Source organism: Cupressus sempervirens, chromosome 5 (genome assembly GCF_028749045.1).
Source record: "Cupressus sempervirens isolate cs-2001-9-10 chromosome 5, ASM2874904v1, whole genome shotgun sequence".
Classification (NCBI taxonomy): Eukaryota; Viridiplantae; Streptophyta; class Pinopsida; order Cupressales; family Cupressaceae; genus Cupressus; species Cupressus sempervirens.
The window spans coordinates 241,829,209-241,973,387 of NC_143122.1; the positions used below are offsets into that span (position 1 = coordinate 241,829,209).

Genomic DNA, 144,179 nt, shown 5'->3' on the forward strand with positions numbered 1-144,179 from the left:
TCTAGATGCCACCAAAATTGCATCTAGAGATGGTTTTTTCAAGCTAACAAGACCATCAACTAAACCGAGCTAGCTACCAAAATAAATAAGCTGAACATATCATGACTACAAAGCATGTTTAGTTATACACAAAAGAGAGTTATTCAACTTTAAACTAGTTAGCCCCAACCATCCTTTGGGTTGCTATTAGGACTGATATTGCTAAAGTTCCATGCATCATCATAGACAATATTCTCAAGAGGTCTAATAACAATCATTATAAGACAACACTTGTCCAACTAAATTATAAAAGTCCAATGAATCAAAATCAAATACCAATCATCTTCAAAACGTATTTCATAATTGAAAAATTCAATAATGCATTGAACTAATTTAAATTCTATTATTGTATTTGTTGCAAGCTATACTATTGCAATTTTTTCTACTTAACTAGTTATTAAACTTTTCTATCTTAATCAATTAGATGTAAGTATTTTTCATTTTAATTTTAACTTTTAATTTTTGTAATGTTTATTTGTGAATTTTTTTATTTTTTCTATTTTTAAATTTATTTTACTTGAATTTCATTGGCTTATAAATTTTGGGTCTTATAAGAGCGGATTTTAAGGAAGCACTACTCGATGTTTTAGAATGAAAAATATAAATCACATTAACTTTTATAAAACTTTTATAATATGAAAGAGAGCTATAAATGAATTTGTAAAATTATTTGTTATATAAAACTATTAAATGAATAATACGTTAGTACAATTATTTTAATAATATGTTTTTCTCTTATAAATATTTTGTGATCATATATTATGAATACTATTTTATATAATATTTTTTTTAGTTTAAATAAAATATTATTACTTTAAAATACAACTTAATTGAATTTTATGAATAATATTTTATATAATATTTTTTTAGTTTAAATAAAATATTAATACTTTAAGATACAACTTAATTACTTATATAGTAGGATGGCATTTTTATTTTATTAGAAATTATTTTTAATTATAATTTTTTTATTAAAAATATTTTTTCCAAATATTTAAATATCTAAAATTAATTATGTTTTTATAATCTTTCTAAATTAAACATTAGATTTTTAATGTAGAAGTATCATTTTATTTTTAAAAAATTAATCAAATTATAAAATATTAATTAAATATTAATAAAATTATATTAATTTTATCAAATTTTTAACTTTACTACTCTATCTAATTAGACTATTGTAAATTACCGCAAATAAATGTTGGCACTTGTTTATATTTTCATCTAAGATCAATTGTACATCCTTTTCGAGAACTCAATTTTATATTGAAGTAGGTAATATTTTCAGACAAGATAAGTCAAATTTTTGTTCCCGAAAGCATGAATTACAAAGTACACAATAGCCAATTCGAATCCAATTCCATACTCTATTCACAAACCCTTAGGCACTCAAATATGTATAGACATATACTCAATGTATATATGTCCATCTCAAATGATATTATCCTCTGTTTGGACATATATACTCTCCAATGCTTACCCATGTCATTCTCTTATATACTCTAAGAGTCTAAAAATGAATTGTCTACAATCATTAAATACATTTCCAGATGTGACAAGTGAAACATTTCATGCTTTAATCTTACACCTAATGACTATTTTTTAGAGTAGCTTTAACACACACCATCTTAGACATCCTTACATGCTCGCCTGCTATTTTCAACCTATGTTTATCATTTTGAGTGAGATTTGGTGAAAGAGAACATAACCCTTTCTTAACAAGCTCTGAAACAATGTTTATAGATATCAATCCATTTCAAATCCAAACCAATAAATCAAAACATATATTTGAGTAAAATTGTGTAAAGTTAATCCATAAACATGATGATATTCAAACATATACACATCTCAAACATATGAAAAAGAAAAAGAAATAAATGAAACTTTTATAGTCCATGATACCAACGATATGCTTTTGGGTCTACACATGTTAATAATAATGTAGGACTACCCGTACTCTTTGTGAGAGGTTCCTAACTACCCTACAAATGACATGCACATACCTTAGGGGAGAGGAACCATTTATATGAGGGGGATCCAATAGACAATATGCTATGTGAACACTTTTTGATTAGTAGGTGAACAAAACAAACCTATAGTAGTGTACTAAAAATGCGCCATCCCTGCATAACTCCAAAAGGAGAGGGAAAATTTTCATAAAAAACCACTCATATTGCTACATCAATACACCATTAAACATGATTTACTACATATCTATGAATCTTATCCATTTTTGGTACCATCTCTAACACTTTAAAAAAAACATGTTATTTAACATTATATTCAACAACGTAAGTTTGAAAATTTCATTTTTCAATTAAAGACTTGCAAGATATTGGAAATTGAAATTAACCTAAAATTTTCAAATAACATTTTGAAAAATATAAAATTTGTGTGTAAACATATATTGACTCCTCTCCCACTTGTCCAACCAAATTAAAAAAAAACAATCAGTTTAAGAAAACACTTGTCCAACCAAATTACAAAAATAACAATCAGTTTAAGAAAACACTTGTCCAACCGAATTATAAAAGTCCAACGAATCAAATACCGATCATCTTCAAAACGTATTTCATAAATTGAAAAACTCAATAATGCATTGAACTAATTTAAATTCCATTATTTATATTTTCATCTAAGATCAGCTGGACATCCTTTTCGAGAAGTCGATTTTATATTGAAGTAGTTAATATTTTCAGATAAGACCAGTCATTTTTTCGTCTCGGAAAGCTTGAATTACAAAAGTACACAGTAGCCAATTCGAATCCAATTCCATGCTCTATTTACAAACCCTTGGACTCTCGAATATGTATAGACATATACTCAACGTATATATGTCCACCTCAAACCATATTCTCCTCCGTTTGGACTCATTGTACATATATCCACGTCAAGTCAAATTTTGATTGCTGTGTAGATTTTTGTGTCGGTTATCGATCCACATCGGGCACCTATGTGATGTTGCGTAGATGTATATTATATTTATATGTATCCAGGAAAAAATCTGGATTTCTTTCGATTAGATGATCTAGGCACATACTCGATTGCCCTCATGGCGCAGTCAGTGGATTTTTTCAGCGAGTATGGCGAGGGGAGTCGATATGTAGTGCAGGAAATGGTGGGAAAAGGTAGCTACGGCGTTGTTTGTTCTGCAGTCGATACTTTGACGGGGCAGAAAGTGGCGATCAAAAAAATGACTAATATTTTTGAACATGTATCGGATGCGACAAGAATTTTGAGAGAAATTAAATTGCTGAGGCTCTTGCGCCATCCTGATATTGTTGAAATCAAGCATATAATGCTTCCCCCATGTGGCCGCAAGTTTAAGGATGTTTATGTTGTTTTCGAGTTGATGGAGTCCGATCTGCATCAGGTTATTAAAGCAAATAGAGACTTGACGCCTCGCCATTATCAGTATTTCTTGTATCAGCTTCTGCGGGCCATGAAGTATCTTCATACAGGTTGGCAACCAGGATTTTTTCTGTAGCTGACTATTTCTTTCATAGAATTTCCAGGAATTGGATCTGCTATTAAAAAATGCATTCGAAATCTACTAGCCGGGTTTTCATATAATATGTATAAAAAAAATTAAGTTTTCCACAATTTACATGTATTGTTAGAATGTGATGAAATTTATTCTACGTTTTCCTTTACAGTCTGTCTAAGATATTCATTTTCCCCTTTTAAATCTTGTACGACACTTTTCGCATATAAATTATAAAGAACATATATTATATTTGTTAAAGTATATTTTCCTAATATATAGATGTGGTATTTTCTGAGCTCAGAAAGATTCTTATTTATATATAAACTCTACATAAGATTTTATATTTACCCACACATTTTTTGTTGGTAGAAAAATCCCTGTTTTTAGTTGCAACTGGGTTATAATATTTATGGGCAACCTTTGGCTTAAATGCCAATATTGAGGGTATCTCTTTGGTATAATGGTCTAGATTTTGGCATGTTGGATGTATTATTTTACCCGACTTCAACATTCTACCACGTCTCTCAGTGTTTGAACTTGGACCTGCTCTTTGGAAGCATGCTTGATTTTAGCAACTCATCTCATCATATATAATGAAGTAAATTTTGATTTTAAACTTGAATAGAATTTTCAATTTTTTCCTTTTCCCAAACTTAGCACGGTTGTGGAATGCATTCTAGGTCAACTAATTCATTGGTTGATTGCCCACTTAATTTTAAGAAATATTTTCTTTCAGTGATAGCAAAGGGTGCACCCCTGTGGATTTTGCGGAGTTTCAAATATGGGGATCGGGACAGAGTGTGGTCATCCTGATCCCCCATCTTGTTCAGAAATTAGGGATGGCCATGGGTTGCCCCCTCAATATGGGGATACCGCTGGGGCGTTCCCCCAAGGGGACCTAGTGGAGGGGATCTCAGGATTTCCAATTGGATATTAATCAGAGACAGAAATTCTGTTCAAACCTTGTTTGTTTTGCATCACGCAATGGTAGAATTGAATAAATGAAGTAAACAACAAATTGCAATTTAGAAGATTTTCCAACGTGTCATTGATATTAGGGAGGATTATGAGCATTAATAAAATTATTTCCGGACATTGAGAGGGAGGCTGGATGTCTTACACTCACCTTCTCGGATATTTTAGTTCTCTAGTTTGGTGAATGACCCTCTATATATAGTGACATCAGTATGGAGATTCAGGAATTCTACCAGCAGAATTAAATATATAGTCATGAAAAATGTGACATCTTAGAGACTTTATGTGCATCAGATCATCTAGTGCAAATTACTCCTAAATTTCTATATAGTACTTGGCAGCCAGTCACCACTAGCCAGTTGAGATAGGTCGAATTCAAAATTGGGTGCAGTTTGTCACTTAATTTCAATGCTTTTGCTTGTACTTTGGAAATTTGAATCATAAATATGGAAGACTGTCAACTTTCACATTCGTCAAATGTCTTTCCTCATTCATTACAATCACAAATCACTTTGTTGTAAGAGGAAAGAAAGAGCAGACCTGCATCTGTTGGGACAATTTAAAAATTCAACTTTGGCAGAATGACTAAGAAGATCTTGGGAAAAGGAAGTATGGGAGGAAAAAATTGGGTACAGCAGTGGGCAGACAGTCACCATTTTAAACAATGCATTGAAATTCGAACCTACAATTAGGCTGAAGTTATTGCCTTGTATGCTAGATTTAGGTTGGCAGCAGAGAATAAGATACCAGAAATATCAAATATGTACTGAGGTGAGGGTGATCCACGTTTAACACTGTAAAAGTACAAATGTACCATGAATCTTTTTGCCAAAGCTGTCATTGATTGAGATCAGATAATGGATCCAACAGTGTGCAAGGGTGAATTGAACATGATGGGAATGCTTGTTTGACATTTTTGTCAAATGGGAAAAACATGCCTTTGGTACCTAGTCACATGCCTTTTCATTGTTTGCAAGAAAAACTTAAATTGCTATAATATAAATATGCATGGAATCCTGAGGGTTATTGTTTTTCATAGGACATACCTTAGTAAGTCTGCATACTTTTACCCACCTTCTTATTTCACCTTGTAACAAACCCCACTTATTAGTATAATCTCTCTCCTCTTTGTCGCTCACATCAGTCATATTCATTATGATATCTTCAAGCCTCTCTCCGTCTGCCATTTTTATGATAGCTGCAATATTCTTTCATGGATTAAATGAAACTTATTGTATTATGTATTACTTGCTTAGATAACTTGTTTCACAGCAATAAGTGTTCAATTTATTAGACAAAAAAATAGCAAGAAATACAGATGTGAAATAGATGCATTGAGTATCAATAGTAATAAACCTTTTATTGAATTAGATAATTCAATTCATACACTCAGAATTTGCAAATGGTTACTCAAGATTGAAACTATTTGTACACTGACCTGATTGCCTGCTTCAGAAGATTATCTTATTCGGTTGGAGACCTGCATATTAATTATTTATGGCACCCTCATGTGCTGCAATCCCTATGTTTGCAAAAAGCCATGATTTCTTCATGGCTGATTGACTTCTAATGAATGCCTTGAATTTCTGAAGCCACTCGGACTTTCTTGTGCCCAAATAATTCTATAAAGTGATCCCAAGACTTGCTGTAGCTGCTTCTATACTGTACGGCTGAATGAAAAAGCATGGGATATGCCTGGGGTTGCATCCAAGTATGCACCTTAAAAGTATAATGCAATTCTTGCAGACAAAACTCATAACAAAGATTGATTGGTCATAATCCTTCTTCAAACCCATTGATGCCTTTGTAAATAAATCTTTACCCTCGAAGCATTTAACCTCCTCCATATTCCTTGCCCATAGATTTAGGTATTTAATCATATTGCCTTTTGTTAATTAAGTGCCCCTCATGGTAAACTGTCTAGGAGAAGTTAGTCATAACTCAAATGCACCCCATCCTCCCATTTTATAATATAATTGAATAATTAAGTATCACAACTTGAGCTTTTTGCTCCTCTTATTTAATTAAACACTTAATCCCTTTTTTTAACTTAATGCTTTATCTTATTATTATTTATTTATTTATTGGTGAGCTAGGCAAAAGGAGGACTTTACAATCCTTCCTTCCTGGAGATTGCTTGCCCTCAAGCCCGCTCTTGCAAGCTGAAACCAAATGCCCGAATTCTATATCAACTTCATGAACACTGCTCCATCAGTATGCTGTGTTACTCTGATAAAAGCAACAGTATACCCGAAGTTGTGAAGCAATTTATCACTCGTGCTTTGAATCCTCTTTACATCTTCTATGGTACAATGCACAAAATCTGCCCTCATACTAGTTGCATCATCAGCCCATGTCTCATAACTATCTGCCCAAACTTGACTGCCAACATTAGGTGACCCCATAGCATTGTCTTCTCTATAATTATGGGCTGCATTAACTTGAGGATGAAGAGCTGATATCACAATCAACACTGCTGTCATGCATCTGTGTTATGTTATCTACTTTTACAAGCACTTCACTGAAAACTTCATGCTCAGCTCTTGGAGACTACTCTACATTAGTTATTCCATGTGTAAGGGCTGCAAACTCTTGAGAATGAGAAAGAGATTGTAAATTATTGCTGTTCAAAATCAGAATTTTCACGTCGTTTTCTTTGGAATCACAAATCAGCCCCAAATGGTCTTGCAAATCTTCCCATACCAAAATCTTTTGTTCCTGTTTTTCAAGTGTCCTTGAATGTCATGTCCTGCCTTTTCTTAATGCATATGAATTGTGTAATTATTGTAGTCAACTATCACACTAGAAGATGCATTGTGATCACTTGAAGAATCCATACCATCATTATCTATATCAATCTCATGCTCAACTTTAAGAGATGGTTTTGAACTTACAGATGATTGTTCTTCTATTTTTGGTATAAAAGTAGGTCAAAGTGGTCTATCCGAAACTGTTGTAGTGGCTCTACCGGTTCTACTATGCCTTCTACTACTCTCACTTCTTGGCCTTCTTAATCGTGAATGGTCCAATCCCATCTGACTGGTGGCTGTAATCATACAGTTCTGTAATTGTTGGGCAAAAGCTAAGTTTCCGATTCAGGTGCAGATGTAAGAATCCGGTGTGTAGATGCGCAGAATTTTTTTGTGGGCTTTGGATGCATTTATATATATATTATGTATATATACATGTATGCTTATAATGTATATATAGTGTACATATATATGTATATATATATCTATTATGTATATACAAAGAAATGCAAGTAACCCGGGGACGTCCCCACCCCTGTTTCCCTTTTCTAAAAATTCCCAAGAAACTTCCTATTAACTTTGGGGACTTCAGAATTTCTTTTGGGGACGTCAGTATGTCCTAGGGATGGTTGGGGATGCATAGGGGATGCCTTGGAAGTCCCTAGGACAGAGGGGTGTCCCCGATTTTATAGACAACATTAACACTTATAAAATATTTTTCTTTTATAAAACATTGTCTACTTTAATTTTAAAGTGGGCCCCTCCTTCTAAGTTCACCCTAACATGCTTATTATTGTTCGGTAGTTAATTCCTGCTATTTGGGGCCATCTGATTAGTATTTGACATCATTATGTTAAGAATCATGGAATTAATATTGTTGTTACAATGACGCTACACACTCAGAATTATATAGCAGACTGTTTGCAAGGGGCTGGGAAAGTCTGAAAAGTGTATTATGGACCTAGAACATGCATCCTTATATCATTTTCTGGCAATACATTAGTGCTTGGTTGGGCTTGGGTTGATATGGATCCTTTGTGGAAGATATGGTGAATATTGGAAGTTGCATCAAGATACCATCTTATTGTAACAAACCTATATCATGATCAGAACTGTATAGAGGACCTTTTTGTATTAATATCAGTCCACTTATAATGAATTGGAAGTGTAGTTTCAGAATTAAATGATAATAGTATGGTTCAATTTGGAAGGTGGGTTATTGTTCTTGTTGCTATTGAAAATGAATTCTAAATTACGTTCTTGGGTATATTTCAAATTTTTATGTTATTATGTTACAATTACATGCACATTGATAATAATTCCAAACTATGAATGCATTATAGCATATTGAGCATTGAGTTTGATTATTGAAATGTTGTATGTTAAGGTTCTATGATGTTTAAATGACATGATTTATCCATGTCTTCGTATGAATGTAATGTATATATGCAAATTTCCCTATATATTTTATATTTTCCCTATATTTATGTAGCCGTCCCCCCTATCCCCAAAATTGGCAAAAAAATTTGCCGTCCCAAAAACCCGTCCCACTGTCCCTTGTCGCCTCGGGGGAACATAGATCTGAAATATACAAAATTAAATCATTTGATAGTATGATACTTCACCAATACCATTGATCAAGATATTTGATAGTTCGCAAGTATTCAAATTGAAATGACTAATAATTGAAAAAGCCATGTCATTTACATCTATGTTTACGATTCCAATGCAAATAAGAAAATCATTACAATTAAAAAATAAAAATATAATTCATGATTCAATGTTCATTAATCCAAATCAGAATCATATGGATTCGCAAAAAAAGTCCTCATCATCTCCAACTCCTCTGCTGTATGGTCAAGATCATTTGAATTGAAAGCGGTTCCTCTTATGCTACATGCACCATGTGTCATGATTCATAACATCATCCTCATCCATGATTGTACTAAGATCTTGATTTGTTGCATCCAAGTTCGCACACTCTGGTTTTACATCCCAAAGCTTGGCTACACCTCCCTTGTAGTGATCCTCCTTACGTGACAGAAGATGGAAGTTGGTATGAATGTAAATCAAGTTTTCAACTTTTTTTTGAGCTTAACCAAGTACACTTCATTGAGTGGATAAATGAGTATGTACTCCAATTCCGTTCAGCAACAGAAGAACTTGCAACCTAGACAGTGTTCACCAAATTTAATTAAAACATAAATTTAAAAAAATAAAAAACAATTTAAAGAATTGTAGCATACAAGTGGTAAACAAAAAAACTTGTGAGAGGATCTTGATTGCAAGAGGTTGTAGTTGCTTAAATGGTTGACAATAGAGGCACCAACATGTGAAGATCCTATGTCTTTTTGGTCCTTATTTTCAATTGGAGTAAGCTTTGCTCCCAAAGCAAATACGCCAAATTCTGTCCTAACTTTTTTGTACATGTCATTATCTTGGAAGAGTCTTGCAAAAGTGAGTGTAGCACCCACTAGCAATTTCTTCATTGGCATATGGTGGTACTCTATCTAGCATAGCAAACACTTCCTTGCTATAGTACCTTGGAGATAAGGCATATGCAAGGAGTTGCAATGGGGTAGTCATATTTTCTTAATAATGGTGAATGATTGTTTCCATTTGATTGCATAAGGCTTCACAATGTGTGAGGTCATTCTCATGTGTTTGTATGGGAATTTTTACCTTCTCTACTATTGTATCCATGCTTTTATAGACATCCCCCAAACAAGGTTGATTTGTATTAGCAAAGTAGAGCATAGTCATGATAGGGTTCGTGAAATCTAATACAAACTAGCATATGAACCCACCAAATGTCATCCAAGATCAATACCTTGATTTTTTGGGTTCTCTCTGAATTCAAAGCCTTCATATATTCGACTGGCTAGAAATAATCTTTTGGCTTAATGCCCCTTCAACCTTGACAAGTCATCTCATAACAATAGTATCGGATGCAAATCGAGTTTCAACAACCTAAGCAAGTTAATAACAATATGTCAATAAATATCGAGCAAAATTATATACATTTTGATAATTGAATATGACATAAAATTTATTCAAATTAAATAAATAAATTAAATTTAGTAATTATAATTAATCTCCAACAACTCCAATTTGGAGAATGATCGGAACATTGATTGTGACATTTGATGGTTTGTCACAAACATCTGTATTTCCTCTCCATCTTGATAAATTTGCTTCACCCTATCTATTTGAGCGCTAGTTTGTTGCATGACCAAGTTTAGGGAGTGTATAGTGCATAATGTCCAAAAAAAATGGTCATTCAGACCCTTAACTACAGCACCTGCACCTCTACAATTTTTGGCATTGTTTATAATCACATGGACCACATTCTCAGTGCCCACCATATCTCTATGGCCTCAATGAGAATTTTAGAAATGAATTGTGAATCTTTCATTTCCCCTTCACAATCAACTACCTTCAAAACCATTGCCCCTTTGGGTGACACTGCAATCACGTTAATCAATGACCACTTTTTTGTATATTTCCATCCATCATAAACAATAGAAATACCTGAAATTTTAAAAGAATTTCTAATTTGTGGAATAACTCTCTCTACACAAGTCTTCTCTTTTTGCAATAGAGTAGCACACACCTTTCATATGCGAGACTTGTGTAATCAGCCGGTGCTTTATTGATGGCTGCCACCATTTCCTTCCATTATGGTGACCTCACCAAGTTGAAAGGAAGACCATTGGCATAGAGGCAATGTGCAATGGCTTGACTAGTAGGCTCTCTTGCTTGCATTTTAAATGTGGTGTCCAATGGATCTCTTTTGGGGATGGTAATTTCTACCTCTTCCTCTTCCTCTCCTAGTAGAAGTCTTGTAAGAATTGATGTTTGGAGGATACAATTGGTTCGATGGGTAATTGCATTGTTTTCTTTTTGAATGGAGGTTGATATACACTTTTTTTTGGGATCTTTTAACCAATTAATCAACAACTTCCTGTTCTTTTACAAAGAAAGCTATTTGTGCATTAGACATCCCCTTCCCATCTCTGCCTTTGCACATTGCATATTCGTTACCAGCAGGGCCCATAAAATGAAGTCTGACCCAGGAGTAAGAGCTATTCAATGATTTGCTTTTGTTACTTTGACAATACTCGTGGTATGTCTTTATAACGAAGATCCTTATCAATTTTGAAGCTATCAGCTCCTTGCCTCCTATTAAACTTTGACTACTGGTGTGGGCCATTCTTTCAATAAAATATAATTTCTTGCCATACTTAGAAATTAAATAAATTTAAATTAGAATAAAACTATGAACATCAAACATACAAGTGCAAAAAATACAAATTACTAAAATATATAGCTAAACTTGTTTCTTTATTTAAAAAAATAGAAAAAAAACTTGAAATTTTTCTTCCCAAACTTGATAAAATTTGTGAAAATCTCGAAACAATTCATTAAAGGACTCAAAAATAGAGTAAATACCTATCTTAGATGCTTAAAACTCCTTTGTGGAAGCTATCTCTCACCCCATGAACAATCCTCTTTGAAAATAATATAAATTACTAAAATACAAGGTCACCGGGAGACGGGTAGACTTTGAGGTCTCTGGTACTGGTATTGGTACCGGTACAACAATTTCAAATAGGAGACGGGGGTACTTGGAGATGGCAATTTTTTTGTTTAAATTTTTTTTTAATAGTTTAAAGAGTCTAATACTAAAAGTAAATATAAAATTTGAAAATAGTAATACTGTAAGACTAAAGTAAATAATAATAGTAATGTCACATTAAAAATTAAAATAGACTCATAGAGTCAAAGATTTCAAAACTCACATGATCACAATATTGTATCTCACAGAAATATTTGTTTTTCGAATATTGCATATGATCAATATCATATCAGATTGATAATCGCTGAGATTATCATTGCATATTCAAATTTTAAATTCAAAAAAGTATAGTTTGATGCTGAATTGCCGATATGCAAACAAAAATGAACACTTTGTACAATAAACAAAAAACAGAAATATATCTAGTATTAGTATGTCGATGGTACTATCATCTACTCCACAAGGTTGTGATCATCCATCTCAAGGTCTCCATCTATCATGCTCTCCAAAAAATCATCACTCTCCAAAAATATTTTAAATGATTTAATCATTTAAATTGTTGAATAAAAATAAATTTTAAAAAGTGTTTCTAATGTTTTAAAAGTTATTAATTTATTAAATAAAATATTTTAAATGATTTAATCATTTAAATTGTCGGTGGTCTTAATATTTGTATTAAAAACATTAAAATGAGGGCTAAAATATATAAAATTATTTAATATTATGTTTTACATTTATATTTTACCAGGAGACTTTGGGGAGACTTCACTTTTTGGATTAGGAGACGGGGAGACTTTAGGAGACTTCGTCATGAAGTCTCCAACCTTTTTTGATGTCTCTGGAGACGTGAAAAGTCTCCGAGACGCGTCTCGGTCTTCGAGACGCTACTTTTAGGGGGGAGACGGGTCTCCCGGTAACCATGCTAAAATATATAGCTAAACTTGTTTCCTTATTTTTTTATTGTTTTTTTTATAGGTAAGAGGCCATGAGGCCCAAGATTGCACCAACGATCAGAGATGGACATGTATCCTTGGGGTAGCCCTTAACATAAATATCTCAGAGTAATTTAACCAATTTTAGCACTTGTTTTTGATTTTCGAATTTATAGCTTATAGCCTTGCTCTTGATAATCACTTGTGAATAGAAACTAGAAATTAAACTTGGCTACGATCAAGTTGTTAGAACGAAATGAAGTATGCTTCATAATAAAAAATAAAACTTATCTCCTTTTAACTTGAATTTTAAAATCAAATAGTATATAAGGAAATTTTTTGAATAACCTAAAGTATGTCTCTTATTAACATTAAACTTCCATGATATTAGCTAAATTGGTCAATAATACAACTTGCACATAGACATACAAAACCTGTCAAAAGAAATTAACATGTTTATTTTGATAGAAAAGTTATAAACCAATTTCGCTCCAAGAACAAGTGTCTAACTTATACTTATCATATTAGCTTGTTTTATTAAAATCTCTTCTCCATCCACTCCTTTGTTAGCAAGATTATCTGCTTCTCTATTACTTTCTCTATAAATATGTTTTAGGATTGTTTTTTCAAATTGATCAACCATGGCTATGGCATATTCAAGTTTAGAATTAAGGATCCAATTTGGGGTTTCTCTTTTTTTAATGCATTTAGGATAATTTGCGAATCTCCTTCGATAAATAATTTGTTAATACTTCTATCAGAGCCTCTAATTTGGCTAAGTTATTAGACATTACTTCTAAAGGTTTGGTGCGTTTAGTTAGGTATGATCCATTATTTGAATAGATGATACATCCTAAGCCTGTTGGTCCTGCATTACTTCTAGAGGCCTCATCAAAATTTGACTTTGACCACCCTGTAGAAGGATGTTCCCATTTACATTATTTCCTAGCAATCTTGTTATTTTATGTATATCATTGGTGGATTAATTAGTTTAAACCATTTTTTACGCATATCCACATCCCACTTTGAAAATGAACCTTCCTTCTTATATATGTTTCTAAGATTATTGTTAGCTACCTCAATAATACAAGCCTCCAATTTATTAAAAAAACATGTTAGATCCATCTTTTCATCACAAAAAATCTTCTATTTCTTTCTTTCCATAATTCACATAGAAGTATGAAAGGGGATATTTTTCATAAATTACTATAAACCTTATATCAATCATGTTTCGACCAACTTTAAAAAAAAGGTTATCAGGGAATGCGCTTTGCCAATTTAATTTCTTACATAACCAATACCAACAATTCTTAGCAAAGGGATAGTCATAAAGCAAGTGTTCAGAAGTTTTCGATTCTTTTTCACAAAGTGGGCATTTAGATGGTCCTTCAAAACCCATGTTGGTAAACCTATTTGCTGTTAGAATTCTTTTTTGAAGAGCGACCCAAAGGAAGATACCTTCTTGTGGAAGGCATGCTGGATCCCTTCATAGATTTAGAGGGATGTCAATCTTATCCCATAGTTGATAATTTATTATCTTTTCATAACCTTGTTTGACTTTATAATTTTCGTCTTTCAAGGCTCCCTAAATTACTTTATCTTTCCTATTTTTATGATTTGCTTGTCTACTTTTTAATAATTGATTAAAAATGTACTTTTCCTTTGATGAAAGTGGAGTTTTATCTAGGGTTTTCCATTTGCCATCCTCCATACTGATTATCATTAGTTTTAATTTATAATCACTCACATTCTTACCCCACAAAGTTGAAAGAGTGTTTTTGATGTTGATAGGTAGATTTACGCTATCTGGAGAAGGAAGCCTATCCTATGAACCTTCCCAAAATAAAGCATCCTGCCCTAGATCGATATCCCAAGTTAAGTTGTTAGCTATTAATGGAGGATTATTCTTGAACTTTTTGGAGGATTATTAGTTCTAAACAAAGACAAAGGATTATTATTGTTTATGCCTAGGCCTCCAAATTCTTTAGGTCTCGATATTTTCTTATCTCCAGTACCTTGCTAGAAGAAGTTTTTAAGTTTAGAGTCTAATTTCTTTTTTACACCTTTGGGTAGGGGAAGACATGACATATGATATGTGGGGATGGCCGAAAGTACTGCTTTGATCACAATCATTCTGCCAACTTCAGTTAACCATTTCCCTTTCCAACTTCCCATTTTTTATCCATTTTTTCTAAAATCGTATTCCAAGCTTTACTTTCTCTAATGCCTTTTTCAAATTGAATACTAAGGTATTTGCATGGAAAGGATCCTTTTCTGAATTCCATTATTCTACAAATTTCTCTCTCCACTTCCTCTTCGGTATTAATAAAGAAAATCTTTGATTTGTTAGCATTTACTTTTTGACTTGATGCTTCCATATAATTATTTATTATTTGCTTAAAATTTTGAGCTTCTTCCAAAGTGCTTTCTAACTATATCATCTCAAATTGTTGATGTGTTATTTTAGGGACCTCCTCAGTTATTGCGATCCTCTAATTTTCCTTTCACTTTAAGCTTTTATTATAGCTCTGCCAAAAGCTTTTGTCATAATAATGAAGAGAAAAGGTGATATAAGATCCCCTTGTCTTATTCCTCTAGATATGCTAAAAAAATCTTTAGGGGTGCCATTTATGAGGATGGAGATTTTAGGTGTCAAAATGCAATTATATATTAGGTTGATCCATTGACTACAGAACCCAAAAGCTTTGAGTGTTTTACATAAGAATCTCCAATCTACTTATTTTAGGCTTTTTGAATATCTAACTTCATTAACATACAAGATTCCTTGTTAATTTGTACAGAATGAATTAATTCTTCAATTATGATAATACCATCGAGAATTGACCTATTAGGAACAAAACCTGTTTGTTCCTCTGAAATGAGCTTTAGTAGTACTTTTTGGAGTTTGTTGGCTAGTGCTTTTGAGAGTATTTTGTAGATTGTATTACATAAGGCTATGGGCCTAAAATCTCCTCGATTCATATGTTCAGTTTTCTTTGGAATTGTAGCTAGGAATGTATTGTTAATATCTGTTAGAAGTGATCCATAAATCTTAATTGTCTCAATCGTCTTCCAAAGATTGTCTCCTAGAATATCCCAACATTTTTGAAAGAAAAATGCTTGAAAGCCATTAGGGACCGAAGATTTATGAGGATTAAGTTGAAAATGAACATCTTTAATTTCATCTTTGGTAAATTTCTTATTCAGGTTTTTATTATCTTCTGTAGTTATTATTTTCGGAATAGATCCTAACATTTTATTTTGAGGTATTAAATTTGATGGTTCAAATTATTAAGGGTATTTGTATAATAATTCACAAAGGTTTCTTTTATCTCATTTGGGTTTTCAATTAACCTTCATGAATTATCCTTGATTTTTGTTATTCTATTAATATTTCTCCTATTAATAGTGCTATTATGATTTTGTTTTGTATTTCTATCACCTTCTAACAACCATGTTTCTCTTGACTTTTATTTCTAGAATATTTCTTCTTTAGCTAGGATATTTTCTTGTTTAGCTAGAAGTTCTTTTTCTTTGATGATTTTTTCATTATCCATTCCTACCCTAAGGATTTCTTCATTTAAGTTTTTCAATTCTTCTTAATTCTCTATTTTTTTTAAAATATGTTATTAAAATGATCTTTTTTCCATTTGTTTATTTTTTCTTTTAATGATTTCGATTTGGCTATGAAACAAAACATCCTTGATCCTTCAAATTTCTCTTCATGCCACCATTTATATAGTATTATTAAGAAATTCTTTCTCTAGAAACCACATTTTTTCACACTTAAATGGATTTCTTGATAGTTTTTTTGATTCACCTATTTCTAGTCTAATTGGATAGTGATCAGATTTTGCATTTGGGAGAATGATTGTATTGAAAGGATGATTAAAAGATATTAAATTTCCTTTAAATATAAATCTGTCCAATCTTTCTGCTATATTACAAAAGCAAGCTCGTCTATTATTCCATGTGAAGACCCCGTTAGATGTTGGAATGTCAATAAGGTTATCTTTTGTGAACCATGCTTTGAAATCTAACATAACTTGGTTAATGGTCATGGATCTACCTGCTTTCTCCTGAATCTAGAATTGCATTAAAATCTCCCCAAATGAAAACAGTTTTTTTTGGATTTGACTCTAAATAATTGCTAATCTCATTCAAAATTCCTTTCTTACTCGTTGTTGGAGTTGGCCCATACACATTAATAAGTTGGAATTGGATTTCGCTTCTGAGGCTTTTTACTCTCCCCCCATCCAATCATTATTGGATACAAGAGTTAAATCTACCCTCCTTGGATCACATATAATACCAATCCCACCTGAGGCCCCTATTGAATCAACTAGTTTTGTTTTCCAAACACCTAGTTTTCTTCTAAATTTTTCTCCTTGTTTTGTTTTGGGTCTTGTATTAATACTATATCTGACTCAAATAATGTTACATTGCGCTTAAGTAAGCGTTTTTGGTTAGGGGCATTTAGGCCCCTAACATTCCATGTTAATTTCATGGCTCCATGGGAAGGAACTTCCCCTTCCTTGCATTCAAAAGATCGTTAATCTTTTTCTGGTTACCAGCCAAAGCTGTAGCTATTCTATAAGTTCAGCCATAGTAACGAGAATCGCCCAAAAATCGCCTGAATCGGCGATACCGCGACCCGATTAATCCTGGGCGATTTTTTTTGAATCGTGAATCGGTATCGCCGATTTCTGGGCCATGAATCGCCTGAATCGCCGATTCAGGCGATTCATGTAAAAATCGCTAAAATCGCCTTAAAAAATTGGCTGTGAATTGCCTGCGGCATGTAAAAAGGGAAGTTGAAATTTTAAAAAAAATCACTTGTTTTTTTCACTTTGTTTTTGACCTATTCTCTTTGTTATAACCCTAAAGGGCCTTCTATTTGTGAAGCATGAGTAGAAGAGAGGAAAAGTGAGAGAGAAGAAGAGAAAAGAAAAGCCATAGGTTTCCAACCGGCACGAAGGAGGAGCACCAAAGAGATCAGCAGGCCATTTGGGGAGCCCATCAATTGCTTTGGGAGCATTAAGGAGCCAATATCAACACTCCTTAACTCATTTGCAAGAGGTAAGTGCTTATTTTTTTTCTTGCATGTTAGTGTATTATGCATTTTTTGTTAAATTTTTAGTGTATTATGCGTTTTTTGTTAAATTTCTATAGTTTTCAAGAATTTTAGTGTAAATCTTGAATGCTCTTTATTTTTACTAAGTTGCAAGCTAGGGTTTGTTGTTTTCTAATTTTTATTAGCTTCAAACTTTGATATTTTACATAAAAAAATTTATTGCAGCAGCCTTTGCTCTCATTTTTCGCAAATTCCAATGGGTAAAAAAGATGAATGTTGGAAATATAATGAAGAGTTTCCTGGAAGAACCAAATATCAAACAAAATGCATGTTTTGTAAAGAAAAAATAACTTCCGGGGGTATTTATAGATTGAAATTCCACATTACTGCTATACCTGGACATGATGTTACAGTTTGCACTCACCAAACTCCTGAGGCAAAACGCACTTGCTTAATGGCATTAGAAAAAATTGAAAAAGAAAAAGCAAATAGGAAAATGCAAGTTGAAGGGTTAAGGGGTATTGGCTCCCATGTTCTCGCATCCGCAGCCGCATCCACATCTGCATCTGCATCAGCTTTCGCATCCGTAGGTTGTGTTGGAGAGGGTTCTTCTAGGCCTCCTTTTTATCCTAGTTCTTCTGCTCGTGCTAGTGCTAGTGCTAGTCGGTCACATACTGAGACGGAGTCCCACACCAACCTATTGCAGCCTAGAGTGCGGAAAAACAGAATGGATAGTTACTTTGTGCCCCGCACTACTCCTGGTTCCCAACCCACGCTTGAGGGCATGGATTTGAACAAGGAGATTCACGATGCTGCCAGAAAGGAGATATGCAAATTTTGGTACTTTTGCAACATTCCATTTATTGCAGCCAGGTAATTGATTCTTTTTTCTTTGTTTTCTTTAAAGCTAAAATTAAAAGTAAAAGTAAAACTTTAATTATATCTACTTGTTTTATAATTTGAGTCTTTGACATCTAAACTTTTATTTGTGACAGGGCTCCTTATTGGCAGAATATGATAGATGCGGTTGCTATTTGTGGTCCGGGGTTTAAAGCCCCAACTGAGGCTGAGTTGAGCGGATACCTCCTGGATGAGATGGTAGAGGACATGAGGGTTGACCTCGAGGAGAACCGAAAGGAATGGATTGCAAAGGGTTGCACCATCATGACTGATGGTTGGACCGATAGGAGGAATAGAACACTCCTCAATTTTCTTGTATCCTGTGGAGGTGATTGATCATTCTACTTTCCTACATACATTGTAAATTTTGATTTGTTGAATGCTAATTCGTTAATGATCCATTTAATATTATAATTCGTTGTTTTGTTACTTGTAGGATATACCATGTTCATAAAATCCATTGATGCTTCCGCACATGTGAAAAATGCCACATATTTATGTGAGGCTATTGAGGAAGTTATAGCAGAGGTGGGAGAACAAAATGTGATCCAGGTGGTGACGGATAATGCAACAAATTATGTTGCAGCAGGTAAACTTTTAACTTTGCAAGTTTTGAAAATAAATTTATTTGAATTTTGAAATTTGAGTTTCTAATTGACTTAAAATTGTTGTAGGTAAACTTTTGATGGAGAGGCACCCCACCATATTTTGGTCCCCTTGTGCGGCACACTGCATTGACCTCATGTTGGAGGAAATTGGCAAACTTGAGTTTGTCAAGTCATGTGTGGAAAGGGCAAAAAATATATGCAAATTCATTTATAATCATGCATTTGTCCTTAGCACAATGAGGAAGTACACAAAAGACAAGGAGTTAGCTCACCCAGGTATTACGAGGTTTGCCTCGAATTTCATCACCTTGCAGTCCTTGTTGACATCAAGGGATGGATTGAGGAGCATGTTTGTTGGGCAGGAGTGGATTTGCTCTTCTTATGCTACGATCACTGTAGGGTTAGATGTGGCGGATTGCATATTTGATGAGGATGGTTTTTGGAAACCCGCTAGAGAAATCCTTAAGGTAAATTTATTGCAATTTAACATTTAGTATTTTGCTTTTACTTTAAGTAATATTATTTTATATTTAAGTTTTGACTCAAATTTTTTGTTTTACTTTATATGTAGGTCACTGAGCCCCTTGTAGCTTTGCTACGAACTGCTGATGGGGAGAAGCCCTCTATGGGCTACATTTATGAGGGCATGGATAGGGCCAAGGAGGCCATCAGAGCCCAATATGCAGGAGTGCAGGAGAGGTATGGCCCTATTTGGGACATCATCGATAGGAGATGGCAGAATCAACTCCATCGACCCATCCACGCAGCAGCTTACTATCTGAATCCGACATTTCGTTTCCGTCCTGAGTTCAAGGCGGATGCAGAGGTTCTCACTGGCTTATACACAGTGATTCAGAGATTGAGTAGCGATGAAAATAGCGCTGTTGCGATTGTTGAGCTAGACCAGTTCAACAATAAGGAGGGGCCACTTTTCTCTGGCAGGATGGCCATAAATGCTCAGACAACACTACAGCTAGGTAAAAATTAAATAATATATTCAATGTTCATGAATCTAGATTCTAAACTTAAAGTTGATTATATAATGCATTAATTTTAGAGTTGTAATTTGTAAATGAGACTAATTGTTTTTATTTTTTCCTTATTTCAGATAGATGGTGGCAAATGTTTGGGGCCACAACCCCAAACCTTCAAAAAATTGCCATCCGCATTCTGAGTTAGCCGAGCAGCGCTTCTGGATGTGAGCGCAATTGGTCCATGTTCGAGCACATCCACTCGAAGAGGAGAAACAGGTTGACAGTGCAGAGGTTGAATGATCTTGTCTTTGTTCATTACAACCTTCGTCTTAGGATTAGACAGATTTTGGGCGCTGACTCCTCTCCGATCATTCTAGAGGAGATTGATCCAGAATCAGAGTGGATCATAGAGACCGTGGACCCAGTCTTCACTGAGGAAGACCGCGCGTGGGTTGACCAGGTGGATGTAGAGGTTGAGGCTGTGGCTAGGGCAGAGGAGGCAGCTAGAGCACGTTCAGGCATTGGTAGACGCACACGCGCACGCATAGACGCAGGCCCTAGCGACGCGACGTTATTCATGAGCCCATTGCCCATGCAGGGGACATGGCTCGGCGGTCCTCTAGGACCTACCTTACACGCCTTTCTCATAGGCAAACTGGATACTCAGAGGCTGCAGCAGAGCTAGAGGATGATGATGAGGATGATGAGGCTTGAGCTGGAGCCTTGTTTTTATATTTTGTTTACACTGTATAGATATTGATAGTGATACTGAATCACTGATAGACATATGTTTCAAACTTTCATGGATCTTCATCTTAGATTTATACATACATTTATGATTTGATGTCTTATAGATCTTCATGATTTCATCTTACTGATTCTATGATTTGAATCATTATGATCATTTGATTTTTATTTACTTCAGCTAGCATACAATTTACATTTTAGTACATAATGATAACATAGTTACGTATGTGATGGATTTTATGTTTCATGTTTATGTATGTTAGATTCTATTTGATGATGTTATAGTGTTTTTAAGTTATATTCAATAAAGGGTGCATGAAATAAGTCTTAAATTGTTAAAATCTTTACATTTAAAGGGTTTTTTCAAATTTGCCGATTCATCGCCGATTCATCGGCGGTTCACCCCCGATTCACGATTCGATTGGGCCATGCCGATTCCGATACGATTCCAATTCACGTTACTATGAGTTCAGCTAAGGATTTCCTTTTTTTTTTCCTTTTTTTTTCCACATTTTGGATGTTCTAAGCCTGGCAAATTTGCTACAATACCAAGGTTTGTCTGGATTTTTGCTAGCATTCTGCACACTTGTAGCAATAGATTCATCTTCCCCTTTCTCTAAATATTCTTTTTCTAATTCTTTCATAATTTTGTTACTAATTCCTCTACCATCCTCATCTCTACCTATTGTTTTCTTAATTTGATTATTTGCTCCATTTATTTTGTCCATATCTTGCTGAAATATTTTTGCTTCCTGGATCCCGAACTCATCCCAATTTTGAAATTTTCCTACTTTATTTCTATATCTAGACTATCCAAATTCTAATTATCTGGAAACTCTTCATTTACCAATTCAGATTCTCTTAGAAATGTTTCTACTTGAATAGGAATATAGCTGCAAGCTCCTCTTTTTTATGTTTTTTTTTTGGAAGGATGGAGTAGATACTTTATTATACTTCTTTATTGTTATTATATCCAGATGTTTATTTTCCCCTACTTTTACTTGAATGTATAAGGTTGTATTTTTATCTGACATCGATACACTATATTCCTTGGTCCCTGCTAAATTGAGCATTTCTATATTATCCTCTAAATCCTCATGTTCAAATTCCTCCCTATCCGTTTCCATGATTCTTTCAATTAATCAACTTTTCACCTTTATCGCTTCTTCACTTTTTTCATCTTCTAATTTAGAATCGAGGTCCTTAAAGAAATCTTCTTTATCTAAGTCAACTTCATCCAAAATAGATTTTGAAATCATGTTGGAGTTTTGTTTAGCTTGATGTATCACTGTATTGTTTTCCATTATATGTGTGATATAATCTGCTGTTTTGGAATCTTTTTCCCTATTATCCTAAAGCTTCGGAGAAGCTATTTTATCAGTTATTTCTTTACTTTGATCTATAACTCTGTCTTTGGATTGAAAATATTCACTGTTAGACAATCTCCATTGAATGGGCCTGTTCTCCATGGATGTTGTATGGTGTTGAATTAAGAGATGCTCTTTGTGTGCTTCCTTCCATAGAATTATTTGATCTGTCAAATCATTTTGAATGAGAAGTAAATCCTTAGTCAGGCTTTTATAAAGGTTTAGATTTCCTTTAATGTCTTCAATAAACAATTGCTGACTTATACATTGGTCACACTGTTGAAGTTTCTTGATATTGTCTTCCAAGCTAGTGATTCCATTTTTCCCAAATCCATTATCACTAGGATTTTCCTTTGTTGTTGTGACATTTTTTAGATCTGTTTGATCTCCCTCTTGGGATTTGGTTTTTAGATTATTAGGGTTATCATAGTTCTCTTCCTCTGTTTCTTCCACTATTTCTCCTTCGTCAAGCACATTTTCCGATAAACATATTTCACTTGCCTACCTTGATCCCGTCTTGCCTATGGTTTTGATTTGGTATTGTAGGATTATCAGAAGGCTGAAATTGCATTCTTCCTTGGATTTGTGTTATCTTATCTTGATTTCTGTTGGGAGGATTTAGGAAATCTAATTTAATATTTGTTGTTTTGTCTATATATTTGAATCTTGCATTATCACCATTCCATTGTATTAGCACTATGTCTTGTATATGACCTTCAAATTTCACTATTTGAATGTTATATATGAATCTGTTAGTAATTATTTTTATGGGTTTAAAATCATGATGATCTGGTTTAAAATAAACTTAAATCTTAACATCATTTGTTTTTTTATAATTAGCATCAATGCCATAGAATTCTTTGATTGCAGATCCTATACGTTTAAGAATTTGGAATTTTAGTAGTTCTACTGGTATGGATTTAATTAGCACCCAGGTTGTAGGTTATGGTTTTTGATAGAATCCTCATCAAAGTTAGGGGACTATTTTATAAAATTAATGCCAAACCCTTTATAAAAGCAAAGAGGACCTGAAAGAAATTTGTCTTTGATATCCTTATTGCTACAATGCAAATAAGCCAGAAGATTAGACATGGAGGATATACTTACCTGATGCCCGCAGAAGCTTTCCAACCATTTTGTTAGTTTAGGATCCTTCATTGAATTTCTTGTTTATGTGACATGATTCCTGCCTTTTATTTTGCTTGATTGGAAGTCTTGGGGGATGATCGTTTGGATTCTTGCCTTGGTCTTGCTTTGAATATTTGGTTTTGGCAAAAAGATCAATTTGCTTCTTTACTACATTGTCTTCGAATTTGTTTATTAAGGTAAGTGGTTTAGGATATTTCTTTTTATTAAAGTATCCAGATGATTTTGCACCAAAATTTACACTTTAAGATCGCTGCACCATTTCCTATTTTGGATTGAGGATGATGTATTTTCGGCAACTCTTATTATGGTTCAATGAATGAAATTTTCATATATTGTGTTTGTTTCTTATAAATCTGTCTCTTGATCTTCATTGCTCGGAGCAATTCTTCAAAGAAAATGAATCGCTGAGTTATTGAGTCGATTTGCTGCCCTTGATATGGAGATTTGTAATACCAAACAAGGAATGCTTGTTGCCTCTGTTGAATATATTTTCTACCAAACTTGGATAGAAAAAATACTGCTATAATTCACAAGTGCGGAACGATCGCTTGTCTTCCTTCCAATTGTTTAAAAAACCCTATAATCTTTATTTTAATTTGCTTGTCTTCGCAAGTGCAGAACGATCACTTAATATAATATCTCCGTTTTGCAATTTAGTTATTCCTTATCCAAATGTCTTTACCTATGGCGGATCAAGGGCGAATATGAAATATCATGTTTACTTATGACAATGATCTTATAGCGAACTTGAAATATTGTCTCTATTCAATGGCGGATTGTGGAGCTTAGAGGTGGTGGATTGATAGCGATGCTTGATTTGGAGAAAATGTCAGTGCCTCAATAAGCCATTGATGCTAATGCTGATCTGGTCACTTATTGGTCTTGTAGCAAGCTCAGCTCTATGTAATTATTAAATTAGATCTCCTCAAGCAAAGATGAAACACGCAACAAGAAATTTGCTTCACGCTGGGATTTGGAAAAATGATAAGGCCCCCTCTACATTCAACCTTGGTGCCCTAATTTTTATCGATTGATGCGAAACTTGTACGAAAAAGCCTCTATGACTAAGAATGTGTAACTTGATCCTTGCTCCCTAAATATTAAACTATTGTCAATGGCATTAAAATCTTCATTGGCAATGGCATTGAAAATCTTTGTTGCTGATAGTATGAATTCTCTCCTTATTTATTTCGTTTGTCAAGTTTCTTTGATGCTTAATATTTTTCACAATTTACAGATATTTGGAAGTTCGCTGATGTTCAATGCTTTCGGAGTTTGCAAATGTTTAATTTTTCGCAAATATTTGGCAATTCACAAATTTTGATGTTTCTTTGTTTGCACAAATCTCTGTAGTTCTCTTCATAAACATATAATCTCACAATTCATAGACATTTTCACTGTTAGCATGAATCTTTGTAGTTTCGTTCGCACAAATTTTCAAATCATTTTCATTTCTTTATTTTTTCGTAATAGTTATTTTTGTTTGCACAAATCTTCCAATTTGGAGAATGATCTAAACATTGATTGTGGCATGTGATGGTTTGTCACAAACATTTGTATCTCCTCCCCCTCTTGATAAATTTGCTTCACCCTATTTATTTGAGTGCTAGTTTGTTGCATGACCAACTTTAGGGAGTGTGCAGTGCATGTTGTCCAAACAATATGTCATATTGACCCTTAATTACAACACTTACACCCCTACAATTGTTGACATTGTTTGTAATCACATGGACCACATTCTCACTGCTCATCATCTGTATGGCCTCAATGAGAATTTTAGAAATGAACTGCGAATCTTTGATTTCCCCTTCACAATCAATTGTGTAACGCCCAACCAGGGAACCGAAAAGGAATTAACCTAAAGTTTCACTAAGTTTGTCAAACTTTTTTTTTGAAAGATAATAACATCAAAATATAATATAGCGGAAGCAATAACTCACATACATATAACCATCATAAACAGATTGCATTTTCTAAGGGTTCCATGACGTTGAATCACATGTAAAAGTTTTATTAATATTAAATCTAACATATAACCAATCCACATCAAAGAATAATCACAAGTACAAATCCATTTAAATAATATACAATTATAGGATGCCACTTGGCATAATCAGAATGCTTAATCATCCACTGCACAAGTCACAGGGTATGAAAAGCTCAAAAAATATACATCAATAATATACAACATCTCACAAGATCTTTGATAATAAAGTACAATGCAATAGAGTATAATCATCCAACATAAATACAAGATTAGAAAGATAGGTACAACTGCATAAGCAGCTCCAACAACGACATCTAATGGTTGGATCTCAATGGTATAAGTAAAAAACACTATCACTTGACCTCGTGGTAACCTAAATTGCCCACTCCCACTGCACTAAGGAGATAGTCTCAAGTCCCATACATATATCAAACCACAAGTCATAACCAACATCTAGGTCAAGGTTTTTCCTGGAAGCAAACTATCTCAAAGGGTACCAAGACACAAGTATCATATAAACCTAGAGGCAACAATGACACAGAGAAAATCTACTATGTAAGTGGGCAAGTGTCATTGCATGAGCCAACATAAGGCTACGTTGGCAACCACTCTAGACTCCGCCCCCCTAGTGTCTCTATGCGGCACCAGTATCCTTTCATACAGACAAGGCATATGAAGCACGGTCACAACCAAGCATCCTCTCTACTCTTATCCTAGTCTGTACTAGCACTCAAGGCATGGACAAGGAAAAACAATAACTCTTATTAGTTCATTTTAAACCCATTTAATGAAATGCTATCATTTATTAAAACGACTTACAATGGGTTACCCAGGTAGCCAAACACTTGCACCCCTATAATTTGTGACATTGTCTGTAATCACATGGATCATATTCTCAGTGCCCACCATCTCTATGGCCTCAATGAGAATTTTAGAACTGAACTGCGAATCTTTGATTTCCCCTTCACAATCAATTGCCTTACAAAAAGATTGCCCCTTTGGTTGACACTGCAATCACATTATTCAATGACCACTTTTTTGTATCTTTCCAACCATCACAAACAATCAAAATACCTGAAGTTTTTCAAAAATTTCTAATTTGTGGAATAACTCTCTCTACACAAGTCCTCTTTTTGCAATAGAGTGGTACACACCTTTCATACCCGAGACTTGTTTAATCAGCCAGTGCTTTATTCATGGCTGCTACCATTTCCTTCCAATATGGTGATCTCACCAATTTGAAAGGAAAACCATTGCATAGAGGCAATGTGCAATGACTTGATCAGCAGATTCTCTTGCTTGCATTTTAAATGTGGTGTCCAGTGGATCTCTTTTGTGGATGGTAATTTCTACTTTTTCCTCTTCCTCTCCCAATACAAGTCTTGTAAAAATTGATGTTTGGAGGATACAATTGGCTCAATGGGTAATTGCATTGTTTTCTTTCTGAATGGAGGTTAAATGCAGTTTTTTTTGATCTTTTAACCAATTTATCAACATCTTCTTGTTCTTTTACAAAGGAAGCTATTTGTGCATTAGACATCCCCTTCCCATCTCTGCCTTTGCACATTGCATATTCTTTACCAGCAGGGCCTGTAAAATGAAGTTTAACCTAGGAATATGAGCTATTCAATGATTTGCTTTTGTTATTTTGACAATAATCACACTTCCCAAAATATGAGCCACCTCTTGAAATCTGTAATACTTGTGGTATGTCTCCATAAAGGAGATCCTTCATCAGTTTTGAAGCTATCAGCTCCTTGCCTCCCATTGAACTTTGACTACTAGTGTGGGCCATTCTTGCAATACAATATAATTTCGTGCGATACTAAGAAATTAAATAAATTTAAATTAGAATAAAGCTATGAACATCAAACATACAAGTGCAAAAAAATAAAAACTACTAAAATATATAGCTAAACCTTTTTCTTTATTTTTTTTAAGTAAAGAAAAAAACTTGAAAATTTTCTTCCCAAACTTGAAAAAATTTGTGAAAATCTCAAAAAAGTTCATTAAAGGACTCAAGAATAGGAGTAAATGCTTATCTTAGATGCTTAAAACTTCTTTGTGGAATCTATCTCTCACCCCATGAACGATGCTCTTCGAAAATAACCAGCTTGCCTTCAAAATGCCGAAACGGAGACCGAATGAGATGCAGAATGATGGAATGGCCTCTTTTAGGGTTTTGGAAAAATTTAAAAAATGTAAACAACACATGTTATAATGTGCTTTTAAGTGGTATCTTCTTTTTGAAAAAAATGCCATGTTAGACATTTGGGTTCTTCGATGCCTGCGGAGGCACTTGGGTTTCCAGAGGATGCTACCCAGAAGCGCATCCAATTCACCCGGATGCTTGTGGATGCCACTTGGCTGTGTCTCCACTTACCCAGGTTTCCGTTTCCGCTTCCGCCTTTGGGCCAAAACCTTGTGCATCAGTATCTGAGGGAAAAAGTTGTCAAGAAATCATTAAGCTGATTATTCAATTTCCTTGGTGGGCTTTCATCACTTCTTTTACCCATTTCTGCTTATTGTTGTCTAGAAGAAGCTTCTGGTGTGATCCTACCACTCTAGGGTTTATAAAATCAATTCAAACTGACATGCAATGCAAATCGACTAACCAGAGTTCTTGGAAATAACATGTAGTGGTAACACTCTTCATAAAGTTCTTCTAAATACACACAATTGAAAAATGTGACATGCAACCTCACAGACTGGCAAGAATTGTAGCTCTGATACCACTGAAATATTCTTTCCTCGGATTTAATGAAACTTATTTATATATGTATTACTTGCTTGGATAACATGTCTCACAACAATAAGGGTTTGATAATTGATTTATTACATCAAAAAGCATCAATAAATACAGATGAAAAATAGATGCAGTATCAATAGTAATAAACCCTTTATTGAAATAGATAATTCACTTTACACACTCGTAACTTGCAAATGGTTACTCCAAGAGTGGAACTATCATGCACTGACTGGATTGCCTGATTGAGAAGACTATTTCATTTAGTTTCAGAGCTGCAATTTAATTATTAAATATTTATGGCACCTTCATGTGCTGCGAGCTCTGTGGTTGAAAAAAGCTATGATTTCTTCATGGCTGATTGACTTCTGATGGAGGCCTTGAATTTCTGAAGCTGTTCAAACTTACTTCTACTCAAATAAGCCTGAAAACTGATCCCAAAACTTGCTGTAGCTGCTTCTGTACTGTACGGCTGAATGAAAAAGCACGAGATATGCCTAGGGTTTTGTCCAAACATGCACCTTTCAAGGGTGATCGTAATCCTTCTTCAAACCCAGTGATGCCTTTATAAATGTAAAAGCATTTGACCTCCTCCATATTCCTTGCCTATAGATTTAGGCATTTAATAGTATTGCCTTTTTTTAATTAATAGGCCCTTACTCATAACTTAAACAGGTCCCCTTCTCTATTATAAATGAATAATTAAGCATCACAACTTAACTGGAGCTTTTTTCTTCTTTTATTTAATTAAACACTTACCCTCTTTATTAACTAAATGCTTTAGCTTATGGGGAGAATAGATAATAAGCTAACATTATACTGAATATGTATAATTTATGAAGCTCGTTCTGACGGGAAAGAGAGTATCTCCTTTTTAGTGGGCCTTTAGATATCAGTAAGTTCAGTTGTTTCTACTACTTGTTGAAGCTGTCTAATTCATTGGCATGTACACATAACATCTTTGATTTGAGTTTTCTTTTCTAACCCAGCCTATTTTTGGGCAGGATTTGGAGACCTTTTTTAAATAACTGACAAATGTTGCAATAGAACATTATTTTTGATGTTGCAAAAATTTAATATATCCATACTCTCTGGAACTCTTTATTTTGTTCATATCTTTTGATTGAAGTTTGAACATTGGCAGTACCACTTAATTAGGCTTATAGACATCTCTTTAAATGTAAACAATTACGTTTTAACCTCTGCCTTCTACCCTTCCTTTTATTACTGAACCCCTTGGCAGGGGTAAAATTTTGAAGGTTTTTGAGTGATGCTCATATAAGGCCTTCGTAAAAAGAAAAAGAAAAAGTGTAAAGAATTTTTGCTTCAAAAAAATGTAAAAATAATAAAAAGTTTAAAGTTATTTAGATACAGACAATCTATTTGCAGGTCTGTTGAGCAGATCCAGCTGCCATCTAGAGATGCGATAAATATGAATAGTAAAATCTTGGTGTGTTCAGCCTTGTAAACTGAGTCAAATATTAAGGGAGTTGATTTGTGGCACTGAAGAGTTCTGAGTTATCACTATAATCTACTAGAATAATCTTGAATTCCACAATAATGACCAATGAATTATTCACACAATTATTGTTTTATTTTGCTACAAATGGTAGTGGGTTGTGCAGATGAATAAAATAATATGGATGGATAAAGCATATTGGGCTCCAGATATATGTATCAAAAGTGAGAACCTGCCATCTCAAAATTATATCTGTATCATGTTCATCTGTTTGGTCTTAATCCTTTAGTGTTCTATGCTGTAAAAGTTATAATTTTATCCTTGACTCAATTTTTTCTATTATGTTCGTGTACATTTTGATCGATAGGTTGAAGTGAGGATTGAATGAGTTTATGCTGTATTTATTCTGTGCTGCTGGGATGGTTATATATTATAATCTGCTCTTTCTTATGCAGCCAATGTCTTTCATCGGGATCTCAAGCCTAAGAATGTATTAGCTAATGCAGATTGCAATCTTAAGATCTGTGATTTTGGTCTGGCTAGGGTTGCCTTCAATGATGCCTCAACTTCAGTTTTCTGGACGGTCTGTAATGAATAGATAGACATCATTGGCAATAGTTTTTGTAACACTGAAGAGTAATTCAGTTTGATGCTCTTCTGAAAGCAAGATTCTAATGTGCAGGATTATGTAGCCACGAGATGGTATCGAGCTCCAGAGCTTTGTGGTTCCTTTTTCTCAAAGGTATCAATATCCTCAAATGGAACTACTTTTGACTAGTGCTTTCATTGTTACATGTTATTTTTATTTCTGAATAAATTATTAATTTTGCCAAACTCTAAGTTTGGCAAGCGAAATGGACATCTTTTGGTATAGAAAACAAGTTAACAGGCCAACAAAGGACTATATCGTGTTTTATTGCTATAACTCACAAAAATATTTTGCAATATTCATTGCATTGTTTTTAGAAAATTTATGAACTTGTGTAAAATAAATTTTACTATAATAATCTTTTCTCCTGTGGCATGGGCATAGAATTTAGGGATCCTAACATTGTAATTCTTAATTCAACTCTTGGGTGAATGATCTCTTAGTAGAATTTGGATAAATGCTAAATAGTTTTAATACTCTGTAGTTTTAATGGAGCCTTTTGCAGTCATTCAGTGTAAACTCTATCAGGTCAGACAACACTATTGTGGAAACAGGAAATGGTATTGCAACATGTCATATATCTAGCAGATTAGTAGTCATAAATAAAAGCATTTCATATTAGGTATAAAATTTTAAGCTGAAAATTGGATCGTTTAGATCTATGTTCCCTGGTGTCCAGGATTGGGATGGTGGATGTGTTTCAGGGGCTGCGGTTTGGGAGGCCATTTATGTAAGCTGTCAATATTATAATAATAATAGAGAAATTCAAACTCTTTTATGTTTATCTGTACATGACATCAATTTTCAAGTTTAGGCATTCACAAAATGCCTCAAATTGGAGATTAATTTAATTTTAATTTTTAATATCAAACCTAGATCATTTTTGCAATCTGTTGGAATTGGGAGCATGAGTCTAAGCTGATATTTGTTTGGCTAAGAGGCAAGGGCTGGGGTATCTCTTCTGTCAGGCCGCTTGAGGCATAATCTCAGCATTATCCCTTATGGCATCGAGGAAGAGAGGGCATGGCACTCAAGGAGACTTGTTCCTTGGTGATGTAGGGCAGCCTTTTCTAATATTCCTTTCTTCTTATGAAGAAAATGAGAATTTAGACCAAACCAATCCATCAGTTTTTTAAGGAAAAGAGACTATGAATATTAATGGGAAAAAATTATGGAAAGAATCATTTGGCTCAAACAAATCAGCATGCTGACATTCATATGAGGCAGGGTTGGTCTTGTTAGTTGGTTCCTCTTATTTAATAGCTTCACCAAGTTGCTTCCAAACATGTGGTAGAAAAACCAAATACATTACATCTTTGAATAGGTTCAAAATAGGGTCCCTAGTGAAAGCCCTCAACATAGAAGGATTCACATTCCAAAAGTTTCTTTTTCAATGTTTCTTTTGGGCACATTGTTATTCTTTAAACAAATAAAGAAAACGCCTTTATACAACATTCAACAAAATGAGCATGCAAGCCTATTTTTTTACTTCACATCAACCCAATCCAGTTATCAGTATTTTTCTTCCCAAAAGGATGAAATTTAGGGGCAAGGCAGATAAAAAAAATTCTGAAATCTTTGAGTCTCTGCTCTTTGTTATTCCACACAAACAACAGTCTCAGTATGCATCAAATATAAAATACAAGGGATCTCACTATTACAATAATAGATAAGACGTCTATTATTAGTTAATGGTTATCTATTGTAAATATTTAGTTAGCTTTCGTTTTTTTAGTTTTATTTGTTAGAATAGAATATTTCTATTCTTTCCGCTTTATTCTTTTGTATAAATTGACCTCTTGGTCTCTGTTAATAACAAGCAAGTATTTACCAATTACCTCGTAATATGGTATCAGAGCATATTTCTTAATTTTTTCAAAAATTATAATTTCTTTTCCGAAATTATCAAAGCTAATTTTCGAAATTATTCTGTGATTCTTGCTTTCTTAAAAAAAAAAAAAAAAAACCTCAGATTTTCGACTTGGGTTTTTTTTTTTTTTTTTTTTTTTTTTTGAGAAATTCATTTGTAAAAAATCCGAGTTTCAGCCAGGTCTTTTACTGGAAAATCGTGATTTTGAGAACTTGCGCGTTTTTCCCTCCAATTCGCGACTTGCAAATCGCGTCCGATTTGTTGTTGGAAACTCGCGATTTCTTGGCGGAGGGGCTCAGCCTTGCTAGAAAACACGATTCTCTACAAATTGTGGTCACTTTGAAAATTGTGGTCGTTGGACATTTGTTTTACAGCTCTGCGTTTTTAAAAAAAACCGACGACTCCTGCCATATCTGCCAATCGTTTGGCGGTCAAACATGACTTTTTTAGCTCCTGCTCAGTTTGTCATCGTGCTTTGGGAAGCAGATTCAACCATTTTTTTCAAGAAATTTGTCATTTTTTTAATGTCCAATCCGACGGCTAGGGTTTTGTTCAAAACCCTAATTTTTGGGGTCAGAAAAATATTTTGTTTGCAGATTCTTGGTGGGTTTTTCGAGAGCTCAACTGAGTTGTCCGTTTTTTATGGGTGCCTCGATTTTCGAGCCAGCGGATCCAAAAATCGACAACAGATTCTTTCTGGGTTTTTCAAGCTCTCTTTTGGGTCATTCTCCGATTCTTCTGGGTCTTCCGTATTTTTGCCTCGAAGAACGTGCCTTCACAGATTTTCATTGAAAAATGTGCCATGGCATCTCTAACAAATATTCTGCTCGAGCATAATTCCAAATTCAACGGTCGCAATTATGGAACCTAGAAGCAGCGCATCATCGCAATCTTCGAATATCGAAACACTGATCAACTTGTTTTGGGTGTTACGCAACGTCCGACTTCTCCGGGTCCTGATCAAGATACATGGGATCTGAATAATCGAGAGGCAGTAATGCTTCTCAAACTATCCGTAGCTGATGACCAGCTTTCTCAGATTCCATCCGACAAGACAGCTGTTGAAATCTGGACACATCTAAAAGGTCTTCATGAGATTTCTGACAAAAGCAGAGCCTTCTTTCTAAAAAACACTCTGTTTTCTATTGTCATGGATGAGCGCACCTCGCTCCAGGCACACCTGAATCGGATTCAGGAAATCCGTGATCAGTTACTTGCCATCGGTCGCAAGATGGAGGAAGAGGATATTGTGGTAATCACTCTTTGGAGTTTACCAAAATCCTATGAGCATTTTATCGAGACTCTCAACATCACATCTACTGGTGTTGATCTAAAGTTCACTGATCTCTGCACCCTGCTGCTTCAGCAAGATCGGTGGAAACAACAATTCGGTAGCAGCTCCAGTTCCACCTCCACTGAGCAAGCCTTTGTTGCGAAATCCTTTTAGAAGGATAAGGGCAAGTTTCAACAACAATCTCAACAGAAGTCTTCTACTCTAGCATCCGATGGTACCAAAAAGAAGAACATTCAATGCAACTACTATCACAAGTTTGGTCACATGAAGGTTGAATGTCGGACACGCTTAGCTGCCCAATCTAAGCAATCAGGTTCGCAACCCAAAGCGAACAGTGCAGAGCACACTGAGCAGGCGGAATCTGCCTTTTACGCCTTCATGGCTAAAAGACCCACAGATCATGTGAAGTCATCTGCCTGGTACATTGATTCACCGTTTTATTCTTTTGTATAAATTGACCTCTCAGTCTCTGTTAATAACAAGCAAGTATTTACCAATTACCTCATAATACTCACCTTGCCCACAAGCCGTTTTGCTCGATGCTTTGGGGGGGTGGGGGGGTGTCTATTACCTTCTACAATGACAAAGCACTGTTCCTTCCCTATTTAAGCAGCTTCACACTAACTAGAGAATATTTGATTGATTTGTTTGATCGAGTGGAAATGATTGGCCAAAATTTGAGAAGCCCCATTTTAGGATATACCTGATTTTTATGCAAAAATAGCAATTTAACCATGCAATTACTTTACTTGTAATATTCTATAAAAAAAATTACACAATTGCTATAATATTCTATAAAAAAAATTTAACAAATGCTAATCACTACCAATTAATTATCTTTGTTTAGGAATATCTGCTCCACTATCTTTTGTTATTGTTAATATTGATCAGTCCTTCTAATGGATCTCTTGCCTTTTATTTCCTTAAGTTAAAAGGCATCGATTGGAGTCGGTGGTGCAATTTTCTGAGGATTGTACATACCAAGGAGGCATAGCATAGAGCCTCCTCCTAGCAACATGCATGTGAACCCGTTTTTACTGCCAAGCTTTCTCATCTTCCTCAAGTATTTTAATTTTTGTTTGCTATGTATGTTTGCTAGGCAATGTAGGGCAGATTGTGGTGGCACTCATCTGCGCAATGTTGACGGGTTGTTTTTGCATTCTCCAACACCAAATAAAATACACTAAGTATACTATTCTGTCTTGAAAGGAAATCTTATTTGATGATCATATATTATTGCCCCATGTTTCTGGTAGTCAGGTCTTGACCATGCTTCAGATAACTCAGGGAATGTATGTGATGTTGCTGGTATCACAAGGGGCCTTACACTAACCAACTTGAATGTTTAAAAACTCCTTTTCATTAGATTTAGCAATAAGAGCAAATGGTCTTCAATTTGCTTGAATTTACTTTCAAATACCCTTCAAAAGGGGTAGGGCTTAGAAAGCTAAACTAAAATCTGCAATGTTAATTAGATTTTGTTTCACCAGATTATAGCACAACTACAACAAAATAGATGCACTCTTTAGAGGAATACTTTACACTTTCAGACCACTACTCATTCATTAAAACCATCTAATAATTTAGATTAACGAACAATTAATGATTGAACTTCAGTTCATAAATGAATCTGACTAACCATATATTGAAACTTACAATTAGCAGGCACCAAAAACACGGAACTATCTTTATGCTAACGAACATTGATCTTGGGAAGCAAGAAACCATGCTAACATTCAAACCTAACACAAATATTCCCCAACAACAACAGATTTCTGTATTAATTTTGGCAGTCCTTTGGCAACAATTTCCAGTTCCTGTTACAATGAGAAAGGCCAAGGCATTTCATAGCTTTCAGTTTTCAAATGGAGGGCCCAAATTTAATCTTATTCAAGGACCGAGATTTATCTTTACCAGTGACTAATATTTGATGCAAAACTGTAGGGAAGCTGATGATTTCTTTAATTCCAGTTTGTTACAGCGGCCAGAAAAAAAATGGCGCAGTTCCCAATGCAGGAAAAAGGAAAAGAGTTGCAACTTTAACCTTAAGCTAGCTAAGCATCTAGATTACATGCAATCATCTTCATATACAACATGCCCAACATTCTTCTCTTTTGTGGCATATCCTAGGAATCTTGAAACAGCATCATGGAGATCTTCATTGGGTTGTCTGGGTGTCAATCTCATCATGTATTCTATAGATGCTGATGCAGTAGTATATTTTTTAAAAGCTTTATCCTGTCCCAGCTTCTATTCCCTGAAAACCTGCATTATTACCAAAAAGGTGGAGGCGTCTTTTTTTATTTTCTCAGAAAGAATCTGATTTTTGGGAAAAATTATATTTCATTTGACTTCTGAATAAACCAATATCAATCTTCACTTTCTCATCAACTGTTTTTCTAACAATTGTTTCAAGGAAAATAAGACATCTTTCTTGAATATCTTAAATTTCCACCTCTATCCTGGTGCAACTATAATTAACCTATTCCATAGCCTTCTTTCTGATGCTCTGTAATAACCCTGTCTAGTTATAGCTATAAATCAAGCATCAATTTCTTTCACATTTCAATGGTTTTGTCAAACACTTGGCAAGCAGCCCAATTACCACTGAATAAATGATGTCTTAAATTTTCAAACACAATATTAGGATGTACAAGAAACTGATCACAAATTTATTTAATTTTGGCCTTATAAGTTTTGCATAAATAAATACCAAACGCCAATAAACAATTCTGAAATGATTCACACCAGCCTCTGAATTCATTCATCAACAAACCGCATAGCAATATAATGGAAGGGAATTTAATTGTTGGCTGATTATAAATCAGAATTTGAAGCCAGCTTGTTCACTTTCAAACTTTGTAATATTAGCTGAATTTTACAAATAAAAAACTTGGTCTTTGCCATAGAATGTAATAGCAAAGTCAAACTGAAAGCTGCCTGGTCCAATTTCAATCTGGCGTTCACAGTCTACCCTTGCAAATACTGCCCGAAACAAACTCCAATCTGTAAACTAAACCCTTGTCCAGCAACAAAGAAATTATAATATTCAATTGTATAAATGGTCCTCAGCCACAGTTAATATAGAAAGAGGAAACGATAATAAAACTCAAAAGTCCACAACACCTCAGTTGTGGATTCTCATAATTAAATCTATAATACTTCAGCTGTAGATCCCAAACCCTTATACTTTAGCAAGGGCGCATACTTCAAACTCAGAAATGTCACAAAGACAACAAGAGCAAAATAAGATAATCAAATAATTGGAACCTTTACTCATCAAATGGGCTCATATATTTATAATCTCCAAATAGCACAAATTTCCCAAATGAACTTCACTTAAGAAGCTTCCCACACACAAACATTAAAATATAATAAAGTGCCATTATAATTTGATTTATTAATTGCTTTTGGCTTCAAAAATGACCTTTTCCACCATAACTTAAGATTCTAACATGTAAGGCCACTGTTTCTTGTTCCCATGATTTAAAACTTTTCGTTCCAGTTCCAATGAGTTATGGTACTGAGGTGACCAACCACCAACACTATCAAAAATAGCAACTTCAACTTATTTATATCAATAATAATAATAATTCACCTATCTTGCGAAAACAACTGAAAGGCATCATAATCAAAATCTGACAACACCAAAGTGATATTGATGATGAAAGATGATGAATGAACTTGACGGGGTGACTTACTATAAGTAGATGCTCCCTCGAAGATTCTTGGAGCTCAAATTTGAAGCCCGAAATAAACACTGAGAGCATCCACCAACTCCTCTAACTCAACTGAGCTTATCAGAACCAACAGATTGACTTACTATAAATAGTAAGTCTTTCAAATAGAGCCAAAACACACCATAGGCTGCTGGGAAGCCTATAACCAAACAATTGAGACCCTCAAATCCTGCTGTCAACTCACGAGGGTTGCGATGGTGAACTAGCCCGGCCAATTGTAGGAACTTGCTAAAAATGGGGACATTACATGCTCACAGCTTGAAACCAATTGTTTGGAGTTTGCACCTTTTTTGCATCCAGTATCTTCTTGTTTATCAAAATTTCATTTGGAGCATAGCAACACGTTCATGAGGAAGAGCCTTGTTTTGGAAAGTGTTAAAGTCCTCATACTCAGCTGATATAACTTTCACTCTTTGAAGAATGCCAAGGCCATATAATGACTTGCATAAGTCTTCCAAACTCTGATTTGTTTTGACAAGCACATTATCAATCCACTTATTAGTGATCTTCACAATGGATTTGATTTTTTCTAATTCATCAACTGATTGCTTGGTAAGGTCCACTAGAGGCATGAAAGACCCCTTACTTTGTTTGATTAGATTGACTAGATGCTTGATGTAATTGTTAGCATGAATGTTGGTGATACTACATTGGGGGAGTATCCTAAGCATTGGAGAGTATTGACTTGTTGCATTCATGACTATGTTTGTCATTGATGTCAACATAACAGTAAATCTGTAAAGACTGACATAGTGGTAGAGATAATCTTAGTTGTGCGAACACAATTTTTAGTGTCTAGTGATGCGCCGTCATGGACATGTTCAGTACAGTGTCCTGATGGCGAGGTTCGATGCGCAACATGTAAGTCAAAGACATACGGAAGTTGTACTTGATTTATAGAGAGCAGTACAGAGACAGAGTGCTTGGTATGTAGTTTCTAATGTTTATATTATATCTTTCATCTGAGATATAATAAGATGTGTGGTCAGTCAATGATAGAGGAGAGTGTGATGATGACGTTAGAGAAGGAGCAAGCCCGAGTATTGCACGTGTGAGAAGTTGTGTAGAATGTGAGCCGATAGTGCTATTGTAATTGTAATTAATTAATTATTTTATTATAATTAATTGGGAAAGCCTCTAGGTCGACTCAAGGAATTATTTTGAAGATATGGTATAAAGGAAAGATGTTTTCCTTGTTTGTAATGTGTTGTGATCGTTGTATGAAGTGCAAAGTGCGAAGTGCAAAAAGGACCAGAGTATTTGGTGAATGCGAGCAAGTGATCCAAGGGATTATTGGATGTGAGTTTTGTGATATGGTTACAAGATCAAAAGGAGCAGAGGTCCGGTTGACAGGATAGAGGAAGGAAATGCAAGTCATTTCTATTATTTGGCAAGGAATAATATAGAGATCATTTGAACAGTGGGTCCAGCTGTCTTCCACAACTACTAATAAGGTTGGCACAACTTCTAACAGGGTTAGAATCTCCTAACAGGGATTCAAAGTCTGCTAATAGGGACTGATATGTACTGAATGTTGTTATAGACTCCTAACAGGGTTCATCCTCTAACAAGGAATATTTATATTAGTACATCATCTTGTGGGTACCATCCCCATTGGGGTTTTCCCTCTGATCAAGGGTTTCCCTAGCTAACATATCTAGTGTTATTGTGTATGAGTATCTTGTTATAGTTTTTGATTTTTTTTTTTATCAGTAAACGACCGAAGCCTTGTATTATAATTTAATAAAAATAAAAAATTACATGGATTCTCCATTCAAACAGGAACTGGTAGGAAAAAACGGAGTAAGAAAACCTCCATCTTGCTTGGAACGAAAGTCCTATATTATACAGATTAAAAGGGGCATACCTTAGTTTACATCATCTCGTTTAATTTACATACAAGTATTTTAATCAAAATACTCTTTTGAAAATATGAGAAACAAGGAAACTCTACACCATAGCTGCATTTTTGCTTTCTAGATTTCAAGATTGGGGGGAAGCTGGATCCAAAACATTGCTAATTTCCACATAAGGTTAGAAGCCAGCTTATAAAACTATATAAATAAACAAGCCTTAAATTTCCATACTTTCTAATGTTTAAAAGTACTCTAGACTTCTAAGTATTAAGTGATTTGACATGTCTTTTAAAGATAGTGTTCTCCATTATAATTTACAAGTTCCTATTGTTTGTCGGACTAAGTGTTTACTTCCTTAATAAAGATGCTTCTGCCCATTTTGAGATGATGCATATCAGTTCATGATGACAGTACTTGATCAAAGATCAGATGGGGAACAATAAAACATAATTTCCTTTTTTCTTCTGATTTGTTTGGAATCATTTGCCAATAATGTTTAACATCTACTGTTGCAGAAATTATCACTTCTGCTTCTAGACCCTTTGTTTACTAACTCTGAAATTAGTTTAACTACTACTCGCTTGATGGTTATATTTGATGGTATACTATTCTACCTTGTATCTTATTCAAAAAGATTTCTTAAGACTTGTTGACTATCCGATGCTTTATTTAACCATTTCGATTTATCTTTAGCATAAAGTCAAAGCTAATTCTGCTAATAAGAATGAGATTTATATTATTTAGTTTGATTGAGACATCTATTTAATTTCTGGTTAAATTATTTCTAATTATAGATTAAGATATTTTCATCGTCAACACCCTTATTTGCTAGCTGATCTGCCTTTTTATTACCTTCCCGGAGTATATGTAGAATTTGAAAATCTTCGAAGAGATCTAGGAGATTAAGCACTTCTTCCTGTTTCGAATTTAAAACCCAATTTGGTGCCCCCCTTTTTCTAATGGCATTTAAGACAATCTGTGGATCTCCTTCAATAATGAGTTTTGAGATACTAATGTTTAAGCACATTTGTAGACCTTCTTGAAGGGCTTCTGGTTCAGCGAGATTGTTAGTGGTTGATCCTATAAATTTAGACCTTTTTGCTATCCAATTGCCAGAATCATTATTAATGATGCATCCTATTCCTTTGATACCAGGATTGCCTCTTGAGGCTCCATCAAAATTTAGTTTGGTCCAACTACTGGGTGGTGGAATCCATCTACATTTTTCCCTTGCCTCTTTATTCTTTTTTTTATACATAAGTGGGGATTAATTAGGTTTTTCCAACTCTTTTTCATTAGGCCATCCCATTCTGAAAATGATCCTTTCTCTTTCTGGGTTTTCCTAAGGCGAGAGTTTAAGGTTTCACCAATACAGGCCTCAATTTTATTAATAATCTCACCTGCAGACATAGCCTGATCATGAAATATTCTTCTGTTTCTTTCTTTCCAAACTTCCCAAACAAGGATAGATGGGCAAATATTCCATAGTTTGCTATACATACAATTACTACTATCAGTTGGCCAGCCCCTAAGGAGATCATCCAACGATTCTGGCAAAGGATGCCCCCCCCCCCCCCCCCCACTATTCTATGGGACCCCTACTTTTTTATGGGCCCCACCTCCCCCGCCTCCCTAAGATTGATAGGATAGGCCCCTTAGCTTAGCCCCCTAGCCCCTAGCCTAAAATATTAGGGCCCTTAGAATAGTGGGATCTAATAATAGGGGAATAGTAGGGGTGAAGGATAGGGCATAGAATAGTAGGGGTAGGGATTGGCGACTTGAACGAATATGCGGTGGGCGGATTGATGATCAATCCAAGCCAATCCCAACAGTATTGTGTATATGGACATTTATATAAAAGATGATTAGAATTTTCATTGTCTTGCTTACATAGCACACATCTTGATGGTCCCTCAATGCCCATCTTCCTAAGTTTGTCCGTTGTTAAAATCCTCTTTTGGGAGGCAATCCACAGAAAGAAGCCTGCCTTTGGTAAACAGGACGAATCCCAACAGAGTTTAAGGGGGTATTCACTTCTTCCCACCTTTGGGATTGGGTGATTACTCTATATCCATTTTTAACGTTATACCTGCCATCTTTTGATGTTGTCCATATGAGTTTGTCATTTCTCTCTAATTGCTTTATTTTCCTCTTATGGATGATTTTTCGTAAACCTTTTTACTGCTGGTTCTAAGTCAATATTGTCCAAAGATTTCCATTCCCAACTTATACTGCCATTACTATCTTTTTTAGTTTTATAATTGCTAACCTTACACCCCCAGAGTTTGACTAATTGCTCTTCAAGGATGGCTGGAATCCCCATGTTGTCAATTGCGGGGTGACCATCCCATGTATCCTCCCAGAAGAGAGCTTCATCACCATTACCAACATCCCACGTGAGATATTTACTAATAAGGGCTCTGCTTTTTACTATAAAATTCTAGCTTTCGGATCCTTTAGGAAGGATCTTCATTCTAAACAAGGAGTAGGGATCGGTTGCATTAAGGTATTTGTTATACATAATTTTAGCCCATTTTTGATCTCTTTCAAGAAAAAGTCGCCATGCCAGTTTAGCCCCTAAAGCTTCATTTTGCCAACTTAAGTTTTTGATACCTAGGTCTCCTACTTCCTTTGGTTTACATAATTTTTCCCATTTTATAAGATCCAATTTTTTATGCTCGTCAATGTCATTCCAAAGGAAGCTTTTGAGTTTTGCTTCAAGCTTCTTATTGATACTTTTAGATAGACGTAAGTAGGAAAGGGGGTATGTTGGGAGGGTAGATAAAACTGCTTTGATCTTAGTAATTTTATGTGCTTTTGTAAGCCATTTATCTTTCCAGCCTCCTATCCTTTTACCCATCTTGTCAAGGATATTATGCCATCCTTTGTTAGTTTTATTGCCTTTTTCTAACTCTATTCCTAAGTATTTACAGGGGAATGTGCCCCTCTTATATCCCATAATATTACATATCTGTTTTTTAATTTCAAGTTTGGTGTTAATGAAGAATATTTCTGATTTTACAACATTCACTTTTTGACCTAAAGCTTCCATATATTGTTGAATGATCGTCTTGATGTTTTGGGCCTTTTTTATTGTACTCTCCTGGTAAAATGATATTATCTGCATATTGTTGGTGGGTTATATTAGAGACATTTTTTGGTTCCAATTATGCCCCTAATTTTGCCTTCAGAGTGTGCTTTGGTAATTGTCCTACCGAAGGCTTCTGCCATGATAATGTATAGGGGATCTCCTTGTCTTATACCTCTTGATGTGTCAAAGAAGCCTTTAGGGGTCCCATTAATAAGAATGGAGATTTTAGTTGTTGAGATGCATTGATAAATAAGATTCATCCATTGGTGAGAGAATCCAAATGCTTCTAAGGTTCTGAATTAAAACCTCTAGTCAACCATATCATATGCCTTTTGAATATCTAGTTTCATGAACATGTTTGCCATTTTATTTTTATTGGCAGAGTGTAATGTTTCTTGTATAATGAGTATCCCATCTAGAATTGATCTTCCTGGTACAAAACTTGTTTGTTTTTCTAAAATAAGCTTAGGGAGAAACGCTTTCATTCAGTTAGCTAGAATTTTAGATACGATTTTATAAATGGTGTTGCAAAGAGCTATAGGTCTAAAATTTCCTAGGTTTTCAGGATCATCTTTTTTGGGTATTAAAGTAAGAAAGGTAGTATTCATTTTTGATAGTAGTGACCCACCATTTCTTGATGCTTTAATGGCTTTCCAAAGATCAATTCCGATAATATCCCAACATTTTTAGAAGAAGAAAGCTTGGAATCCGTCTGGACCTGGAGAACTATCAGGGTTCATTTTGAATAACACAGATCTGACTTCTTCCAAAGATATAGGAGAGTTTAATGCTTTATTATCTTCTATAAAAATTACTTTTGGAATAACTTCAAGCATTTTTGCTTGAGCTGTCATATTCGAACTCTCCAAATTGTTTAGTAAATTATTGAAATGATCTACAAAAATCTTTGATATTTTGTTAGGGTTTTCAGTGATAGATCCTGAGGAGTCTTTAATTTTAATAATTTTGCTTTTAGCTCTATTGTATAAAGTGCTATTATGAAATTTTTTTGTATTACGGTCTCCCTCTTCTAGCCATTTTTCTCTTGAATTTTGTCTCCCAAAGACTTATTGCTTTGCTAGAATGCTTTCCTGTTTGGCGAGAAGAGTTCTTTTTCTAGTAGGAAGTTCTCATTATTCATACCTTCTTTAATTACTTCCGTGTTTAATTATTTTAAGCGTTCATCGATGTCTAATTTTTCTTTAAATATATTGTTGAAATGTTCTTTATTCCACTTAAGTGTATTTTCTTTAATCTTTTTCATCTTGGAGACAAATATATACATTTTGGAACCTTTAAAATTGCCTTGATTCCACCATTCTCTAATGAGTTCATAATTTTTTTTGTCTAAAAACCACATTTTTTCACATTTAAAGAGGTTTCTTATAGGTTTAGAAGGTTCCAGAAATTCAATCCTAACAGGATAGTGGTCAGATCTTGCTATAGGTAGGATTGAGGCTTGACTATCTAAGTCTAGTCCACTTAGTTCTCCTTTGAGAAAGAACCTGTCCAAATTCTCAACTATAAAGGAGAAGTCTTTCCTTCTATTATTCCATGTGAACTTACCATTATTAATAGAAATATCAAAAAGGTTGTTAAGGTCTATCCATTTTTTTAAATTCCAAAGATGCTTGAGAACTTTGCTGGATGCCTCCAAATTTTTCATCTATATTCGTGATAGTATTAAAATCTCCACCTATAAGAATGAGTTCATTGCTGTGATTATTAATAAATAGACTTATTTCTTCCCATAGCAGTTTTTTATCTATGTTATGTATCGGGCCATATATGTTTATTAGAATTAGCTGTAGGTTAGTCTTTATGCTTTTAATTCTGCTGCTCATCCATGAATAGTCTGATTTTAGTATACTTAGAGTTACTTTCTTAGGATTCCAAATCATTCCTAATCCCCCTGAGGCTCCTCTAGATTCATGTAATTTAATGTTGCAGCTACCTGATTTCTTTTCTAGCTTAAATCCTTCTTCCTTATTTAGTTTTGTTTCTTGTAACATAATAATTTCAGGGTCAAATTGTTTTAAATTATGTTTTAGTAATTGTTTCTTGCTAGGTGCATTCAAGCCCCTAGCATTCCAGGTAGTGATCTTCATGCTACTTTGGGAAGGTTCTTTCCCTTCCCTATATTAAGTAATTGATTGATCTTTTGCTGTTCTTTTGCTTGCCTATCTCCTTCTTTGAGTTCTTTAAGAGACTTCCTTCCTCTTTTAGCTTTCAATCTGCCATATTTAGGGGTATATATCCCTTCTTGATTCATCAAAATACCCAGATGTTCTATGTTCTCTTGAGCATTTAAAACACTTTTAGATTGTATTTCTTCATTCTCAATTTTTTCTTCATTCACTAATTCTTTCATTATTTGATTTGCAAGACTTATTTGATTATCAGTATATATATTATCTGCTAAATCTGGCAACTTTCGTGTCCTGCTCAAATCAATGCCATCTCCTTGTACTGTTATTGTTCTAGATTCGATTGTTTGTAGACCTTTATTTCTTTTATCTTCCTCCTCAATGTTTAACATATCCCTTCTCAAATCTTCAAAGGTGTAATTATCTCCACCTATTTCATAACTCGCTGTATTAAATCATCTTTTTGTGATTCATTGCTTTTATCAATATTGTTGAAGTTAAAAACTTGGATCAATTCCTTAGTTAATATTTCCAAATCCTCTTTCTCTGCCTCATCTGAAATTACCTTTTCCATATCATCATTCTTTGATAAATCCTTATTCAGGAAGACCTGAAAATCTTGTCTAATAATTCCTTTTTATCTAACTTTGATCCTTCTCCCTTGCATTGTCCTCACTCATCTTATAAAAAGGAGATTCTTGTATTGTGGTTGGTGTCTGCCAAAATTTGGTACATCGTTTTGATTCCTCTTTTTTGGAGTCTATGCTCTCCTTCACCGACTCTTCCATCTTTTGCAGTGGAATTTTCTTTATTTCTTTTATGCATTCAACATTTCTTCGCTTTGGAGAATCATCAGAGAAAAGACTTTTGTTTTTTGTTTCTGCAAGAGTCTTATTGCTATCCACCGGGAGCTTTTTGTCTTGAGATCTTGAGTCGTTTTCTGACAATTTTTCTTTCCATCTTATTGCTCTTATGTTCTTAGCTTTCTGTGTTTTCTTTTGTTTTTTGTTTAGTCTTCTGTTGATGTTAACTGTCCTTGCCATATTATATTCTATAATTCCTTCTATCCTACTATTGATTTCTTTGGAGTTTTGATCTTCACAGATAAGATCTAGATTCATCTGTAGATGAGCGCCTTTACACTTTCCCAAATCTAACAATTGAGTGGTTTCTTTACGGGAGCACCTGACTTTTTATTACTAATTTGCTGATTGTGATTCGCCTGCGGTGTAAGATAATGTTCAAAATCACTGTGCCTAGTTAGGGCCTCAAAGGGATTCGACGTTTTTATTGCAAACATTAAATCTACAGAATGAGGAGGATCAATGCGGTGATTCCAAAACTTCTCTGTTTCTCTAGAAGGTCCCTATGATGGATTCTGTGGCTTATGCCTTGGATGATTACGAAGTGCCTGCGCACTATGTTTTGGGCTATTTACCACACTTCTCAATTTCTTTACAGGCCAGCCGTGTCTGCTTTCCTATTTGTTATTGTTTGCTAATTTTGCAAATTGTGAAAAATCTGCTCTGACTTTCATTTTTCGATTCTTTCTAATGGAAATAACTACCTTTTCATAAAATTAATTAATCTACTATTAGAATTATTGTAAATTTGATGGTTTCTGATTATATTACTCATATAGCTAAAGTTTAATAATTGTGATATTAGTTGTATAACTAATTCACCCCCTCCGCCCCCCACCCCCTCTCAGTTATAGTAGTGGACTATATACTCTAACAATAATCTAGTTTTTGCACCTAAGCTTTGGCTTCTTCCTCTTTTTTCAACCTTTTTTCTAAGTCGACAATAGTAACATGGTATTCCTCATGAGTGACCACTTTCTGATACAAGTGTATTAATAATAGATGATACTAATAAATCAAATAAAAAATAAATAAACAATCAATAATTATGTCAAGGACATTTATCATTTGAAATGATCAAGCTGTTCTAGACAACCAACAGAAAAAATACTCCTTTCATCATGCAAGATGATCAAAATCATTTGATCCATTCGTTTTGCTTTTCTTATCGGCTGCGACATTAATTTGGTTCGATGGTACGTGCTTCCTCACTCATGTACGCAAAGGTTAAGTAATTTCATCTTATCGTTTTTCAATTTCTCTTGTCATATTTGTCTTGGACTTGTATGATAACATTCATTACATTGAGTTTTAACATTACACCTAAATATGAGAACGTAGTTATTATTCTTCTCACTAGGGTTATATGCCTACACATGTCATACTATTTTAAAAATAAAATTACAAGTTGAATTATGCGATGAATAAGTGGTAAGTTGTGATTTGATTGGTACAAGTAATGGTTAAATTACATTGACCATTTCTCAGTGTTGATCATACAGTTTAAAGTATATACAATTTAACATGCCTCTTTAAAGATATTGAAGCCTTTGCTTTGTTAATGTGATGTGTGGAACACACACATAAAGTACTTCAAAATTGTAAAAACTTCATGAATGCTTTGCTCTTCTCCACAATAAGTGGGACTAATATATATTACAGATATTCATAATGATTGTTTCTATTTCTAAGAGACATAAGAGAATGGTATTTATAACATATTTATATATTATATTACTTGGATTAATTATGATATCAATATTATATATATAATATGTATGACAACATTATTAATAAGTATAATATATTGTACTAGTATATATATGAAATAAAGAAACTTGCCCATATTATATTTTATTAAAATCTATTATCTATGTTGCCGATTCTGATTCAAGTTCAAGTTTGGGTTTGAAGAGCTGGTTTGTCAGTATGGCAAATATCAAAATGGAGTTTAGGTTTGTTAGTACAATAGTATGCAAAATATACACACACAAACACACATATTTATGCAGCTTAGGAGCATGAATTAATATTTTAGAATGTCACATAGTATCGTGAAAACAATGAAAAAACCATAAACTTGTAATCATAGCATCATATTAACATAAGCATCATGTTAACATAAAAAAGTATCATTGATTTGACTTTGAACAACTGGAACTTTATTCTAAGGCATTAGTTGATTCACAAACAATGTCAATGCCAATGGGAGCAGCTGCACCAGTAGCATTCTTGCAGTCCAAGTCCTCAAATGCTTATTACTTTTTCACTATATTGAGAGCTTGTTTGTTTGTAATTAACATTCTACTTTAAAAATGTTTAAAAAATAGCTTGGTACTCCTTTACCTATCAAAGATATTGCTTAATGTTCAAAATATAATTAATCACTATAGAGAGCTTGCAATTAATCATACAAGATTCATTATCAGCAATTGGATATTAAAATTTCATTGGAAGAAACCTTGAGGGCTAGTTTAATTTGATGTAATAAATATCTAAATTCCAGCAAATTTTGTTTCATAATGTTAAAGATCTTATTTAATTTCTACTTAATTGTTTCCCACACTAAATTATAGAAATTTTCTTTGTGAAATTGTACCTGGTTTGCACTTGGTCTGCTTGGGTCTGCCCTATTCGACTTGGGTTTGGCCTGGAAAAACAAATTTGCTTGGGTTTGAACCCTAGCTGAACCCACAAGCGAACTAGACCCGAACCAAGAAATGATTTGAACCTTGGCTGAATCAAGGTCCCAGGTAGGTGAACTTTCATAGTCTTTTATTGTTAGATAAAAATTATTCAAAATTGATATATATTATAGAATATGTTAAATCTTTTTATATGTTATTTTATTTTCTATTTTTATTATATTATTTATAATATTATTAATGTTGGTATTCTATTATATCATATCATTCTTATATTATATTTTATTATTTCATATGCATATATCATTATTTATACCATTAATTATATTATATTATCATTATAATACTTTTTTTTCTATATGTGATAATTTTTATTAAATTCATAAAAATATTTCATTGTTGCTTCTAAGACTGGTAGATTTGCATTACCCTTTTTCCGTAACTTCAAAATTGACAAATATTCTTGTTATTTATATTATATTATGAATTTAATTTTAATGTACTAAAAACTACTATATATATATATATATAGATATATATATATATATTTGATCGATGATAATTGTTTTTTATTTATTTCAGAATTCCTAGTTACAAAATTGCCACTAGAGTTTTGGCAGATTCAACTTTCACTATACTTTCTTCCCTACTACAATATAATATGTAGGACTACATTGAGCCACTTAGAGAGTCTGGCTGGACCATGGATACAAAAAAAGAATGACTAGACCCTTTCCTATACATGAGTAGTACATCTATCATAATATTTATGGTGCTATATCATTACAATCTATTATCATGCCCATACCATTGCCATAATTGAGAAAGGACCAGTAACTTGATTCATTCCATCCGGAAACTTCAGCATCTCCATGAGTACCAATTTTTCCTTTTTTGGTCTTCTTGGCCGACCTTAGCCCTAGATGCCTTCCCTTTAATACACTGGCTTGTAGCTTTGGCTTCATTCTGTGTCGTTTTCGTTTTCCTTAGACTTTCTTCTTTTTGATGTTTGAGGTCCTCCATCTACATATATCCCAACAATTCTTCCCATTTGACTCATGCATCCTCCATCTGTTTTTCCTTTGGCTTAGATTACTGCCACACAAGAAAGGGTTGAAAATGTGTAGTTGCAACCTCCACAACACTCCACGGTTTGTCCCTCGTTGCAATTCCTACTCTCATCTTAGCACTCCCAAAGATGGGGATCATGCCTTTTGCCTAACCCTACCCACACAATCTCACGACTAGAATCTCACGACTTTCAATGCATCGTCTCGAATACCTACTTGCAACACCCACACAAGGAAAATAGAATAAATGTCAAAGTTTGGTGCTCAGACAATGATGTAGGGGCATTTGAGGTTCTTGAAGATTTTGACATTTTTTTGGAAAGTTGGAGGTGCTCAGTCATCTCTATGGTGTTTCTCGGTTGGAGGCTTGACCGAATGAGCTTGGTGGATAAGCTTGGTGCTTGGTCAAAGGAGAAATGGTGCTCGGTCAATGATGGGTATAGTTGTGGCCGAGGAGCTTGGTCATTGAAGGGGCTCGTTCGTTGTTGGAGCTTGACACTTGTTGTGCTCGACAGGTGTTGGTGTTGGTTACTCGACATGTATAGATTGCTCGACATGCATTGGGAGCTCAACAATGCTTGTGATTTGGCTAATGCTTGGCTTGGTTTCCCTAACACTTGGTCTGGTCTTGGTTCTTGTAGGTGTCGAGTTGTCTGTGAGCCGACTTTTGGCATTTAATTCGTGTTGTAGCCGACTTTGGGTATTTAATTTGTGTTGTTGTCGAATTGTGGCTCAACATATATTTAATATACGAGTTTTAATTTAATTTGTAATGAATTGGGCCGACCTGTGGCTTAGTTGGGTATAAATAGGGAGTCTTGTGGAGTCTTTAGTCATGAGCATCCATCTTGGAGAAGAGGATGCGAACTTTGAAGAGCTAGTAGTTGCAGCTTGAAATCTAGGAGATTGCCTGGTGGGCTTGCCAGCACAAGTTAATATTTCCTTGGAGGTTTCAATCAGAGTGTGGATCTGGACGAGCTGGGACTAGGATTGTGAGTTGGATCTTGTGGGATCTTTTAGAATTGTTGTGTAATTGTTGTTGTATTTGACCCTAACCTAGAAGGCCTTACAACTGGGCATATTGCATGTAATCAGTTATTTTATGAATAGAGAGTTGTGATTTGGTATCAGATCTTGCATTGTTGTTGTGTTTCCGTTGTGTGGTTATTTTCTGGGGGAATAGGACTCTCCTTTGGGAATTCTCCTACCTTGCATTGCATCAGACAGAGGTTGGTCTTCAAGTATTCATCCCCTAATATCTACATGAAACAACTCCATAATTGATCATCATCGATGTAGGCAATGATAGTTAATTACGGTTCTAGAATGACGTGCTAAATCTAGGAGGAATCTAATACTAAAAATATTCTAATAATTATATACTCACATTATTGTATATATATATTAAAAAAAAAACTTTGCACTTTCTATTTACTCTATATAAGCTTTTAGGTTGATTTAAATTTGAAACTAATTTCATTATTTATGTTTATTTTGTTAAATTCTTCTATGGATCTTAATTAGAAACATCTACCATTTTACATATCTCCATGTCCATAAATAAAGTAGGTGGATCATCCATATAGTTAACTAAGGTTCAAGAATGACGTGCTAAATCTAGCAAGAATGCAAGATACTAAAAATATTCTAATAATTATATACTCACATTATTGCAAATGCAAAGTTTTTATATATATATATATATATTTATTCTATATAAGTTTTTACTTTGATTTAAATTTGAAACTAATTTCATTATTTATGTTTATTTTGTTATGTTCTATGGATCTTGATTAAAAACATGTACCATTTTACATAGCTCTGTGTCCTTAAATAAAGTAGTTGGATCATCCATATTCAAGATATCGTCATAAATTTTCTAGATGCCACCATAGTTCAAAATATCTTAGATATATTTGCGATAAGTCTACTTATCGTGATAATTTTTGACTTCTGAGAAGTAATGTCAACTTATCTTTGGATAAGTCATTGCAAAGAAGTTTCAAAATATCATCGCAGAGAAGTTTCAAAATATTGATGAGAACTTGGTAAAATATCGGTGATATTTCTTTATTTTTTTGTGATAAATAGAAAACTTATCTCCCGATGGAAAAAGTACGGGAAAACCACCTTTTTTTGATTGGAAGAACAGATTTGCAGAGGAGAGAAAGGGCAAAGAGGAGAAAGAAGTTTCCATCAGGATTGGATAAACAAATATTTGACTGGAAAAATAGATTTTAAGTTCCCAATATTTTCCCAAGAAGTTTCCAACTTATCTCCAATATTTTCTAATATCTTTTTATTTTCACTTGGCGATAAGTTACCGATAACGATATTTCGAACTGTAGATGCCACTATAGGCTACATATTCGAAGAAAAACTGACAGTATGTCTCTATTGCTCAACACTTCCTTGTTGCAAACAAGCATGCACTCATTTCCAACTTTTTCTTAGGTTGTCCGTCTCCCAATCTCACGCAGAAATCTTGGATTCAAAATCATATGCATTGTACTAAAATTATGTTTTGTCCCTTAGTCTTTGCCCTAGTTTAGTGATGCAGGAGCATCTTGTATGGAAAAATTATTGAAAAAAAAAACTTGAAAAAAAAAATTGAAAAAAAAAAATGAAAAAAAATTAAATTAAAAAAAAATTTGGAGGAGAGAGAAAGTGATGAAAATTAGAGGAGAAATAATTTTAAAAAAATAAAAAAGGGGAAAAAGGAGAAAAGAAAGGAAAAGAGGATTTTTATTTTCGAGGTGCATAGGTGGCATAATAGAAAAAATAAAAAATAAATGTTTGTCATTCCATTTATCGAGGTGTGTGGGAAGAATTCTAGAAAGTTGTGAATATTGTAGAAAGTTTTGGAAATTGTAGAAGGTTGTGGAAGTTGTACAAGGTTGTGGAGAAATTCTAGAAGGTTGTGGAAAAGTCATGTATGGGGTGGTAAGTGCCTATTTAAGCAAGGCATATGAGCATTTCTAAATCAAGCTCAAGGGAGAAGCTTGAGGAGTAGAAGCTCAAGGAGAAGCTCAAGAAGTGGAAGCTTGGAAAGCTTGGAAGTTGTGAGAGAGAAGGAGGAAGTGAAGAGTGAGTTTTTTTGAGTCTGTAAACAGAGCGCCGAATGTGAGGCAGTTTACAGCAGGATTATGGTGGAGTTGTGAGTGTAGACAGAGCGCCGAATGTGAGGCAGTTTACACTTGGATCTTGGATAAGGTTGGAGAAGAGCTAGTGACTGCGGTTTAGAAACAAAGAGGTTGCTTGGTGGCTTGCGAGCACAAGTTGAGAGCTCAGAGGTTTCTACCAGAGTGTGGATTTGGACTAGCTTGGGTTTGGACTAGATCTTGAGAGATCTTGAAAAAATGTTATTGTAATTGCTATTGAATTTTCAGGTATAATAAAATTGTCTTCATATTGTTGCATTATTGGTTGTGAGTTGGTAAGGGTGGTGTGGTCCTTCGTTAGTGGTATCAGAGCGTACCTACATTAGTGGTATCAGAGCCTTCCTCCACCAGTGGTATCAGAGCAGGAGTTCCTGAGTGTACAAGCAGATCGCCGAAGTGTGAGGCAGTTTGCACCAGGACCTTGGGAGGACATGCAGATTGATTGATGGATGCAAAGATGGAAGATTGAACTTGTTGAGGCATGATTGTGGAGAGCTGGTGGATTGCAAATCCATTGTCCTAGACTTGTGATGTGGTTCCTGATTGTTCGTGCGAGGTGGCAGGTTGCGATCTGACTTGTAAACAATTCAAGGTTGTCACAAGAAGCGTAGGAAGGATTTGTTGCAAAGGGTTTACGAAGATCTTGGGAGATGGCTCCAAGAAGATTGGACCCTAAGATGATTGCGAAAATCCATGATATAGTGGAGAGGAATTTTTCTAAGATGATTTCTCGGTTGGATGCTAGATTGGCTAATCAAGCTAAGAAGGTCAAGGTGGAAGAGGATGGTCTTGTTGATCAGATTGTGGAGTCTGATGCAGAACCTGTAGAGCAACTAGAGGTTGTTGCTGAAGATATTCCTAATGTTGTTGATGTTGAGACAGAGGTTGGTTTTCATGATCAGTTGGTTGAGTCTAACATGGAGACTGTAGAGCATTTGGTCATGGATGATCTAGTTGATGTTGGTGGTGACTTGAATGTTGCAGAGCACTTGGTCATGGATGATCCGGTTGTTGGAGGTGAGTTATGTATTGCAAAGCATCTTGTTGTGAGCAATGAGGTTGCTGGTGTTGAGAGTTTGGCATGTATTGATGGTGATCTACATGTTGGTGTTGATATGGAGTTTGTTGTTGCTGATGCGGGGTTTGTTGCTACTGGTGTGGATTCACTAGTTGCTAATGTGGATGAGAGTTTTCTGTTCAAGCATTATGTTCAATTTGTTCCTGGTAATGAGCATGTTGATTGGATGGTTGAGATGCTGGTGTGGAAGATTTGCATGGTGGTTTTGTTGTCCCTGTTGAGGTGGAAACCTTTGGTGAAGATAAAGATGGTGGTAGATCTTTCTTTTGGCATCAAAGTGTGGGACACACTTTTCTATCTATCGGGGGAGTCTGATGCAGGAGCATCTTGTATGGAAAAATTATTGAAAAAAAAAAATTGAAAAAAAAAATTGAAAAAAAAAAATGAAAAAAAATTAAATTAAAAAAAAATTTGGAGGAGAGAGAAAGTGATGAAAATTAGAGGAGAAATAATTTTAAAAAATAAAAAAGGGGAAAAAGGAGAAAAGAAAGGAAAAGAGGATTTTTATTTTCGAGGTGCATAGGTGGCATAATAGAAAAAATAAAAAAATAAATGTTTGTCATTCCATTTATCGAGGTGTGTGGGAAGAATTCTAGAAAGTTGTGAATATTGTAGAAAGTTTTGGAAATTGTAGAAGGTTGTGGAAGTTGTACAAGGTTGTGGAGAAATTCTAGAAGGTTGTGGAAAAGTCATGTATGGGGTGGTAAGTGCCTATTTAAGCAAGGCATATGAGCATTTCTAAATCAAGCTCAAGGGAGAAGCTTGAGGAGTAGAAGCTCAAGGAGAAGCTCAAGAAGTGGAAGCTTGGAAAGCTTGGAAGTTGTGAGAGAGAAGGAGGAAGTGAAGAGTGAGTTTTTTTGAGTCTGTAAACAGAGCGCCGAATGTGAGGCAGTTTACAGCAGGATTATGGTGGAGTTGTGAGTGTAGACAGAGCGCCGAATGTGAGGCAGTTTACACTTGGATCTTGGATAAGGTTGGAGAAGAGCTAGTGACTGCGGTTTAGAAACAAAGAGGTTGCTTGGTGGCTTGCGAGCACAAGTTGAGATCTCAGAGGTTTCTACCAAAGTGTGGATCTGGACTAGCTTGGGTTTGGACTGGATCTTGAGAGATCTTGAAAAAATGTTATTGTAATTGCTATTGAATTTTCAGGTATAATAAAATTGTCTTCATATTGTTGCATTATTGGTTGTGAGTTGGTAAGGGTGGTGTGGTCCTTCGTTAGTGGTATCAGAGCGTACCTACATTAGTGGTATCAGAGCCTTCTTCCACCATTTAGTGGCCTTGGTCAAGGATTAAGTACACATTTCTGTTAATTTACTCTAAATACATTGCACCTTTGGATTTAGGACTTCGTCTTTTGTTACAACAAAATGTTTACATGCATGCATTCCACTTGAGACATGGGCATTGCATTTGAACTTGAATTCACTGTAGTAGAGGTTGACCGTATGGTTTGCTCCTATTCTCATGGCTATTTGCATACAACTTGTTTTGTTACAACAACAATTTATCTCTTTGGATCCTAGCTCTATATAATTTTATCTCTCTACACCTTTGTCTTCCCCTTAGCTTTCTCACTATATCTATCTCTCTATTCTTCCTCTCCTTATCACTCCTTTGTATATCTCTTTACTTCTCTATCCTTTCAATTTCTCCTCATCTCTTCCTCTATCTATTTATATCACAAACACATCACAAATACTCACTATTTCTCCCTCCCTATTACTATCTCTCATACTCTTTATCGCTCACTTCAAAATAAATAGATATATAGAAAGGTAGAGAGAGACTGAGAAGAAGAGATATAGAGGGAGTTGAGGGGGTGCAATGAAAGAGAGAAAGAGAGAACAAATAGAGATGACATGCACACCACACACACACATATGGCGATAGTGACAAAAAGATATATAGGGAGATGAATGAGGGGGTAGGGGGTGGGATGGGAAGAGAGATGAAGACAGGGAAAAAAGAGAAGAAGAGACAAACAAGTAGATATGAAGAGAGGAAGAGATATATGTAGACAGTGATATAGAGGGGATATGGCTGTGAATGGGTTGGGATGGGTTAATCATCAGTTGTGGGTGATATAATTGTTTGGGAAAGGCCCATTGAAGGGTGTTAAAAGTTCAATTTTGATGGAGCTTCGAAGGGTAATCTTGGACCTTCAGGGGCAAGCTTCATTATTGGAGACTCGGATGGAGACCTTATTGCATGTGGGGGCAAATGGTTGCTGGATGGAGCAAAAAATGTTGCTGAAGCGGAAGTGGCTTTACTAGTTGTATGGACAACTAAGAAGTTAGATGTCAGCAAACTTCATGTAGAAGGAGATTCACAAATTATTGTGAATGCAATAACTAAAGGAGGCATGGAAGCTTAGCACCCACAGAAGTATGTTGATCAAATTGTTGAAGAGTTGGCTTCACTAAATGACTTAAAATTAACAAATGTCTGTAGACAAGGCAATAAGGAGACTGACAAACTTTCAAACTGGGCTTTTACTCTTAACATGCATGAAATTGTCTTGGAGGATTTCCGAAATTTAGGGATGGATGTGGTAAATCCACCGTAATTATTTCGTGCTTTTGGCTTTGGTGTGAATGCTAGGGAGCCTCTGGCGCTCAGAGTTGTTATGACAGAGAATGATTGATCTGAGAGCTTTTAAAAACTTGTTTGTGGGATTGCTAGTCAATTTTTTTACATCTTGGTGAAGAGCTCTGCAATTCTTGTGGAGATGAAGACATCTTTCACCCTCACTTGCATCAAGCAGCAAATCATTGACAAGATGTTCAACTTTGTGAACAACAAGCTCACGGAGAGCGTCTTGGTTCTGTTGGGGGAAATGTTTCATCAAGTAGAAAATAGGCACAAAACCAACACAAACATTTACTCCACAATTATGGTATAGGCATTGCAATCGGGTGAGGAAAAAGAAATCATAAGGTTGATTATGGAGACCATTGTTCCTAGAGAGGCTTTGGGTGGGTTTGATGAAGTCCTAGAAAAACCTATCCAAGATGGGGAATTAAGCAGCTGTAAAAATTTGGATGACACTGAAGATGGTGGTCATGATCCGCTTTTTGGATGAAGTCATTGAGAGGATGAAGCGTGACTCTGGATGGACTGAAGAGGATGAGGCTGGATTACAAGAGAAAATCCAAAAAAAGATGGAGGTGGGTGAAGGTGGCGAGGACTTTACAGAAGCAAAACTAAATGAATCGGTGGTGTAATCGCACATGGATGACACTAGAGATGGTGGAAGTCTCTCAATGACAATGGTTTTTCTCTGAATTGATTAGTTTTTGTGCTGGTATTGATATTTTTTGGCTGCGTGCAATGCAATCTGGTTCTTCTTGTTAATGTCTTTGTTTGTCTATGGCTGGTTTAGGAATGCCCCCTTTTTTGGGTTAGCATGTGGAATGCCCGATTTCATTGTTTAACAATCTGTAACTATGTATCAACATTATTATTGGTGATCTTGACCGTTAATGGTCCCTAGGTGGGGATTTTTTGTTGTGCTTCTGGCTGATGGATGCTGGTCTGAACTGTTTTAGCTAGGGTTCTCTTTCAGTAATGTAATAACTTTTTAATTATTAATAAAGTAAACTTATTGCTGAGATAAAAATGATATAGAGGGATATGGAAAGAGGTAGAAAAAGATATGGATAAAAGAGATAGAGAGAGGATTGAGATGGAGAGAGAGAAATAGAGATAGATATATAGACTAGAAGAGGTGGAGTTTAGAAGAGAGAGAAGTAAATAGATGTGTATAGGAAATAAAGAGAGAAGCGAGAGGGTGATAGAGGTAACAAAATAGAGAGAGATGAATTGAATGAGAGAAGTGTGTGCAACTTTGTGTGTGCGTGACACACACACACACACACACATATATATAGACACACACAAGTCATATTTGGATCCTATAAGTGGGTGCATAGTTGATTTGAAGCTATCACTTCTCCATTGAAACCTTTATTGCATGCAAACAACATTTTCTAAATGCCCTATCTATTAATCTCATGTACTTATGCAGAAGATAGATCAAATTTCCCTGCTATACTTTATATATCCCTTTGGTGTACCCATTAATGCACGCAAAGGTGTGATTGCCAGTATAATATAATTGCGAGTAACTAAGTTAATGAAATAGTAATATCAGTGATGGATTATATTCGATAATATGAAAGAACAATAATTTGGGAAGAATATAATAATAGCGAATAACTTATAAAGGAACACGATACAGTGTGATGACTCAGCAGAAGAAGTGATGAGTACCATGATTTTCTTAATGACAATAAATTCCACAATCCATGATAATATTGCAAGAATATTTTTTGGTAAGATTGTGTAAGAATATTTTTACCATCTACGTTTCGGATCATACTCAATGATCCATCATCATTTGCATCCTTGAATTCTCACATCTTGATGATGGATCATGGAGTATGATCCAAAACATTGATGTTAAAAATATTCGTACGCAATCTTACCCAGAAATATTCCTTCAATATCAGCATGATTATCGATTGGGAAGCCGTTGCTAGAGCCATGTCTATAACTAATAAACATTAAGATATACCAAATGCTGAACACAGTGATTAGCAAAGATTACATTAATTTTAATAGTCTCGGAGAGATCCGACTGGATGAAGGCATTAAAATAAAATCAGGAGACATGTCTCTGAAAACAGAACTTATCATCCTTTTCAGATATAAAGAGACATCAACCTTTTATTTTCCGAATAATTGAACAGTCTGAATTCATCGAATAGGAAGGAAGGATAGGGGAATAGTAAGGAGGAAAAAATCCCAACTCAAGCAAAGGGAAGTACAAATGCACCCATTGAAGAGTACCATTTTCACTTCTAAGTTTCAAAATTTTGGAAAATTTCTTCATGTCATCTTTTCCCTGATTTCATCACTAGTTAAAACTCCAAGAACAGGAATGAAGTCATGGAATGTCAGAATTTTCACATGATTGCGGAATTTTGTAGTTTTAGGCTGGTCATGAAATTTTCGAAAATTCCCCGACTTCGGAATTTTCATTAACTCCCATGACTTAAGAATTTTTGGATTTTTTCCTCTCCAATAATCTCCGAACCTGTTGTCTACAAGCACCCAAAGCCCCATCTATTGTAATTATTAATTAATTAAAAAATATTGTATTCAGTGTATTTCAATTTTAACTAATTAATTATTTTTAAAATTAATTAATAATTAAAATAATGGTACATTTTGGGTGCTGCATAGATGTTGCCATCTCCGAAATGCAAATTAACCTTTGAATTTAATAATTTATGCAAAAAGGACAGGATCCTGTCCTGATTGTGGATTTTTCAGGTTATGGATTTTCCAAAGTTCGGACTTCTTCACTGTAGGCTTGATTTCCTGACTTGCTAAGATCTTTGTCAAAGCTTGGGACCTAGAGTTGTATGCAAGGATTTTTGGAATTTCATCGGGTTGTGCATTTGCATTGAAAGTTTAGGGAATTCGACCTGGTATTGTATTCTCTGACCTCCACACATACCTGATTTGAATTAAGTTAGGTGAGACCTTCCTTTGATAAGCTAGAAACTTCCCTGCATTTTATCTGGTAACACATAAATTTATGTTAAATTCACAAAAACCTGAGAATCTTATTAGAAAGGACCAATTAGAGATTGTTTAAAAAATTTGACAGACTTATTAGAAATTTTAGCAGTGTAACCAAAAATGACATCCCACCAGTAGGTAGATTGAACACCAGTTCACTTTGCCCAAAGTGAGTTGGCATAAAGATATCTGAAAAAATTGCTCAAAAGATTTAACTAATCCAGGCACACCACATGATATATGCTTAGGTCCAAGAATCAAAGACTTTATAAGCTCTAACACTCAAGGCCAAACATTACTAAGCCTATTAATCATTTACCCATCAAAGATAGTTAAAATGACAAGGGAGATTCTTAGCAATTGAAAGCACGGAGTAAATGTTGTTAACAGTAGTAATTAGGAGCTTGTGACCAGAAGACCATGAGAAATTATCTCATGAATTGAACATGTTAATGTTATAGCTTTGGTCAGATTGAATTGATCAAGAATCAAATCGACATATCAGTGTATAGAAATCATTATGTGTTTACATTGCCTTGGTTACTAATCTATATATCTATCTATATCTATATATATAATGTATTTGAGTTATATATATTTATCAATTATTAACAAAGGCAATATACTGATTAGTAGATTGATTAATTCATTATTATCCCTGTTTAGAGTTATTATCTACCGATAATGAGCATTTCATGATGCCCGATGATCAAAACATAATTGTTATTGCCGACAATCATTCAAATAATATACTGCCGATTATTATGTTTCGATACCATACTAATGTTATTGGTGATTAATACTAATCTGAGCTCGATAACCATTATTGGTGAAGCATTGTATGAAATGGCACCCATGTATTAGACTACTGCTGATGGATCATTCCTCATGGAGAGACATGCCCCTACATGGACCTGGTCCATGTAGGGACATGTCTCATGGAGAGGCATGTCCCTTTGTATCATATACATTATTTACGTGGGGCTGCTCTTGGAAAATATTGAAACACACAGCAATACCATTACAAGTAGCAGCCTCCTCTAAGACTTGCATTTTGTTTTGACAGCCCTGCACAAAGAAGAATACATCAGCAAGACAGATATATCATCAAGGAGTATATATCAGCATTATATTAAGAACATTTGAGTAATATCAAATTAAATTAAAAACATTACTTCTGACCCACATTCCTTAATAGAAGTCATAATATCTTTCCAGCAGAATATATTAAAGAGCAAGTTCTGAAAATTAGGCAGGTAAAAATAATCCTAAGAGCATTCCATGGAATAAGACTATTCTCATTGAGTTGTTGAAAGGCGCTAACACCTTTGTTAAAACGTTTAAGAGAACACCCTCTGTGCAGAAGGATGATCTCTTTATATGCTTGACATCGGACTTGACAACAAATTTCCACATCTTCTTGCTCCTCATTCAATTAGGCTTATCTTTAGGAATTCGAATATAATATTATGCTTGACACGAATCTTCCAAAGAGCATGATCAAGAGCTTTAAGCAGATAATTAGCAGCAGGTGAAACACCATGAAGAAACAAATTCTTCAAGCCCACACCACCCACGTCTGGACCTTCAACAGATATCTGAGTTAACAACATGCTTCTTACTACCCTCCTCTCAGACTACAAAAAAAATCCCTTGACTTCTCAAGCTGCGCCATACAAGAAGAACAAACTGTCCAAGTAGAAGAGATAGAAATATATTGGGAAAGAAGCATAAATTAGAAATCTCCCTTCAATTAAAAGAAGATTAGCCTGTCACTTAGAAAACAGAAACATTCTTATTAGACTTGTGAAAATCAAACCTTGAACCAAAAGCTTCACAATAACAATGATAAATGTTTTGTAGGTTTCAATGTTTTGGTCCTCTAAAATAGGGAACAAGTCTGTGTCATCTGCAAATCGACTTTCAAACAAGGAGTCATTGTTGGCATAGAAAGCTCCTTGATAGGTCCCATGTAACCATTCCCAAACCCTAATGCCTTCATGATCATCATAATATAATGCCCTGATCAATACCATATGCCTTAAAAAAATCAATAGGAGCCATACAAACATTTTGACCAGACTCTCTTCCCCAAATGATGCGTTGCCAGCTGGCTATTAGATTTCTTGAATAAATCTTCCCTTGACAAGCCCAGTTTGAGTCGGAGTGGTTATTAAATGGAGGGCATTCTTCAACCTGAAAGCGATAACAAATATCTAATAAGAAACATTAAGAGAGTTATAGGCCTCCAATTTTTAATTTAGGAGGTATCACCATCCTTGGTGAGCAACAAAATAATCTTGGCAATTTCTAATTATACTTCCTTCAGTCCAGTGATATAATTGTTAAAATAACTGAAAGCAAAGATTATATCAAATTTAAAAATATTGAATATCAACGGAAAGTAATTGACATGCTGCAGGAATGATGCCCCAGGATGTATATCCAGCCATCCAATTATTCTCAATCCACTCATACCTGAAATAGATTCTTAAATAGGTTTTTTTTCTCTTTCTGAAATTGACTATATTCCTCCAAGATATACAAGTATTGGTTAAACTGCATGCATTTTCATAAATAGTGGAATATGATATTTATATTTCAATGGAATTTTTGGCTAATGAAATTCAAATATCTGGCATGATCTGTTTTTTAAATTCCAATCTAAGTTTTATTTGGCCACAAAATGTCTGTGGCTTGCTTGTGAGGATGCACAATAGTTTTTGAGCATCAATAAACCTTGTTTACTAGCAACATTATCATGGAATGTCTATGATGCAGTTTGATGTTAAATATGTATATCAATATATATTTTTTTCTCCAATTCATGTCGATAAATAAATTTGAATAGAAAATTAATGGTTGCAAGCTTCCCTCTGAGCATTTTAGAGTTCTTGTTAATTTTTTTTGGATGTGGGAGGTGAACTGGAATAATGATTTAAGCTTTACAGCTGCAGAGTTTTGTTCAGAGCATGCTAAACCACTGGCATATAAATTGTTAATGGATATTGCTTACAAGAAAAATGAAACAATTCTTTTTGTGGATTCCTTGTTTTTAATAAGTCAATTTATTCAAGTGCTCCAGAGTTCAGATTGCTATATTGGACCCATTTGTGTCCATGACTTGGACTGAAATGTTTAAAATAGCTTTATTCTCTAATGATGATTAGAAGCATTTTCAATTGTGATGCATTTTGTAATGCACCTTTGCTTTCTGTACTTTAACACAGACTGTGGTGATTTTGAATAACTCCTTTGTATTTCATACCTGTCGTAGAGCTCTTGAAAAATGTACGAGTCAAATATTTGTGATCTTGATTGTTATGTTACTTTGCTGCAGTATACTCCAGCTGTTGACATATGGAGCGTTGGATGCATCTTTGCAGAAGTGCTGATTGGACGACCTCTTTTTCCTGGGAAAAATGTGGTTCACCAATTAGATCTGATCACAGATATTCTTGGAACACCACCTACTGATGCTATATCTAGGGTGCGCCCTGCATCAATCTTCTTATCTTCAATGAAGTCTAGGTGTTGATTCCTTGACCTATGCTAGTTGAGGTTTGTTTTACAGTTTTGAAATAGAACGAATGCAAAAATGTGGAAATGGTTAAGTTGGTCAGTAGACAAGATACACACAAGGAATGAGTAACTATATAGCTTTATCTGGTTGAAACAGATAAGGAATGATAAAGCCAGAAAATATCTAGCTTGCATGCGGAAGAAACCTGCCATTTCTTTTGCACAGAAATTCCCAAAGGCAGATTCTTTGGCCCTTAATCTTTTGGGTAGATTGCTTGCCTTTGATCCAAACGACCGTCCTTCTGCTGAACAAGTATGCTTACAGTTTCGTTAATATCCCCTGTGAATCATTTAAACTTGTCTTATTTTCCTGGCCACACGAGGAGGCGAAAGATGAACTTTTGTAACACCATTGTAGCATATATAATCCAAATGTATGGAATGCAGGCTTTGGCTGACCCATATTTTATAGGTCTGGCTGGAAAGGAGTGTGAACCTTCAGCACAGCCCATTATGAAGTTTGAATTTGAGTTTGAGAAGCAGCGGATGTCAAAGGAGGATGTAAGGGATCTTATTTATAAGGAGGTGAGTTCAAGGTATCACAGTATCCCTTGATAATTTTTTAGGATTGGAAGCATGCAGATGACATTGTTTTGACTGAATAATTTGGCAGATTCTAGAGTATCATCCTCATATGCAAAAGGATCATTTTCTTGGGACAGACAATGCACGCTATGTGTATCCGAGGTTGGATATTATATAATTTTATTAATTGTGGTGATGTTATGTATGGCTGGTATTGATTATTTCAGATTTCACTGCTTGCAGTTCTATGGGTCTGTTCAAGAAACAATTCAATCACCTTGAAGAGCATTATGACAAAGGATATCCGTGTGAGCCTTTACAAAGAGAGCACTCCTCTTTACCCAGGTTATTTCTGTTATGTATATAATCTAGTGGTTAATGGCAATTCTCTGGCTATGCACCATTTGATTTAATTAGGTGCTAAATAGAATATTTCTTCTTTAGGGAAAGGCTATCAGAAATGAGGTCAGTGGTGAGTTGCAATGAAAGAGAAAAACAAGAACGAGGTCTAAATAATGTGATGAAGGTGACTGCAAAAGCACATACAGTCTTGCAAGGTAAGGCTCTTTTGTGCAACTTTCTTTTCAAGACGAAGAGTGGTAAATCTGGAAAAATATATTTTACCACTTTATTCCAGATCTTTTACTTTTTTTCTCTTCATGGAGAATATTTGTTTCCTTCTTATTATGAGAAGTTTGTGAACCATACTTCTGAGTTTTGAGTCGGGAATTTTCAGTTTTATTTAATATTTCTTCTGCAGGAGAAAATGGAAAACCTGGCAGAGTTTTCGGTTCAAGCTTCTTGGCAAGACCTAGTGGGAGCAAAACAGATAACCATTTGCAGAGACTAGTCAAAAGTTCTAATGCAAGTGGCTCTTTGCATTACAAATCTGGGCAACTATATCCTAGGCAATCTCTGTGTAGGGATTTAGAGCAAAATGCAAGGAAGGAGGAATCTTCAAGTGAGAAAAATAATGCCAATTTTCTCAGGCCCAGGATGAATGGGCACGTTCTCTTTCACAAGGAGGAACCTTCTACTGATAGCACCAATACCATTTGTCCAAGCTCCAGCATGAATTGGCACAAGTTACATCGTAGGGAGGAATCTTCGACTGAGAACACAAATCTCATTCATTCAAGGTCCAGCACGAATGGGCACCTGGTTCCTCATAAAGAGTTTTAGGTGTAGCATCCAGTGTGTTATCATTATTAGGTTTATTCACTGGCAAACTTATTCATTGCAGTAATTTTCTGGATTTTTTGTTAATCATTCCAGTAACTTTTTTTGGATTTTTTTTTTAAGGTAGGAGAGAAGATCTGTATGTGTTACATAGTGATATTGATTTTGTTATTCTTGTTGACGTTGGGGGAATTTTGTTCAACATAAATACTCTGATTGTAAGCATATATATAAAGGGTGTGTTAATAAATCTTCAATTGGTCTTAGTTCTTTTCCCATGCTTTTTTGTTTGGCAGACAGATGAAAGATATGAACCGAAGGTTATACATCAAAATCGCGAGTCTAATCATTCTAATATATGTAATTATATAAAATCAAATGAAATAATATTAAAAATTATGCGGCCAGGCATTCCTTCTGTGGAAAGACCCCACAAAAGTACTGCTATGTATTGAAGGAACAGTGGTTATTTTCTAGATTTATTAATCGACTATGGAAGCAGATGATTTTGCCATCTGGAAGAGATCAGTTAAATGTGTCAGGTGCATGGTTAATTGTACTACTTATTGCTAGAAAACCATCTGTTTGTTTAAATATTTCAACCAAAACGATGCTTTACTCCAGCTCAAATCCTTTATTGCTTCAGCATGTCTTCAATTTTCTCTAGTTTGCTAGCTGCTGGATGACTTAATGCTGGTTAAAGTGTTGTCACAGTGTTATGTTTTCAGTGGATCATTTGCTGTTTGAAGTAATGTGAGTTAGCTCGATGAGTGAATTTGCCTTCCTGCTACAATTTTGTTATAACTTGTATAGTGTTTGTTCTGTACCGAGTGTCAATGAGACAGTTCCCATTGCATCATATACAGACGCTGTACACCAATAAAAGACACTAATATGAGGTTGATAGTGAACAGTGACAACTTTTCGTAGTATAAGACTACACTTTTTAATTCTAACATGTGTATGGAGGCACTATTATTTTCATGTTATGCATATGAGACTTTTCTCATATTATGTACATGAAGGTGGTTCAGACTTGATTTCATTCTGTTATTTTCCTGATTGATTGTTTAGGATGATTCGGTTAGTGACGATAAGCAGGCTGGTCAATTTGATCCATTTTTAAGCCATGTGATGTAATAATGCTTTTTATCTATAGGGTACGAGGCTCTTTAAAATTTACTTTAAAAAGTAATTCAGATTGACTTAGTTAATACCGTGACCTTGCAAATAGGGTGTCTTCAAATTTCAAAACGCATTTATAACCTAATATTACACAATGATTCTTCATTATTGATATGCTTTTTCTCAAAAAAACAAAAAACAAAAAACAAGAAAGCAAAACAAACCTACTTATACATTGTTATGCAGCAAATTCAAAACACCACAAATGTAATTTTATGTGGACTTACCTTGAAAGCTCAACAACAAATAAAATAATTTGATTTGATATAAGTCAATTCCAAAGTTCCCAAAACTATGTAAACAAGCAATTTCCAAAGTCTGTCATAGCTTCACAATTAATAACTAGGCAACACATGGTGGACCCAATATTGATTTAGATGCAAATTGGTAGAAACTTCAGACATAGTTCTCTGATATGTGGCTCTGTGATAATAGGTTTCAATGGATGATCCAATTTTTCAAGTGAAGGATTTAGGGATAACTAGGGATACGACATAATGAATGAATGAGAGATTTTAATAACGTCCATGAAGCCCGAGTAGCCTATGAGACTGCCTAAAATGTTATAATCATATTAGACAAAATACAGGTTGGTATTAGAGCACGAACTAGAATTTTAATTTTTGGGGACTGGTATGTTTATTCATGCCATTTATTTGTTGCGCTATGGATTATGCGTAACATGAATCACGAGAGAAATATAGCCATGTACTTTCCTACTTTGGCATGACGACATATTAAGTTTATATAGAATTTAGATTATTGTAGGGGTGGTCCACCAATGTATCATCCCAAAAACGGTATGAGAGTCATTTTCCGCCGTCACAAGCTAAGCTCTAGACAAATCATCCATGCCTATGTGTTACCCATAGCATACATAAAACTAGTACTTATAAGTACACAATAGTTTGTCCATAGGTTGTCTGAAGGGACGGGACCCATTGACAGAGCTGTGGGAGCCAATGATGAGGTGAAGTGTGCATTTTGTCCCGAATTTTTCCTACTTGCAGAGCTTTCTGTAGCAACGAAAATGACCGCTGACTATGGTTAATTAACCAGACTGATACGTGTTGGGTTTGAAAGAGTAGAAGGGAAATGACTACCACGTGTCTTTTTCAAATTTTAACATTTCGATAAAAATATGCGGTGCGATTGTAATTGATCACTTGTTTTTGGACGTTCTTCAAGAAGTGGTAGCCTCGCACATCTGTGCTAAAAGCTAGTTCGATCAAGAAGATGGACCTAATCTACATTTATACGTGTGATTATTAGACCATTCGAGTATGCAATATTTCATATATTTTGAAAAGTTTTCTGTTTATGTTGCCTACAAATCGTGTAAGGCTTGAATATTGTAGTATAGATTATTTGTTGACTACTGAATAATATAGTTGGGAGCAAAGTTGTAAACAAAACAATTAACTATGAACATTGTAGGTAATTCAAAAATATTGTCACGTTTTCCTCTTTCGTTTGGGGTAAAAGCTGAAAAGTTTCAAACATTTCCCTCTGTGGACTAGGTTATTGATATTTCAGTTAATGCTTTTTAGTAGTTAATGTGTTTGAATTGGTTTGTGAACAAATAGAGTTTTGATAGGAATTTTGTGGTACTTTTCCCTTGTAGCTTGATAGACGAGAGATATTCATACATTTCCCTTCGTCGTCTACGTTATTCATAATGCAGTCAATGCTTTTTAGCAGTTAATGTGTTTGACCTAGTTTGTGAACAAATAGGGTATCACTCGGATATTTGTGCTCTTTTTTCCTTGTAGCCTAACAAATGAGATATCGACTTGCAACATTAGAGGGTGGCTGAAACTCCTTGTGTTTTCATTCTTCGTAATGTGTAGGGTGTGTATATTGACGAATATGTTCTGCATCGGTAATGTCATTGCAAGGAATAACATGTCTGTGTCTTTGAGGGGAAATAGTTGGCTTCTGAGTAGGTGTGGAGCAAATAACTAGTTGACTCAGTAATAAGAGTTATGTAGCATCATCAGAATTCTTCCAACCATTTTTTTGGATTGATTTGTAGGGTTCAGTAATTAATCTAATTTGGCATATTTGGTCTTAAATTAGTTTGTAAAAAGCCCTAAATTATTATGTGAAAAAACTTAGCACATTCTCATCTCCGTTCACATTGCTTTCGTATTATGCTCTATTTCTTGCATGTTTGTAATAATAATAAAAGAATGAATAAAAGATATACCTTTTAAGACATCTTTGAAAGAAGCAATTTAATGCTAATTATATTTTTAAGGAAGCTTTATAGGGAAGGACATTTTACCCTAAGACATCTAAGTAAAACATATAGCAATTTGGAATGTCCAATAAGAAAAGTATCAATTTTCTCCTACACAATTGAGCCCATGCTTTCTTTTAATGTAATTTATAGTAAATTGGTATCTATTGTGTTCTTGGCATGTTTCAACATAATTCATTAATCAATGTTTCATGGACATAAATCAAATTATGAACCACACGGCTGGCTGTATATTTGGATAACAGAGTTGAGATTTGATTCTTGCTAGCTGAAAACTGATCGATTATTCTTGAAATGGAGCTGTTGAGTTTACAGTTTTATCCGGCTTTATTTCCAATTGGACTAGCACAATTAGATTGTTGTTTCTATTTTCATCTGTTCCTTGCTTTGAGGGTTGCTATGATGTATCTTGATTAGAGGACTGTTATATAGTTCTACTAGTTATGACTATTGTTCAAAAAAGATATTGCACTATGCAAATTTTATTAGAATAATGAATAATTCATGTTGCATATGTGGCAACTCAAGTTTGAGTTGTTGGCATCAAGACTTAAGTTTAATTGTAGTTGTGTCATAGAGTTCTAGTTTGAACAAATAACTAATTATAGATATGTCTCTTAGATCCAATTAGTTGTTTAGAGTAGTCCACTTGTTTATTACTCTTGTTGTGTTGTCAAATCCTATTAGTGTGTTGTCAATCTCTTTTGCAATATTTTAGGAATGTAGGTTGTTCATTCAACTGTATAAATTGGCTTCCATTATTCAATAATATCAAGTTTCTAGTTCTTCTTCTCTTACCTATTTTCTTCTTGTGTATTGCATCTTTATTTTTCAATAAATTTAAGACACTTCCTTCCAACATAATTGTGCAAGTTTAGATCAATCATACACAATTTTAAAATGTCATATTATATATTATGGAAAGATTTCAACTCAAATTTATTTAGTCATTATTGTGATCGCCCAATGTCGATATGATGTTGACTTTCCATCACTCAATCTCCTGAGAAGTTATGCCCTTAATCATAAGTTCAACTTCAAATAGTTTGTAAGAGTTTAAATCACTCTTGTACCATCCATTGACAAGGAATCCCTAACTGTTGCAAACATTTCCCATCAGGGGTATGTGCAAGGCCCTCATATGGATTGCAAACATGTCGAGATGTTTTTCTTTACATTGTACGAATATTCTATTTTTTTAAGGACCCAATTTGAGTAGAACAAAATTTTGGTGCGAGATGTTATCCTTTACTTTTTAGAGATGTTATCCCAAAAATGTTCAACCACTAGTAGATTTGCACCTAATTTTTTATGAGGGTTGGTCGATATTTTGACCGCCAATGGTCAAAATTTTTTGTTGCTATAATTTCGTCAAAATCCAGGGCTGTCTATATATCGACGGATAACCTTGTCGAAAATGATCCCAATCTTTGTCACGAGGCTGTGTCAAACCATAACTAGCAAATGTCAAAACTTCAACGATTAGGAGATTGTTATCGACGAGCTTGCCATGCCATTGACAATAGGCCTCGTCGAAACTTAGACAATTAGGAGATTTTTATTGATGAGCTTGCATGCCATTGATGATAGGGCTCGTTGAAACATCATCAAAATCTTATGAGATTTTGACGATGTTGCCATGTCATCGACAACATCGATCGTCGATAGATCAACTAATGATCGTCGAAACTTCGACGATAGCCCTAGTTTTGAAAAATAAATAAATCATATGACTTTCATTTGTTTGGTGATCCAAGTTGGTGACTGTCATGTTGGCTGCATTAGGAGTGTAAGAATCCTATTTGTTTGGTGATCCAAGGTAAGACAATTTTTGGTCTATGGGGAGTAAGTGTACCTATTGATTTAAGAGTGGGGGAATATGGTTTCTAGTTTGATAGGTGAGTGGCATTCCATGTGTTTAGTTGTTTGTCATAAGTTTGACAAAGTTAAGGATGCTATTGGGAGTTTAGTATCAGATATTAGTTCAAGCGTATGTCACAAGTAACATCCTTAGGCCTAAAGAGATTCGAGGACTGAAGGGTCAAGGGTTGATCCAAGGACACGATAAATGAAAAGATGTAATGTGGGTTGGTTAGGAGAGAGGGAAAGTTACATTTTATTGTCTACATGCTGATAGTGATGGTAGTTGTCAATGAGCATTAGGGATGGAAAATAGTGTGTTTGAACAACCCAAGGGTGTGGACATAGGGAAGGACAAGATGTCTCATGACGAGAGTGTGATAAAAAATTGTGATTGAGATAAGAAGTTGGACCTTGCAATAGGATCAACAGATGATAGACTGATCAAAGTTTGAGTGCTTGATGTTTAAGGAGTTAGAGTTTTGAACAATGACATTGGTAAGGGTAGATGATGTGAGAAGTTGTATCTTACAAATAGTTGAGATATTATCCTTATTTAAACATTGTGTGTAATGGCTAGATATAACCAACCAATCTTATGCTTGGAGGGGTGCACCTCTTCGCATCCTTGCAAGATACAAGACGAGATTCAAACTTTTTTAAAGGGGGGATCAACCAGATATTTTATATTACAATATTATCCTTTACAGATTACTACAATTAGAGAAGCCTTAATAACATTCTATCCAATTGGATAAGAAGGAGAAGATCATCAATTGATGTCCCTCATAGCACCAAACATGTAGCAAAAAAATATTATGCAAGAATCTTAAAAAAACATTGTTATCGATACTTCTGTTCTAGATTCAAACCATAAATAGATTCAATCCTTACTTGGAATTACCCTGAAATGATGGAGAGATGTTTTCTTTACCCTACAACCTCAATTTCTCATTCAATTTTGCTACTCGGTACCCTGCAACCAAATACAACAAAATCATGATTAATTAGTGTTACAAAATATGTTGAAAAGTTTCAAGAGAAGTTTCAGTTTTGTTGCATTAGTGAGTGTGCTATATGCATATTAGGATTTATAGTGTTATAACAACTTGAAGAAGACTAAGATCAACATGTTACCAATATGGTTGCAATTAACAGAGATTAATTTTAGTGAATAAAGGCATGACACATTTCAACAAAGGAAACAACACATTACTTTAAATAACATCAAAATGTAGAATGTAGCAATAGTCAAAATAAGGAACTCAATGATAGAACTACAATGTAAATAGTGATGAATCATTGTTTGTAGCCACTAAAGCATCCATATGTCTTTGGCTTCTCTCCCTCTCATCCAAAATAAGATTCAACCACTTTAAATTGAGAATGCACATGCAACAATGTTCCATATGCATGGACAATAGATGGAGCTGAAAAATGCACTACATTTACATTAATGACCTATATAAAAAATGCAAACATGTTACATTTTTCAGCTCCACCTAATGTCCTATGCATATCAAGTGAGATTGTATATTGAACTAGGGCCTCCTTCTGCATTGCCTGAAAATAAGAGATTGACACAGTTGACATCTAATACTATCTCCATTAATTTGGTCCACTCAAGCATAATATTTTAATTTTTCTTTGAAACATAAATAGTAAAGGATATCCAACATATTAATTGCCACTTTCTCTTGAATATGTTCACTAATAGGATCAACTCACAGATAGAAAACAAAGTGTCTAATACAGATGCAATGAAGAGTTTAATTGTTTCTTCAATTACTTTAAATAGCTACGAAATAGAAATAAAAGACAAACAAATTATCAGTATTAATTGCAAGATTCTCAACAAGGTGTGTAAAGTCATCATAGATTCTGGTTACATTCAATGTGGTAGATTTTACAATGTATAAAGGGACCATTCCATCCATCTCACAAGTAGATTCAGACCGCTCTCAAATCGCTGCCAAGTTGCTAAAGCAAAATGATAAACCCCTTGAAGATGAAAAGATTCTTAGTTCAAGGATTGGGAAACAAACAAGATACAAGACATGCATGGATTGCCTTATCAAGTGGAAGGAAAGACCTAATAATGAGGCTACTTGGATTCATGGAACTGATTTCAAGAAGAGAGGAATCAATCCTCAACTACTTACCCCTGCTGTCCCATGACAATTGCTTTCTTTGTGGGGAAGAATGGTGCGGGAGCACCCCAGTTTTGGCTTGCAAGAATCAATTTTGGGCCATAGATATGGAATAAGGGTTTCTCAACAACCCAAGAGTGTGTTTTTACCTAAATGTTTGGTTTATATTGCATCGTGCATTCATTGCATTCATTCTCTTTGTCAAACTCTTAAAGAGATTCATAGATAGTCAAAGGTGGTCAAACAACCACAATATGGTCACAAGCATGAAGAAAGGTGGAGTGAGGTGTAATAAGGTTTGAAACACCATAAGACATGCATTTTTCCCCCATTGGTGGCAAGGAAGCCAAAAGTTGTCATGCAATTGTCAACTTTGCAAAAGTTACAAAAATTGAAAAGTTGCAATGTTGCAACTTTGGAAAATAGGTAGGATGTTTGAAATAATAGTTAGTTTTCACCTTCCTTAAGTTGGTAATCATATTGAAATCACATATAATCCTTTTCAAAGGCAGTTGTACGAGTTGGAGACAAGAATTTTCTCAAATTGAATACCAAACCGAGTTTTTGACAATAAAAATGTTGCATTCACCTACCATTCACATGTTTTTGTGATTGAATGGGAAAGTTTATTATAAAAAAAAGGTAGATATTATTGATATTATTGTTATCATTGGTCTTTTACAGGTCTTGTTTTCCCTCCATTGAGTTTTGTATATATTCCATTCAATTTTCTAAGTGCTTCCAGTTTTTCCTTGTAACTAGACAATTTTTACAAAATACAGTCTAACTCTTATCACCATAGTTGAAAACTCATGAAACCTTGGAGAAAGGAGGTAGAATTAGTGTACTTTAAGATGCAAAAGGTTGGAGTTAGTGACAGTCAATTTGTGAATTTTTCGAGCAATCCCTAGGCAAGTTGATGGTCAATCTGGCTAGAGATGAATGAATAAATGTGCCCGCCAAATGCATAGGAAGCAAGATAATTGCATGGTTTCTTTTATAGATGAAAGAGTAGTGAAATTAGGTCCTTACATAGCAAGGGGAAGGTTCCATTGATCCATTGGAGGGTGTTACAAATTCATTTGATGCATACAACCAAGAAAGGCTTCAAAACCCTTAGAAAACCTCCATTTTGGGATTTGTGTTGTACGAATAGAGTTGGGAAGAAAAACCTCTAAAATCTTATGCAATGTAAAAATTGGTATCCTAAATGGTGAATAGGTTGGTAGGTTGTTAAGAAATTTTGCAAATTAAAGCCCAAAAACCTTGTTTGGAGGGCTAATTGCAAAGGGCTACTAGGAAGTAATCAACCAGTTTAGAAATTAGTAGAGAAAGGGAGTTTGGGGTCATTTTGATTGTTCATTCTACATCAAAACTAAGTCTTTTAGACCTTATTGAATTTCCTCTAAGACCTTGAAAAGAAAGTTGAAAGTTTAAGCAATTTAGGACAGGGAAACCATGTTTGAAAAAGAAGGCAATTCTTGGGTGTTGTAAAGGGTCTCATTACAAAGTTGAGAAAAGTGTGCTTGGTGATGACCAAAGGATTCAATTAGAAACTTCTACATCAACATGGAAAAAATGAAAGTTTTTAGTGACTATGGTGAAGTTCTCCAGTCACTCGATGATGGGACCATATATTGGCATTTAGTTTTGATAGGTTTAGTTTGAGCTTCACTTGGTTTCAAGAATCCTTTCATATTCTCTACTTAACAAGGCCAACCATTTGAAGGTGGAAGCTCATTTGGCCTCTCCCCCACCCTACAATCACTCTAAAGTCCCCCTTAAGAACTAAGTAAATATTTTATTCATTCATTTAAGAACTATATCATTGAATCATTATAATCACATAACATTCATTAACATGACATAAAATTCATTAATACTTATAAACATTCATCAATAATTTGTGAACACGTCAATCATTATTATCACATAGCAATATTCAATAACATGACATAAAATTCATTAATAAGCACCATTCATAAAAAATAAAATCATCAACACATTCATCATCAAACGAGGTTTTTAACATTCATTTCTTCTTTTGTTTTTTCTTTTGTCATAGATAAAGGCTAATAGGCACATTGTGACTATCTTTGACATTCTCCTGTGGCTCTTGTGGTTGTGATCTTATGACATGAGGCTTCATCTTCTTTTTTTGAGGACAAGGCTGATGCACCCCTACAATAAGAAATAAATGGATTTAATTCTAAACATTTTTTTAATGTTATAAGTATTTCATTAATCTAAAGAACATAATAGGTATTTTTCTTTAACTTATAGTGCCACATCATATACTATCACATTTTTTTCTGCCCTAACCTCAACATGCTCCACTAACATCACACTCAAATCCATCACCATGATGTTCTACATACTCAAAAATTATCACATAAAGGTTACACCAGTTGTAATTTAAGATGTTGGACTATTCAAGTATGTCAAATGAAACAAGGTATCTTCACTACTCAATCCAAATATATCAAATAATTTATAAAGTCTTTTGGAAAGGAAGATTTAAGACCAGTTAGTACAACTATGGTCACAAGACACAAGTTTTCTAAGAATAATGATTCTATTGATGTGAACCAGACAATATATAGATCTATGATTGAAAAATTACAATATGTTATTCACAACATCCCTGATATTACATTAGCAGTTGGGATAGTTGCAAGTCCTAAGGAGAATCACATGTTGGCAGTGAAAAGGATATTGAGAAATTTGAAAGGAACATAAGACTATGGATTGTATTACAAGAAGAATGATAAGTTTGAACTAAAGGTATTTATTGATTCTGATTGGGCAGGAAATGTTGATGACAAAAAGAGCACAAGTAGAGATGCATTCTTTCTAGGAAAGAGACTAATATCTTGGACAAGCAAGAAGCGCAAGTGCATTTCTCAATCAATAGCTGAAGCTGAATATGTGGCAACAACAATAAATTGTTCAAATATCATATAGATCAAGCAATTGTTAAAAGGTATGAAGGAAGAGATCACATATCTAGTTGTTATCTATTGTGATAACACTAGTGGTATAATCATATCAAAGAATTCTATAATGCACACAAAGACCAAGAATATTGCTATCAAGTATCATTACTTGAGAGAGCTAGTTCAAGACAAAGAAGTGAAATTAGAGTATGTGAACACTAAAGAGAAAATAAATGATATATTCTCTAAAGATTTACCTAAAGATGCTCATGAATATCTAAGAAGTAAACTAGGGGTGATTCCCCTAGACAAATCTACTTAAGAAAAGATGGTGCTTTTGATCAAATGTTCTAATCTGACTATCTTACAAATTGATGCAGACAATCCTACTTTAGGAGTTTTCTAAGGTGGTAATGAGGAATAAGGGAAGAATGTTGAATCAGTCATACAAAGATGATAGATGAAAAATTTGGTACTGACATGAAGATATCTACATGGAACAGATGAATGAGTTAAAATGTCTTTGGCATTGTTGTCAAAGAGGGAGAGATGTTGTGAAACAGTTACCATAAGAAAGAGGGAGTTCATATCTTATGTGAGTTATACATGGATGAGAATCATTATGAAACTAAGGATATTAATTAAGATCTCAACTTGCACATTGAGTGTGTTTTCCCAAGACAGTACATGTTTTGGATTGTATGGTAACTAAAAGTTTTTCCATCAATGCTAATGATGAAGATAGTTGGAAACTACAATTGGAACAATTTGTATGTTGTTATTGATGTCAAATCTTATTAGTGAGACAATTTTCTATCTGATTTGAGTGTCATATCTATTTGATTGATGAAGAGGATTTGAGAAGTTGGTAATAACAAAAGTATATAGAGGAAAGGTTGAGTTATGAAGATGAAACTAAAAATGGACACTTTATAGTTGGAATTTGAAGAGATAAAGTGATTGTTTAAATCATGTTCCAAGTAGAGAAGACAGTAACACTAAAACCTTGAAGAAGTGATAAAAGATGGAACAAATGCTTAGGCTTGACTTAGCAACATAGTAAAAGATTAAGAAACTTGAAGTATATGTTGAGTGATGCGAGTGTCAACCGAGCCATAATTTGTGCCAAGGGAAAATAGTGTTGATTGAGTGAAAATATATGTATCGAACAACAAATTTAGTAGCGACCAAGTAAACTAGTGATGATCGAGTGATAGAACATAGTGTTGGTTGATTAACAACATTTTAATAGTTTATGAGAAATCATAATTTCTAGCCGACTAAGTTGATTTTTTGGAATATGGAAAGGGTGTTAAAGATAAGGATGGATGAATTGGAACATTTAAATCAAGGGAAACCGTGTTTGTGTGTTTCTATGCAAGGATTCAAGGAGAAGTTTCTAGAACAAAAAGAATAGATGAAATGATGGAAGGATTCAATGAATCTAACCTAGACCTAAGATCTACGATGGTGTTTAAGTAGAAAAAGATCATAATTACCTATTTAAGGAGGTACAAGGGCTAATTTTCAATGTTGTTGAAGGTTGGAGCAATTGTTGATATTATTGATTGGTGAACTTAAGAAGAAGGATGTGAATGGTTGAGAAGAGAAGTGTGATTGCTTGAAGAGTTTCCAAGAGAATAAGAGATTGAGATGACAATGAAGGCCAAATAATGAATCAACTTGTGAGTTGATTTGAGATCTATATTTTCAAAATGAGTTGTACTTGACAAATCAAAACTTGTTGTTACTTTCTAACCATTGTATCAATATTTGAAATCCTTTAATCAAGTTTGACTTAATAGTCATATGTAAATCCTTTAATCAAGGTGGCATTCTAATGGAATGTTCTAAAGTCCTCTAACAAGGCCACTTATAATAGGGTGATTAAATCTTTTAATAGGGTCACACCTAATAGAATGTATTGTAACCTTTAACAAGGTTGGCTCCTAACAGAGCTCACTTTAGAAGAGTAAAACGATTGGTGACATGTTACTTGTGGTTTTCTCAAAGTGGGTTTCCATATTAAATCCCAGTGTCAAAATTTTATGGATGTTATTTTTGGTGTTTTACTGTTAATGTTTACATTTTGCAAGTCTCTTATATTTACGATAGTGGACTGCTAGTTGATGTTATTAGAAGTTTGACCATAGAGATCGAACTATGGAATGTTAAGATCTGAAGTAGTTTAAGTGTTTATTTGTTCAATTGGTACATCTAGACCTTGGATAACTCATTCACCCCCTCTCTTAGTTATTCTAAATATCCTAACAAGGTTACTAACAATTGTTGGTGTCATCCCTCATTATTTTCCCTCATAAAATTCCATTGGATCTGATGCATATTCATATTGCGCTAGCATTTCCTTAATACTTGGTTAATATGTTACCGTTTTAAATCCTTATTTGTAGCTGTACCATTTTAATGAAGGTTTGGCTCTTATTTAATGCAATGCCATCATCTCCCTTTATTTATCCTCATTTCTTCCCTTTTTCTTCTCCTTTCTCTTAGGTAGAATTGGGGTAAGACATAATTGATCCCTTTTAAAGCTCCTATTTTTATATTGTAACTCTTGAGGTAGGATCTAACCACCTAGGTCCTCTGTTTCCGTCATCCAATCATTAAGAATCTACTTTCTACATCAAAATGACTATATCTTAGACTTCGTACCTGATTTCCATGACTGTAAACCTATTTCAAGATCCCAAGGGAATCCCAGAGGTTTTAGGCCTTGATTGATAGGGACACAATGTGTCCTTGATGAGCCAATTAGGGATGTGATGCATCCCTATCTAGGCCCTATCTAGGGTCCTTTTCCTAGGTCCTATGTCCATTCCTAAGTGGGTTGGCTTGTGGAAGTTGGTCAAATTTTAACCCTTTACAAACCCTTCCATTTCCTCAAATTTTCATCATCATACATTCACAAGAACAAGCACTCACACTCAAGTACCCAAGCACTAATTTTCTTGAGCATTCAAGTCCTTAAACATCCTCCATGTAATTCTTCCATTGAAGATCAATGATTCGAACGTTTAAGGAATTGAAGGAGTTTATCTTGAATATCTCCTTCAATCTATTCAACGTCCTCTGATGCATCTTCTACATCCATTCATCTTCATCTTCTTCAACAAAATCAATTGATGAAGTAAGTACATTGCATGTGATTCAAGAGATCCTACTATTGTAAGGTGAATTCATACATTTACTTTACATTTTTTAATTTTAATTATTTCAATTCATGGTTAAAACCCAAACTGGGGTTTAACCAAGGAAACACCCCTATTAACAACAAAAGCCCTTTTTTATTGCAGGTTGTGGATCTCAGATTGGTGAACAAGTTGTGGATTCATATAGCCTTTTCAAATCTCTTTAGAAAAGTGAAATCAAAATCAACGCTGCACTCAATTGTATCGTGTCAACTTTGTTCATTCTTGAACTTAGTGTCAACTTAGGTCACCCCATTTAGATCGCCAAATGATTTATGGGTTTCGTATATTTCAATATTTTACGCCCTAATCCATTATTATTCATCCATTTTGAGTAGTACCATAAGCACACAACTAGATCGAACATGTTTCTTCTCTACCTTTCTTATCATTTCAACATATCTACTTTATCTAAATATCTAGCCCTAGATTTCATTATCTCATAAGGGATCTCAAGGACTTGGCATTTTTTTCCCTATTCTATCTCCCCACTAGATCTAGCTTGTATTGGTGCTTCTGTCTCTATTGATTAGCACTAATCTCTTTAGATCTAGTCCTTTGGAATTAGGATTGAGAGGATCATTTCCCTTGACTCCCTCATTGAGTTGTGTAAGCGGGGACATTTGATGACCTTAGGCTTTTATACCCTTGATTCACATTTCCCCCTTATCAATAGTTAACTTGGACAATTGAAACTATGCCTTCTCATTTATGCACCATCTATGCGGTGTGTATTTTATGCATGTTGTTTTTTGCCACTTTGTTTTTATTGCGCAACAAGTAAAATCTTTATTTGTCTCCCATTATTGGTGAATGACCAGCTATATTAGAGTTGTGTACAACAGTAAGTAGAACTAAATTAATGGCGATGTTTAATATATTCATTGCACCTATAACGGAGTTGATTGTTTATTTTTAAAATAATTATTTTCAGTAAAATACTTCTCACATTGTGCTTGTTGTATAGTCAGATTCTACTATACTTTTAAATAATGTTTATTTTATCATGTTTTTTGTATTTATTACAAGTGAATAGGATCACTCATTTAAAACAAAATGCACTTCACTTCGAAGACAAGTTATAAGTGGGTTGATATGGGCAGTTTATATTTTATTCATATATATCTCTTGTTTTCAAATGTGTTTATTTATTCATTTTGTAATTGTAGTGGAATAGTAGACTCCCATCTTCCATTTGTACTCCTATGTTTTGACTGGTCTTGTATTCCTTTGTATAATTAAACATAAATGTATTTTTATGTATATTTATCTTTAATTTGAGGTATATATTGTATGATATGTATGCATGTATATATGTAAGAACCTATATATGTCTATACTTATTGACACACACACACACCCATCTTCAAATGTGTATTTGTTTATTAATTTCTTTGGTCATGCTGATCTTTATGAGATCCATATATAGTTGTCTATTTATTGTTGTGTGATTGCTTGAGATTGACTCAAATTGATACATTAAATACATGTGTTGTATGTGGTTAAGAGCCATGGTGTTGTAGATGTCATTTGCACAAACAAGTTATTTGAAGATCATGTGAACCATCAAATATGTGATAAAGAAAAGGGGTCACCCAAAGTTGATCCATACAATTTGAATATGAGATTGAAGCAGGAAGCCAATGGAGGACATATGGAGGTGAAGGTCTCAAGAAAGCTGGGAATGATGGTATTAGCTAGTACCTCTATTTTGTTACTTGACCCTTGTATGTCTTGTTTGGAGAAGGATGGACTAAAATTTGTGTTCCTTGTCTTGAGTCCCTTTATGATAACATAGCTGAAGCTGCCATTCTTTTAGGAAAAGGTTGAAGATTTCTGTGATAGATTGGAGGAAGAGGCAGGTGCACATGTTATCTTTGTTATTTTCTATACAAAATCCTTGAAAGATGCTAGAGTCTTTGGTGGTTCGACCAAATGCATTTTTTGTGGAGGAGAAATTTTTTGCATATGCTTGTCAACTAGTATTGCCATTATTAAATCTCTGCATGAGTTTTTAACTTCTATGTTGTGAAATTTTTTTGTTGGCTTTCATATTTGAAAAATATGTGGACACCTAATTTGTAGTAAAAAAATTCACTATTTCCTTCTCACGATCCATACTTCTTTGTCATGATCCTTGGAGAGTGGGTCAATCTTTATAAGTGTGATATGCTTGTTGGTCAGGGTGTGGCATTAAGGAATGATACAATTCCAAATTGCTATTTTGGCATAACTAATAATCCTGTGGGTACTGGAAAAGTATTTAATGAAGTTCTCGTGAGAAATGCTCAACCTCCTTTTGCTGATGGATTGGATTTTGAAGATCTCTTTGCAGAAGATGAGTAAACCACTTAATTATGGAACATCTATGATATTAAATATTCATCAAACCTGGTACAATAATTGTGTTTGTCTCTAAAATATACTGTTATACCTTATGTTGATGTAGATACAACACAATAACTCTTCCTATTTATGCATAGGTCAATGACAATATCCACGGAAAAAGAAAAAGGGAAATCAGGGAAATTATGGTTTGGTTCAAGGAGGATTGTACCAATGTGTGTGGCTTGTACGTGCACATTGGACACACAAAATGATACCATGAAATAACAAATGAATATATGAAGTTTATGACATTGTAGCTGATAGCGTATTAGTATTTAAGAATTGTTTTATTTTGCACGTGTACTTGGAATTGTACTTAAGGTCACTCAATAATTCATATTTTAGTGGACGCTATGCAAGGGACTTAACAATGTAAAAGGAACATTTCCATGCAAACAACTATCGTTTTCTTTTTTTTGTTTCTAATTAAAATTGAAGTAGTGTTAATTCCTTGGACACTTAACATGTGCATATCTATGTTTCATGCTGTTTGATTATAAAGTTTCTATCAACTTGGATATCTTATTTATCTGTACTTGCTATAAATTTGCCACTGCATTAACTAACAAGTTGTAGTTAAATGGTTATGAATAACTTCTACAAACAAATGCATTTAAATTTTATCATTCTTAATTTTTAAAATTAGTTGTCTTCTTCTTTGTTATTGAATTGTGACAATAAATGTCAATGCTGAAAAATCTCACATCGTAATGAGTTTCAATTTTTTTTAAAATTGTTTAATCAAAAGTATCTTATCTTGGAAGAGAGAAAATACACTGGTGTTCATCTCACTCATGTTACACACCTTGTTAACCAAGTAATTGAAAGGTGATTTTTTAGTGCCCTAGGAAAGTAACAACATTGAAAGACAACTAATGAGGAAATCCATGCAAATCAATGTATTATGCGAATTTAAAATATCTAAAATGCTTAATTGAAATGCAGTGTAACATCTATCCTACGATGCTCAATAGTTTTGTGCAATATGATTTCCATTTTCATAATTTTAATGTTAGCATTGTATGAAGAAGTTTCTCACACTCTTCTAAAAAATTATTGTCAGTGATTCCCTAAATGTGGTTGTTTATGTAGTCTTGGCAATTGTAACTACATAGAAATATTTTCTTTGCATAAAATTCCTGATTCTCTATCTACAAATGGTTTGCAAAGTCTTGAGCATTGTTAATATTGATAGGTATAGTGCTCTTTTGTACCCCCTTCTGCTTTTTTTTTTTTTTGGGAAAATTCAAAAATTTGATGTTATTTAAAGGATATTTGTATTAAACTTGATTAATGACAAAGTAATCATAGTTCTTATGTATTGATGTAGTGATGCGTAGTCATAAAGATGTGCTCAGAAAGGTAAATGCTCCCCTTTATTTGACCTTTGATAACCTCACTAGTACAAGTGTAGGATTATCAAAGTCTTCTACGTCAGGGAAGTGTGCAAGGATCAATGAGTCATGCATAGGGAGGGCACAACACAATTCAGAGGAAGCACCTCCATTGGGTGTAGCCGATATTGGTGGTGTACAAGGGTTAGGCAATAGTCATGAGAATGTAGGCTCATACGATCCCACCCTAGACTAAAACTTGAAAGCTCATTTTAACTTACACACCATATTTAGCATCAATGAAATCATATATCTTTTATATCATAGAAGTTGGATGATTGTAAAGAAGATAAGAAATGCTTAATGTTACAAAATTCAAAATTGGAGATGAAAAAGAGAGAGGTGGAAAGGATGCTTATAGGGGTTAAGGAGAATAATGTGGAACACAATCTTGAACTGCATGAACACTAGACGACCATTCACAATCTGGAGGAATCACTCACTGTCATAAAGAAGATTTTATCTGAGTTTATTATTAAGAACAATGTGATGTTAACTATTTTGAGAGGTCATGCTGAAGAGTGGAACATGAAGTACAATGAACCAGTTGGTTTTCCTTCTTATTATGGCCAACAACCAACTTCCTCCTCATCTTCTAGGTGTGGATGTGAAGGTGCATCAGAATGTGCTTAGATGCACATATGTAATTCAATCTATTGAGCCTACCTTTGCCTCTATTAATTTCAATGTAAAATCTCAGTTCTACTAAACAATGTCATATGAAGCAATGTCTAATGTTTTTATCTTGAAACTAAGGTATATGTAAGAAAATGAGAATATTGCATGTTATAATTATATATTTGTTTCCTTTAGAATTGATATTTGTAATAAAATACATAGACTATTTATGTTAATTAATTATTTTGTACAAGTTTCCTTGTTTATATGTTCATGGAATGACATTGTTATATACATATTGCATTTTGTTTAATTTCAAACACTACATAATGCAATAAAGGTCATGAATGGTTGTAAGTAATTACAAATTAAGTAATTCTTGCATATTATAGAACTCAACTTTGAGTCAAAATTAAATTAAGGCAACATATGCTCATTGAAAAAGAAGATTGTTGAAGTATAGAAATGAGGGAGATTGTTGAAACCTATCAGGAGAACAATCATTATTTTGTCATTGATGTCAAACCTACTACTTTATGTTAAGAAAATTGCTAACTTTGGTCAGAATGTTATCATTTGATTGATTGATGAAGGGGGTTTAAAAAGAAAGGATAACACAAGAGTACCTAGAGAAAGGTTGAGTTATATGGTGTATAAAAGGAGCACTAAGACCAAATAAGACTTTGTTGGTATAGTGTGTTGTTTATCTACTTAAGGCTACAAAGAAAGGATACTTAAGAAAATCCAAGAAGAAAACTAAGAAAAAAGAATGTGTCTGCCAAGCCGGACCGAGAAAATAGTGCAAGCTGAGCATTTAGTTCAAGCCGAGTAGAAAGTTAGTTGTGGCCAAGAAAACTCAATATGTGTTGAGAAAAGGAAGTTTAGTATGTTTGAAGCACCAGTAAAACTTAGTATGATAGAGTGTTAGAGAATGTTAGTATTGATCGAGAAAAGACATAGTTCATGTCGAACAACCTAGCGTTGATCGAGCATCAAAAGATAGTTATTGTCAAGAAAACATGTTATTGTTGAGTGATAGAATAAAGAGTTTGACGAATTTGAGCTGACATAGTTGTTTTCTTGAAAGATAAACCATTTGAAGACAAATTTGAAAAGGATTGTAAGAGAAATTTCTAAAGGAAATATAATGGAAATAAGGGAGGATTCGATGAACCTAACCTAACCCTAAGATGGATGATTGTGATGAAGCGACAAAAGACTAAAATTCTCTATATAAGGAGATTCAATGCTAGAAGAAAAGTGTGAAGTATGTGAGAAAAAAAGAAAAGGAGTCTGGAGGTGTTGCTTCATATGGCGGTTGAAGGAATGAACCTATAGTTGGCATACTAAGCATGAAGGCTTAAGGAGGTGAAGGCTTGAAGGGTGAACAAGAAATCAGAGATGAAGGGGAATGAATGCCAAGCATAATGGAGAGTCGAATGAGAGACCGCTAATCTGCAAGTGAGTTGTTTTTTTTATCAGATCAAGTCCTACTTTTACTTTCTAGCAATTTTATTAGTTTGGATAAATCCTTTGGATTAAGGTTGACCTAATAGTCATAAGTAAATCCTTTAACTGGGTGACATTCTAATGGAACATTCTAAAGTCCTTTAACAAGGCTTGCTTTTAATAGGGTGAGTGAAATCCTTTAATCAAGGTCACATTTAACAGTGTGTATTGTAACCTTTAATAGGGTTGGTTCCTCAAATGGCTCACTTCAGAAGAATAAAAATTGGTAGCATGTTACTAGTGGTTTTTTCCAAGTTGGGTTTCCACATTAAATCCTTGTGTCAAATTGTGTGATTTAATTTGTGCTATTTCATGTTTATATTTCTGCAAAGTTCATTTGACCTAAGACAATAATATACTAAGGTTTGAGATATATTAGATGATCTAATCAATGCATGCACATGTATTTTATGAGTACTAAAAAGTTTTATCTGTACATTTGGACCTTGGATAACTAATTCAACCCCCCTCTTAGTTATTCTAAATTATTTCAACAATTAGTATCAGAGCGCTTGGTGCTTATGAAGAGGAAAACATTTGAAGGTACTTGAAACTAAAGATCAAGATGTATAGAAAGGAGATGCCCAAGTTAAACAAGGAAAACTTTCCTACATAGAAAAGTTTGATGAAGCTACATCTATGAGGGCTTGGCGATTATGCATAGTCAACTATCACCACTGAACATGTTAAAGTAGTTGGAGCCCCAACTATTGAACAATTGAAATAAAAGAAAAAACACAATCAAGCAATGTTGGAGATTGCATCTGCCCTATGTTAATCAGAGTTTGAAGAAATCAAAGCATGTACTACTTCCAAAAGAATATGGGATTCCCTATAGAAGATCTATGGAGGAGACAAGAATGTGTTGAGAGCCAAAGCAGATAGTCTAAGAGGAAAATTTGATGAAATGAGAATGCAAGAAGGTGAAACTATAGTCCAGTATTGTGCAAGAATCAAAGATGTTGCAAATGAAATTAGAGGAGAAAATGGAATTATTGAAGATGAGACTGTGATCAACAAAGTGTTAAGAACCCTATTGCATATCTATGTTATTAGAGTCTCTGCTATACAAGAAATGAGGTGTACTCCTGGTAGTGATCTGACCCTTGAAGGACTGGTTGGTAGACTCACTGCTTTTGAACTTTCAAATTTTGATAATTTCAAATATGAGAATATTGATACTTCTTTCAAAGCTAAAATAACACTCAAAGAACCTAAAGGAAAGAAAAAGGCCAAGCATGTTGCTAGTGACATTGAAACAAATGATGAAGATCTAGAAGAACTTGAAGCACTGCTAGCTAGGAGATTTCATAAAGGAAAAGAAAAATACAAAGGTAAGTTAGCCATCATATGTTTTAACTATAATGAAGTTGGTTATATTGTAGCAAGGTGTCCTAAGAAGACAAACAATAGAATTGAAGACAAATCCAGAAGTAGAAAAGATGAGAGTAACAAAGGCTATAAAGACAAGGGGAAGAAAGCTTTTTATTTGCTAAAGAAGAATCTAATGATGAGTTATATGATCATGATGATGAAGTTGTCTATGTTGCTATGAAAGATGATTCAAAAGTAGATTAGGCAACTGCATCAGTATCTTATGTAACCAAAAGTGACAAATGGATCGTTGACAATGGATGTTGTCATCACATGACTGGTGAAAAAAGTATGTTCATTACCCTTGAACATTATAATGGAAATAGTGTTAGACTTGGTAATGATGCACCCTATCCAGCGAAAGGTAAAGGATCAATAATGTTGACAAACAAGATCATGTGTAACAATGCTTACTGTGTGGAAGGAAATAACTATAATCTATTAAGTGTGTCACAATTGAATAGTTCATGATGCAAAGATGAATCTAAACACAAGAGGGTTAAGATATATGATGTTAATGGAGAACTCATTGGAAGTGGTGATCAGACAAGAGGTAATCTATTTTATTTTGACATGACTTAAGCAATTGGTTTTTTTGTACAATTTTATGATGTGTGGCTATGTCACAAAAGATTATGTCATGTAAATTTTGAAAACTCAGTTAATATCAATAAGATGAAAAGAGTCAGAGGTTTTTAAAAACTAAACAAACCTGATAATGTTGTTTGCAAACATTTTCAGTTAAGCAAGATGAAAAAGTCTGGTTTTAAGAGTAAGACTCATACTTCAAAAGAAATTTTAGAATTAGTTCATACTGATCTATGTGGACCAATTGATGTACAAAGCCACAAAGGTGACAAGTATTTTATTCTATTTGTTGATGATTACTCTAGAATGATGAAAATGATGTTTTTGAGAGAAAAATCTAATGCTTTTCAAATGTTTAAGTGGTATCTAGAAAAAATTGAAAAGGAAAATGGTAAAAACTTAAATTTTTTGAGATTTCATAGAGGTGGAGACTTTACATCAAACGAATTCAACAATTTTTGCAATGATAGAGGAATCAAAAGAAAAACTTCTACACTGAGGACCCCTCCACAAAATGGGATAGTTGAAAGGAGGAACAGATCTGTGATGGATTTTGCTAGAACATCGATGATGGAGAAGAATGTTGCTTTGAAATATTGGAGAGAAGTTGTCAATACAACTGTCTATACCTTGAACTGAGTAGAAGTCAAGAGAGGTACACATTTCAAACCTTTTGAATTATGGTATACTCACATAAGGTCAAATATTTTAAAGTATTTGGAAGCAAGTGTTACATTCTTAAGGACAACATAATTGGAAAACTTGAAGTAAAAAGTGAAGAAGTTATATTCCTAGGATATTCCACAAGAAGTAAAGCTTATAAGTGTTTAAATACTAACACTAACAAAATTGTGGAAAGTGCAAATGTAAAAATTGACGAATATATAGAAATACATAAAGATGAACAAAAGAAGGAACCTGAGAACTAAAAAACCTTTATGTACTACTATGAAGGTATGCCTGCTAATGTTGATGATACCGTGAACCAAGCTACTAATTGACAAGAATCAGTGATTGTCGAGTCACGTACAATGAATGTCGAGTTGCATTCAGGAGCTAAGTTACAATTAGAAGATGAGGTACATTCTAATGCCAAGATAAGTTTATAGGAAAGGAGTGCCAAGTTGCTTGATAGAGAAGTACATATTGAACCTCAAATTGAACTAAATGAATGACCCATGGTTGAATAAAGAAGAATAGAGCCAAGATTATCAAAATATGTTAGAAGACATCATCTTGCTAAAAAAATCATTTGAGAAAAAGAGGATGGACCAATGATAAGGAGTAGATTAAGGAATAAAACATGTTTTCTAAGTACACATGAACCTAAATTAGTGAAGGATTCACTAGAGAATGAAGACTGGATTCAAGTTGTAAGAGAAGAAATTGATCAGATTGAGTGGAATAAAACCTGGACACTAGTACCAAGACCAGAGGACAAAGAAGTGAGCATGGAATATGTGAATAAAGAGGAAAATATAGCTGATATACTCACAAAGGCTTTACCTAAGGATGCACATGAATATCTTAGAGGTAATCTAGGGGTGATACTGCTATCTCAAGCTACTTAAAGAAGTAACAGTAGTGCCTTCATCAATTGAGTTGAATGACATATTTTACAACTTGATGCAATGGATCTTACTTTAGGAACTCCATAAAGTAGGGAAGGATCTGGAACAAAATATTTACAGTCACAAGTAAGGTGACAGAGGGAGAACCTTATCAAGGAAGCCTAAATTGCAGATATTTGCATGAATAGATGACAAGTCTTTAGTTGTTGTCAAAGAGGGAGAGATATGTCAAAAAAGAGGAAGAGTTTACATTGAATATTTTGAAGAAAGATTTAATCTGAAGAAGAAGAGAGATTGCAAAGAAAACAATAACCTATACAGAGGAAGGTCACATACTGATAGAGGGAGAGATTTCAATGAAAGGTTTTAAGCTTATTTTTGGTATTATTGTTGGTATTGGTTTTCCATCAATGCCAAAGAGGGAGATTGTTGAAAAAGAAGATTGTTGAAGTATACAAATGATGGAGATCTTTGGAACCTATCATGAGAATTGTAATAACCCAAAATTGGCACATTGCCATATTAACCAACCTTGGTTTGTTCAATTATTCTTAAGTCCTATTTTACTAGGCAATTCTAATTCTGATAATCGCTACTTGACCTAGGTGTCAAATGTAGAAAACCCTAATTTGCATTAATCACATTATTTATTTAATTCCTAAGTATCGAATCAAATTAGCTACATAAACCTATTGATTTAATTTAATTTAATTATAAATGTTCTACTTTAATTAAATTAAAATTACCTCTTTAAGCTAATGTACAAGGAAATTAAATACATTTAATTTAATAAGTTATCTCCTCTTTTTATTATTGAATTTAATTATTCAATTAATTAAAGATATTCATTTATGAGGTCATATTCTATTTTATTAAATTAAATATTCTTGAAAAGGGATTAACTCCTTTATCACTCAAAAAGGAATATTTAACTCCTTTTATCACTCAAGAGGTAGTCAATTAACTCCTTTTATCACTCAAAGGCAACTAGTTAACTCCCTTTTCATGAGGAAGTTTCCTTTATGACTCGCTCTCCTCTTCAATCTTGATCGTCCATTCCGATTAATCTTGATCGTCGATCATCTCTTAGATTCTATAAAAGAAGCTCTCCATTCCTCATTACAGAGGAAGAATTTTGGAATTTGCATCGAACTTATGCTGAAATATCCACTCATTTTCTCTTACATTCTTAGCTTAAATTTTTACATTGCAATCTCATATTAGTTTAAAATGCAATCATTTAGCATAATTTGTTTCTTTATTTCTTAGCTTAACAATGCATTCTCATCTAGATTAATCTTGCATATCTCATATAGCTTAAAATCATTCATTTTAGAGGTCTGGTTGCCCGCTTCTTATTTTGAGAGCAAAGGCATAATCCTTCTAATTAGAAGGCAACAGGTCAAATTGTTGGATTTACTCGGATGAATAATCTCATATTCATTCCGGGATGATCTTTTAGATAATGACAATGTTGAAGTGTATTTGAGGACATGAGGCTCGCATTCCACACACATTTCTGGCACCCACCATGGGGCCCAAAAAATCAAATTTTTGGCCTTATTTTCTTTGTTTTCTACATTTTTTATTATTCTATCACTTTCGTTTGTACAAGTTTCTAGATTTTTGCACAAGAAATCTCATTTTCACATGAAGACCTAAAGATTTCACATCCTCCTCTACACTTTCTAGTGTGAAAAAGTGCATAAGCACGCGGTTTCTTGCACGGTGCACACCATTTCTTTGCACAGGTTTGTGCAAGAGTTCATACGAAATTATGCAATAACACAGTTTTTCAAGTTACAAATTTTAATGATGTTTGACCAACAATTTTTCTCTGAAGCATATCTTTCAGATTTCTATTTTTCTGCAACATAATAGTGGTTTTGACATTTTCTAAGCTATTATATGGGTATAAAAAAGAACAAAAAAAGTTCAATTTTATTTTCCCATAGTTAAGCTTTCATTTGACTAATGGTGTTTTTTGAAACATTTTATTTTTTATTTCTATTTTTCTGTAGCATAACTATGGTTTGCAGGATGCTTAACAAAGACATCTTTTATCCAAACATTTCAAACTCATACTGACTGTGTGAATTAGGATTCTTTTCAAAGATACGCATGACAAAGACTAATTTCAAACCCACTTAAACGTTGTGCCTTCTTTTATTGCTTTTCACACATAGTATAAATAGGCTTTGTGAACTTTGTAGGGTGCAAGACAGGGGAATATGGGAGTATGCTCTTTACCACTTAGAGGTCATGACCAACAGTAAATAAAAAACCTAGAAGCCTATGAAAGACAACATCTGAGGAAGGCAAGAAAGTTAGTGATTCTCCCAAATGAAGCCTTTAATGAAGAGATAATGATTTCCTTTTAGGGGATCAAAGTCTTGGAATAGGCTAAGGTGGGATTGATTAAGCTAACTCGGTGATTAACATGTCTTGCGTGTTTGGGCAAGGAAATGAAGTAGAGGAGTATGTTCTTTCCCCTTGAGGGAAATCAGAAACTTGGACCCTTAGATCCAAACCACAAGTCCAAGCCATCCTTTAGAGGGCCTGTGGGAGTGAGCCAACCTCCAAGAATGACCCAAGTGAGCACACTCCTTTTGCCGGAGATTCCACCTCACTCTAATAAAGAATCTTTATTGAGAGAAAGAATCCAAAGCCATATTAATTTCCTCTTCTTCATTTTGATATCAAATATCAAGAAGAGTCTTTGTAAACTACACTGGTCAGTGTTAGCCCTAGTTTTGCTAGTTAAGTGTGTGCACTTACAGATGTTGGTGTGGGCTATTGGCCTCAACTTCACTTGCAAAGCCACTGGGGGTTAATATGAATGTAAGCCAAGTAAAAAATTATTAGTTAGTTGCTACCTGATTCACCTCTGAAAGGAGGCATAATCTTTGTGCAAGGAGGGGGAAGAATCTCTCCTGTAGAACTCACCATAGGCATGCAAATGGGTGTTGGAAGGTGGTATACATGCTTGACCCTTACCACAAGGGTGTTCATTGAGCATATATGTTATTGAGCCCTTTGAATACACCAAAAAAATAGGCACCCTCTAGAGGGTGACACGACTGTTTGAGGTGTGTGCATGCACATAAGTTGTGGGACAAAGGTTTTACCTTCTCTACCAATTTTTGTTTTAGGGATAGAAGTGCGTTTGTTATTGAGTCTTTAAAAATTGTCCAAACCTATCAAACAAACTAAAGATCAAGACTCCCCCACCCCTCTGATTTGCTTTGTCCTCGATTGGGTTGTTTGAAACTACTACTTGTTTCTCGTGTTTATCTAAAAACCAATTGTTTTGTTCAAAACAACCAAAATGTTGTCCAAAACTTGAAAATGGTCTTACTACTTGTTTGAAATTTGTCAAAACAACCAACAATCTGTCTAGAACTATCTAAAACTTGCAAAAATCTCTTCAAATTTTAGTATCTTGTCAGTCTGATCTCTATTTTCATGCCCAATTTTCAAAAATTTTGTGCGAGAACCTTTTGCTTTGCATTTGTTCACACGACCCTATCCAATTTTTTTTGTGTGCCTATGAGAATCTTTGCGTGAGATCTTGTAGACTAGTCATGTTGTCAACACCCTATACTATTGTCAGTTAGCACATCCTCGCATGGCTCTGCACAAGTCCTCGCATGAGAAAACTTTGCAAAATCTGTTGTTTTGAATCTTTTCCTAGGTCTCTACATCTTTTAGCATGATTCCTTGGGAATCCTCATGCGCAATTGTGCCTGTGAGCTGTCAAAATTTTCTGTTAAAGCTGCTTGCACTCTAAATTTGGTCTCTAATCTACATCATTTTACCTCTTCTATATTTGTGAACAATTTCAAATAGAGGCTTCTTGCTCAGCTAATGATTTGTGACTTACACACTAACTAGTCTTGTCTCTTGTTTACTTTATCCTTGGTCTTTTGTGCTTTTCATACTTTGTGTCATAATAGTCATAATCTTTAGTTTTCCTAGCGATTACTCAGATGACTCATACCTTAGTATACAGTACGCTTATCTTGCCTTTTGAGACTATGTTCTAGTGTGGTCCTTGTTTAAGCTATCACTTTTTGTCCTTGTTTATGATTGTGGCAACAAGAAGTGGAAATGTATTTCATCCCCAAAGACCTAGATGAGGTAGAGCTAGGGGTAGTAATTGCAACAAAGGTCGCTCTTTAGTTCATACATGATCTATCTCTAGTTCATCTAGTGAGGAATCTTCATGATCTCCCTCACCTATCAGATCATCTCATGTTTAGAGAATGTTCTCTATAAACTTACAACAAACCAAGAACCCCTTGTATCAAGAGGATCCTAAAACTAGCAAAGGTCATATACCTCCAAACAATACAACTGAAATCTTATTCAGAAAACCTTGTGAACCAAAACACATTGAAAATTATCACATTCCTACAATGGTTGATAAAGAAACTGAACATGGAGAGCAAAGTAGAGACCAAGATCAAAATAGGGATGAAAGACATAAGGAACCTCTCTTTACTAATGAGAATGAACAAGAGGTTGAATCACTTCCTGATCATATCAAAAAATGTTGAAAGAAAAAAAACTTCCAAAAGGTCATGGAAATCTTACTTAATGAAGAGAAAGAGAAATACTTTCTCAAACTTGCCCAAGAGGGAGCCAAGCTGCCTCATCATATTAAAGTTGAAACTATCATTACACATGAAGAGGAAACTAAGACTTCCAAATTGAAAAAACAACTAAAAATCATGCAAGACCAGTTAGCTCAAATGATAATTAATAAAGACAAACCTACAAAAATGTACACCTTAGACGCTCTTTGTCCATTTCCTTTTGACAAGAGTATAGACATGCCTCCTTTTCCAAGAGGAGTTGAGTTACCTAAGTATGATAAATTCTTTGGAACCATCGATCCCCAAGATCATTTGCAAGAATTTATGCATAATGAGACATATCTCATGTGTCTATTCCCGAAGTCTAGGTGGTCAGGCTATGGAGTGGTTCTCACACTTGCTTATTTTTATCAAAACATTTGATGAGATTGCTAACTTGTTTGTCCAAGATTATTCTCACAACATACAACACCTAGTTAATATTCAAGACTTGTGCAACCTTAAACAGATATTTGGTGAACCTTTCCTCACATTCCTTCATAGATGGAGAGAAATTTACACTAAATACTCATGCAAAATCCTGAAAACAGAGAAACTTGACATCTTTATGGATAAACTCCTACCTGGTTTTGGGTATAAAGTTCAACTTCAAGGTCCACGTACCTTCGAAGACATGGTCACACAAGCTATCTAGATAGAGGAATTCATGGTAAAAAAGGGTGAAATAACCCTTCAAAAGGACACTAAACAAGGGTCAACCTTTAATAAAGACAAGTCTAGATATGTAAACAAAAATTGAGAGGTTGTACATGATAGAGTTGTTGACAACATTACTCCTAAAATTGCTAAGGCAGTGTTCAATCTTACAAATAATCTCAAAGCATCCAAGAATGTTGAGAAACCTCCTCCTGACAATAAGACATCTGAGAAAAAACCAAGGAACTCATGGGCTACATGACCTAAATGATATTTTACACCTCTTGGTGAACCTTTGGATGTGGTTTATAAGACCTTGTTACAAAAAAAAACTCATTTCTCCATTGGACAATTCTCATCCTTATGATCTGCAACCACGACCACCATGGTGGAATAAAACTTCATTTTGCGAATACCACCAAAACAAAGGTCACAAAACTAGTAACTATATCAACTTGTGTCACAAAATCCAAGACCTAATCAACAATGGTGACATTGTTGTGGATGGACATAACAAGAACTCAGATCACAAGGCTTTGAAGGAGCCATTCCCTCAATATGAAAAAGGAGAAAAATCAAAACCGTAACCTAACAACAAGGTTAACTATACATACTCTAACAATGATGATGAGATAGTCCACATGGTTGAACTGGTATGTGTTGAATATTGTGACATTATCACCATCAAGGGAAAACAAGATAAAACTAAACCTAAGACACCATTTTTCTTAAGGGGTCCTACTTCCAACACATCTGACAATCAATCATCTCAAACTTGTGCCAATGTTGTTACACGTTCTCGCACCAAGTAAGTACTTAAAGGCTTTGCACCTTCTACTCCTGAGCTAGAACAACACAAAGACAAACCTCTTGCTAGTCCATCTAGAAAAGGAATAAAAGTTGCTAGTTATAGTATACTTGATTAGTTACGACAACAAAATGCTCAACTCATGATCTTTGAACTGCTCAAAATCTCGCCTGCTCATAGACAGATTCTAGAAAAAGCCCTCACTAAGGAAAATGTTCCTCAAGATCTTGATCTTGAGAGGTTCCAATCTATGGTAGGTCATTTGACTTCACCTTACTATGTGACCTTCTCTGAGGAAGACAGTAATTCATTGATTAACCCACATAATCAACCTCTACACATTGAGGTTATGATACACTAGAAACATGTTTGACATGTGCTTATCGATAATGGAGTAGGTTTGAATATTGTCTCTACTTCTTTTCTCAAACAATTAGAGTATTTTGAAGAGTCCATTGACCCTTGTCATAAGATAACTATCAAAGCATATGATGAAGTCAAGCACAAGTCTTTGGATCTTGTTGTGTTACCTCTTCAGGTTGGTCCTATCGAAAGGGATGTCACTTTTCAAGGTTTGGACATTCCCTTATCTTACAATATTATGCTAGGAAGACCATGGATACATGAGATGTGGGTTGTACCTTTTACTTAACATCAATGTACAAAGTTCCCATTTCATGGCTCTAAAGTCACTATACCTGCAAGTACTAGCTATACCTGTAACATGCTAAAATCAGCTACAAACTTTGTAACTACTAATAGAGAGTCTACAAATTATCATGATAACAAGCTGAAGAAAATTGAGCAGTCACTAAAGCTGAAAGAAATTGGAATGGGTGAATATCAAATGGAACCTATTCTGTCTTTAACATCTCTTCCTGAATCTCCCTGTTATTATGGGAGACCATCTGAAGCCAAGAGACCTTTTGTGTTGAAACCTCAAACCAAGTATAATGGTACATTTGTCAAAGCTACTATTCCTCTCAAGGAGGAAAGTAAAAACAAAAATATTGTTGCATGGATCTACAAAGAGAAAACTCCAGTTGACCTCACAGAACAATCTCATGAAATTAATCAAGAGAAGTATGGGCCAAGTCTTAAATTCATGAAATACTTTGGCTATAAGGGAACATGTCCTATTGGATGCAATAAAAATGGTCTAATTGATCTAGTCAAAGTGATAGTTAGGAGGAACTGAGATACATCTGGTCTAGGCTTCCAGAAGATTCTCTTTCATCTAGGGATCAACAAATTTGTTACATAACTTGAAAATTCATCTGAAAATGAGTCACAAGTTGAGTCTGATGACCATGAAAACAATTTTGATGATGAGAATCCTTATCCTTATCCCATTCCTAATGATCTTGCTAAATTCTTTGTTGAACCTAATGATTTTGTACCACCTGTTAGCACCATGGATGGTGATAGTGTTTCTTCTAATGGTACTACTGATTCACATCATACCAAACAAGAACAAGGAGAGTCTAGTCATGATTTATGCATTGAGTAGATTTTTTAAAATCCAAATGATGGAGAGTTTGTCCCTATCACTATTGGGGAATTTTACAGTCTATCACCATGTATCATAGATTCTCGAGAATATGAATTTGACTCTCTCTTAGAAGCAACTATAAAAAAAGATATATATCAAGTTCATGTCTATGAAAACCTCCTCAAAGTAGTTGAAGCATCTAGGGTTAGGTTGGATGAGTTTTATCTAGCTAGTGTCATCGAGTCTTCGATTAATGAAGTCAAAACTCAAAGATATTCAAACACACTTATGGATGAAGCTGCTCTAGGTCTCAAATTGCTTGTCCAAGCATTTAATGATTATAACATGAATGTAATCAAACCCATCACATCTCTTTCACTCACCTATCCTAAGCTCATAGACTAGAATTCCAATGCATCTAGTAAAGTCCCTACATTCCATAATGACTATGCTCTTGCCTGCTACTTAAACACTGTCAAACCAGTAACGTCTTCCACCAGCGAAAAAAGTGTCAACATGACTAAAGTTGACATCAAATATCTCATTTATACAATCAAAAGAAAAGAAATAAAAGGTATGATGGTGAAAAACACATTGTGGTAATGTCAGAACCTAAAAAAGTAAAAACAAAAGACATATGCAAGGGTGAAAACCTCTCTGAGGCACTTGCAGATGTGATATTTGATTCACTTCCTAGTCATTTCTAGGAAAGGTCATTAGTTTTGATAGACCCAACACAACTAGTCAACTTGGGAACAAAAGAACATCCTCACATGATACATCTTGCACAGTTTCTATCTCCAGAAGAAAAGAAGGAATTCATTGCCTTTCTTCCAAGAGAAAAAGATAAACTTCACATGGACATAATTAGACATGCCAGGATTAGATCCTGATCTCATAATGCATCACTTGTCCATTGCACTAGGAGTTAAACCAGTCAAACAAAAACTTAGGAAAATGCATCCTCATGTTGCATTGCTTGTCAAAGCTAAACTAGAGAAGCTTGTGAAAGTTGCTTTCATTTTCTCTATTGATTACATTGAATGGATATCAAACATTGTTCCAATCTCCAAGCATGAAAAATCTATCAGAGTTTGTACATATTTTCAAGATCTAAACTTAGCATCTTTGAAGGATGATTTTCCACTACCTAACATTGATATGATAGTGGACATGACAACAGGATATGAAATGTACTCACTCATGGATGGATTTTCTGGTTATAATTAGATCAAAATTGTGCCAGAAGATCAGGAAAAGATAGCTTTCACTTGTGCATGGGGAAATTTCTGTTGGAATGTGATGCTATTTGGCTTGAAAAATGATGGGGCTACATATCAGAGGGTAGTTACTAGAATTTTTCATAACATGATACATAAAACAATGGAGGACTATGTTGATGATACCCTAGGTAAGAGTACAAAATGCAATACTCACCTTCAAGATTTGGGACCTATCTTGGATTGCATGGAAAAATTCAATTTGAGACTTAACCCCAAGAAGTGTACATTCAGTGTAACATCTGGGAAACTGCTTGGCTACATTGTGTCTACAAAAGGAATCAAAGTTGATCCAGATAAAGTTCAAGCAATCAGTGACATGCCTCCACCCCATAATATCAGTTAGATGAGGGGCTTACCAGGAAGACTTCAATCCATTCATAGATTCATCTTACAGCTGCCAGATAGGTCACAACCTTTTATCAAGACGTTGCATAAAGGTGTGAAATACAACTGGAGTCAAGATTGCAAGCATACCTTAACACACATAAAATAATACCTTAGTAATCCACTGATCTTGATGCCTCCTATTCATGGGAAGCCTCTTATCTTGTATATTTCAACAACAGAATCATCTTTGGGTATCTTGCTAGCACAAGAAGACAATGATAACAAGGAAAGAACTATCTACTATCTGAGGCATATGCTGATTTCTTATGAAAGGAATTAGAGTATCATTGAGAAGGCTTGCTTGGCATTTGTCTTTGCTTCTCAAAAGTTGAGACGCTACATATTCACTCATACTATGCAACTGGTGTATATGAGCAATGTTAGTATGCTAATAGAAACCAAATCTAAATAAAGCTTCTACAAACTAAACAAAATTCATAAACTTCAAGATAGACTAAGATGAGCTCTCAATTAAGAATATGAGCCATTAATGGGCTCTCTCAATAAGAAGCTCTCTTGTTGAGTGGCTTTGTCTAAATAGATAGGATGTATGCTCAAGCTTATGCTTCAAAAAGGGCTTCAAATGGAGTTGGAATTTGGGTGTGAGTGTATGGTTTTGATGTAAAATGGCTTCTTAAAATGGCATTATGACTTTACTTCATGGATTGTGTTGTTTTGCAAAGGGGAAGGATTGAATTTATAGGCAAGAGGTTTGAGGGATTGAGGGCTAAGATGCAAGGATGGGAAAAAGCTCATGGAGGGCTCAGATTGCATGAGAGAAGAGCACATGGATTGTGCTTCCTTACAACCAATCAAGGAGTGACACATGTCACAGGGTGAGAGGATGGAGGAAAGGTGAAGGATGAGTCAACAAAGGAGGTTCAAGGGATAAAATCTTCATAAAGACCCTCATAATGGCTTGTAAGAGCAATAAAAGGGCTTGGAAGAGTCATTTATGACCTAGTGGGCTTCATAAAATTTTATGGTTGGGATATTTTGAGGGAGATGAGAGGAATTTCGACTTGGGCTTGATTAGGAAGGTTTTAAGCTTGCTTAGGCTTGTGCAAATTATTAGAGGATGGATTAGGATGGTTTAGGATTAGCTTAGGGATAGGCAAGTGGATGGCATTTAATGAGAGTGGGTGAAGGAGGATATATTTGTTAACTTTGGCTTGGGTTAGTAAGTTTTAACCCATGTTTAGGAAATGTGACAAGGTTAGGAGGGGATTAGGATTAGGTTTAAAGACATCTTCTAGAAGAGTCTAGACTTTGGATGAGGATAAAGACTTTCTAGAATAGTCTAGAACTTCCTAGGATGAGGATGAAGACTTTCTAGAAGAGTTTAGAACTTCTTAGGATGAGGATAAATTAGATTTTTAGGAAATAAATAAAGTTTTATTTATTTCAAGGGTTTGGGTTGAGGATATATTTATTAAAACTTTTTTAATAAACATGAGGATTAATATTTAATCTTAATTAAATATTTTGAGTTGGGATTAGGGGTAGGAAATGATGGGATTAGCCTTTAATCAAAATTAAAGAAGGATTAGAAGATTTTGGAAGAGGTTAGTGATCTTAAGGAAATTGGCCAAGTTTTGGGCAAAAAATAATTTTTTTATTTATTTTGGGTTTTTTGGTCAATTTATTAATTAAATAATTAATAAATAAGGAAATAATGTTTAAATAAGATTTGAACATTTTTGGGAGGGATTCCTTAATTAAATATTTTTAATTAAGATAAAGGGATTTAATGGCATAAAAATAAATAAATAAATTAAATAAATAATTAATTAATAAATGATGATGTCATCAGGAATTTTTCAGAAAATAAAAATACTTTATTTTCTAAATATTTTTAGGTGTCTACATTTTGCCCCTCTTTGATGTGATGCCGCAAGTGGCATGGCATCAAAGATAAGAAAATAAGATGCCCAAGGCTAGAGCAGAAGAGGAGAGAATGGACTACAAGATACCCCCTCAAGAAGGCGGCAGGGAGAGAAAGCAAGGCTCGACGACTTCTTGAAAAGTACAAAAACCTGAGATGAGCAAGAAGACTCAAATTGGCTTAAGAGAAGAGGTTTAGTTAGCTCAAACTCTCACTACGGGAGAATGATAAAGGGAGAATTAGAGGCACAAGAGGAAGCAAGCTTAAGATCTCAGGGATTGCAGAGGATGAAGGAGCGGAGTGCTCTAAAAGGAATCTAGGATGGGGAGATGGATGAGGGGATTAAAAATCTGATGCAACAGGATTTCAAAGAGTCAGATTGGTGGAAGATGGGTTTCGGAGATCCCTCGGACTAGGATTGTGGATCTCGAAAGATGAGGCTTGGTGGATTGATTTGGATTGGTGGATCCCTAAGACTAGGATTGTGGATCCCTAAAGCTAAAGGTGAGGAGTGATTCAAAGAGATACTGATGCATAAGATGGGGTAGAAGAGACAGATGCTAGATATGGATGGGGGATAATGGAGATGAAGGAAAACTATTCAAGCTTTTTGAGTTGGGGGATACTTCAAAGAGAAGTACCACCATGTAGTTGAGCACTAGATTTGCTATAGGACTGTTGGTTAATTGCCAAGGTTACCAAGAACATCAAGGCCTTTTCACAAACTATCCAGAGGACTGACAGACTGACTCAAAAAAAACACGCAAGGATTGCCCCAGCATGACACATGAATCTCGAAAGAATCAGAGTGGAACCGACATTGGTTAACCCATAAGTAGAAAAGAAAAACAAACAAAAGACTTGATCAAGACCTTACGCCCAAATTGCCTCATTCGCAGTATACCATGATATGGAAGATCGTGGAAACTTTGAGGAGGGAACAAAAAGATTGTTTGGAAAAGATACTTCAAGACCCAAAAGGGAAGATTCCAAATCAAAAGAAAGTGAAAATCCAAAAGAGAAACATTTGCCAACGAGATGGGTAGGACGAGGTACTAATGGACCAAAATCAGACATAAGGAAAGCTATATCGTACAAGGATCTATCGGAGAGCACCTAAGCTGGTGGATCTGGATGAGTGATGCGTCTGGCAAGCTGAACTAAGAAGGATAACACTTTGGTGGCAGGAGATCTAGCTAAAGGATGCATTGGGATAGCTAACCAAGGGTTGTGCAATGTGTGCAAGATGTTGAGCAAGGACGATCTGACACAAAAACTGGATAGATACAATGGTACTAAGCTAAAGAGGATGTACAAGCTAACGGACCAAGATATGTTACAAATGTACAAGGTTGTTCATGTTTGGGTTTTGTGAGATGGAAATGTTTGTGAAGGGTGGGATGTCTACAATAGTTGATAGGCGGATAGGTAGATGGTTTGCGAAAAGCTTAAGGAAAATGGGATTCTTTGTGTGCATGTGATAGGATACAAGATTATTTACAAGCTAGAATATGGTACAAGCTTTGGACAAGATTCGGATATACAAGGTATGATACAAGGTATGATACAAGGGATGATACAAGATTTACAAGCTGAGGTATAAGATTTACAAGCTGAGGTACAAGATTTACAATCTGTATAGGAGGTATTTACAAGCTCCAATAGATTTTGGATATTTGGTTGGAACACCAAGGGAACAAGCAGGTGTTTTATGGGATGGTGGGTGAATGGATGAGGGATAGGATAGTGATAGATAATGGATTAGTCTTAGTACACAAGGCGCCTGAATTACCAGGTTTTCACCAAGGTACCTATCCAAGGTGCTTGAATTGCCAAGTTTTTACCATTGGATGCTTATTTCTCTTTACTATTTTATTTTTTTATTTTTTCAAAAGCTGGGTATACCAAGGATTTTTAAGCATAGAACTTCTTGAGATGAATGATGTTAGTAGGATCATTCAAGAGATCTCCTTCTAGTGTAGATAGCTGATAGGCTCTGGAGCCAAAGGATGCAGTTGCAACATAAGGACCAAGCCATGTAGGTTCAAACTTGCCTTTCTTTTCTCGATCTGCTTGGACTTTCATGTTTTCTTTGAGGACCATGTCACTTGGCCGAAAGTGTCGTGGAAGCACCTTCTTGTTGAAATTCCTTTTGAGATGAGTTTGATAGACTGTGAGATGATCATAGGCTTGTTGTCGCTTCTCGTCTAAGAGATCTAGTTGGGTGAGCCGAGCTACTATGTATTCTTCATCTGATATTTGCCCTTGCAAATATATGCGCAAGGGGGGAAGTTCAACCTCTATAGGTAGTACCGCTTCAGCACCATAGACTAGGGAGTATGGAGTTGTGCCTATGGATGTACGAAAGGAGGTTTGATAGGCCTATAGGGCTGGATTTATTTGTAGGTTCCAATCACGGCCGAAATCATTGACAACTTTCTTTAGGATTTTGAGGAGGGTTTTGTTAGTTGCCTCTGCCTGGCCATTACCTTGTGGGAAATATGGGCTAGAAAAGTGGTGATGGATGTGGAGGGAAGTGCATAATTCTTCCATGTTGAGATTTTCAAAGTTACCTCTGTGGTCGGTGAAGATGGTGGATGGGATGCCGAAGCGACAAACAATGTGGTACAAGAACTTGGAGACCTGAACTCCTGTAGCTGAGACTAGGGGGACTGCTTCCACCCATTTAGTGAAATAGTCTGTAGCTGTTATTATCCATTTATGTCTATCAGATGAGAGGGGTGTGATAGTTCCAACTAGATCAAGGCCCCAACAAGCGAAAGGCCAAGGTGGTGCAATAGGCGGTAGATCCTATGCTGGAGCGTGCACAAGATTTGCATGTTGCTGACATGGGAGACACTTTCTGACAAAGTCACAGGAGTCTTCTTCAATGGTAGGCCAATAGTAGCTTGCTCTAAGGATTTTTCGTGCTAGGACAATACCACTCGTGTGGGCACCACAAAGTTTGGAGTGTACTTCTTTTAACACCATCACGGCCTCATTTTGGTCTAAACATCGAAAGAGAGTATCGTGATAACCCCGACGATATAGAGTATTGGCTATGATAACATAGCGGGATGATTTTCGGATGAGGTTCTGGCGTTGGGTATGTGTGAGGTGAGGGGATATGATACCATCATTAAGGTAAGCATGAATCTCATGGTACCAAGGGGATTGGGGACCAACCAAGATACAAACACGGTTTGAATCCTCATTCGCATAGGCGGGTGTGAGGAGTTGCTCGACTAAAAACTCATACTGTGTAGCTACTTGGGGAATTTCCAGGAGCGAGCCTATAGTAGCCATAGCATCTGCTGCTTTGTTATGTATTCGAGGCACTTGTGTAAACTGAAGCCTTGTAAAATGCTGGATTAGCTGATCAACTAGCTCTTTGTAGGGTAATAGCTTTTCATCTTTGGTTTGATATTCATTTAGGGCTTGCTTGATGATGAGCTAAGAATCGCCAAAGATTTGTAACTCAGTAATGTTCCATTCTATAGCTATCTTTAATCCTGTTATGAGGGCCTCATATTCAGCTATATTGTTGGTGCTAGGGAATTGTAGCTTGAAGGCTTTTGGAATGTAATCTCCTTGAGGTGTGACCAACAATATTCCTGCCCCTGATCCATGAGATGTGTATGAGCCATCAAAATAAAGTTTCCATGGGGGTTGTTCTTCAATTGGACAGATATGCTCATCTGGAAATTCTGTGATCAACGGATAAGCATCTATTAGAGGTGCATCAGCTAGGTCATCTGCTATAGCTTTCCCTTTGATTGCCTTTTTGTCCACATACTGGATGTCAAATTCGCTAAGGAGCATAACCCATTTGGCCAAATGGCCTGTAATTGTTGTTTTGGAGAGCATATACTTGAGAGGGTCGATCTTGGAGACTAGTTGGATGGTATGACTTAGCATGTAGTGGCGAAGCTTTTGAGTTGAGAAAACAACTTCCAAACAAGATTTTTCCATAGGAGTATAATTGAGTTCATAACCAACTAGGGTTCTACTAATGTAGTAGATGGCTCTTTCTCTACCGTAGTCATCGAGCTGTGCTAGAAGTGTCGCTAGAGCAGTAGGCGTTGCTGATATGTACAAAATCAGGGGATGACTAGGAACTGGTGGAACCAAGATAGGGGGATTGGTGAGATACTGCTTGAGCTGATCGAAGCTGCACTGACATAAAGGATCCCACCTGAAGTTCTCATCCTTCTTTAGTAAATGTGAAAATGGTGCACACTTATCTCCAAGCTAGGAGATGAAGCACCAGATGGATTGAAGCTTTCCTTGAAGAGAGCGAAGCTGTCACAGTGTCTGGGGAGGAGGCATGTCTAAGATAGCCTTGACCTTCTTGGGGTCGATCTCTATACCTTGTTTAGACACTATAAAGCCTAGAAGCTTGCTAGATGTGACCCCAAAGACACACTTCTTGGGATTCAGCATGAGATGATATGTGGCTAACCTATCAAAGACTTTCTCTAGGTCAGCAAGATGATCCATGAAGGTATGAGATTTGACCAAGATATCATCCACATAATCCTCCAAAATGTTATGGATGAGATCATGAAAAATGGCTGTCATAGCTCTTTGATAGGTAGCCCCAGCATTCTTTAGGCCAAAAGGCATCATGTTGTAACAAAAGGTTCCCCAAGGGGTAGTAAATGTTGTCTTATGCTGATCCTCTTCTGCAATCTTGATTTGATTATACCCCAAAAATCCATCCATGAGGGACAAAATTTCATGTCTAGTTGTAAGATCTACAATCATATCTATGTTGGGCAAGGGAAAATCATCTTTTGGATAAGCTTTGTTAAGATCTCTGAAATCAATGCAGATTCTGATGTCACTGGAAGGTTTAGTGATGGGGACCATGTTGGAGATCCACTCTGAGTAGTCAATAGGTCGAATAACCTTAGCAGCTAACATTCTTTCTAATTCAGCTTTGACCAGTAATGCCACCTTGGGGTGCATTTTTCTAAGCTTTTGTCTGGCGGGCTTGATCTTTGGATCGACTGCAAGATGATGAACTACAAGCTTTGGATCAAGTCCTGGCATGTCCTTATATGACCATGCAAATCGGCCAATGTTCTCTCTTAAGACCTCAAAGAGGAGATCAGCTTGGTCTTGTGATAGGGATGCAACAATGTGAACAAGTCTGGGGATCTCTGAAGAACCAATGTTGACTTCTCGAGTGTCCTCAATTAGAATAGAAGACACCTCTGATCGATTATCTTGAGGAGGCAATGCTAAATCCTCATGTTCTGATTGTGACTCTGAATTTTCTTGCTGAGGGATTCTCTTCATTGCCTTAGCTAGTCCTGGTTTCACCTTAGTCCTAGTTTTGGGTGTATCGGAACTAGGTTGGGGATTTTCTCCAAAATACCCCTTGGGATTAGCTTATAGATATAGGTAGAATCTGGCTTTGTTTTCTTATGAGGAGTTTCGACTCCCATGAATCTTAGAAGTGTTTCCTCTGATGTGAACTCATCAATGTGTATAACGCTTGGTTGGTCCCAATCTATGAGTTGTGGATGGGTGAGCGGTAGGTCAATGAAATGGATGGATAGGTCTTGGAGAATAGAGTCTCCCAGGGAGATTTGGTGTGGGATATCGTCGTAGGCTCTCTTTTCAACTTCCTCAAGAATGTCTTCGATTTCAAAAAGGTCGCAGTGAATGTTCGAAAAAGTGTGACCGTTTGTATTGGTGCCCTCAGTTGTGGGTATGCCAAAGCCAAGACCTATCTTCGATTCCCACTTGTGTGCGTCGATGGGGCACTGCATGCCTCTTTCTTCTGGTCCTAGACCACCACCTTGATAGTTCCATTTGTCAATGATGAGCTTATGTTCTTGGGGATACTTTTGGCTAAAGTGATCAAGGCGTGCCTGATTTCTTTGAGGTGCATCCTTATGTAACCAATTGTTGATATCCGGAGTGAGATCCTCATGAAGAGGGATTTTTGAGGATACAAAGGTTGTTGGGCCAAACTGTTTGTATCGAGGAGGTGGAATCTCCTTAGCTTTGTGATATGTCAATCGTTCATGGGCATGTCGATCAAGTGGGAGTGCCCCGACAACAAATGCATCTGATAGACTATACTCTCCACAACCTTTGTTATTGATCTTCACGGTAGATAAGGTGGATGCGAGGATGGTTTCTGGGTCATTCCAAGTGCGGGATGAGCTAGCGATGGATGTGCCGATATCAATTCCAGGGCAATGGTTTGTATATGACGCTTCAACCGCATTGTAGTAAGCAAAGGGTTCTGGATCGACATGGATGGTTACCTCAGTGCCTTGATGCAAAAATTTGACGCACTAATGGTAAGTGGATGGAACGGCTTTCATGGCATGAATCCATGGGCAACCGAGGAGGATGTTAAATGGTAGGTTTAGATCAATAACATGGCAGAGTGTCTCTTGGATGACTGGACCAACCTTGATTGGCAGCAAAATAGTTCCTTCTGTGGTTCTTTCCAAGTTGTCATAAGCTTTGATGGTGATAACCTCACTGATGATATTTGCCTCAGTATACCCAGCTTGTTTTATGAATTTTAGGGTGCAAATATTCAAGACTGATCCATTATCTATCATGACTCTTTTCATGGAAAAATTGGATACCATGATGGCTATGTGAAGCGGAAGGGTGTGATCTGGCTCAACTACGGGTATGTCGGTGGGTTTGAAAGATAGGGCACATGAGGAGGATAGGTGTCCAACAAGATTATGAAAATCAGTAGCATTGATATCTGAAGGGACATGGGATTCTATAAGGGCACTATCAAGGATGTTCTTGTACACAAGACTAGTGCGAAGAAGGTCTAAAATGGAGATTTGGGCTGGCATGTTCCCAAGGTGTTCCAAGATATTGTACTGGCTTTTTGATGGAGCTATTGGTGCTGGTGAAATGGGTGGGCCTGTGATGTTAAATCGTGCTCTTCGAGTGGTGACTGCACACTCATTGTTTGGTCCCTGGATATTGATAACATTGACAAAAGGCTCTTTCTCGGATATACAACCTATAAGGCTACCATAGTCTATATAGGATGAAGTGTGGTCATTGTTCTTCCCATGCTATTGGTTTGGCTGACGGTTGTTGGTGTTGTTGTTTTTGGTTTGGATAGGTGCTTTTCCAAAATTTTGATTGTTGTGAGGAGGAAAAGCATTTTGATAGATCTGTAAGCCTGCATTGGGAGAGGTTTGGGCACCAACAGTGATTTCCTTCCGATCAATGAGGTCCTGCACATAGTCTTTCAGTTTCATGCATTTGAGGGTGGTGTGACCTTTTACCCTATGAAATTTGCAGTATTCATTGTCTTTGTACCATGTAGCTTTGGATTGGCTTGGGTCGATTTGCTAGGTAGGAGGAAATTTGATGAGGTTTTCCTTGACTAATTTCTCAAAAATAACATCCAAAGGTTCACCAAGGGGTGTATAATTTCTAGGTGCAGGTTGGAATCTGGGCTTTTGTCCTCCAGCTACATTGATGGCATTAGCTTGATTGCTAGACCCTTGGAAGTTGGGTCTTGGATTGTGGTTTTGATAGCTTTGGTTTTTCTATTGTTGGTAGTTGATAACTTGTTGATTGTTTGGTTGATATGGTGGGTTGGACTAGTTGTGAGAAGGACCAACAATATTCACATGTCTGGTGTCAGTAACGCCATCTGTTGCAACATGCTTGTTTTTGTTCCAATATCTAGACTTGTCATTGGAATGTGATTGATTTTGGTTGGCTTCCTTGTAAATCTTGACCACACCATCTTTAATGAGTCCTTGCTCAAGGATCATTCCTTTCTCTTTGATAACTTTGTAGGTCTACAAACAGTTCATGGTCATGTGTTGAGCCAAGCTGGGATGGGCATTATCAATAAACATTTTCACCAAATGGCGCTCTGGCAAGGTACAAGATATGTGGGTGGTAAGGGTTTGACATCTTTGCAGATATTCAGGGAGGATTTCTCCACCTTTTTGCTTAGTGTGGACAAGATCAACTACTGATAGCTCTGTTTCAACAAGATGGGCATATTGGGCTACAAATGCCTCAGACAATTCAGCAAAATTTTTAATTGTGCCATAGGGGATTCTATAAAACCATTCCAGAGCTGGTCTGGCCAAGCTTTTGGGAAAGAGACGCAAGAGGAAGACGTCATCGTATGCCACTTCTTGGCAGTGCATGTAAAATTCTTTGATATGTGTGACAGGGTCTCCTTTTCCTCTAAATTTGTCAAATTTGGGTGTCTCAAAATGCTTCGGAAATGGTGTCATGGTAATGGCTTTGTCAAATGCGTAAGGACACACATTCTCAAACTTGAAGGTTTTTGGATCATTTCCCTCTTAGATGTTCTTTAAAGCTGTTTTCATGGCTTCCCATTCTGAATTAATGGGTGCCATTTGGGGTGCCCCCAATGTAGGAGTGCCCTGAGGTAGGTATGTGCTAGATGGGGCAATGGAATATGGATGGCTTTGAGGTATGGGCTGGTAGGGATTGTACATGGCTTGGGCAACTGAATGGTGGATGATGGGTTGCTGAGGTGGAGGTGGCACATATTGCTGCATATGTTGTGAGGCTTGCAACTGATATTGGATTTGAGGTTGGGATTGAGGAACATAAGCTAGCTGTGGGATAAATGGATTTCTTTGTGGAGGTAAGGTATAAGATGGGTGTGAAGCTTGGGGAAAGGATCGGGGAGCTTGTGGAACTTGACTTTGGATTTGAGGAGTTTGACCAATATATGTGGGTAGTGCCCCCATTTGGGAAGGTGTCTGCATGGCAAAAGAGGCCAAGTAATTGGTAGTTGGTGGTGGTGGATTTCCTCCTAGAAGTGGAATAGAAAAATAGTTGGTAATAGGAGGTAATGGATTGGTTGGTGGTGGAGGTGGTGGGAATTAAAAGCTTGGAAATGGAACTGATGGGGTTTGATAGCTTGGTGGCTGGATTTGAAAGCTTGGTAAAGTGGTGGCAAGAGCTTGGGTCACTTGAGAGCTTGGCAAAACATTGGTAGTAGCTGGTGGGGTTTGATAGCTTTGTGGAGTGAGGGTAGTAGCTTGTGGATTTGTGGTTGATGGAACTGAGCTCCAAGGACCTAGTGGAAATGATGGAATTGTGTTCTGAGCTGAGGTAAACAAGCTGGGGGTGATGAAGGGTTGATTACTTGGCCCCATGGGTGGCATCCCTGTTGTATATTGTTGACATTGGCCAAAGATGCTAGCACTGATTTGGGAGATGGGTGGATTTGGAAGGCTAGGTTGGAGAGCAACAACAACAATAGTGAAGGGAGTGAATGGTGAGGTGTTTTGGGCAAAGGGGGTTTGGGATGGAGTGGTATGGACGAATTCTAGAGTGGTGGTGGTTGGATTAGCTTGTGGAAGGGAGATTTCAACTTGAGTGGAGGTTGGTATGTTTGGGTCTGTTGGATCATAGGGGGTGGGTTGAGGCTCTTCTTTTGGCATATATTGAGGATAATTTAAATCATAAGAGCCTATGGGTGGTGGGAGTTGTCCAAAAAATGGGTGAGATGGCTCTGATAGGGGAGGAGGTCTTCCAAAGTCGAAGGCTCCAATGTTGTCCCTTCAAAAGTTAGTCATGATTGTTTCCTTGTTTTTGTCTATAATGGCATTCACCAATACTGCATTTCCCGGTTGGTTCATGAAAGCTTCAATGTCAGTAGGTGATGGTATGGTGTTCTCTGGGCTGAAGGATGGTTGAGTGCTCAAGGGGAGCGATGTTGTTGGATCCAAATGATAGGGCTCCATTGTTTCCTTCTTCTTCTTGCTTAAGCAAGTGATGGGTGGCATGAAAAATGCAGAATGTTTCCTAGGTATGAGATGCAACAATGCTGATGGAGGCAAAAGAGGAAGGCTTTTCTATGCAAATGATTTCCTAGGTTGAGGCAAAGCTGTATGAAAAAACCTAAGGAGGATTGGGTTGAGGATTCTACCTTCAAAGATATGTTGCCAAAGCATGAAAGGTCTGCTTTCCTATGTGCAAGCTTGGTGGTGATTGTGTCAACTCAAGGATAGACTGATGATCCTTTAGGAAGAACACGAGATTGACCACTTGTGGATCCCAACCTTTAGCTCAAGGTGATGAGGGATGACAAGTGACAAAGCTAGATTACCCTAGACAAAGATCTGTCAAAGGGGTAACCTTGGTGAGATTGGTGGATTTGGAAGATGTTAGGAATGGCAAACTTTTGGCAAGGTGACAACAATTTTGAAGGCTTGGATTTGAAGATTTTGATTACTGGCTAGATGGTTTGATTCTAAATGAGATGGATGAGCTAAAATGCTTAAGGGGAAGACTAAAGATGGCTGGCTTTCCTACAAAGATGACTCTAATGCAAAAGTGAAGCTTATGCAAGAAGATGTGGAGAAACAAGGGGGTCTAATCATAGAAATCATGCCTACTTGGTAAGGCATAAGCATTTTTAACTCCTGGATGTTGGTTAAATTGGATGGTGTGATCTAACCAGGCATCTTGAAGGGCTTCGTCAACAGCTTTTTCCTCTTCTTTGTGGAGTTTGGAAATTCGAGGACTTGGTGTTAGTTCCTTTCTCTTGGCTGAAAGTTCTTGGTATGCCTGAGATGGTTTGAGTTTAACTTTGTGGAACTTTTGTTTGGGTTTGGGTTGTTTTGACATGAATTCTTGAATCTGCTTGGCTTTGAGAGACCTCAGTTATTTTTCTTCAACTTTTTCAACTTCTAGAATAGGCAGTGACTACGCTAAGTGTGCCCTAAGCTAGGATTGACCAAGTTTGGCAAACATTCATTCAACAAATAAAAAATCAAGCAATAGATAGGAACAACCAGATAGAAGTTTTTGATTCTCAGAATGTGATACTTGCACTGAGGAGTGTGTATGTTTTACAAATGTTTCAATCAGTCACTTCAAACACATTAACATCTTAGATGGTTGTCTACAAGGCTGACAGTTGGTTTAGCTAGGGATTCATCGATATACCCAAGGTACGTGAGGCTCAAATCTGTAGATGAAACCAAAAAGATGTCACACAGCCGAGAGGAGAGGTAACCCACTTCTCCTCTTTCACTTCTCAAGGGTATAAAGTTCCTTGAGGCTTAGCCCGAGTGACAAAATCTTGATCCCAAGAGAGGTGTCTTTCGATTCACCTCCCGATCTTCATACTCTGTCGGAACGCTAGAGTTGAGGTTGTCCCAAGGGGTGATGAAATCCCCAAGTGGGCCTCCTTAAAAGAGAAACAAGGTTTTGGATCCTAATCTTATGCACCCAAGATGGCCTCGAAAGATGACAAGGGGAGAGAAGACTTGGATGACCTTGGGCTAAAAAACACACTTGTTCCTTTTCCAACTGACTCTTATGTGTGTTGATCTAGACTTTGCAAGCACTCATGTTTAAGATACAATGTTCAATTCCAACTTTGAAATGTTCCAACAAAGCAAAATTGATCGAAGAATGAATACAAGAAGAAGAGTTAGGGTCAACAAAAAAGTAAATCCGCGCGCTCGGAGGCCCTCCACGTCAAGTATCGATTAATTTCCTTTAAAGCATTCAAGAGTTGGTGTGATTTTCTTTTAAGCCCAAAACAAAGATGTGTGAAACTCAATTGTCAAGCGCACACCCGGAGGCCCTCCACGTCAATAGTTGTTCAATTTTAGTGCCCAAACTTGAAGTGTGATCGATTTAATCTAGAGTTTTGGTCATTTAAGAATTTTGATAAAGTTAAAGCAAACGTTCAAAAACCAAGTGAGTGAGTTAGATTGTGGAACATTTAACACCTTTTTCAAGTAGACCCATCCCCATAGATGGCGCTGAGATTGCAACCAATGGTTGAATTGATGGGTGATTAGAAAAGAGGTGAGTCCAAGGAACTACTCAAATTGATTTTTTTAAATTTGTATTTAACTTAACGAAGTTTTTTAAATGTCCAAAAATCAAACTTTTCCTAAATTGCATGTGGAAAAGAAATTTGTTTTGTTCAATTTTAAAAGCTCCAAATGAAGTGTTTGATATTGCAATGGTTAATTGATCCTTGACATTCAAGATTGGATTTGTTGTTTTAATCATGCATTCATAAAAAAAAAAAACTTGATTTTAATCCATGGCACTCAAGAGTGATTTTAGCAACATGCATTCAAAGACAAGTGATTAAACATTCAAGTTTTTTTTTTCTTTGAGCATTCAAGATTGAGATTTTGTGTGTTGTTTTAAGAACTTTGAAGTGCTTTGTTTTAACCTTAGATCATTCAAGATTGTTTTGGACTCAAAAGTGAAAATGACTCTTTGGACTTTAGTTTTCATTCAAGATTTTGTGTTCTAGTTTGCATATTTTAAGCCCAAAAATGATATTCCTAGATTGTTTTGATGCATGAAAAACCTAAGAAACATTCAAGATTTTGCAACAAGACATTTGTTTGGAACAAATAACAAAGCTTTTAGGACAATTTTGGCAACCATTTAGGACTCTTAGTTTTCATGAGATTTTTAAAAGAACTTTAAAATATTTGCAAATGAGGTTCATTTTATCCTTGATTGATGCTTTGAGTTTGATTTAGATTTTAGTGTGCACTTAATGTTGATTTTGAACCTTTTGAAATGGAAACTTGAAGTTATTTTTAAATTCCCAAAAATGAAGTGTTCCTAACTTTGCATGAATGCATCTAAAACCTTGATGTTGCAAGGATGCAAATGATTGGATTGGTTTAGTTTCACTTGTTAAAAGATTTTTTTTTTTTGGCAAATTTTTAGTTTTTAATGGATTTAAGTATGATTTGGGGGTTCATTTTAAGCACTAAAAAGAAGTGTGTATGATTTTGCTTCTTTAAAAAAAAAAAAAAAAGTCCAAGATCTCTCACAAGAAGAAAAAGAAGAAGTAGATGGAATAAGAAGAATATAGACAAGAAGAGGAAGAAGAATTCCAAGTGCTTTGTCCACCTATAAGCTTGAAAAATCTACAAACACTATGAGATAGACTATGAGTTCCTTTGTCTTCTTCATGCTCATGTGGACCTACAAAACCAATTTATACAATCCTACCAATCACGAAAACAAGTAAAATTAGCCAAAATTAGCAAATGACATACAAAACTTGACTAAAAAAGCTAATGAAGATGACCCATGCGGGGTCCCACCGGCCATGCCAAAATGTATATGAGTAATGTTAGTATGCTAATAGAAACCAAATCTAAATAAAGCTTCTACAAACTAAACAAAATTCATAAACTTCAAGATAGACTAAGATGAGCTCTCAATTAAGAATATGAGCCATTAATGGGCTCTCTCAATAAGAAGCTCTCTTGTTGAGTGGCTTTGTCTAAATAGATAGGATGTATGCTCAAGCTTATGCTTCAAAAAGGGCTTCAAATGGAGTTGGAATTTGGGTGTGAGTGTATGGTTTTGATGTAAAATGGCTTCTTAAAATGGCATTATGACTTTACTTCATGGATTGTGTTGTTTTTCAAAGGGGAAGGATTGAATTTATAGTCAAGAGGCTTGAGGGATTGAGGGCTAAGATGCAAGGATGGAAAAAAGATCATGGAGGGCTTAGATTGCATGAGAGGAGAGCACATGGATTGTGCTTCCTTACAACCAATCAGGGAGTGACACATGTCATAGGGTGAGAGGATGGAGGAAAGGGGAGGGATGAGTCAACAAAGGAGGCTCAAGGGATAAAATCTTCATAAAGACCCGCGTAATGGCTTGTAAGAGCAACAAAAGGGCTTGGAAGAGTCATTTATGGCCTAGTGGGCTTCAGAAAGTTTTATGGTTGGGATATTTTGAGGGAGATGAGAGGAATTTCGACTTGGGCTTGATTAGGAAGGTTTTAAGCTTGCTTAGGCTTGTGCAAATGATTAGAGGATGGATTAGGATGTTGTAGGATTAGCTTAGGGATAGGCAAGTGGATGGCATTTAATGAGGGTAGGTGAAGGAGGAGATATTTGTTAACTTTGGCTTGGGTTAGTAAGTTTTAACCCATGTTTAGGAAATGTGACAAGGTTAGGAGGGGATTAGGATTAGGTTTAAAGACATCTTCTAGAAGAGTCTAGACTTTGGATGAGGATAAAGACTTTCTAGAATAGTTTAGAACTTCCTAGGATGAGGATGAAGACTTTCTAGAAGAGTCTAGAACTTCTTAGGATGAGGATAAATTAGATTTTTAGGAAATAAATAAAGTTTTATTTATTTCAAGGGTTTGGGTTGAGGAGATATTTATTAAAACTTTTTTAATAAACATGAGGATTAATATTTAATCTTAATTAAATATTTTGAGTTGGGATTAGGGGTAGGAAATGATGGGATTAGCCTTTAATCAAAATTAAAGAAGGATTAGAAGATTTTGGAAGAGGTTAGTGGTCTTGAGGAAATTGGCCAAGTTTTGGGCAAAAAATAAATTTTTTATTTATTTTGGGTTTTTTGGTCAATTTATTAATTAAATAATTAATAAATAAGGAAATAATGTTTAAATAAGATTTAAACATTTTTGGGAGGGATTCTTTAATTAAATATTTTTAATTAAGATAAAGGGATTTAATGGCATAAAAATAAATTAATTAATTAATTAAATAATTAATTAATAAATGATGATGTCATCAGGAATTTTTCAGAAAATAAAAATACTTTATTTTCTAAAGGTTTTTAGGTGTCTACAACTGGTACCTAAAATTAATCCACTGGAGTACTTAGAAAAGCAGCTCTAATAAGAAGATTGGCTAAGTGGGTCATGATACTAAGTGAGTTTGACATTCAATATGTTGAATGAAAGGCTATCAAAGGACAAGAAATTGCTGATCAGTTAGTAGAAGCACCAATGAAGAGTCTTCTTCCACTCAACATTGATTTTCCTGATAAATCAATTTTAATGATTACACATCAAACTTGGGTGATGTTCTTTGATGGTTCCTTCACATAATAGGGATCAGGTGCCAGAATTTTGTTCATCACACCATAGAGGTACTCACTACCTAAGGCATACAAGATTTTGTTTCCTTGTACAAATAATATTGTAGAGTATGAAGCTCTCATTAATGGTATGAAGATTGCAGTTGAATGGAAAGTGGATCAATTGAATGTCTCTGGTGATTCATAGCTTATAATCAACAAGGTCAATGATGTATATCAGACAAAGGATGAGAATTTGATTCCTTATAAGCACATGGTGGATGACTTGAAGAAATACTTTTCTCATATCACTTTCTAACATTTTCCTTGGGCAGACAACAAAGCGGCTGATGCCATGGCTACTTTGGCTTCCTTGTTACAAATGCCAAAAAATGATCTTCAACACGAGTTCCTGGTGGAAATGTTACTCTACCCTGCCTATGATACTCTGAATCTCAGATGATTTGTTCTATTATAGGACACAATTCATCTCACTACCACCACATATACTCTTACTTGCATGACCAAACCATTATGACAATCTAACCAAAAATGAAAAATGTCACCTTATCCGTAATGCTTCACGATATTTTGTTATTGCTGATGACTTGTTTAGGAGAGGTCTTGACGGAACACTCCTTAGGTTTCTAGAACCTGATGAGTCCAAAAACAAATTAATAGTTGTACACGAGGGCATTTGTGGATCTCACTCAAATGGCTTGACACTAGCTTGTAAACTTATTAGCGTTGGTTACTATTGGTTGAATATGGAGCAAGAGGCGATCAAATATGCTAAGTCTTGTAAAGCAATGTCAGATCCATGGGAATCTAATTCATGCTATAGCTAGAGATTTAATTCCATTTGTTACACTATGGCCATTTCAACAATGGGCATTTTATTTCGTGAGTCATATTCACCCATCCTCTTCAAATGGACATAAGTTTATCATTACCGCTATAGACTATTTCACTAAGTGGGTAGAGGCAGTCCCTCTTTCCATAGAAAATTCAAAAATTGTAGCTTTGTTCATCATGAACTACATCATATGCAAATATGGTATACCCTCCTTTATTATTACTGACAATGGAGGACAATTTAAAAACAAGGATCTTAAGGAGTTGTGTAAAAAGTTCAAAATCATGCAACATTGGTCTTCTATTTATTACCCCCAGGGTAATGGTCAAGCAAAAGCATCCAATAAGGCAATCCTTAAGATTTTGCATTGCACAGTTAGTAAATCTGGAAGGGACTGGCACCTTTAGATTAATCCAGCTTTATGGGCTTACATAACAAGTATGAAAGCTCCAATGAGTACAACACCCTTTTCTTTAGTATATGGAGTAGATAGTGTGCTTCCCATTGAAGTTAAGATTCCTACTTTGAAAATCTCCATGAAAGGCCTCATTACTAATGAAGACTATAGAATATCTTGGCTTCAAGAGCTAGAATTGTTAGATGAACGTTGATAAGTAGCATGTGACCATCTTCGAGCTTATTAGTAGTGTATGTCTAGAAGTTACAATAAGAAAGTTAAGCCACTTGACTTCCAACTAGGTGATCTTGTTCGGAAAGAAAACCTAAGAATCAGCAAAAAAAAGTACAAAAAGGGAAGTTTGAATCCAACTAGTGGTCTGTACATAATCACTAGAGTGTTCGGATCTGGTGCTTACCAACTTTCTATAGCCAAGGGAGAGGTGTTCAAAGAGCCCATCAACACTCTCCACCTGAAGTGGTTCTACAACTAATGTAATCTCAGAAGCTCTTTTTATATACTTAAATTTCCTGAAAAAATTCTAAAAATTGCAAAAAGTTTTGAAAAAAATCATTACCTTGGTGAAAATATAACAATAGACACCTTGGTAATACCAAAAAAATGGAAAATTTGAAAATACAAAAAAAAGAGAAAAAGAGAAAAATTCAAAAAAATTGAAAAACAAAAAAGTGCCATTGGTGAAAACCTAGAAATAGGCATCATGGTAGCAAAAAAAAAAAGAGAGAGAGAATCTCTACCAAGAAGGTGAAAACCTGGTAAATAGACACCTCTTGTTCAAAATGTTATATTTTGTAGCACATCTTCTGGCTTATGTACAGTTGCTTTCCTACTTTTGTTTGCTGCTTTCACTCATGTATCCATGGATTTAATCTTGTCATAACTTGGGGATAAAACCCTATAGTGTCATAGGAATCTCTTAAGTGTCAATCACCAGTTGTTCTAATTGCATCTACCTATTATCGCTAGTGTCACTTTTTGAGATTCCTCTCACAAATAATCTCTTAAGCGTCAGTCACCAGTTGTTCTAACTGAATTCGCCTACTATTTCTAGTGTCACTTTTTGAGATTCCTCTCATAGATAATCTCTTAAGCGTCAGCCACTAGTTGTTCTAATTATGTCTGCCTACTTTTGCTAGTCTCACTTTTCCAGATTCCTCTCATGAATAATCTATTAAGTGTCAGTCACTAGTTGTTCTAACTACGTCTACCTACTGTCACTAGTGTCACCTTTTGAGATTCCTCTTATGGAAGATCTCTCTTGTGTCAGTCACCAGTTGTCCTAACTGTGTCTGTCTACTATCACCTAGTTTACTATCAAGGTTCTTCTTATTGAAGATTCCTCTTTGACTTTAGTCACTAGTTTTTCTAACTGTGTTTTTCTACTATCATCCTCCTATTGAAGAGATTTCTTCCATATATGTTCTGAACATTGACACTTGACATTGATCCTATAACACAAAAACTTGAACTCAAAATGATGAATTTGTTTGGATATACTGAGCTTTTCTTTGATTTCTTTATTTTTTCTTTGTCATGTCTCCTCAAGCAACTTGATGATGTCATTTTTGACTAGAGAAGCAAGGACTAGGGGCATGATCTTTTCTTTTCTTTTTTTGGTGTGGTTTAGTTCCAATGATCTGAAGCATACACATAAATGGGGTGTCCACTATAAGAGCTTCCTTCTTGTACTGGATAGCCATGTGTACCTAGACTCCTTTTATATAGATAAATCAATGAGGTTGGTTCTTCTCCTTGCTTTTTGGAGTGAGCTCTTTATGCTACAACAAATACTGATACTCATCCTACTAAGTGAATGTACGGGTCACTACGAGTATACTTAGCACACTTCTTTCTCAGGTTATGGACACAAGGGTCATTGTGGATAGAATATTTACTGAATACTTAGCATAAGAAGGATCTCTCATGTTTCTAGTGTTTCTATACGTAATAAACACTCTGGACATCCTAGTGTTTATGCTTTGATGCTTATGTCAACTTTCTATATTAAAAGGGACGAATATTTTGGTCATCCTAGCTTCTTGTGCCTTGAATGCTTACATGTAATCTGAAAAAAACTAAAACATATGTACTATTCATATTTCCATGATTGCAATGTTAGTGGGAATTTTATGGTGTATGGAGTTTTACTATATGCTCAGTTATGATAATTTTTGAAGTTTGGTAACTAGACCTAGGGTTGTCTCTAGTATAAGGTTACATTTAGTATAGGGTTTCATTGCATGTTCTACTCGCATAAGTTTGATCATTGATTTACTTGCATCCTTCATGATGAGGAATTGTCAGCTTCTTTAAAATATCATGTTTCTTCATGGTTGCACAAGCATTCGATCTTTGGTTTGTCCTATTGATCTTCACGGGATACCTATCACTTACAACACAAATAGAACACTACATGAGATGTTAACTTTTTCACATTTTTCATTTCATACATACTATCATAACTCATCTTATCTACTATACATTCATACATCACATCATAATCATAAACATAAACATCTCATGTACAATGAACTATGAAGACAAAAAGTGATACATGTGATGGTACTCAAATCAAAATCTCATATATATATATATAAAATTAACTATGAAGACAAAAAGTGACGCATGTGATGGTACTCGAATCAAAATCTCATATATATATATATATATATATCAAGTGTACATTTGGGGCAAAAATGAATGCTACTCAAGTGCTATCAATATTAAAATGATACAAAATGGTGCTGGTACACCAATCGATACATACCCAGGTCAAAAATTGGAGAAAATCAAACTAACTCTCTCCTACTTCCTCACCTCCTGGAGGAGGAGGAGGTGGTAGTGGTGGAGGCATATTCGATCTTGTTGCAAGACATGCAAATACTGACTCTCGAGCATACTAGGAAAATTGAGGCACCTGCTCAACCTGATCTAGCACTGCTACCGCATATGCTACAAAATAATATTTTTTTCAAGCAAACTATAGCCACATCTCATTCTGTTACTACTCTGATTTCCTCTCTACTATCTCTAGCTGCTCTCACAGCCCATGGATTTTACAATCCCACTCAACTATACATGTATCTCTAACATCTACCTGTATTTGTAGCTCTCCTAACTGCCATGAGGCCTATTGTATATGAACTTTGGCCCTCCTCAAAGCCTCCTGGGTCTCTATAGTAGGCTGTTCCTACATCTCCTCATCCAACTACTCAGCATGTTGCTCAATTGGTTGCTGCTCCTCTGTGCGAGGTCTCTGTCATTGACTATGACTTGTCCCACTACCACCCACACCTAGATCTATCCCCATCTGTCGAGGTGGGATCTAAACTTGTCAAACATGGTGTCTCACCTACTGTGGTCTCTATGGTGACTGTTATGGTGGCTGTTGTGGTGGCTGTTGTGATGGTCCCTGTGGTATAGGAGCTACCATCCCCACTGGATCTATAAAGTGCAGGAAGGGATGGCTCACAAAATATGCCTAGCAAGTTGGCATCATCCCTCCATCTACCACTGTTGGCAAGTAGTCCCACTGTGCTGGAATATAGTTGATGACATCTATCATGGATCTCCCTAGATCTAATCTCACAGACCATCCATGCTCCACATCTATCGTTAGTCGAGTGTAGGAGCAACATTCTTGTGTCCATACTACCACCACACTCATGTCAAAGGAAATATCTCTATCATGTACATGGATTGACTTATTAGTGGCCATGGAGTAAACATGTGGCTCAACTCATAGGGTGCATCATCCCAGTCCTCAGTCTCTCTCCAGGGTCACCATACTACAGACACTAAGTCATCAAGATGGGCCCTCCACTGATGAGTCTTACCTAAACCTATCTGGGTAAGCTGTCCTTAGTATTTGCATATGTATGGCTCCATAGGCTCTCTCTCATCCTTAAAAATGGGCCTTGTCACTAGCAAGTGCTCCCATGCCTATATATGCAGAGCATATACTTTGGATGCCATGCTCTTCTTCTTGTGGTAGACTATCTCATGCATCTCATGATACATATGCAAAAGCATGCACTATCCCCACCCAAATCTATCTAGAGTCACCAGCATCATCTGGAGCATCTTGCCCCATCCGTACTCTAATCCATGCTGGCCTCTATTCGGCATCAAAAAGTAGTTGATAAATAAGCCCAAAATTGATGCTAACCTATGAGTGGGCCCATATCTATGCAAGCTCATCCCATCTTATGGCTTTTCCCATAATCAAGTCCTCTTGTAAGATGGCCCTCAATGCCTCTTTACCTACTCACGGAATAAATTCATAAACCACTCTCAATCCATGAAATGGTATGTGGAGAATCCTATAGATGTCCTTCGGTGTCACTATCATCTCCCCCTAGGGTAAGTGGACTATGTTCATCTCTGAATGGAAACGCTCCACTAGTGTTGTAAGCAAGCTGTGTTTCACCAATATTGGTGGAATTTGGTACATATATGATAAACCCAATCTATCCATATGAGCCATGTTAGCATTAGTGAGCTATTGTAACAACATCCCATAAGGTGGATAATGTGATTAGAACCCAATATCCTGAAATGTAACCTACACATACAAACACAATAGGCAAACCATTAGTCTCTGCTAAACAAACACGATGAAACAAAGGGAAAAATTGCAACGAAAAATCAAAATTTAAACTTTTAAACTTGCAATTGACACTAGTTTTCCATGTGAAATCTCATGTCCTTGCGTGAGATTGCACATCTTCACACAGGGATGCAACTATTCACGTGAGGAGCATTCAAACAATGAGTGAAAAATACCTAAAATTTAGGGCTCCTCACATGACAAAAGGGTATCTCCGATGTGAGAATCTCTAATGAAATAGGTGAAGAAAATGGTTCTTTGCGTGTAAAAAGATAGGGTCTGCATGAGGAGAGACATCCTCATGCAAGGATTGACACAACAAAGCTTTAAAAGCCCTAAATGTTAGGAATAAGGTGTCTCAACCTTGGATAATTCCTATTCTTATTATTTGATTTGTAAATGTATTTTTTGCAAATAATGTAATTAAGTGTGAGTGTAAATGTCTAGTTGGCATGTTCATGTGTCACTCCACTTGCATGTATTGACATCTTGAGTTATGATGGATTCCTATGACATATTCCTATGATGTGTAAGAGCTATCTTTGGAATATTTAATTATGTGTAAGGAAATCATGACTAAAATGGTTATGACAGATTCCTATGACATGTAAGAACTATTTTTGGAAGATTTAATTGTGTGTGAGGAAATCATGACTGAAACGGTTATGGTGGATTCCTATGACATGTAAGAGCTATCTTTGGAAGATGCCCTAAGTGCATTATATAAGAACTTTGAGGTTTGTAGATAGTTGAGGTGAGGAGTGTGAGTAGTGAATTGTAGGTTTCTACTGGATAAGTCTTTCATGTCCTGAAAGAGCTTGAATTGCAAGTGTGTTGTAACCTTTGTGTTGAAGATAAGACATTGTGCAGGTTTTGGAGGGATGGGGTTATTTTATCGAAAGGTTTTTCTCCACTAGCATATCTTTGTGTTTGTGTTTTATTTCTCTATCTATTTTTTGTATTCATGATTGATTGCAATATTGTTATTTTTTCTGAAAGTGAATATGAAATTGTAAGGATTTAAATAGAATTTGCACAATAATTTCCTTAAGAGATTAGTGTAGGAAGATGTTTTCACACCTGAGTTTCCTTACAAGTGGTATTAGAGCTTGAACAAATTTTGATCCTAGTTGTTGGGTAGGATTTTTTGAGCTAATTTCAAGTTTGAGTGTGAGTTTTTGGTAGAGCATTTTGAATCTTATTTGCAGATTGAGATGGCTAGTTCATCATATGGAAAAATAGAGGTGGATAAATTTAATGGCAATAATTTCAAGTTGTGGAAACTCAAGATGGAAGACTTTCTTGAAGATCGTGATCTATGGGAGCTGACTTCACTTGATGTGAAACCTGCAACAATATCTCAAGTAGATTGGGATCTCAGAGATCAAAAAGCTAAGGGTCTCATTAGACTCTGTCTAGTTGATTCAGTTCTCTTGAATTTTATTGATGAGAAGACTAAAAATAGTTTGTGGACACAACTTGGGCCTTTGTATCAGGCCAAATCTCTGGTGAAAAAGTTTTTCCTGAGGAAGAAGTTGTATTCTTTAAGAATGGAGGAAGGAGGATATGTTATAGATCATCTAAATGCTTTTAATTTGTTGATTGCATAGTTGACATCATCTAGTGTCAAGATAGAGGAGGAGGATCGATGTATGACCCTGTTATGCTCCTTGTTGAATTCATGGGACCATCTTGTGATGGCTCTTGGAAGTACTTTAGTTACTTTTAGAATGGATGATGTGGAGTCTTCACAGTTATCTGAGGAGATGGGGAGAAACTCATAAATTTGGCTAAAGAAGTTCTTGTTGTTTGCAGTAGATCCAACAACAGAGGCAAGAAAAATGACAAGTCTAGAAAGGGTAGATCCAAATCCCATGAAAAATCAAAGACTTCTAGAAAGTCCAAGGTGAAATGTTGGAATTATGATAAGACTGGGAACTTCCATAAAGACTGTGAAGAGCCAAGAAGAAAAAGAAGGCCTCATATTCAGGTTTAGAAAAATCTCATGAAGATGGTGATGCTTTCATTGTAGCCTTGGCAGTGCATGCATTTGATGATGTGTGGTTGATAGATTTGGGTGCTTCTTTCTACATGACCTCTCATCAAAGCTGGTTCTAAAAGTATGAAATTTTTGATGGTAGAAAGGTGTACTTGGGTGATGATTCTCACCTAAATATAGTTGGATGAGGATAGGTCACTATTAGATTCCCTGATGGACGAGTAAGGGGGATCAATGGGGTAATACACATCCCTGGTTTGGCATGAAACCTATTATCTGTAAGTATGTTGAATGATGTAGGTATGCAAGTTGTTTTTTCTGAAGATGGATATAAGATGATGAGAGGAGCTATGGTGCTTGCTAAGGGTACTCGGAGATGTACTTTATCTTAGCTTGATCATTTCTCAGTGCAATAGTTCTTTTGTTTCAAAGAAGAGAGTAGCTATCACTTCATCCCAACCATTTGAATGAGTAGTAAATAAGACTGTAGTTATTGGTTCTGATGGCAGTGCAACATGTGTACCTAAGGGTGTGAACACATTGGAAGGAAAGCTTCCTGCAAAAAAGACAATGTTGTGGCACATGAGATTTGGCCACATTGGTGAGAAGGGTCTTAGAACCCTGAAGAACAAGAACATCATTGAGGGGTTAAATGATTGTAATCTCAAGTTAGACTTCTATGAACATTGTATCTATGGTAAACAAAATCGTGTTCAATTTTACTCTAGTTCTCACAAATCTTTTGATTTTTTGGATCTTATTCATTCTGATGTATTTGGTCTTGTAAAAGTTCCTTCAATCTCCAAGTCTGTATTTTTTGTATCTTTCATAGATGATTATAGTAGAAGGATGTGGATTTATTTCTTGAAAAGTTAGACACAAGTCTTTAGTCAGTTCAAGGAATTTAAAGCCCTTGTAGAGAATCGGACTAGTAAGAAGATTAAGTGTATTAGAATTGACAATGGTGGTGAGTTTTTCTCAGCAAATTTTGAACAGTTCTATAAAGAACAAGGTATCGAGAGGCATAAGACAACTCCTTATACCCCACAGCAAAATGGATTTGCAGAAAGAATGAACTGGACACTGATGGAGAAGGCTAGGAGTATGCTTAGTGGAGTTGGTCTTGAACAATGGTTTTGGGCTGAAATTGTGGCCACTACTTGCTATCTAGTTAATAGATCTCCTACATTAGCTCTTGTTGATAAGACACCCATGGAGGTGTGGTTTGGTAAGAAGCCTTCAATTAGATATCTTCATGTTTTTGGTTGTGAAGCTTATGCACATGTTCCAAAGGAGAAAATATCTAAGTTGCAAAACAAAGTTGTTAAATGTATTTTTGTCAGATATAGTGTTGGTATGAAAGGATACAAGCTTTGGGACCCTATGACTAGTAAGGTGTTGTATAGAAAAAATGTTATTTTTAGAAAGCTAACATCTTCTCCTATTGTGCTACAATCAGATCAAAAAGAAAAGAAGGAAGATATTGTTCAGTTGCCTCCTACCCCTAAGAAGACTGAATAGAAAGACCATATTGGGTCTAATGATGAGGATAGCTCTAGTAGCTCTGATAGTTTAGAAGAAGAGGAGGAACAACCTCAAACTTAGCCCTTGAGGAGATCCACGAGAGTAAGGAAGTGGCCAGAAAGGTTTGGTTATTCTATGTTATATTCCAGTTATGCCTTTGCTTTGATTACCAACATTGATAAGCCTAGATATGTGAAAAGGGCTTTGGATATGGAAGATGCAGGTTCTTGGATTGAGGCCATGGATGATGAGATGGCTTCATTGGATAAAAACAAAACTTGGGACCTTGTACCATTACCTAAGGGATGAAAACCTATTGGTAGCAAATGGGTGTTCAAGAAGAAATTTTGTGCAGATGGTAGTGTTGAAAGGTACAAAGCTAGATTGGTTGTGAAGGGGTATTCACAAGTAGAGGGAATAGATTATGGTGAAATATTCTCTCATGTTGCAAAGTTGACATCCATTAGATTTTTGTTATCTCTTACTACATCATATGATTTAGAGATAAAATAGATGGATGTGAAGACAACTTTCCTTCATGGTGATTTGGAGGAAGAGATTTATATGTCATAGCATGAGCACTACATTGTTAAAGGTAAAGAATCTTTGGTTTGCAGATTAAAGAAGTCTCTGTGTGGTTTGAAAAAATCTCCTAGGATGTGGTACCTTAACTTTGATGCCTTTGTGTTGTCAATTGGATTTATAAGATCAAAATCATATCATTGTGTTTACTTCAGAGTTGAAAATGATCACCTTCTTATTGTTGTATTATATGTTGATGATATGTTATTGTTGGGGAAGGGTAAGGGTATGATTTCTGATTTTAAATCTCAGTCGTCAACATAGTTTAAGATGACAAATCTTGGGGCAGCAAGGTACATCTTGGGTATGGAAATTAGTAGAGATAGGTCTAACAGAAAAATTTGGTTGAGTTAGAGTAAGTATGTGAAGTCTGTGTTGGAAAGGTTTAGCATGGCAGATTGTAGACCATTATGTGTTCCTATTTTTATGAAACAAATTTATCTCTAGATGATTGTCCAAAATCTCCTAGTGATGTGGAGGACATGAGTAGAGTACCTTATGCTAGTGTAGTTGGCATTCTTATGTATGTTATGGTCTGTACTAGACTAGACATTGCCCAAGAAGTGGGAGTTCTGAGCCGGTTTATGGCTGATCCTAGATGGGTACATTGGGATGTAATTAAGAAAGTATTTAGATATTTGAGGGGTACATTAGATTACTCCAGTTTTTACCATGGTGACTCTTCTAGAGCTTCACATTCAGTTTGTATTTGTGAGTTTGTGGATTCAGATTGGGCAGGTGATATTGATAGCAGGAGATCCACCAGTGCTTATGTGCTCACTATGTTTGGTGGGACCATCAGTTGGATGAGTAAGTGACAACTTGTGGTTGCTTTGTCCACTACAGAGGCTGAGTACATGGCTGCTACTCATGCTTGTAAGGAAGCCATTTGGCTTAGGAGATTGTGTTGTAATATTGGTGTTGATGCATGATAGATTATTATTTGTTGCAACAGCCAGAGTGCTATTTTCCTTGCAAAGAATCCAACTTTCTATGCCAGAATAAAGAACATTGATGTGCAGTTTCACTTTGTGAGAGATATGGTGGAAGATGAAAAAGTAAATTTGGAGAAGGTATATACTATAAAGAATATTGCAAATGCATTTATGAAACCAGTGGGCACAAAGAAGTTCAGATGGTGTTTGGAATCTATGGGCCTTCCAGCCTATAGCAATTAGTTCTTGTTATGTTCGTGTTGCTCTTACAAGGTGTTCAACAAGTGAGAGAATGTTAGGAATAAGGTGTTTGAACCTTGGATAATTCCTATTCTTATTATTTGTTTTGTAAATATTTTTTTTGCAAATAATGTAATTAAGTGTGAGTGTACATGTCTAGTTGGCATGTTGATGTGTCACTCCACTTGCATGTGTCAACATCTTGAGTTATGGATTCCTATGATAGATTCCTATGACACATAAGAGCTATCTTTGGAATATTTAATTGTGTGTAAGGAAATCATGACTGAAACAATTATGACAGATTCTTATGATACATAAGAACTATTTTTGGAAGATTTAATTGTGTATAAGGAAATCATGACTGAAATGGTTATGATGGATTCCTATAACACATAAGAGATATCTTTGGAAGATGCCCTAAGCACATTATATAAGCACTTTGAGGGCTGTAGATAGTTGAGGTGAGGAGTGTGAGTAGTGAATTATTGGTTGCTACTGGATAAGTCTTTCATGTCCTGAAAGAGCTTGCACTACAAGTGTGTTGTAATCTTTCTGTTGAAGATAATACATTGTGCAGGTTTTGGAGGGGTGGGGTTGTTTTACTGAAACGATTTTCCCCATCGGCATATCTTTGTGTTTGTGTTTTATTTCTTTATCTATTTTCTGTATTCATGGTTGATTGCAATATTGTTGTTTTTCCAAAAGTGAATATGAAATTGTAAGGATTTAAATAGAATTTGCATAATACTTTCCTTAAGGGATTAGTGTAGGAAGTTGTTTTAAAACTTGAGTTTCCTTACACTAAAAATGTGCTAAATAGACTTGAAATGTGTGAAAAACTTAAAATGAAGCAATGTTATTGACTACTCACCAAAGGTTCATACTTCATCAGCTAATTGTGTCATCAGGAGCACTCAAATCGATGCCTAGACATGGGGACCATCATTTTTGCCTCAGAGTTCTCTTCTTCACTAAAGACAGAAGTGCAAATGATTTGAAAATGACCCTTTGGGCCCTTATATAAGTTTTGACCTAATTATGCAAAGTGCTCTGATTTGTGGGAAAATTAGCCCCTGGCTCATTTGACTGCTCTGAATCCATTTTTGGGGTCAAATTCAAAATTTGACACACTTAAATAGCTCAAAATCAAATTTTAATTTTTTGGGACCGATGCAATCAAACACTTGTGCAATCCATTTTTCTAATACTTTGTGAATCTTGGAATCTTTTGAAATCATATTTTCTCCAAATTTTCCAATAAATTTCTAGAAAAAGTCAAATATGATCCAATCTGGTCAAACTTTGGTCAAAATTGGTCTTCTAGACTTCGAAATCACTTCAAAATTCCTTTTGATCCTTCTGATCATTTCATTATCTTTTTGAACCTTGAATTTCTTTAGTATCTTTTAACATGCTATGCTACATCACATTTCTAGTGTAACATCTTTCAATTTTGCTCCCGAGGGGGCAAGATGATTACATCATTGAATCTGAAATTCAACTCAATCTGAATCTTATGTCCTCATTTCTTGGGGCATCTCACTCCCCTCTATCTAACATCTATGTCATTTATCTTATAACATTTCTAGTTAGAGTTTGATAGATAGGTATTGGGACAGTCTAAAATCTAATTCCTATGGATCAAGCCTCATTCTGGGGATGATTCTATGACTCATGATTGGATCTTACTATCTTTTGTGGAACAATATTTAGGTGTTCTATCTGGACTCTTGGGATTAAGCTTTGTTCTGGAGATAATTCCAAATTCTTGCTAAGGATTAAGCTTTGATTTGGAGATAATCCTAACTTTTGCTAAGAATTAAGCCTTGTTCTAGGGATAATTCTATGAATCATGATTAATCTTGTCATGTTTTAATGGACATGTATTGGGATAGTCTAAACCTTGACTCTTGAGAGTTGAGTCTCATTCTGGGAATAATTCTATAAAATTTGATAATCGTTGTGCTATCAACTTCGATATCTAGGTGTTCTATTTGGATCTCTTAAGATTAAGATTCATTCAGGAGATAACCTTTAAAGCATATCAATCTCGGTATCTAGGTGTTCTATCTGGATCCCCTAAGGTTAAGCTTCATTCTGAAGATAACCTTTAAAATCTTATCAATTGGTCTCTATATCACTCTATATCACCAATTTCAGAACCAATCTCATTTCTTGATCTTTGCATCATACTTCTAATTTCTTTGAATCAAACATGTTGCTTGGACATTCATTTAAAAAGGGGCAAAATGTAATACCCCAAAATTGACACATTGCAATATTAACCAACTTTGGTTTATTCAATTATTCTTAAGTCATATTTTATTAGGCAATTCTAATTCTAATAATCGCTACTTGACCTAGGTGTCAAATGCAGAAAACCCTAATTTGCATTAATCACATTATTTATTTAATTCCTAAATATCAGCTCAAATTAGCTATGTAAACCTATTGATTTAATTTAATTTAATTATAAGTGTTCTACTTTAACTAAATTAAAATGACCTCTTTAAGCTAATGTGTAAGGGAATTAAATACATTTAATTTAATAAGATATCTTCTCTTATTAGTGAATTTAATTATTCAATTAATTAAAGATATTCATTTATGAGGTCAAATTCTATTTTATTAAATTAAATATTCTCGAAAAGGGATTAACTCCTTTTATCACTCAAAGGCAACCAACTAACTCTCTTTTCATGAGGAAGTTTCCTTTATGACTAGCTCTCCTCTTCAATCTTGATCATCCATTCTAATTAATCTCAACGGTCGATCATCTCTTGGATTCTATAAAAGAAGCTCTCCATTCCTCATTATAGAGGAAGAATTTTGGAATTTGCATCGAACTTAAGCTGAAATATCCACTCATTTGCTCTTACATTCTTAGCTTAAATTTTTACATTACAATCTCATATTAGCTTAAAATGCATTCATTTAACATAATATGTTTCTTTATTTCTTAGCTTAACAATGCATTCTCATCTAGATTAGTCTTCCATATCTCATATAGCTTAAAATCCTTCGTTCTAGAGGTCTAGTTGCCCACTTCTCATTCTAAGAGCAAAGGCATAATCCTTCTAGTTAGAAGGCAATAGGTCAAACTGTTGGATTTACTCGAATGAATAATCTCATATTCATTTGGGAATGATCTTTCGAATAATGACCATGTTGAAGTGTATGTGAGGATCTGAGTTTCACATTCCACACACACAAGAACAACCATTATTTTTTTCACTGATGTCAAACCTGCTACTCACTGGTAAGACAATTACTAACTTTGGTAAGAATGCTATCATTTGATTGATTGATGAAGAGGATTTGAAAAAAAAGGTAACAGGAGTACCTAGAGAAAGGTTGAGTTATATGGTGTATAAAAGAAGCACTAAGACCAAATAAGACTTTGATGATATAGTGTATCATTTATCTACTTAAGGCTACAAAGAAAGGATACTTAGGCAAAGCCAAGAAGAAGATTTTAAAAAAAGAATGTGTCTACCAAGCTTGACTAAGCAAACAGTGCAAGCTAAGCATTTAGTCCAGGCTGAGAAGATTTTTAGTTGTGACCAAGAAAATTCAATATGTGTCGAGTAAAGGAAGTTTAGTATGTGTCGAGAAATAGTAAAACTTAGTATGGGTCGAGTGTTAGAGAATGGAAATATTGACTGAGTGAAGACTTAGTTCATGTCAAGTAACCTAGTGTTGACTGAGCATTAGAAGATAGATATTTCCAAGAAAACAACATGTTATTGTTGAGTAACAGTATAAAGAGTTTGACAAATCTAAGCCAACATAATTTTTTTTGGGAATTGTGTAAAGAATGTTGAAGATAAGTATGATGAGCTGGTGGCCCAAAATTCAAGATAAACCATTAGAAGATGAATTTGAAGAGGATTGTAAAAGAGGTTTCTAGAGGGAACATAATGGAAAGAAGGGAGGATTCAATGAATCTAATCTAACCCTAAGATAGACAATTGTGATGAAGTAGAAAAAGATCAAAATTATTCATTTAAGGAGATACAAGGCTAGAAGAAAAGTGTGAAGTGTATGAGAAAAAAAGAAAAGGAGCCTAGAGGTGTTGCTTCACATGGTGGCCAAAGGAATGAACCTATAGTTGGTATACTAAGCATGAAGTCTTAAGGAGGTGAAGGCTTGAAGGGTGAACAAGCAATCAAAGACAAAGGGGAATGAATGCCAAGAAGAAAGAAGAGTTGAATGAGAGATCTATAATCTACAAGTGAGTTATTTTGTTATCAAATCAAGTCATATTATTACTTTCTATTAATTGTATCAGTTTGGATAAATCATTTGGATTAAGGTTGACCTAATAGTCATAAGTAAATCCTTTAACCGAGTGACATTCTAATGGAATGTTCTAAAGTCCTCTAAAAAGGAACACTTTTAATATGGTGATTGGAATCCCTTAATCAATGTCACATTTGACAGTGTGTATTGTAACCTTTAACAGGGTTGGCTCCTCACAGGGCTCACTTTAGAAGAGTGAGAATCAGTAGCATGTTACTAGTGGTTTTTTCCAAATTGGTTTTCCATGTGTAAGAATTTTTTCAAGACAATAATTCAACACCAAGATCAAGAAGCTCAATAGATAGCACAAGAGAGACAAATAGTGATCAAATGAGAATCTCAATAATGATCAAATTGATAATGGATATCAGATAAATACACACTAGAAGTGTATGTATATAAAGACAACTAGAATGACTATGTCAACAAAGAGATAATCATCACAACTAAGCACATGTCCACCAAGAGTGGATTATCCTCCATTGTGCATGAATGTACATGCAACAATGAGAGGATAAGAATACAAAGGTGTCTCTTGTAAAGAAATGTAGTAGACAACATGTGCTCAATTGGAGTGCAAACAACTGTGTTGTTTACATGACAACTCATATGAATATGCAAACTCTTGGGTGTCTACATGACAACTAATATGCTAAAGCATTAAACTAAGTAAAATTAAGTAAATTGTAAATAGTAAATACACATTTACATGAACACCCCCCTTAAGTGAAACTTAGGGAAATGTACTTAAGCTCACAAATGCAAGAGAATAATGCAAGATGAGTCCCAACTACTAGGCCATGTTAGGTACCCATGTACAAACTGCAAGTGCAAAAAATATGCAGTGCAATCTCTCACATAGAGGAGAAAGAGGGAAAACCACATGGGAAAAACCCCCCTCCAAAAAGAGAGATAAGTACAATAAAGGAAAATGAGAGAGAAGAAGACCTCATGTGAGGAAGAGATCCCTCTCATAAGAAAGAAGAGAGAAGTCAAGTGACTTCCCTTACTGAAATATCACACACCCCCAAGAGATCTCACAAATGGATATACTTAACCTCAGTGAAGGGTTTGTTGAAGATGTTTGCAACTTGGTCTGTTGTAGGACAATACCTCAACTCGATGACCTGCTCATGTATCAGCTCTATGATTTAGTGCATGTGAACCTCAATGTGTTTGGTCTGCTGATGTTGAACTGGATGTTTTGAGATCTCAATAACACTCTAATTATCATAATGAATGAATGTAGACTATGGAAAGTTGAACCCAAACTCCTTTAGGATATGTCATAGCCATATAGCCTCTGTAGTTGTAGTAACAAGCCCTTGATACTCAACCTCAGTGAAAGAAAGAGCAATAGTATTTTTCTTCTTACTCTACCAAAAAATTGGGCCGGAACCAAGATGAAACATGTAACCTGAAGTAGACTTGCGGGAATCAAGATCTCCTACATGATTTGAGTCTGTGTATCCAACCAACTAAAGTCCAGTACCTACTACATAGTGTATCCCATGTGTATGTGTACCCTGTATATAGTGCAAGATGTATTTGGCAGCCTTCCAATGAAGCTCATGTGGCTCTTGCATGAAGTAAGAAACCATGCCAACTGCAAAAGCCATGTCAAGGCATGTGTGTGTCAAGTAAATGAGACTCCCAACCAACTATCTATACAATGTAGCATCAAGAAGTGGAGTGAAACATTTGGTCTCTAACTTAACACCTAAAAGAAAGGGAGTACTTACAGGCTTACAATCACTCATGCGAAAGTGAGAAAGTAAATTAAGAGCATACTTGGGTTGAGAAAGTGTGATCCCAACTGAAGATTGTGTGATCTCAATAAAAAGGAAATAATGAAGTAAACCCAAGTCTGTCATAGAAAATCTATCCTACAAAGAAGTATTGACACTGGCAATGATGGATGAAGTACTTCCTGTAATGATCAAGTCATCTACATTAAGCATGAGTATCAAGTGTGAGTCGTCCTTCCAAAGAATCTAGACATTCAAATGTGAATGACACCTAGTGAATCCTGCTAAGAGTAGGAAGGAATTCATCTTGGCATACCAAGCCCTAGGAGCCTGCTTAAGGCCATAGATAGACTTCCTCAACCTGCAAACCATAGTAGAATCTTATGTGAATCCCTAAGGTTGCTCCATATAGATTTCTTTAAGATCCCTATTGAAGAAATCACTCTTCACATCCATCTGATGTACAACCCAACCATGAGCTACAACAACAACTAGTGTCAAATGAATGGAGTTCATCTTAGCTACCAGTGCAAAGGTCTCGGTATAGTCAATACTAGGAACTTGTGAGAAACCTTTGGCAACAAGTCTAGCTTTATACTTATCCACACTTCCATCTGCTGCAAACTTGGTCTTATAGATCCACATACACCAAACCAATTTTTTTCCCTTAGGAAGAGGAACTAAGTCCCAAGTGTTGTTTTTCATTAAAGAGTTATATTCTTCCTCCATGGCCTTGTCCCATTTATGAACCCTTGATGCTTTCTTAAATGATTGTGGATCAAAAGCAATGGCAATATATGCATGTGGAAATGATTTGTGTTGTGCCCTTGTCCTCCTAGTATTTGAAGGATTCCCCACCAATGAACCTGCTAAATCATTTTTTTTTTGTACCCAATGAGGTCTAGTGGAAGAAGAAGAAGGAATATCCTCAATTGTTTGTGGACCCTGTGAAGTCAGTGTCTTGCGAGTCAAAGTTGGAGGAATATCATTTTCCAATTCATTATCATCACTTTCCATGAAGGAGGAAGGAGGAGTTGAAGGAGCCAAACTTGGACAAGTTTCTTCAAAGTGAACACTCCTCTCAAAGAAAATTTCATGTGTCTCTGGACCCATGAGTTTGTATGCCTTAAGATCGTCAGGATATCCAAAAAATATACAAGGTTTACTTTGAGGTTCCAATGCCTACATCAACGAGCTGATACATGAGCAGGTCATTGAGTTGAGGTATTATCCTACAGCAGAGAAAGTTGCAAACATCTTCACTAAACCCTTCACTGAGGTTAAGTATATACATTTGTGAGATCTCTTGGGGGTGTGTGATATTTCAGTAAGGGGAGTCACTTGACTTCTCTCTTCTTTCTTATGGGAGGGATCTCTTCCTCCCATGATATCTTCTTCTCTCTCATTTTCCTTTATTGTACTTATCTCCCTTTTTGGAGGGGGGTTTTTCCCATGTGGTTTTACCTCTTTCTCTGTTTTATGAGAGATTGCATTGCATATTTTTTGCACTTGCAGTTTGTACATGGGTACCTAACATGGCCTAGTAACCAGGACCAATCTTGCATTATTCTGTTGCATTTGTGAGCTTAAGTACATTTCTCTAAGTTGCACTTAAGGGGGGTGTTGGTGTAAATAATTATTTACTATTTACACTTTACTCAAGTTTACTTAGGTTAATGCCTTAGCATATTAGTTGTCATGTAGACACCTAGGAGTTTGCATATTCATATGAGTCAGTTGTTTGCACTCCAATTGAGCACATGTTGTCTACTACATCTCATTATTAGATAAACTTTTATATTTTTATCCTCTCATTGTTTCACGTACATTCATGCACAATAGAGGATAATCCACTCTTGGTGGACATGTGCTTAGTTGTGATGATTATCTATTTGTTGACTCCTAGTAATTCTACATGACAACTAATATGCTAAAGCATTAACCTAAGTAAACTTAAGTAAAGTGTAAATAGTAAATACTTATTTACACCAATACCATGTTAAATCCTTGTGTCAAATTGTGTGATTGAATTTATGGTATATTTCATGTTTACATTTCTGAAAAATTCATTTGACCTAGGACAATAATATACGAAGGTATGAGATTTTGAATGATCTAATCAATGCATGCACATGTATTTGCTGAGTAGTGAAAAGTTTTATCTGTACATTTGGACCTTGAATAATTGATTCACCCCACACACCACCCCCCCCACAATTACTCCAAATTATTCCAACAATATTTTGTGGACACAAACCATATCAGAAGTTCTTAAGCAATGCATTTATGAAAAACTTTCAAAACTAAGCAATAGATTATCAACAATAGATAAAAAGCATACAAAAATTGAAAGTGGTATAACTTTTCATTTACAAATTTATTTTGTACAAGATTTTAATAGAAAATGTCACCACTTATGGACATGGTCAGAAACCAGCCTCAACCTTAATGCCTCATAACTTATACAAAAGTCATTATCTTAAAAAATTCCACATTTCTTGTAAACCAAAATTCATCATTGCTGAATTTCTATTCTATTAATAATTTATAAACTTTTGAAAGATGAGTGGCATAGTCCTCATACTTGTAAATTTTCACATATCTTGTTGAAAGTTCCATTGAAAATTCTTGTCGAGCCATTTTTTTGATTATTTTTGATGCATGATCAACCATGTCATATGTGCTCCTCAATTTGACCAACCCAACTAACCAACCATCAACAAATAATGATTTCTATTGTTGTAGTGGCATTAGCAAACCATCCTCGACCAAAGAAATATATTTGTAACATTACACTTTAGTTGCTTCATGTCAAATTGTATCTTCTTAGCCCAGTGTAAGTGTTATTCAATAAGAGGTACCCAAAGCAAAGATTCCCTAAGTTTTCAAGATTAATTATGTTACTATTTTCTAGCATTCTAGCCTTTAATCTCTCGTTCTCCTTTGTACCTTGAAAAGTTCCTGAGTAATCGACCCAATACTTGGCCACCATCTTTATTAACTTCTCACATTTGTATTAAAAATTTTAATCACCAATTCATCCAACCGATCACGTATATTCTTAAGTTTGTTCTCCAATTTATTTGCTTTTTTGCACCAGAAACTTACGTCCTGCATGCCAACCATATCTCTTAGTTTTGCATCGTACTCTAGAGTTTCAAGATCGAGGCCTTTTTATTTTCCTTTTGCAACCTAATATATTTTTGTTTCCATGTTTCGTTTTGAAACAATGATTATACTTATTCATCGTTTTGAACAAGTTGTCAACTTGAGCCAAGTTTATGATAACAATGCCCACATTCAAAGATTCCATATCTCTTGGGCATATTTTTCTTACTTTATGGATATTCATTTGATAAAATTCTTCATTAATATCCATCAAAACGTGTGTTTCATCTCTCTGATCCAAGCCCCACTATAATAAAGCTTTACGGTCTAAGAGTTTTCCCTCCTTGTTGGTTATCTAAGTAAGATTCATACATTAATGCAGATTATATATGGAAACCTTGGTATATGAAAACTTCGTCTTCCTTGAGTATTTCCTTGCCCTAATGGGGAGTTATTTTCTCAAGTTCTCTTATGGAAATCTTGGTATATGAAAACTTATGTGTTCTCTTTGTAATGTTCACAACATAACCAGCTTTCACTAGACATGGCTTTCAAAAATCCATGATAATATGAAGCTTTTATGTTTAGATATGTCTGTGTATGTTTAGATTCTCTTACTGAAGGCAGTTTCATGTCTTTATTCTTGGGTTTTATTTTCATGATTTCTCTTTGCATAACTTCATTTGATGCATTAATTTTTCTTTTGGGCATTTTTAGATTAGCAACACAATGATTTTTAATAGAAAATTTATTATTTATTATTTATGTTTTGATGCAGATTACTTCCATGGGTAGAGAAGAGAAAACAACTATAAGAATGTTTAAGTTGTTATGCAGATTAGTTCATATAGCTCATTTGTGTTAGATGTGTCCAAAACATTTGAATGTTTTATTTTTTATACATTTTAAATTAATTACCTTTAACATATTCAAATTATTTAATTTTATAATACATTTGAAATTTCATAAGTAATGTTATGTTCATAGAATTACATAGAGGACCAAACTTTTATATATAAAGAAAAAATATAATACTTAGCAATATTTAAAAAGTATATAAATTTTACAATATATAATATAAAATGTTCAAATATTCATATATACATTATTTTTTATTTATATAATTATATAAATTTTTTAATTATATATATATATATATATATATTTATATGAAGTTTAATAATTTTCAATTATTATTCTTTTAAATATTTCCTTTTGATGGAGGTTCATCCATTTTAGATGTTTGGGGCTTTGCACTCTGTAAGACTTGATTTCTCATAGGCTCTTTGTGAACCTTTCAACTTCACTAGTAGACTAAGGGCCCTTTGACACAATTTCTTAATGTAACTACACAATATCCTTAACAATAAGAATAAAAAAAGAGAACATATTTTAAGTTATATTACTTTTTAAATAATATTTTTACAATTTAAGAAAGCAATCTTAAATTTTAATTACATGGTAATATGTATGAATATATATTTTAAGAAAAGACTATACAATACAAAGGCATTGTGTAAGAGAGTTTGAAAGACATGAATATTTGAAACTAAAATGAAAGATGGAATGGTATCTAGTTCTTACTATTACAAGGAATAATCAACACTCAAGTGAAAGTTGAAAAGATGAAAAAGGAAGTTTCAACAATGATAGAAAGAGTTCCCTAAAAATGACTATCTATTTTATAGAGATATTTAAGATATAATCATTTGCAATTGCATACAACAAGTATAATAATATGTAAATATAATGAATGAGAATTCAATGAGTTTATATTGTTAATTTCTTATAACCCAAGTATAGATCAATTGCACAATAAATTCATAGAAAGAAACTCAATCTGATTTATAACAATTAATACTCTAGGCTAATTAACAAAAGCAAATAACAGAAATCAAGTAAGATAAGCCAGACCCACATAGACAATAACATAGATATACCCAGGAAACCCCAGCTTGGGGAAAAACCTGCAACTTTTGGATCTTCTATTTAACCTAATATCAAAATTTCTCTTCTATAATACAATAGAGTTTTCCACAACAACTTTACATATATAGAGCCTAGTTGCTTTACTTAGCAAGAAAGGAAAGAAATTTTCCTTACCTTCTTTGGCTTTAAAATATGTAAAATCACTCTTGGTTTATGCAACCTCACAAAATCATAATTATCTTATTTAAAGAATAAAAACTAAAGATGTTGCTAAACATCCAACTCGAGTTTCTTTAAAGCAACTCCACCTTCCAAGCTACCTAGAAAAACAAAAATCAACACTCCCTCTTAGCAAGGAAGGTGTTATGCACAACACCCAGCTTATCCCTAAAGAATACAAACTTATTCTTCACTAAAGCCTTTGTCAGGATGTCTATTATTTGTTCTTATGTAGGAATCGACTAATGTTTCACTATCCCCTTCTCCACACAATCTCTGATGAAGTGATACTTGATCTCAATTAGCTTGGACTTGTCAAGTAACACTAGATTCTCAGAAATTTTTATGCAATTGTGATTATCATAGTAAATGACTGTAGGATTTATCTTCTGATCAAAGAGCCCAACTAAAATTTTACAAAGCCAAATAGTCTCACATGTAGCCATATTGGCATCCATACACCCAACCTTCACATAATTGTGCAACTGACTTTCGTTTCCTGTTGTACCAAGAGATAGCTCCTAATCCTAAACTAAAACTACACCTTGAAGTGCTCTTCCTGTCAACTGTATTGTCTGCCCAATCTACATCAATAAGCCCCTCAAGCTTCACTTTGTTTTGCTGAACATATTTCAGCCCAAAATCAAATCTACCTCGAAGATTTCTCAAAACATGCTTTACAGCTATCCAGTGCACACGTTTAGGGTCCACCATAAATTGACTAAGAGAGTTTACTGTAAAACAAATGATTGGCCTAGTGTTAACCAAATACATAAAAGATCCTGTCAACTATCTATATAAACTAGGGTCCATTGCTTATGATATGGAAGTATCAATCTTCCTCCAATTCATCACAAGTGGTATTGACATGGGCTTACAATTCTCCATCCTGAATTGCTTCAAGATATCAATTTAGTATTTCCCTTGTCTAAGGAATATCTCTCCATCTTTCTACCAAAACTCCAATCCCAAAAAGTAGTGCATTAACCTCAAATCCTTCATCTCAAACTCTCCTACAAGATCTTGCTTGCAATGTGATATGAACCTCTCTAACCCTATAAGAAATAAGTCATCAACATAAAACAATAGTATGAGAAGTTCACCCTTCACTTGAACATAGTACAAGTTAGAATCTACCTCACTTTTGATGAAGCCCACACTATGCAAGTAACTGTCAATACATGAATACCATGCCTTAGGAGCTTGCTTGAGTCCATATAGTGCTCTTTTCAACCTACAAACATGAGAATCCCTCCCATGTGCCACAAATCCTTCAAATTTCTCAATGTAAATTTATTCCTCAATTGCTCCATTAAGAAATATAGTTGTAACATCCATTTCGTGAATCTTCCTGTAATGCCCTGCCCGGAGATCCTTGGAAACAATGATGAAATACAAGCCAAGAATTTTTTTTTTGTACAAGTATGAATGCACATGACAACATCATATAGGGATCACAAAGATCGCAACGGAAGACTTCACCACAATACCGACAACCAACAAATCTCCAAACGCCACTACCAAACTGACACACCCAAACAAAGCCAACAATGACAACGCACATGATGAGGGCACAAGAAAAAACCACTCATCAACAAAACACCAAGCTGGGGTAAAATGCAGAAACCTAAAATTTGGCTAAGCCTGAAATTTTGAAGCCCTGAAAATTGGCTAAGTCTGGATTTCTGAAGCCCTAAAATTTTCTAGAATCCTTAACTTACCTCCGAGAGGTTTGAAACCTATCTCAAAAGATTCGTCACATATATTAAAATATATCTTAAGTATAAGAAATTACTTATACTTAAACAATATATTTTAAACCCCAAGAAACTAAAACAAAAACACAAAAATTGGATTTCAAGAGAAATCAACAGAATTCAAAATGCAACAACATAGGGTCGAAGAACGCCCAAAAGGGTATCCAAAACAACTCTCAAAAAGTTTGGATCAAGACAAAAAGTGCCTGTTGTCTGCCCGTGCAGGTTTTTACAAAAAACCATGCGACACTTCTTACTATGGGAGGGTGACATTTCTCCTTAAGGCGTGCAACACTCTTCCAGTGTCATATGACATTTCTCAAGAAGGCATGCGACACTCTTCCACTGTCGTATGACATTTCTCAAGAAGGCGTGCAACACTCTTCCAGTGTCGTACAACATTTCTCAAGAAGGCGTGCAACACTTTACAGTGTCGTGCGACATTTCTCAAGAAGGCATGCGACACTTTACAGTGTCGTACGACACAGTTTGCATGGGCGTGTGATACATTTTTAATGTTGCACCATGTTGAACAAATATCGCCCAAAGAATATGAAAACACTCCCAAAAGCACAAAAGACTCAAAAAGAGCAAAGAACCTCCACACCAGGGAGTACCGGATCCACACGAATCGAGGAATGAACACTCGAGAGCAGCATCAGAAAGGAAAGAGGAACATCTATCCATCTAAACCATAACAGTAAGGAACATACTGAAATAAACATCGTAGTAAACAAAAATAATAGAAGAAACTAAACAACCAAAATAAGTACGTGGATCCTCCCATCCGTCAATAGCATCATAAGACCATCGTGGGTCCTAACCATCCCTCGCGCGTAACATCCCAAGCCACCAACTAGATCATCGGCACTGTTGTAATAGGGACGTCACTACTAAAAACATGCAACACTATAAGCATAAGGAAATCTAACATGCTAGTAGAAAAGCATAAGATAATCCTACAGTAGATAACATCACCTATCACATGCTAAATAGCAGTAAGCAACAGATATACTACTAAATCAAATAACATCATCTAATCATATGCTAAACATCATGATAAGGGAATGCATCAAATAAACTAACATCATCTAAATATGATATACAAGCATCCCAATGAAAGCACAAATCACAAGTAAGCATACTCCAGAACCCGAAGTATCAAGTGAAGACATTTAGCAATGGTCGCACTAGGACAAAGATTGTCTCTGTACACTGATCTCTAGCAGTGATGAAGGTAGCTACGCCTCCCAACCACGTGGCACTCGTAGGTCCACACCCGCCGTGCTGATGGAGATAATGATCCAACCACAAACACACATAAAGCACAACATCCAAGGCTAACACTCACGCCAGACAGTATGATGGTTGCAACCAAGAACCTGAGACAATGCAAGGAGTACAGGTCCTAGTCAGACACTCAATAGGCTACTATGTAGGGACTAACATCATGGAGAGTCGCTTGGCATCGAAAAGCCCAAGCTTGGATCACGTGTGAAAACTCTCGCAAGGTACTCCCTTGGAACCATCACACGAAGTTTTATTATCTTAAATTTTATTACCAGTCACACATTTTCTTTAGTTATCACTTAATCAACCTCCTCTCAACCATACCCATGGCATCATGATCGTCGGGCTAGGAGATAGAATCCCCCTCCATATGCTACCCTACCCTACCCATGCTCATCCTACGACAAGTGCCTATGGGCATGCATACTCCCATCCCAACCCCAATGATCATAACTTCTAGCAATACCATGGAAGATCGGGCCTCGCAAGTCACCCGACAAATGTACGCACACGTACTCATGTGTGGCGCATCACCATCACAAAGATCACAACACAAGGATAGGAATGAGAACACAATGCAAAGAAAACACCCAACTGAAAGCAACATGGGAAGGATGGATTCTACATGAATCCCAAAGCCAATAAAACCATACATCATAAAATCACTTAACCGGCCTCAATCCGAGAGTATGGATTCTACACAAATTCCAATGATGCAGCAAGACCAAACATCATGAACTCACTCAACCAGCTTCAATCTGAGAGTATGGATTCTACACGAATCTTAGTGCTCATGAAACAAAAGCAAAGGTCTAAAAGAAACAATAACACCACGTACAAAATCACTCAACCGAACACAATGTCAGGGGTACGAATGCAACATGCATCCCAATGCAACATAAAAGTGCAAAAGTGGTCTAACTAATATCCAAATGGATCATCCAAGTCCACGACCCACATTGTGCCAAGAAAACCTGAGAAAACAGGGCGGCATGCAAAATAAAGTAAAAACCCCAAATTTTAGAAAAAAATTAAAATTAAAACCCATTTGGCCTTTGGGGTCAAAAACCCCAAAAATCCAAAAATAAATGAAAACAGACACCATATGCAAAAACGGCCAGCATAACAGTGCAAAATCATAAACCCTCATCCCGAAAAATAGGGAAATGTTCATACCCACCCAACTGGGTAGAACTAACATACAGAAATGGATGGGAACACTAGTTCTCAGCCTCCAAACAAACAGCTACCAAAAACAAAAGCTGAAACGGAGCAGAAACAACAAAACAGGAAAGCCCTACCTCATAGCCAAAAGGGCAAAATGGGAATCTGAACCATAAAATAAATATCCCACAGAAGTAGCTGAAAATCGCAACAATCCAAAGTTTCCCCAAGCCAGATCCAACGAGCCCAACCTCACAACGATCCCACGCCCGTAGCTCCCACAACGAACAAAACAGTAAATCCTCATGAAGAGGATTTTGGGTTTTACTCTCCAACTTTCCAATTCAAAAGTGAGAAGTGAGGAATTAAATCCCTCTTTGGATACTTATTCACTTTTCGAGTGAATAATCGATTAGGGCAAATAACCAGCCAACCTAGTTAAACCCTGAATCGACCCAAATGAAAACAGGCTATTCCTATAAATAGGAATTCATCTATGGAAAAGTTGCCAGAAATTAAAATAAATCAATTAAAAATCTCAAAAACCCAAAAACACATAAATCTCCTTAATACCTTTCGCGACAATGTGAACCTCTAAATGCACAGACACGCTTACTAGTCTAATCACATAATGCAAATGAGTTCGAATTTAATAATCACCGAAAGGTTTAATTTAAACACTTTAATTAAGGATACGTCGACCATACCAAGATGACATTGGTAAGATATGAAAGGCTGAATCACTAACTCCATGTGCCACTGCCAGGGATATAAATCTTGCACACTAAACAACACGATCAAGTGCAATTGCATATAATAACATAGCCGAAGCAATAATGCATTAAATCACCTAATTTAACCATTTATTTAATTATATTAAAATAATCTATTTACATCACTCACGTTCGCATAAAGCATAACAACGCAAGAATGAAGTAAATAACCATAGCATTAAATCCATCACATAACATAATCAGAGGTATGTCCAAAAACCAGATAACCAGATATCATCATAAAAACACACTGTCATCTCAAAATGGTATCATCATGCAATATGATTAATTGAACAACATAGTAGTCTAAAATCTATGATATTGAAATCAAAGTGTAACATCTGACCTTCAGGTCCTCACAAATGTAAACATAACATGAGTAACAATTATCTCTCTAATCAAAAATATAACAAGGTAAATGTCTGCAATACCTAACCAAAGAATCCAACATGAAAAATCCATTTAATTACTTACGCATTTAATAATGATTGATTACTCTACATTAAAAAGGCACTTAAAACACATAAGCAAACACAGTCAAAAGCATAAACAAAGCAACTGATATAGAAACATAAATCCAAACACCTCGACGGTGTAGACCACTCAGGGTCACAATCATGATCTTGTCACAACAAAAGATCAGCAAGGTTGCATCCATTAGGATGACTAACAAAAGTCAAATGGGAGAGGCACTACATCATCCCCCCCAAAGACTAGGTAGGAAGCCTGCAATCCAAAAATAGAAACCAAAACACACGAGAACCAAAATCCAAAGCGAGCAATAGGGATGACTCAAGAAACTCTCCACAAGTCAAACCAAATCACTCCCACATTCTCAACCCATTATGTTAGCCCCCAAATAGGTTAACCATGAGAGAATGGGTGTCACACAGACACAAGGTCCTCCAACAAGGAGCCTTCTATATTCTAGGAAGAACCCATCTAGCCATAGAGTCAACAATACAAGTTAAGGAAAAACCCTCTCTACCTCGTCAAAAGGTGCCCAAGTACAACATGCACCAACTACAAGACCACAAACAAGGTCAAAAAAAGACACACTTCCAACAAGAGTTGGAATCATGGGGAACAACCGTCCCAGATTTCCCAAGAATACTATCATGTCACACATGATCATTCTGGAATCCACATAAAGTCACCCTTAAAACAAAGAGAATGGAAGTTACCAACAAAAGGACACACTCCAAAAGACTACCACCACCAAGCGTAGGAGCACGACACCTCACCAATGGCACAAAAGCTCAACTACCACTAGAAACTAGGGTAACATAACCCAACCAGGAAAGATATCACCTTTCCACAAGGTTGCACAGACTTTTGTCAGAGGACACAATTATGAAATGTCTGTATACCAACTCATGAGATGGTAACATGTGTCCAACGATACCATGTCCCTCTAGCACCATGCTAGAAAAACTACACCCAATCTACTGCTAAACTCAATCTCTAGCCTCAAGTCAACAGTTAATGAGAAAACTTGACTGAGACAATCCACATGAAGATATAAGCTTAGGGAGAAGGATACTACAGAGTATTAGGACTGAGATGGAGTCTCTCTCTCAACCTCTACACTAACCAGTCCATGATGCGTTAGGAAACTCAAAATTTCACCAACCATCAACATACTCACCTGAAAACACTAACTAAGCTAGTGGCATAACCACACTAGCCTACTCTCACAAGAGAGAAAAGGATACATAAGTGTGCCCAAGACAATGTCCAAGAAGGAGAATCTAGACTCATCAAAGAACTGAGTCACTCCCAAATGACAAGGCAACATCAACCTTAAGCAAGGAATGCTCACAAACCACACTACACCTCACAAGGGCAGTTCAGTGCAATAGGAAACACAAAAACCCAAGCACGAACCCCAACAAGTACTTGGTAGATTATGAAGACAAGATAACTCTTCCATATGAATATCATGAAGAGTTAAACTTCTCCAATGGCCATAAATATGATATTTCATGATTTAATTGGCCTCTACTTGATAAAGGGTACTCAGGACAACGACCAGCAACTCCAGAAGCCATAGCTTTCACGTCCGAACTCGGATTGAATCCATTCGAAAAGCATCGAAAAGATATCGATGAGGGCTACCACAAGAAGAAGCTAAGAGAGACCTAAGACCTACGATTGAGTCACCACTCAAAACAAAACCACCAAGGCAAAAAAAACAATAGTCTTGGCCACCAAGACAAGCGACAGACAAAATGTCCAAATCCACACAAGAGCACACATGTCCAAAACAACATAAGACATGGAGTGAAAGGTAGTACATGCATTGAAACCATAATTACTCTTCCTTCATAATTTCATTAATTAAGCATAACATAAGCACTAATGCATAAAGAACTGAAATATTTTCAAGCAAGGGTCCAAGAGTCACCATAAAACAAGTACATACCTTTCAATTTCTTTAAGAATACACTACATTTACTCATCTTTTAAACCTAACTTTAAATCTAACAAAGACACACTAGCATGTTCTCCATGATATTATCCCTTGAACATACTACCAGAGGTTCGAGATGAACATGATAGAGTCACAACACACAACTAGGCAGCAATAAAACACATCCAAAATAGTCATCATGAAACATAATCAAAAAGCCCAAATGGGGGAATTGCCAATTCCAACAGTAAGTACCAAAAGAGCTCATTTCAACAATAAGTCAAATGTGACAACTGTCACAAAGAGAGTGATAGATAAAATTTGATGACTACTCCAAGAGAGGAAAAAAAACTAAAAACCAATGCTAGCCCAACAACATGAGGAAAGTACCTCCAGCCAAATAAAATAAGGCATGAAACAAATCAAATTACAGGTGATGACTGAGTACAGTCACACAAGAGTGGATAAATCACCACACAATGCTAAGGAATACATCATCCTAGCATCGTTAGAGAACACACTCACACACATCGAGCAATATCCCATCAGTAATCTCATGCATATGCAGACAACAATAATTTCCTTAATTATTTTCCTTGCAATGCAAAACTTAAATATTCAACTATTTAATGCAAATTTTCATATGCTTAAGAAGTAATCAGATTGGGGACTTAAGTCATTAACCCAAGGATGTAATGCAAAACTACTACTTTGCAATGATTCACAATAACACTCATTTTCAATGAAAGGAACCATTTTATTATTATAATCAACAAAATAAAGAATCACAATAAGATTCATCTATATACTTGCAATTAGGAGAAAACACAGAAACAATGCACCTACTCCACAAGGAGAAACAAAAAAGAGGCACTCAAAGCCAACACATGGACACCAAACAGTGGTTCCATCCAAAAAGGGTCACACGAACAACCAACCAAACAAGGCACAACGATTCCGCTCAGAAAATCAGGAAGACTCACTTCCTTCTCCTCACACAGATCTAGTTGCATCTACTGGACAGGCATGTCCATCACGAGTAGATACCAAAGCAACAAAGATCACGAGTTCTCACCAAGACACTCGCACTCAACCAATGCAGCAACAACTACAAGGGCAACATAAACACAAAGATCCCAATGTTTGAACATGGGCTC

At 35.4% G+C, this 144,179-nt stretch overlaps 2 protein-coding genes across 3 annotated transcripts; both read left to right on the forward strand.

Moving 5' to 3' along the window:
- Positions 1-2,612: 2,612 nt before the first annotated feature.
- Positions 2,613-64,378, forward strand: LOC149555426 (mitogen-activated protein kinase 15-like). The gene is made up of 10 exons (XM_089829465.1): positions 2,613-3,497; positions 30,226-30,353; positions 30,453-30,512; positions 62,167-62,316; positions 62,506-62,661; positions 62,796-62,933; positions 63,022-63,095; positions 63,177-63,278; positions 63,378-63,490; positions 63,694-64,378. The coding sequence occupies exons 1-10, from the start codon at positions 3,023-3,025 to the stop codon at positions 64,113-64,115; spliced, it is 1,818 nt and encodes a 605-aa protein (XP_089685591.1). The 5' UTR covers positions 2,613-3,022; the 3' UTR covers positions 64,116-64,378.
- LOC149555427 (uncharacterized) lies at positions 17,222-21,164 on the forward strand. 2 transcript variants are annotated; one of them, XM_089829464.1, is made up of 7 exons: positions 17,222-17,838; positions 18,059-18,706; positions 18,829-19,061; positions 19,170-19,322; positions 19,408-19,808; positions 19,913-20,318; positions 20,450-21,164. In XM_089829464.1, exons 2-7 carry the CDS (start codon positions 18,090-18,092, stop codon positions 20,518-20,520), a joined length of 1,881 nt encoding a protein of 626 aa, XP_089685590.1. In that variant the 5' UTR covers positions 17,222-17,838; positions 18,059-18,089; the 3' UTR covers positions 20,521-21,164. The 2 variants fall into 2 exon arrangements, with proteins under 2 accessions (XP_089685590.1, XP_089685589.1); XM_089829463.1 differs by having other exon boundaries at positions 18,062-18,706.
- Positions 64,379-144,179: the final 79,801 nt, after the last annotated feature.

Excerpts from the sequence above, each read along its gene's own strand:
- LOC149555426 (XM_089829465.1), top strand. The coding sequence starts at position 3,023 with ATGTATCCAGGAAAAAATCTGGATTTCTTTCGATTAGATGATCTAGGC. Across the intron at positions 62,662-62,795 it reads ACCGTCCTTCTGCTGAACAA|GCTTTGGCTGACCCATATTT; the intron begins GTATGCTTACAG and ends TATGGAATGCAG. Across the intron at positions 63,491-63,693 it reads AGCACATACAGTCTTGCAAG|GAGAAAATGGAAAACCTGGC; the intron begins GTAAGGCTCTTT and ends TTTCTTCTGCAG.
- LOC149555427 (XM_089829464.1), top strand. The coding sequence starts at position 18,090 with ATGGGTAAAAAAGATGAATGTTGGAAATATAATGAAGAGTTTCCTGGA. Across the intron at positions 18,707-18,828 it reads ATTCCATTTATTGCAGCCAG|GGCTCCTTATTGGCAGAATA; the intron begins GTAATTGATTCT and ends TATTTGTGACAG. Across the intron at positions 20,319-20,449 it reads TCAGACAACACTACAGCTAG|ATAGATGGTGGCAAATGTTT; the intron begins GTAAAAATTAAA and ends TCCTTATTTCAG.